The 132874-nt window shown below is 49.2% G+C and overlaps 3 protein-coding genes and 1 long non-coding RNA gene across 8 annotated transcripts; 3 read left to right on the top strand and 1 right to left on the bottom strand.

The window, feature by feature from the left end:
* Nucleotides 1–33445: 33445 nt before the first annotated feature.
* On the top strand, nucleotides 33446–59706 carry SLC26A9 (solute carrier family 26 member 9). 3 transcript variants are annotated; one of them, XM_032467037.1, is made up of 21 exons: nucleotides 33446–33521; nucleotides 40574–40716; nucleotides 43393–43532; nucleotides 43640–43750; nucleotides 44399–44574; nucleotides 46265–46429; nucleotides 46993–47145; nucleotides 47478–47560; nucleotides 48248–48395; nucleotides 48681–48794; nucleotides 48988–49065; nucleotides 49525–49701; nucleotides 51389–51495; nucleotides 52229–52298; nucleotides 52421–52513; nucleotides 52652–52765; nucleotides 53400–53681; nucleotides 54748–54803; nucleotides 56120–56265; nucleotides 57759–57830; nucleotides 59276–59706. In XM_032467037.1, the coding sequence occupies exons 2-19, from the start codon at nucleotides 40592–40594 to the stop codon at nucleotides 56133–56135; spliced, it is 2208 nt and encodes a 735-aa protein (XP_032322928.1). In that variant the 5' UTR covers nucleotides 33446–33521; nucleotides 40574–40591; the 3' UTR covers nucleotides 56136–56265; nucleotides 57759–57830; nucleotides 59276–59706. The 3 variants fall into 3 exon arrangements, with proteins under 3 accessions (XP_032322928.1, XP_032322929.1, XP_006182340.2); XM_032467038.1 differs by lacking the exon at nucleotides 33446–33521 and adding an exon at nucleotides 40160–40176; XM_006182278.3 differs by lacking the exon at nucleotides 33446–33521 and having other exon boundaries at nucleotides 40480–40716; nucleotides 49606–49701.
* An 8231-nt stretch (nucleotides 59707–67937) lies between these two features.
* On the top strand, nucleotides 67938–90149 carry PM20D1 (peptidase M20 domain containing 1). 2 transcript variants are annotated; one of them, XM_014557243.2, is made up of 14 exons: nucleotides 67938–68227; nucleotides 70102–70188; nucleotides 71792–72024; nucleotides 72474–72560; nucleotides 73589–73722; nucleotides 74015–74134; nucleotides 74943–75018; nucleotides 75398–75459; nucleotides 75702–75780; nucleotides 77737–77808; nucleotides 83639–83807; nucleotides 85872–85971; nucleotides 86315–86413; nucleotides 87185–87322. In XM_014557243.2, the coding sequence occupies exons 1-13, from the start codon at nucleotides 68065–68067 to the stop codon at nucleotides 86364–86366; spliced, it is 1434 nt and encodes a 477-aa protein (XP_014412729.1). In that variant the 5' UTR covers nucleotides 67938–68064; the 3' UTR covers nucleotides 86367–86413; nucleotides 87185–87322. The 2 variants fall into 2 exon arrangements, with proteins under 2 accessions (XP_014412729.1, XP_006182341.1); XM_006182279.3 differs by lacking the exon at nucleotides 86315–86413 and having other exon boundaries at nucleotides 87185–90149.
* On the bottom strand, nucleotides 77825–82568 carry LOC116659405. The gene is made up of 3 exons (XR_004314782.1): nucleotides 82514–82568; nucleotides 80907–81022; nucleotides 77825–77990 (listed from the first exon to the last, which is right to left on the bottom strand). It is a non-coding gene; the product is annotated as an uncharacterized LOC116659405 (long non-coding RNA).
* Nucleotides 90150–99473: 9324 nt separating the features above from the next.
* Nucleotides 99474–122865, top strand: SLC41A1 (solute carrier family 41 member 1). 2 transcript variants are annotated; one of them, XM_032467036.1, is made up of 11 exons: nucleotides 99474–99579; nucleotides 102169–103183; nucleotides 111454–111561; nucleotides 112682–112753; nucleotides 113366–113510; nucleotides 113645–113791; nucleotides 114409–114556; nucleotides 115419–115498; nucleotides 116407–116541; nucleotides 116827–116975; nucleotides 120280–122865. In XM_032467036.1, the coding sequence occupies exons 2-11, from the start codon at nucleotides 102809–102811 to the stop codon at nucleotides 120463–120465; spliced, it is 1545 nt and encodes a 514-aa protein (XP_032322927.1). In that variant the 5' UTR covers nucleotides 99474–99579; nucleotides 102169–102808; the 3' UTR covers nucleotides 120466–122865. The 2 variants fall into 2 exon arrangements, with proteins under 2 accessions (XP_032322927.1, XP_032322926.1); XM_032467035.1 differs by lacking the exon at nucleotides 99474–99579 and adding an exon at nucleotides 99775–100464.
* Nucleotides 122866–132874: the final 10009 nt, after the last annotated feature.

Here is a 132874-nt window from a genome sequence, read left to right as displayed (position 1 = left end):
CTTCTCCCCTCATCTTCTGCTCCAAAGGGTCCAGCCGATCACATGCCTTGCCTGGACCACATTGCCCTCCCTTCTTGTCCCTTTCCCTAGCTGTTCCAAATGGCAACCATCACAGTGACATCCACAGGGACAAGTTCTTCGTGTGATCTGCAAGGCCTTCCACCGCCAGCGACCGCCTGCTCGTCAGGGCTCAGCTCTGGCCACAACTTCTCTTGATGCTGCAAATAGAGGACCTGCTCTCAGTCCCCAGGGATGCCTCTCGCTTCCCTGCCCTGCCTGGCAGGCGGGCCTGTGTTGGAAACACTGGCCCCTCTCTGGTGCTTCACTGGGCTAACTCCTCCTCAGCTATTAGCGATCAGCTAAAGCATCATTTTCCTCCAGTGAGGCTTCCCTGATCCCAAGACCAGGGTAGGGGCCCCAGCATGTGCCCCACAGCCCCCACGATCACGGGGCCAGAACATCAGCTCCGCTGGGATGGGAGTGCCATGGGGCTGGGGTTTCCATCCGTGTTTTCATCCGTTTTTCACCATCACCTCCCTTGTGCCCAGAGCAATGCGTGACAAGTGGTTGAGACTCAAGAAATATTTTTGGAAGGAACAGCTTCTGCAATATTGTATCATAATTATTTGGTGTCAGCCCTTAAACTGTAGTCTTCCTGAAGGATGGGCCTGTTTTAACGCCAGCCCTCAGCATAGAGATCGGTGCTTGTAGATGATGAATAACTATTGTAGAATACAATAGAATAAAATTCTTAAAAATAAAATAAAATAATTTTTTTAAAAAAGAACAATGAAACGTCTTGTGTAATAACGCATTGCAATAACTATGTAATAATATATTGTTATGTGAAAAGCAATGGCAGAATCATGGGTATCCCATGCCCTCTTCTACAACAGGAGGCTTAACTAAGATTTTATATCATTTTCACTTGTATATAAAGAAAGCTCTAGAAGGATAGATAAGAAATGGATAAAAGTGGTTACCTTTCAGGGGGGACTGGGCAAGCAGGAGTCAGGAATGGGAGCAAGACTTTTCCTTGTATCATTTTACACCGCAAATTTTGAACTCTCGTAATACATTATGTAACCAATCATTTGCAAAAATGAAAACAAGTATTGGCGGAAGAAAGAACAAGCAGAGAGAGAAACAAAACTCCAACCAGGACTTGGCTGCCTCCAGTCAGTCACACCCTATGGCCTTGAATCCAAGGCTGACAAACTTGGATTCTGCCGCCAGAGAAGGGCACATGCCTAAGAAATCCCCCAAGCCTACGTGCTCTGGCCAAGACGCCAAGTCCCCTGGGGTGTGGTGAGATCACCTCAAGTTCTCTTGGTTCTCCTGTGTCCTATAGGAGGAAGCTGTCTCCTGGAGTGTTAGCTAATAATTGAGCGAATGTTTCCAACCTAAGAAGCTCAGCTCTGGAGATAAACTATCAAGTCTGTGCATGGCTCTGTGAATTACCATATAAATGACTATACCTAGGGGTAGGAATTTCCCAATGTTAAATCTCAGGGCTTACCAGCTTGTCGGCACCCAAGAGTCCCCTTCCCTAAGCCCACACTGACCCCTGAAAATATGCTGCTCTACCTTATGGACTCCACAGTAAACTGGAACAACTATTTTTTGGCTATACTGTGTAAAAGGCACTACATACAGGCCCTCCACCCCTGCAATTGCACCCCTGCATATACACAAACCTTGCCGGTGCACCAGAGGACATGATCAAGAATTTTCTCCCACAACCAACATAATACTAAAAGATGAAAAGCTGAAAGCCTTCCCACTAAATTCTGGAACAAGGCGAGGATGCCCATTCTCACCACTTCTATTCAACATAGTACCGGAAGTCCTAACCACAGCAATCAGACAAGAAAAAGAAATAAAGGACATCCTAACTAGAAGGGAAGAGGTAAAATTGTCATTATACGCAGATGCCATGATACTCTATGCAGAAAATCCTAAAGGCTCCACGTAAAAACTACTAGAACCGATGAATGGATTCAGCAAAGTAGCAGGATACACGATTAATATACAGAAATTGTCAGGGACAAGGCAGGCTGGTGTCACGGGTTGTAAAAGAATTTACCAGAGACAAAGAAAAGTGGAAGGAAAAGTTTGTTAGGGGAGTGCTGCCACAGACAGCAGTGGGCCACACAGACAAGGGGTGCCTGTGTGAGCCCCAAGGGCCGGTTGTTGGGGTGTTTTATAAGATAGGATCACAAGGTGCCTGATCGGCTTGTGCACAAGTCTCTGATTGGTTGTAGGTGAGGTAAGAAGTTGAGGGTCCGTGATGGGCTGTGGGGTTTATCACTCCGATAAAGTGGGCTGAAACAAGCCAGCCTGTGCCACTGTGAGATTAGGCATTACCTCGGGCCACTTGTTAGGGCAAACATGCCCAATGAAGAATGCACTTTATCTGCTGAGGAACTGCAGACAGACATCTGAAAGCCCAGGAATAGGGGTCATTGGACTTAGAAGGATGCCAGTTGGCCCCACATCCCCCCCCCCCCGACAGATTGGCAGTGACAAATCTTTGCAATAGGGGTGAAGGTCTCTTCTTCTGTATCTACCTCTTGCCGAATGAGGGTATCGCGCTGGCCCTGCCTATCACGCCAGTCTGTTCGGGGTTACGGGGTCCTGGCACCCCTGCAGCCTTAAAGGTGGGAGCGGAAGGAGACCCCAGGGACATCCAAGGGCTGCATCACCAGGATGTTGGCTTGGTTCATGGCAGCAATCTTGGTAGGAAGGGTGTGTTTTTTCCTAAATTCTTGGACCTCAAATAGAGATAACCGTTTTTGTAAGAGAGGAATACAAAACAGAACTAAGCATATACCAAGATAAATGGATAAACCCAGCAGATGTCTGAAAAGAAAGACCTTATCTCTTCAGGGATCCAGGAAAAGGCATGGAAGAACCGGTCTTTGCTTTGCTGTAAGCACTGACGTATCTGTATCTGACTCATCCGGGGTTCAGCACAGCACTCAGCACGTGTAACTGCCGGTGTGCCCCCTTGAGAGGCTGTAAGGATGTCAAGAGCCATGTGGTTTTGTAAGACAGCTCTCCTTAACGGCCAAAGCAGATGTCACCATGAATGGCTTTAGTGCCTTTTTCCTAGATATGAGGAGGTGCAAGACTTTGGGCTCATAAAATCTTCTCCAGAAAACATCTAACTACCTGAAGGCCTGTTTTGCCAGTTTTCCCAGAGCACAGAGTGTCTCATTCTTGATCTCCACCCTGAGCTCCTTTCAGGGTGTGCTGAAGGGCAGCGACTTCAGTGGCTGGTGATTTCATCCTCGCAGAGGCAGATGGAACGTGCCCCCGTGAGCATAAATTCGACCAAGGCTTGGGAGGCATTTCGTGGCTATTTTGTCCTATGGTGCTAGGAAAACACATTCCTAGGTCAGGCAAGGATTTCGCTGATAGGTCTCTCAATGTGCTCTTATGGGACGAGGCTTTATTAACAGTAGCAAAAAGCCTCTGGACCACCTGTCTTACTAGTCTGTTATGGCCCAGGAAGTTATTCCCGCTTGTTGCTTCTTCCCGTATCTAGAGTTACGCTATGATCATCACGAGTCTCCCACAAGCTCTACATCTGATTCACTGCTCCATTGCTGCTGGTTGCTGTGATTGAGCTTGAGTAACTTGAGAAGAAAATGTATTTTTACGGCCAGGATCAGAGCAGGAATCAACTGGCCAAGTGAGGGACTCTCACCTAGTAGTATCACTAGGGGCCTGAACAGAAATATAATTTCTTTTTCTTTTTTTTTGAAAAATAATTTTCCAATTAGACCTTTAGAGTAGAGAAATCCTCCAAGGTAACCCAGAAGTACTGGATATAGGTAGTTTTTCATAAACCTAGCAATTGGATTAATTTTAACTCTGCATAAGATTGTGAAAAACATTTAGATGAGTTTTAGAAATAAACCTGGAGCTTTTTTTTAAATAATGTAATTAAACTTTGGGACAAGACAGCTTTTTGCTGGCCGTGTCTTGCCCTCTTCCTTATAACCTAAGGGTAAAGAATGGTCTGGGAAGTGAATCTTAGTAAATACAGACCTCAATTAACAAAACTCGAATTTAATAGCCACTGAAGAATAATCTTTTTCTCTCTATAAGTATCTTTATTTTTATCAAATGTAGACAAATGAAGACTAATAGATCATACAGGCTCTTTTAAATTGGTTGTGTTGAACCTCCTTAGAAGGAGCCTTAGAAGGAATTCCTCAAAATACTCGAGGCCAGGAAAGCCACGCCAGGGAGCTGTCACCGCTCTTACCTTACAGACTGAGGTGAATTCCTCTCTTTTTGAGGTTCCTAAATACCTCAAGATTCCTGTACTTGTTAGAAGGTGATCTTTCTAATTTATCTGATAAAGTTGTTCGGAACTTAAGAGTTTCCAATCTCTGGAGGGATCGGATAGAGAAAAAAGGATAAATGATTTAATTCTGCTTACCAAGGTGTAGTTAGCTCGAGAAGGGTTTCTTTATATTTGGAAAACATGGATTAAAAGCCAGTAATAGTTTAGATAAAACCAAAAATTATAATTATATTTATCACTCAGCTCTCATGTAACTAATCCTTTTTGTTAACAGTCTTATGAAATCAGAGTTTCCATCCGACTTTTTAAATTTCTTACCCATTTCAGCAGTATGATTAAAGTTTTCAGACTCACAGCAAAAGAGAATATGACAATGAATGGACATATGTTCATGTATAACTGAAAAATTGTGTTCTACACTGGAATTTGACTCAACATTGTAAAATGACTATAACTCAATAAAAAAAAGTTTAAAAAAAGAAAGAAATATACCTAAAAAAATAAAATAAATAAATAAATAAATAAATAAATAAATAAATAAATAAATAAAAGTTTTCAGAAACCTGCATTTGTCAAAAAGCCCTTTCTATAAATCTTCCTAAAGAGAAAGCATTTTTCAAAGGCATTAGAGTAAAACCATACCTGTTTATGAATGACGAAAGACTTAAGAAGCATGTTTAAACACCTGGTTACACTGTAACTGATAAAGAAACCTGGTTACAATGACTAGAATTATGACTGGTAACATTTCAGACATACCAGATTTTTAGGAATTCCGTATAATTTTTAGAATATCTATATTAATAACATTTTCCCATACAGTATAACCTAAGAAGATTTATTGCTTATTTCACAATACTTCCCATGCAATTTAACATATCAGATGGACTTAATTAGCTTAATATCTCTCTTCAGCTGTTTCAGGGGCCCTCCGAAGCATCCCAAAGTTAGCTGGAAGTCAAAAGGATCTTAATTAAAATTTGATATTTGCAAAGCTTGTTAAAAAGTTTCAAAACACTTGATCAGATAAAATCATAGTTTAGCACAATTTTGAAATTTTGAGTAACCAAATATCTGAAGAGACTATTTTTGAGTATAGACATTCCTCAAACATAATTGTTTCTAAAGAGTTCATCCAAAAGCTCTTATCTCATTTGCATTTAATTTAATTTTAAGAGTTTCATCACAACAAATCTTTTTTTTTTTTTTTGCTAACGAATTTGCAACAGATATGACAAGATCTTATCTGACTTCTATTAAACCTAGGTACAACAGAAGTATTATGCTTAACATTGATGACTCTTAATTAATCAAATCTGCAAACTTTAATACCAGGTATTAATTTAATACTGAATACTTCCCAGTTCACATGAACTGAAAGTTATTCTGGCCAATTTCCTTTTATATTTCTGAGAATTTATATAAGCGCTTAATTTCCTTTAAGCCAATTAAATAGAGCTATTTTATGAATTTAATTCTGATAACATTTTTAGAGGTAGAAGACGTCTCGTGTGTGTAATGTGTACACAGACATACGTACGTCCAGATAAACACAGACAGAGATAGTTTTCCTACTTGAGTTTTAAACAGCCTTTTTCTACTTTTTCCTTTGGTTTGAAGTTCTACCAATTAACCCAAGGCTGAAGACTCAGGCACAGCAGTCTGCGTGTGTGATGACAATCATAAGTCACAACACAGGACATAGTGTACAAAACACACTTCTGCAATGCGGAGCCGGCTGGCGCTCTCTACAGCCACTCTGAAGTCCATAAAACGTTCACTCCTGGGCTCTCCGCGTGCCTGGAGCCAACTGGCACCCTTAACCCCCACTCCCCACCTGAGGACCTCTGCATAGCTACGTTTATGCAAGATGAAAACATCTTCCCTTGACGTGTGTTTACTCTAATAAAACTACTGCCCCCAGGAAATGGCTAATCTCACAGTATCCTGGGTGGACAGGCGTCACTGCAGAGCCCTAAATCCCATTAAGCAGAGGCGCCCCTGACAAGTCTTACCTCACTGACCACCAGTCAGGTGCCTGTGCACGAACGGATCATACAGCCCCCACCCCTTGTGCTCACAGCCCCTTCCTCCCAATAAAAGACCCTGCCCGTTCACCCTCGGTGCTCACACAAGCACCTCTTGTCTGTGTAGCTTGCTGTTACATTAAACTTTCCTTTGTTTCTGAATCATTCCTTTGTCTCTGAAACATTCCTTTGTCTCTGGTAAACTCTTTGACCACCCGTGCACAGGCCCGCCGTGGCACCCAACATACGACACGCATACAAACACACAAAACACAGAGACCTTACAGCTCCCATTTCAAAATTTTAGCTATGAATCAGGTACAATGATGTAAAACCCATCAGTTACAAAAGAGGTTGGATTCAAATTGAGTTTCTGACAGAAGGAACAAGTCAAAATCATCCAGATGGCTGAATCCTTTTTACTAATACTTATGGGAAAGAGGTAAGATGTCTATTTGTCCTTAACAGGTCAGGTGCCAAAATACTTACCCCCTTTCTCATAATTTGCATTTTTAAAAGCTGGCAAGCTAAAGGATCCTGGAGAAGACATGGGGAGAACACTTGCTTCTCAAAGGCATAGAAAAGCAGGCTCCTCCTGCAGTGACTTTGTTTCCTTAGGGTCAGAACTCTGAAAGGGTATCAAGCTAGTTTTTAGTTTTTCTAACTGTGTATGCGAAAAGAACCAGTTTGGGAATTTTCAAAGAGCTTCCCTGAAACAATTTTCTCTGAGTTTAAAGAATATTGTGGCTGCGCAGTGTTATAACAGCATCTTTTTCTTAGTCATAGGTTCATAACTAAAATCTTTCCAGCCAGACAGAATTTGCCCAACAGGGCTCCATGGTGGGCCAGAACCAGAAGTTTCCATTTCCCAAGACGGCATGACAATCACAGATCACAAGACGGAAGACAAAGTACAAAATACACACAGGCATGGCCATCACAGACTGACCCGCGGAAGCCCTCATCAGGCAGCCCCTTCTAAAACCAGATCAGAGTTTTGAGAGAGAGCCAGGAAGGCTTGGAATATGGGACCTTGGACCACTTGCCCAAGCTGTGACAAAAGAGATCAAGCGGGCAGACTGGTGTTACCATTTAGGGTTTCATTAAGGAGCCAATTGTCTTGATCCGGGAGTTGATATTGTGGCCAGCTGTCTCTTAAAAGTCTGGGGACTGAACTTATCCCAGTTCTTTTAAATGCAACCCAAAGGCGAGTCCTGGGGGGCAGAGGAAGTGTTTCCCACAGCAATTAAGAGAGGTGTCAAAGAGACAAGGAAACCAGCACAGACTCTGTTCTGGGCGGGGGTCCCCCAGAAAGAGAGAGGCTAAACTCCCAGCATCCTCCTACTGTGGGCGTCGCCCAAGAAAATGGAGCTGACAGGCGCAAGGGTTAAAAGCAGCACCAAGCCCACCAGGGCACAAGCCGAGGAAAAGGCCAGTGCAAGGGCTGAAAAGCCGGCACCAGGGGCCCAAAAGCGAGGGAAAAATTGTGGGGGGAGCTCACCCACCCGCGGCTTCTACCTGGCTTGGCCACCAAAGGCAGAAGGCTCGGTCAATCTGGAGGTGCGATCCCCAAAAAGCAGAGAGAAGGCACAGAGGTACACCAAGTGGTTGGGCCTGAGAACTAAGGAGTTTCCTGAGGGCCAGAGCCAGAGGAGGGGGAGGGGCAGAGAAGGGAGTGAAAAGCAGAGTGACAGGAAATGGGTTTCAGGTCGAGGTGTGCTGGTTCTGGGGAGGAATTTCCAGTGCTTTTACCCACTAGACAGGCCTCTCCCTATCATGTGTCCGGGCAGACAGGAGACAGGGTCCTGGGTGTCTCAAGGCACTGGGTGGCCTGTCCTTATGTGTGCCTTCCCCACCGAGACACAGAGCCCCCTCTGACCCAGGGATGGGGTGTGTAGCGGCAAGGAGAAAAGGGGTCAAGTATTTAGAGAAGGGAAGGCACTTCCCACGTGTGTTCACCCTAGAGGGCCTGGGGTGGGGGTCATTCCCATCTGTCAGACTGAGTTTCAGAGCCCGCTGAGAGTAGCCCAGCCAGGACTCCTCAGTCCTCGGCAAGACATAGGGGAAGTCCTGGACACCAGGGAGGGTAGAGACGGGAACAGAGGAGGCCTGCCTTGGCGATCTGGCCTCCTAAGCAGAGATTCCGATCAAGCTGGGGGAGACCCGAGTAGGAAAAGGAGAGAGGAGAGAGAAAGGGAGAAAGGGACATCTGCTCGTAGGGCTCCCCATAACTTGGTTCCCCATACTTTGGGATCCCCATAAGGACTCCCAAAATGTCAGGGGACAAGGCGGGCTGGTGTCTCAGGTGGTAAAAGAATTTACTAGAGACAAAGAAAAGTGGAAGGAAAAGCTTATTAGGGATGCACTGCCACACACAGCAGCAGGCCACATAGATGAGAGGCTCCTGGGTGAGCCCCAAGGGTCATTTGTTGGGGTCTTTATAAGGGAGGGTCACAAGGTGCCCGATCGGCTGGTGCACAGGTCTCTGGTTGGTTGTAAGTGAGGTAAGAAGTTTAGGATCTGTGAAGGGGCAGTGAGGTTTATCACTCCGATAAGGTGGGCTGAAATGAGCCAGCCTGAGCTACTGTGAGATTAGGTGTTACCTAGGGCTTATTAGTTTGTTAGCGCAGACACACTCAATAAAGAATGTACTTTATCTCTTGAGGGATCGCAGATAGACATCTGAGAGCCCAGGAATGGGGGTCTTTGGGGTTGAAGGACGCCAGCTGACCCCACAGAAATCTGTTGCATTTCTTCCCTCTAACGATGTATCAGAAACAGAATTTTTTTAATCCTGTTTAAAATTGTATCCAAAAAAAAATCTAGGAATAAACCTAACCAAGGAGGTAAACGACTTATGTGCTGAGACCATAAAACATTGATAAAGGAAATTGAAGGAAATTCAGGGAAATAGAAAGATAGCCCATGCTCTTGGATTGGAAGAATTAACATAGTTAAAATGGCCATACTACCCAAAGCAATCTACAGATTTAATGTGATCTCTACCAAATTGCCCAGGACATTTTTCCCAGACCTAGAACAAATAATCCTAAAATTTATATGGAACCACAAAAGACCCCAAATTGCCAAAGCAATCCTGAGAAAAAGAACAAAGCTAGAGCCATAACCCTTCCAGACTTCAGACAATACTACAAAGCTATAGTAATCAAGACAGTGTGATATTGGCACAACAAACAGACATATAGATCAATGGAACAGAATAGAGAGCCCAGAAATAAACCTACCCACATGCAGTCAACTAATCTTTGACAAAGGAGGCAAGAATATACAATGGAGAAATGACACTCTCTTTGGCAAGTGGTACTGGGAAAGCTGGACAACTGCATATAAATCAATGAAATTAGGACACACCCTCACACCATACACAAAAATAAACTCAAAATGGCTTAAAGACTTAAATATAAGACATGACATCATAAAACTTCTAGAACAGAACATGTCAGAGAATGTTATTCTGACATAAACCATAGCAGTATTTTCTTAGGTCAGTCTCTCAAGACAAAATAAATAAAGCACAAATAAACAAATGGGACCCAATCAAACTTAGAAGCTTTTGCGCAAAAAAGGAAACCATAAACAAAATGAAAAGACAAGCTACAGACTGGGAGAAAATATTTACAAATGATGCAACTAACAAGGGCTTAATTTCCAAAATATACAAACAGCTCATATAACTCAATATCAAAAAACAAACAATTCAATCAAAAAATGGGCAGAAGACCTAAACAAGCAATTCTCCAATGAAGACATACAAATAGGCAAATGAAAAGAAGCTCAACGCGGCTAATTACTAGAGAAATGCAAATTGAAACCACAATGAGGCATCACCTCACACTGGTCAGAGTGGCCATCACCAAAAAGTCCACAAATAATAAATGCTGGCGAAGATGTGAAGAAGAGGGAACCTTTGTGCATGGTGTCCTCCCTGCTTCATGCACCTGGCACAGTTCTAGGCCCATGAGGGCTACTTTTGGGGAGGAAAGGCCTTTGGTCAGCAGGGGGCTACCCAGATATCTACAGCCTTGGATCCATCATTATTGAATCTGTAGGAGTTTCCCTTGACTTTAAAGTCTCAGTAACATTTGTTTCATACACAATGACAGCTCATGATTGGAGAAAATTAAATGGATTTCCAAACCCTGAAAGTAGGAGAGACTGAGATTTTTAGGCCTTCTGAGAATCTCTGTTAGTCTCTGATTTGAATTTTTTTCCAAACGTTTCAGGCTAGATTTAGGGGAGGAAATGACCTGTGGAATCACAGTGTCATGGATTTGAAGTCAGGTAATTTTAACCACGCCTTTGTGTGATCTTGAGCCAGTACTGTTTCTAGCCTCAGCTTTCTCCCCTGTAAAATGGGAGCAATAATTATTCCTTGCTCACTTCACAAGGATGATAGAATGATAAAATAAAATCATGAATATGTTAGTTGCCTGGAAACTATACAGCTCTGCATAGCGGCATAGAGAAAGGACACTAGGCTTGGAGTCAAGATACTTTGGTGGGTTGGTTGGCTCTTTTTAAGTTACCAAATATGTATTGAGGATTATCATGTATCAGGCAATCTTCTGAGCACTTTGGACACTGGGGCACAGAATCAGTAAGTTAATAAATAAATAAATAAATAAATAAATAAATAAATAAATAAATAAATAAGGCACAGATGTGATATGCTGGGAGTCCATCCGGGTGCAGAGGCAAAGGAGGGCCTGTCTGAATTGAGCACTGTAGAGCAGAGCCCTGAACAGGAAAGAACCTGGCTTTTAGAAGACCTTGGAGGGAGAGCCAATGAAGCAAGGAAGATGAGGTGTCAGTGAGCTGGGAATGTGCTCCATTCAAGCTGTAGGGCAGTCAGTGGACTGACCTGAAGAGTCATGAGAAAGGGGACAGTGGTAAGAGGAGAGGTAAGAAAAGAAGGCTGGACCTGCCAGGCCTCATAGACTGCGGGAAGGAGCATGGGGACCACCCGAGGTTTCCAGGCAGAAGAGCGATGTGATCGAATTTATGCTTTAGAAGAAATATTATTAATAGTATTAATTGTTTAAATAGCATGGAGGTTGCCAATAATAATTATAACAATGCTCAGATGACAAGAGACAGTGAGAAGAAGAGGTCTGGGAAGGTGGATGTAGGCTGGGGGAAGGGACAGTGGTTCAGCAACTGACTTTTGCAGGTGTTTCCCTTCATCTGAGCTTCAGCAGAATTAAGCCTCATTTATCTTATATATGATAATAAAGGGCTGTAAATGGAAATAACTAAATAGATTTCTGGGGCTCTGCTGTGAGAGAGATCAGATTTTTTTCCCTTTTCTCTTTCCACCCTCAAGGAGAGAGGTGGCCCAGAACCCCAAGGGTGTGGGGACCCATCTGCTCTCTGGAGCAAGATATCCACTGAATAGTTTGGAGGATGATTTTTAAGACCAGCGCCTTCTCCCCAGGAGCAAGGCTCTTGATTTCTAGATGCAGTTCAGTCTTGGTCAGAATGCAGCCCGAGAGTCAGGTTTTCTGGGTTTTTATTGTGTAGCCTTGGCTGCCCTCTGGGAAACAGGCAGACAAACCCAGCCTCACTCCTGCTTCGCCACCATGAATTTGTGAGTGGAAACAAGATCCCACAGAATAGGGACAATGGAAAGGGGAGATGGCACTGCTGGGACCTGGTAGAGACCTTGGATGTCTGCACTGCCCCTCTTCTCCAATTCAGATGTCTACACTGCCTGCCTTCTCCTCCCCATCCCCCTCACCATGTTCCTACACAGTCCCCTTCTCCCTCCTGGAGAGGGAGCTGATCCACAATCTTAGGAAGCTGACAAGAAGCAAAGGAAAGGAAACTCCAAGAAAGAAAACTTTTAAGAAACAAAAAGATTGAATTTGAAAACTTCTGGACAACTGAGTTATTTCCCCCATGCAAAGAGATAGAATTATGCAGACTGGAAATCAGTACACAGTCCGATTTCTTCCTCTTTATTTCCAACCCCAGCTTTTTGTACCCTTGGAGGTGTCGGGGGTGAGAGGATCTTGCCAGAATTTCCTGTGCTGATGCAAAGCTTGCAGAGTTGAGTTTTCCAACCTCTCCCAACCCCGGGACTGCAGATTTCTTACTTTGGTTCTGTTTCCCTCCACTCGGGCCACAAGACATCCCTGGAAGGGACCTGGATTAGGGTAAAGGGAAATCCTTTACCAACCCTGATTCCCTCAAGCTAGTCCCTTGTCCCAGTGACTGTACAGGACTTTTATATACTGTATTCAGCGATGACAGGGCAAGTTTGAAGGAGGGAGGAGCTGAAAATAGACTCATGCAAATAGAATCTCTTTATGCTAATAATATGCAAATACAGCTGGTTTCCTTTTCTTGGCCCCCTGGAGCCAAGAAATGACTTGTCTATGTGCAGTGGACCAAAAAGAGGCCCAGAGAGAGAACTAGAGAGAAGGGAAGAAAGAGAGGCCTGAGAGCCCTGGTGACAGCCCCCCTTCCCAGACTCGTGACCCTGGGTGAAGGACAGCTGACAAGGTAGCCCAGGCTGCCTGGAGGAAGCACAGAAGTCAGATGGGTGGGGGTGGGGAGAGTATCACCTGTGTGCTGAGCTTCCAGGACAGGTGCTGTCCCCCTTCATCCCCCGTGGGGAGTGCCTCTCGCCACCTCCCTCCACCTGTGCTATTATCCCCTACAATTGCGCATGAATGACAACTCCCCCAGCGGCCTGCCCAGCACTTGAACTCCTTTTGGCCCAAGCGGCTCGCCTGAGGATTAGCTCCTTTTTGGAGAGTCCACAATAGCCCTCCACATCCTTTGTGACTGTATTTGCTGCAAATATTGAAGCTCTCTCCTGAAACCCATTACAGGCCTTCAGGACAAAGGCTTTCCACGGGGCTCCAGGACAGAGCCAGTGCCAGGATGTTCCTGGATACGGTACCTGCTGCCTCACCTGCCGCTTCTTCTCCAGTTACACCTGAAGGGAAATAATCCACATTCACACCATCATCCCTGCACCAGGGCGGTGGGCAGTGGTGCCCACGCCTGGGCTTGCCCATCACAGGAGAAGTGGGGAGCTGGGCACCCTGGGAGTGAACAGGGGTCACAGACAGTTGTGGGGGGTGGAAAGATCTGGGGCAAGGGAGCCCTGGGTGGAGCTGAGGACACAGCAGCAGATGTACCATGTGCTCCATCTGCCTGGAACATTCCTCCCTCACTCCCCAGCCTAATCTTCAGAGGCTAGTTTTATTCATCCTTCTGGTCTCACCCTAGACTTTGTCTCATCACCTCCTCCAGGAAGCCATCCTTGCCTCCCAATTTTAGGTGTCCTTCCTCAGCACTCACACCTGGTAATGTAACTGCCTGTTCACTGTCTGCTTCCCTTGTTCCACTGACACCCAGGCCTCTGAGGTTCCCAGGGCAGCTCATCACTGTGCCCTCATGCGGCACAGCTCTAAGGAGCATGGAAGATAAATGTGGCTGAACCAATGAATGACTGAATGAATGCAGCAAGTGTGGGCTATGCCTGGTCCTTGAACCCTCTGAATTCTAACTATAATGGTGTTTCAGCCCCACGAAGGGACCCAGGGAGGGACAGACCGAGAATCTCTCACTGCCGTCTATGGAGACTTCTCTGTTTAGCAAAAAGCAGTGGACTGAGTCCACCGACCAGGGGACTCCAGCCACCTGAGCCTTGGTCTGCTCATCTGGCAAAGGGGGAGAATAACATTGGGAAGATGGAGTGAGAGAAAGCTCTGAAAATCGCAAAGGCGTTGATATATGAGCTGTCACATGGGGGGACTTGAAGGACCCTGACTGGAGGCAAAGGGACCGACCCCCTCACAAGAGGAAGGAGTTCTCCAAGCAGGCCCCCTGCTGCTACCCAGGAACAGGTGCTGGGATGGAGACTCGGGGTCCCGCTTCCGGGTCTGAGGGTGCACCTCTGGGACCGGGTGGCTCATGCCGAAGCCTGAAGGCCAGCTCACCCTGCTTTTCCACCTGCCCTTTCACTCTCCCTGTGAAGTAACAAGGCTGGTCAGACAGGCCAGGGGCTGAATCCAACCACTCAGTGAGCAAGTTACTCATTTCTCTGTGCCTCGAGTTCCTCCTCTGTAAAACAGAAATAACAGTGTTGCTTCACAGGATTGCTAAGAAGCTTAAATGAGATAACTAGGTAAAGTGTTTAGCACTGTCTCCAGCCCCTAACAAGTGCCCGACCCACACAGCCCATTGCTCCTGTCCGTCCCTGCACTCACCCTCACCTTGTTTCAGGGAAACGCAGAGATCATCCTCCCGTTTTACAGAAGGAGAACCCAGAGAGGATCCGGAACTGACCAGAGGTGAGCGGTGACTCAGAGATGGGAGGTGGACACAGACCTAGGACGCCCCAGTTTCCACTCCCATTTCCTCGTGGTTTTGGGCTTGAATCATTCTCTCACTACTTCATGTGTGCAGGCCCAGGCTACCCAGTGAGGCAGCGACAGAAGTTTCTCTCGTGTCCCCCTTACTTGCTTGGCAGTGCTGGGCTATAAAAACCCTCAAAAAAGAAATAGTGGGATGGCTGATGTATTGAGAGACAGACAGCAGAGCTGCAGTCCCCTGATCCCTCCAGACTCCCCAGAGAAGCTGTACTAAGGAGCCCCGTGCTGACCAGGGGTGTCTGGGGGTCCAGAGGTCCCGCGGTGGGGAGCGGTGCCCAGGTGACTCTGGCAGCCTGGGGAGGGGCGCTCTGGGAGGGCACCTGACAGGCCTGGCAAGTCAGGCCAGGGGCACTGGTGCTGAGACGGGCTTTCCCCAAAAGGACAATCAGAGGCCGGGGCAGCCTGGGCTGCCCAGCCTGCCGACCCGCCTTATAGTCACATGGAAGGAGGCTTCCACGGAAAAGTGGTGACATGCTTGGGAGCTGGCAGCCAGTAAGCTCTCTGGATGTTTCCCTGTGAGGGCACAGAGGCAGTTGGCGGGAAGTGGGGCACCGCCATCCAGGTGTCTGCCCTGGACGAGGTTGCTCCACAAGGAGGAAGGCTTTCCAAATGGAAGGGACTCTCCACCCGAGCTGCTCGGGAGGGCAGGGCTCAGGCCCTTGTTTGTGGTTTTCCCCCTGTGCTGAACCAGTGTCTGGCACACAGCAGGCGCCTACAAACACCTGAGGAACAACGGGATGAACTGTCCTCAAAAACCACCGGGACAGGAGCTCCCACAGCCTCTTCCGCATCAGGACCTCACAGGCCCCTTCCTCTCACCTCCCCTCAGTCCTTTCAGCTGCCATTTAATCCCCAATTTTTGGGTCAAGAGCTAGTAAGTAGCCTCTCCAAGGTCTTGGATGGAGATAAGCTGCCCCCGTGGCCTTTTCTGGAATAAGTAATCCTAAAAATATCTTTCATCACTTCCTTGGCTCTCCTCTTGGCCCATCTCCAAGCCCTTCCTCCGATTTCCGCCTTGGACCCGACCCTGAGCATTCCTGGCCAGCTCTGCCAAGGAGAGAGCCCCTGTGTGAAGAAGCCTGAGGTGGGGGTGGGGGTGGGGACCCGGAGGTGAGAGCAATTTTCCACTTCAAGGGCCTCCAGCCAGGGCACTACCTCCCTGCCCGAGTTTCTGAAGCTCTGCTCATTCAAGCCGTCTTATGTTACCACCACCAGCCCAGACCCCTTCCTGGCATCCTGGGAGACGAGCCCCTCCCGGCAGGACACAGCGTGATGATCTCGTGCCCCGGCTCTCAGCGCTCCACTTTGACCATTCCTGAGCACTCCCTGGAGGAGCCTGTTAGAATGCAGATTCCCGAGCCCCATCCTCAAAAATTCTGATTCCAAGGATCTGGGTTGAGGCTTATTTTCAGCCAGCCCCCAAGATGCTGATGGTCCAGAAATACTCACGGACCATCTCCCCAGGAAACCAAAGGGAGGCAGGGACCTGGTCTTGCTGCCCATCCCAGGTAGAAGAGGCAGATGGAGCGGTGGGGGCAGGACAGTGGCAAGGACCTTGGATCTGGCCACCTCAAGAAAGTGAAATCCCCTCCCACCATCCTCCAACTCAGAGCCCAGAGCTGCAGGAAGCCAGTGGAGGGAGGAGCAGAAAGCACCCCCAGGAGAAGAAATGTCGGGCAGCTTCTGCAGTGACAGAGTTTTTACTCTGTCCCAGGGCACTGAACGGGCAGAGACTGGCCACCTGGTTGATGGGGAAGGACAGGGCAATGGTCCTCAACCCTAACCCTGGTGAGTGGTCCCTTGGTGATCTGTAAGGCTGTCCAGTTGTCCCTCCGGTCTCTGCCTCTCTGTCTCTTGGGAGTCATTTCGGCCCCTGAAACTGAGCCCAGCTCGAGGCTCCTGAGCTTCCTGACATCCCCAGATGCCCTGTCCACAGATGAGCAGCAAACACCCTCATCACCCCTTCACTCCATTGGTCTCAGGCCCCCACCGCAGTCCCGATGGACCCTTTGATTCTGTCAGGCTCTGTGCAAACCCACCCCATCCCCGGGGAGCTCCAGGTATTCCGGATTTATAGTCTGGAGGCCTGGCCCTCTAACTAGCAGTGTGAGCTAGGGTAGCCTCCCAGCATCTCTGAGCCCCAGTTACTTCATCTGTAAAGTGGGACTGATAATCCCCACCTCCCAGAGAACCCATGAGGATCAAATGAAATAAACCATGTGGAGGCACCTAGTTTGGTATGTTCTCTGTGTTCCTACCAGAGCCCCATCCAGGGAAACCATGAAGAGAGACGTCTATTCAGCTTATCTGATGCTCAAGGAGGTGACTTCCAAAAAAAGATGTCCTCACTGTTGTCCTTCTTCAGGGTGGTACCTGGTACTCTTGGAAAAGGAGTGCTTGATCAATCAAATGTACATTCTGTTGACTAGACATCACCTGCTCAGCCCCAGCTGGCCTGGCCTTGTCACCTGTCCTCAGACATCCTGCCCTCTGCACCACCCCCACTCCCTCCCTCACATACCTACATGCATCTCCCAAAGCCTGCAGACTCCAGCTGGCAAGGAATGCTTTCATTGCTCCCCAAATCAGGGTCACCTGCCAGTCTTTTCTCCCCACCTAGACCTCACATTCCCCAAGAGCAAACTCTAGGAATTGCCTATTTGATCCCAGCTTTAAATGATCCAGTTCCAAAAAAGTCAAATGTCATAGCACATCACACAAACCATTCCCAAATTTGTCCCTCTCTGGGGACTTGGAAGCTAGCAGAGGATTCTGTAGTATCAGGTGATGTCATGATGGCCCAGCACGGAAATTCAGGGTTGGGGATGTCCCAGCTGGTGGCCTGCCAGCCACGGTGTTCACCATTCCTTCTCAGAGGCTTTGGTGAGAGAGACCCTCCCTGGTCATGCTGGCCGCTGACGAAGACCTCTGTGCTCATAGCCAAATGGTATTAATGGTATTATGAGGACCTGGGGCGTTTTGCAATGTACTTTTCAGAGAACATAGAATATTAGAGCTGGAAGGGGTCTTAGGGAACATCTAGTCCCACATCCCTTCCCACCTCCACTTTACAGACAAGGAAACAGGAAGTGACTGGTCCAAGGTCACCTCGGGAGTGAGGGACAGAGCGCAAGTCCAGATTTCCTAGCACCCTGATCTTACTCAGAACCCCGCTGGGAGGGAGCCAGGATAAAGAGCCATGAAATGTACAAAGCCCTGGAACATTCACCTTTCATTTAGTCTTCTCCTCTAGCCTGTGAGGGAGGTATTATCCATAGCATTCTGATTTTACTGTAGTGGAAGAGGCTCAGAGGGGGTATGGTACCTGCCTAAGGTCACACAGCTAACACATCTGGAGCTCTGTTCTTCGGGAGCCAATCAAGACCAGCTCTGGTAGAGACCTGAGGTCTCTGTGTTTCATGGGCTTAAGGGAAAAGGGCCCTCTGCCTCCTAAGTGGGAGTGGGACGGTGGCCATGGGAGGAGGTGAGAGGAGACCTCACTCCGTAAATTCTTACCCTCACAACATCCTGACAGGATTGTCCCCAAAGTTTCACAATCACTGTAAGTTAGTGGTGGCTCTCAGAACTGGGCCAAGCGGAGGTCTTCTGTTGTTGGGCTGTTGCCTCTCCCTATAACCCTCCACCTGTACATAAAAGTCCCATGGTGGGGACAGCTACTGTGAGCCAGGACTTACTCACTCACTTGCTCATTCAGCAAACACCATGTGTCGGGCCATGTGTGAGGCACCAAGCCTGCTCAAGTGGCTAGGACAGTCAGCAGAGCCAGAGGGGATGGGGCTCCAAGGGGGGTTGGGGTCCTCCCTGGCTCTCACCTCTTAGCCACTTACCTGTGTTCTAACGGGGGAGACAGAGACATCAAGGAGGAATAGACCATTCACTGAGGCAGATGCTCTGATAAAGCTGTGCAGGGGCTCAAGGAGCCCAGGAAGGGGCACCTGGTCCAGGCTGGGGGACGGCAGATGGAGAAAGTGGGCTGAGTTCAGAATATGTATAGAGGTAAACCTGGCAAGATAGAGAAGAAAGGACATTCCAGGAAGCAGATGCAAAAAGCACAAGCAAAGGTATGGGGAAACAAAGAGCGTGACGTGCGTCAGCTGCTTGTGCATGCTTACAGAAAGATCTGGAAGGGTGTATCCTCCACTGCTGAGGCTGGTTATTTCAGGAAAATTAGGTTGTGCAGGCTTTGGCTTTCTTATTTGCACGTTTTAATTTTGTTTGAAATGTTTTACAATGAGCAGGAATGACGTCCGTAAGCAGAAAAAAAAAAAAAAAAAAACTAGTACACCAAAACACTAGAATGCTTTGTGGATGATAGAATTTGGAAAAGCATGGTGTTTGGGGAGTGTAAAATTGGAGGAGAAAATGCAGAGAGCGGTCAAAAGTCCCCAGGGCCTGGAGCAGCAGTGGGGTCTGACTCCAGCCCGCAGGCGATGGCTGCAGTGCTCATTAATTGGGCAAGTCCTTTCCAGGAAAGCCGCAGGGCAGCTGGAGCAGGATGTCTTCCAGCTATAGCTCCAGGGAACAAGCAGATCCTTGGGGCTCCGGGTCTCCCAGCTAAATCTCCTAATTTCCTCACGCTGAAGTGAGCTGGGGAGACGGGTCTGCTGGCAGCATCAGGGAATTCTAGGCGCCTCATACGGGTGTTTCTCTTGGCCCCTGTCTCTGTTCCACCACCTCACTCTCTAGCCTGGAACTGGACTAGACCAGTGAAGGACGAAATGCATGAAGCTCTTTAAACAAGGTCATTTACAAAAAGAAAAAATTTTTTTTGATCTTCAAAGGAGTTTTCTATAGACATCTTCAAAAAAAAAACAAAACACTCTCAGTATTAGTAGGATCTTTCTCTATTTGTCCTTTGGGACAAATCGGAAGGAGGGAGTAACTTGCAAGCTGGAACTCAGGTGTATCATTCAAACGCAAGGACACTGGCAGTTTCTTCATCCATTCTGCTGGGTCTGGAGGAAGTTGCTGCAATTTGAGGGGCACCAACAATGTCTCCAACCCAGAATAACCTCTCCTTCACTGGGGTTTGGAATTTTATTTTAGGGTTAGGCACTGCTCATCCTCTTCCTATAGCTCCTCCTTCCCCGCCCCCCGGCGCCCACTACAAATGCCCGGGAAGATCAGGATCTGATAGATCCCAACAACTTGACGCACGTTTGTTGGTGGTGCGTGTTTTCCTCGGCAGAGATCACAGACCAAATTGATATTATTGGTTCTACCGCTTAACGAGCTCAGAAAGGGGAGCGGTCCCTGGGGACAGATCAGGGGTCCTGGCTGGGGTGCCTTATTACCCACGCCCTCCCCACACTGGGGACTGTGGAGAGCCTCCCAAGAAAAGAATGAGAGAAGCCAGGTGTTCAGAGGAAGAGCCTCTGGGTTCGGGGCCAGTCTCCTGTCTGACCACTCCTCTTTTGGCTAGAATGAGGCGAAGCTGCTCTCTCTTCCTGGTGGGGAGGTCTGCCTTCTAGAGCCTCAGTGGATGAAGAGCAGCTCCAGAAGATAGGGACATGTCTCATTCAATGACACTGCTGATGACAGAGATGATGGATTTCAATATCAGGGTGGAAACAGCACAGGAGACTGAGGGACATTTCAGAGAATGATGATTTTTAAAGTGATGATGTGAAAAATCATCTATTACCAATCAAAATCCCATCATTTGTGCCCGGAGAACATATCTGGGAGGCTAGTGGAGGAAGCAGCAGGATTAGGGGTAAGGCAGGATTTCTCTCACCTAACTATGAATTTGAATCATTTACAGAATACTCATGCCCAGGTCCCCCGAGACATAGTAAACTTGAATATCTAAGGACAAGGTCTGAGAGGCTGTACATTTATTTTTTGAACCCTCCAGGTAGTTGTAAAGTACTGCCGAGTTGGGGAATCCTAACTGTGGTTAAGATGAGGATGGGGGTCTGGGGCGGAAGAACCACTGGGTTAGGGCGGGAGGGGGCAGGGAGCCTAGGTCTGAGAAAGGAAGGACAGTGGGGAGGAGGGAGCTCTGCGCCCATTCGTGGGGGCCTCCTGATTCTGGAAGAGCCGGTCAAGGAAGAAACTGGACTTGCTGTTTCAGAAAGAAATTTGCCACAGCGCAGTCCCCCGGGGAAGCAAAGGCTCTGGGGTGGGGGTGGGGTTTGCAGAGAGGCGACCAGACCACTGTGCACCCTCGCCCACAACTAACGTCCTGATAAGTGGGTCAACTTGGACTTCCCTTCAGGGCCAGTGGAGTGGACTTAGAGTGACTTTCTGAGTCCCTGGGATCCCACTTACTGGTTCCCATTTCTTACCAACGCCTGAAATGCCTTTGTGCAAATTTCAACCACAGGGCCTGCTGGGAGGTGGGGCGTGGGGGAGTCAGGGAGCCCAAGCCAAGGGGAGAACCTGGCACAGATCCTAGAGTCTCGAGGTTACGCAGAGATTCAGCAAGGTGTTTTTAGCGGGGGTGGTGTCATATTACCTGACCTTAGTGGTAGTGGGATGTCTCATTCACATGCACTTTTGAGGAAATACACAATTCTTCAATGACACTTCTGAAACCGTTCTGATCACCCTTCCTCCTTTTCACAATTATTGTTATTTTGAGTCGTCTGGCAGCTGCCTTTGGGTTTTTCAGTATGTTTAAATGTATTATGATTTTTTTCTACGTGTCAGTTCTAGACAGTGACATGGCCTCCCCTCAGGGGAAGGACACGGAACTGGAAACTGACATCTCTCCCATTCCACCTTCCGTGTTTCTCCCAGCACAGCCTTGCGTTTATATCGTCAAAGTTTTAAGGCGTCTGTGCTTTATCTATGGTTGATTCTAAGAATGACTGAAAATCTGTGACATCAGGCCCCTGCGGGGAGCAGTCAGGGCTCCCTGTCCTCTGGGGGAGTCAGAGAGGCATGGCGTGGAGAGCCTGTTGGGCCCCACTTGGAGATAAAAGCGGGAACAAGTCAATACCGGTAGAGGCAGCACCTCGGGGGAAGGCGGTCCAGTTACAGTGTAACTGGTCTATCAGTTATCTAGTGTAAATGACTGGTTATCAGATCCTCCTGGTGGGGGTTAGGGAGATGGGGGAGGGCGTGAAGGCAGAGCCCTACGTGCCCAGAGTGGGAAGAAGATATAAGGGGTGGGGGGTGCCTGAAAGAGCAGTTCAATTCGCAGCTGAAGGAGGAGAGAGTGTGCTGAGAAACCTTGCACCCCCCTCCTCCCCCCCCCGATGCCCACCCCCCCACAGATCTCCCTAGAGGCTGGAGCAGGGCAGGCCAGCCCTGTATACCTTTAGCTGGTCAAGGACAAACAGAATGGGTGCTGAAGTGTTGATCATGCTTTTGTAAATACAGTGTCCCTGCACTTAATGAAGGTTAGATTTGGGGACATGTTTTTTGGTGGTTAAAAAAAACAGTCTGACTTTATTATAAAGCAGACTCTTTCTCCAAAAAATGCAGGACTATTATGCTAAGGGAAAGAAGCCTTCCCAGGAGTACCTTCTGTATGATTTCATTTATGTGAATGAAGCCACAGAAAGGCCAAACTACGCGTGGTAGAAAGAAATCAGAAGAGTTGCTGGGCGGGGGTGGAGTGGGGATTTATTGGGATGGAGCAGGAGGGGCCATTCTGGAGTCATCGCCATACTCTGTAGCTTGACAGGGATTTGAGCTGCACAGGTGTATGCATTTGTCTGAACTCATCCTTGGCACACTTGAGATCTGTGCATTTCATCATATGTCAAACTTACCACCAAAAAACCCAAAGTAACTGCAACAAATGCTGAGCCCTTGTTCATGATATGATGCTGACAGCTTGGCCTAGATGGGTGCTCGATGTCTGCACCTAACTTTAAAATGCATCCAAAAATAAGAGGGATGATGGATGAATAGAGCTGGATAGACATGTGATAAAGAAGATACAGCAAAATGTTTTTCTTTTTTTAGCTCTTTATGTATTTTTGTCGGTGGGGAGGTAATTAGGTTTATTCGTTTATTCATTTGTTTTTACTGGAGGTGCTGGTGATCGAGCCCAGGACCTCACACCTGCTAGGCATGTACCCTGCCACTGAGCTACACCCTCCCCCCAAACGTTAATGGTAGTAGAATCTAGGTGGTGGGTATATGATGTTCTCTGGAGAAATCTTTCAACTTTTCTGTAAGTTTAAAATTTTTCATAAGAAAATGTGAAAATAAAAAGAATTAAAGCATCAGGGAGTCGTGCTGCCCCCTTGGGACCCTCTGAGCCCCTCTCACAGGTCTTGGTTCATTTGACTCTGGCTGAGCGAGCAGGGGTCCAGGACTCTTCTTTATCCCTCCTCACCCCACCTCCCTTTTGCTCTGTCCCCTGAGTTCTGGCTCAAGCCAACCTGATGACCACTCCAGATGTTACTGGCACGATGGACTCAGAGAAATGTCATCTCACAGACTCCTCACCATTTCCCTGTTTAAGGACCGAAGAGTCCTTCTTCCTTGGTAACTTTCTGACCAGCAGGCAAGTAGCGCCCTGGCTGCAGTATCCCAAGCCCAGAATTCCCTCTTTCTCTCCCATTCCCAGGCAAGGAAATAAGTAAGGGGTGTAGTTCCCACTCTCCCCTTACTTTGTTCTTTTATTGCTTCTCCATCTGCCTAGCTTGAAGGTGTTCATCAGTAGGGCCTACACACCTTATTCATCTGATTATCTCTGGGCAAGTCTAGTTTTTGTTTGTTTGTTTGCTTCTTTGTTTTTTTGGGTTTGTTTTACTGGAGGTACTGAGGATTGAGCTCAGGGCCTTGTGCATGTTATGAGTGGGCCCTACTGCTGCGCTGTTACCGCCCTCCCCCACCAGCAAGTCCAGCTTGAGTGTCTCCCTCACCCCCAGAAAACCAGAGGGATAAGCATTTCTTTCACATTTATAGAGACTATCAAACTTCCTTCAGAAGATTCCATGCTGTCTAGTCTCTGATCTAATACCCTCACCCCAGGAAGTTCTCCTTTGTGTCTAACTTAAATCCTGCATGCTGCTTTACTATAGAAGCCAATGAGGCCTGGGACCTGGAGTCTGTTCTGCTCTAGACATGTGAATGTGCTCGTGTCAGGTGCGCAGGGCTGTGTTTGTGTAATTGGTGGGGCAGCAAAGTCAGGAACACTGGGGTCAAACCAACCTTTCTTCCCCGCTGGCCTTTATCCTGCACTCCACCCAGGCACCTGGTGTGGCTGAGCCACTCGAGGTGAAAGAGCGAGTCTCCATCCGCCAGTCTTCCTGGGCTGAGGGCTTTCTCAGGTGACACCTCCTCAGTATGGTTCACCCCAGGCATGCCCATCTCAGGGCAGCAGCCCCAGGACACCTCTCCCCCCACCCCGACCCCAACCTCCCCAGATCACTTTAGGTCCACAGACCCATTTGCCTTGTGGTTTTGGAATAAGGGCAGGAACTGGATAGAGACAGGGTGTGTGGGAAAAGCAGCAAATCCTCCACATTGTCTGGGGATGGCGAGGATGTCTCCCCCCCTTTCAGAAGAAGAAACGGAGGGCTGGATTGGCTAAGCGGCTCACCCAAAGTCTCTACAATGCCCTCTTCGATCCTCAGTGTCCAACAGGTTCCAAGTATAAGTCAAAATACATCATATTTCAGCCTGGCAGGATATACAAATAAAAGCACTAGGCTAGAAAGTCAGGAACCCCGAGATCTGATGCAAGCTTGGGCATTTCCTAGGTGCGGGTAACTGGGAAAAACACATATGTAAAACAGGAATAAATAGTCCCTGTCCACGTCACAGGGCTGGGGCCAAAAATTAGATGAGATAGTGCATGAGAAAGCACTCTAGAAACTCTAAGTGTTCTGCAAATGTAGGAGTTCTTAAAGCACCATTTTTTCCCCCTTAACCTCAGTTAGTAGCAAAACTCCGTCTCTTACCTGCTTGTTATTCCCAGGGAGACTCTAAGAGTCTAGACGCTACCAACCCACAAGGCTCTTTTTCAACCCTGAAGACCCCCCGACCCTTCCCCTGTCTTTTCATTATAAGCAGGAGACAGAGGTGAGCCAGGCAGGAGGGCTGAGCCCTCGGCGGGGAGGCTCGCCTTACCTGGGGGCATCCATTACAAAGCACCGGGCTGGGAGTCCCACTGCCCAAACTGGGATCCAGAGACTGGGTGTGTCTGACGAACTGGTGAATCAGAGGCCCTCCAGACATTTATTTACTGGGGAGGAAGAGTTCCTGTGGTCAAGTAGCTGGGGCAGAGAAAAAGAATCCAGGAAATGGACTTCTATATCCTCTCTCCAGAGTCAAGCCCTGGGAATCAGTCCACCTTAGAGGGATGGGCTGCAGGCCTGCGAGCAGAAGTTGAAGGGGCTGTGTTCTCATCACACTCGGGGCCGCTGTGCTTCTTAAAGACTGAACTGCAGTGCAGTCGAAAGAACCTCAACACACTGGATTGCAGAATATAGGAATTTTTCTCTCCTACAGCTCCCAAGGTGGGCAGGCTACTGGAGCCTTTGGCTTCATGAGATCGTTCACAAGCTCAGATCCCTTTCATCTGTGGCTTTCCCTTTTGCCAGGCCATTGTCATCCTGCATGGTCGGTGCTGTGTCACCAGCGTGGCAGGAAGAGGCAAGAGCGTGGAGAAGGCACGCCCAGGCCCTTATGGCTATGACCTGGAAGTGGCTCGCCTTGTTCTGTGATGCTTCGATGAGGGTTCAGGCACATCATAAAGGAGCCTGGGACATGGAGTCCAGCTTGCCGCCATGTGCCCTCCATAACACAGTCTCTGGTAGACAGGGAGCAGTTGGCACCACGGCATCACTAGGGTTGAGCCAACACAATGTGACACAGACTGGCGACAAGCTGCCACCTGGAGTGGTTTCCGGTCACAGTGGGCAATGAAGCATTGGACCCTTAAGGGCTGTGTTTCCAGGAGGCAGCAGAGCAGAGCTCCCAGGAGGGGCCCTCTCTCCGTGGCAGGTGGGCAATGGACAGTGAGAATGATTTTGGAGCAGAAAGCCCTTCCCAGAGACCCTGGGAACCTCGCAAGCCTAACCATAGGGAACTGCGGCCGGGGAGGGGATTCAGGCCCTGAGTCAGAGGGAGGGAGCGCGACAGGCAAAATGTGGGTAAGTCACGATAATATGAGCTCACCAGCTGCTGGGGTGTGGCTGCAAATGAAGCACCTCTTTGGAACCCTTGGCCCTTCATGGAGCATGGCTAAAACCGCAATAAATGATGGCTCTTCTGTAATTGCCCGGGCGCAGGACCCAGGATGGGAATTCAGTCAATAGGTAGGTCAGTCAATAATAAGCACTCTTGTTCATATGCTTAGTACATTTGGTCTGTGAGGGACACAATAGAAGCGAAACACCCAAATCCGATGCTACTGGAAGGTAGCTTCTTGTAAACCATCAGAGCCACATCCCTAAAAGCTCGTGGTCATGTGTCCAGCTGCGGTTATCACCTGAGCAATCAGAGCAAACAGGGTGGACTTCATGGAGGAGGTGTGGGACTTGAGTTGAAGGACTTGGAGAACTGAAAGAGAGGGGAGAACATTTCAAGCTAGACGGGGACAGGGTATAAGAGAAAGGACAGGGCAGGTGAGGTGGGTGCTCTGGAAATTGCCAGACTCTGCACTAAATGCTTTTCATGCATCACCTTGTTTAATCTCCCCAATATCACTCTGAGATGGGTGCTGTCATTGCTCACATTTTGAAGATGAGGAAACTGAGAGCTCAGAGAGGTGCAGTAACTTGCCTATAATCACACAGCTTGTTCCTAGGGAGCCAGAGCCAATCCCAGGACACTCTGGTTGCAGAGTCTGCTGTCAGCCTCATCGCCAGGGCCAGCAGTGGCATCAGAATGTCCCAGATGAACTTGCTGCTACCCTTGGCAAACAGCCCCAACGGTCACCTCGAAGGCTGACGAGCCCCGACTGCTCCGAGCTCCCTGCTCAGTGGAGCAGTTCGGGTCCTGCCCGCAAGCCTGGCGCCCTGCCCGCCCCTGAAGATGCCTTCAGTGCTTCAGTGGGAATCACAGCCAACAAGCGTACCAGCAGGACGAGACAAGCTAAGTGCTCAGGAGGCTGCCAGGGAACAATGCGGCTCTGTAAGCGGCCCAGGCCGGAGCGCAGCTCTGGAGGGCTGACAGGAACTCGCCCCAGCCAACCGAGCTGTCCCCAGGACTCCTCAGAACCCGCTTCTGCTGCGGCCTGTTTCCTGCACTCAGAGGAGTTAGGACATGTGATTCTTAAGCCTCGGACCCCAGAGCCACTCAGCCAGGTTCTGGCATCTCCACTTCTGCCTACTTTGCTGGGAGACCCAGAGAAGTGGCCCCTGGTCCTCTACTGCACCCTCACACTGAACCCACATTCTCGGGGAATTCCATGCGTGTCTTCCATCTCCCTGACTCCCAGAGGGAGACTGGGCTTCAAGCTGCTCAGAACTGACTGGACAGAGGAACCCTGGGTGTGTCCCAGGCTGAAGCCCTGTCTTGGTCCCAGTCTCCTACCCAGAGTGGACAAGCCCCTTCTCTAGGGCTGAAAACCTACCCCTGACCACAGTCCCACCTCTGCCTTAGCCCTTTGTGAGCAGTTCTGGGAAAGAAGAGGTAGGAATCAAGGTGCTAGGTGCCCTGACTTTGGAAAGTTGAAAAAAAAGCCACAATAAATGAGGCTTTCTTTGGGGAGGTTCACTGATAACTTTCTGGACGTGTCCCCTAAACGCAGCCCCTGGGGAAAAACTCAGGGGAGTCACCTTCCCCTCCACCGTCCTTTCTCTCCAGTGTGAACTGATGGGGGTCCCAGCTGCAAGACTATTCTTGCAAGGGCTGCCCACATCTAGTGTGGGTCTGGCCCTAAAAAGTCTGGTTTATTCCTCAGGCAGGAGGCCTCCAGGACGCAGAGGATGAGGGGACACACCCCAACCCACCAGACGGTGAGGCAACAACCACAGACAGATGGTCATGAGGGAGCGTGTGGGGTGAGGAGGGAGCAAGAGGGAGGGTGTATACGTGCCCTGAGGCCCACTCCCTTTTAGAAAAGCATCTCTCCTCTCCCCCAGCACCCACAGCTCGGACACGCACACACACATGCACTCTCAGACTCACACCCTCCCCACGTGGCACCTCCCAGAGGCAGAAGGGGCAGGGGGGCGGGGGCTCCCAGGCCCAGGCAAAGGTAATGCCCAGATGGTTTTGCTCTGCTACAGGAGCTTGGGAGAAGAGCCTTCTTCAACCCATTCTGCCACTTGGCTGCATCCCTGGGAGGCCGTGAGAGAAAGCCCTGTGCGTGGGAGCTCAACATTCCGTGTTCCTGGAGCCAGGGTCATTTGTGGTGCAGCGGGAGAAAGGGTGTCCCTGGCTGGGGTGTGGCCAAGCGGCTGAAGGCAGCAGGTATCCAAGAGATGACAGAGATGGGCAAACAGCCGGCGGGGGCGCAGTCGTGCCCGAAGGAAAGGAGCCTGCCTTACAAAAGCACCTCTTGTTGCCGCATGTGCCCTTTTACAGATGTACAAACTTAGTCCCGGAGGCACGTAACCTGCAAACTCAGAGTTAGGATTTCAGCCTGAAGTCTGCTCTTCTCACGTTATCCTGATGCCTCTCAAGTACATGTGACGCCGTCACTGCCTTCAAAGAGCTGTTGGGGAGGCGACAGCTGGGAGACCTAGAACGCCTGCTCTTTGGCTGGTTGGGGTTTGGAGAGCACAGCTGTCAGCACTCAGAGAAGAGGGGCATGTGTGGTCGCGGGTGACGGGCAGAAAGCGTTGGGAGGACTGGGCTGGGTGGCTAGGGAGGGGTGCCTTCCAGTTTGACTCTTTCCTGGAGCATGCAGGATAGGAAAGGGGAAACGGAGAGGGATCATCTTCCAGTGACTCTCCAAGGTCAATGGAACAGCATCTTCTGGCTGAAACCTCTCGCTGCCCAAGCTGGACCCTGGGGTTGGGTGAGGCCCTGGAACCAAGAAGATCAGTTCCGCGTTTCTCCCGCTCTCTCAGTTCTCCCAGAAATGGGGTCTAGGTCCTCTATAGCCCACTCCTCATGGCAGCCCCTCCACCAGGTTAATATGTGCTTGGCTTAAGGCACCAAAGCCAGGATTGCAGTCCACATTAACAGCCCAGAACTCACCCTCTCCCCACCTCCAGCCTCATTCTCAGCACTCCCAGGTCAGCGTGAACTGCCCTGGACACCCTCAACCACTCCACCAGTTTCTGGTTCTGAGCAGAAGCATTTCTTCTCTCTGGGAGCTGCAAGACCAGCCCCCTGGGGGCCACATCCCCGGGATCCCAGGCCCTGGCACTGCAGACTTGTTTCCCCCAAACCTCTCCCTTAACAAAGGTGGCTGGTGCTAAGCGAGCAGGGCAGGCCCTCTGCAGCCAAAACGTGTTCACTGCATCTCTGGATAGTAACTGAGGGATACTGAGAAGGGGGAGAGGAAGGGGGTTGACAAGTAACCTCCCACCCGCTTTGTGGAGAGAGAGCTTGGTTTGTACTTGAGGACCAGACTGGAGGGGTAGGCTGGGGTCCTGAGCCGAGCTCGGGGCTCAGCTCTGACACTGCCTCTCTGGGTGACCTTGGGCAGTTACCTCCCATTACTGGGGCCACGGGTCTCTCATCTGTAAAATAAGGGAGGTGCCTCAGATCCCTAAGGCCCATTCCTCTTCTCCCCGTTCTCTGGTTCAGCTACACTCCCTCCCCTTCCTCTGGCCTCAGATGCTTGGGGGTCTTGGCTAACTCTGATCTGACTCCAGATGGGTCCTGTCCTTACCCACCACCCTTCCGCATCCACCCTTAGGTTCCTTCCAACATACTGCCCCCCAACCCTGTGACTGTGTGTATCTTGGGGAGCCTCCCTCTACTTTTCAGAGTCAAGGCCTCCCAGGGACTGGCTCTCATGGGTCTTGGGTCGCCAGCACCTAGCACAGAGCTGGACACACAGCAAGAGCTCAGGTTCCCTGAGTTGAAAGACCGAACACAGGTTGGCATCACTTCCGCTCACCCTGCCTCCCTTGTCTCCTGACCGGCCTAAGATGCTCACTGCTGGGGCACTGAGCCCCTGGCTTCCCTGGAGAGAGAAGTGAGAACTGGCTTCTCCTTGGGTATCTCTGCAGCCCAGCCAGTTCCCATGCACTCAGGGAACTGGCAGCCACTGGGCCAGGTCAGATCCTGCCACTGCAGGTCAAGGTACTGAAGACTCTCCTGTCTCCAGCCTTGAGCTGTTTGCTTAAGTCACTGGGCTGCTCTGCTCAAAACATGATACTGCCCACACCCTTGGCACAGGCCTCACGCGAGGCCCAGGTGCAAGGAGCCAGTAGGTGCAGATAAGGCCAGAAGCCCAGGGATGAACAGAGGTGGCAGAATTCATCACCTTGGGGAGGTCTAGCCTCAGTTTGCTCACATAAAAACTAGCTCTTCCTTAGCTGGACCATCTCAAAGGTGATGTGTGTCAGGAGGGTACTTTGTGAGTACTTTGACTTTATCTGCCTAACGTAGTAAATCCCTGAAACCTGTTTGGTTTGAGTGAGTGTGTGTGTATGAGCACGTGCTGGAAGATGTGTTGAAAAATAGGGTTGGGAGAGGATGACTGAACTCTGATCCGACAGGAACACAGGGATGGGCTTTAAAGAGAGAAACTGGGATGGAGTCAGGAGTCAGAGGGCTTGCGGACAAGCTGATAACCCCCTATAAAAGTAGCCCTTCCCGGGACAGCCCCATCCCGCTTCCTCCAGGGAGTGGCCACCTGGACTTCAGAATTCAGGTCTCCTGGCTCTGGCCAAGAAAGGTCCTCCGGGTCTCCTCCGGTTCCCCTACTGGTCTCCTCACCTCCCTGTCTTTCCTTGCAGGGGTTGGGCCTTATTTACATCAGTATCCCCAGGGCAGCATCCTGGCACTGGATAAGGGTTTTAAGTAAATAAATGAATGAATGAATATAGCTCTTAACCCTAGGAGTGGGGGTGGAATAAGTCGCTACCAAAAGAGAATCTGAAGGCTCCTGAAAGAGATTTGGGGTCGACGCTTACCTGCTTTCACTGTGAACAACAGACAATGATTTAACAAGAATCAAGACTCTGACCTGCTAGGATCTGATGCACTCTTTGCCCCTGGCTCTTTGTTTCTGAATCTGCCTCTTCTCTGTGTTTCCCTTCCTGCCATGTGTTACATACCTCTCCATGTCTTTGTTTTCCCTCCGCCAGCCCTAACTCTGTCCCACAATTTAATTCTACCCCAAATACCCCCAAGATGCCCTTTGGAGCCATCAGTCCTCTCTCCCTCCTGTCCTCTGCTTCTCCAGCTTCTGGTCTGACTTTCTCCTTCCTGGGTGTCCCTTCTGTGACCCGTCCCCAGATTCGGAGGTCCCCAGATTCGGAGGTCCCCAGATTCGGAGGTGCTTGGTGACTTCGGAGAACCTTCTGGGCTCATTTATGCTTTCTGTCTCTATTATACAAAATCTGCCGGCCCAGAGTTTTGCTGAGACAGGAGGAGAAGGGTCGGGGAGGAGTTCCCAGCCCTGGCACGTACTCTGGAGGCCTCAGCCGCCTTTACCCATGTTGCCCTGGGAGGTGCGCCCCATGGGGAGGCTGGAAGTGGGGGCTTCCATAAGGCGCCATCCTTGGCTTTGCAGGTTCAAAGACTAAAGTGGTAATAGATGAGGCATGGTATTTGAAGCCATAATAGCCAAACTAGGTTCCTGCCTCATCCATCCAGGTCTTTGAGACCTTAGGCAAGTTATTTCACTCCAGTCAACTTCTGTTTCCTCACTTGTAAAGTGAGAGCAACATGCCTACATCATGTGGTTGTTACGAGAATTAAACCAGATAACCCGTGTGAAAGCCCAGCATCACTACCCAAAGTCAGCTGGGCTCAGGGGAGACTGACTCACATTATCAGAACTCACACTAGACCAGTCAATAGCCCAGGATGTCCATGGGTCATTTAAAAGAGAGAAATGTAACCTGCAGGCAGCCCCAGATACTCCAGTCAATCGGGCAGTGCATTCTCTGCACTGAGGGAACCAAATTACAACCAAAATTTCCCTGGCTGACATGATAACCCAGCAAAGGTCTTAGTCATTTTGGCCACTGTCACCTGGCTATAGAGAGAGTCTGATAACTCATCTGCCCAAAGTTTAGAACAGGTCCGGCTACCCATGCACAGGACAGTGCTGGAGATGGATGGACAAATTCTGGCCCTCTGGCTCTACTTTGTTTGAAGAGTCCATCCCACGGTCATTATATTGACCCTCAGATCTATACTGAGCTTTCACTAAGTGCCAGGCACTGGGCGAGATGGTAGGGATACAGAAGCGAACAAAACAGGCACTGCCCTGCCCTCCCCATGGAGTTCACAGTCTTTGGAGAAAGACTGACAATTGAACGCATGGTTACCATCCATTGTGATCAGTGTATTGCTACCATGGTGAAGCAGAGGAAGCCATGGGGCATGGCAGCTAAGCCAGTGCAGGGGCCTGGGGGAGGGCTGCTGGAGGGATTGTCCACCCACGTCTCCTGCCTTCGACAGGTGACAGAGCACGCTTGGGTGGCTTGCCTTCCAGCTTTCTTCAGTCGTGTTCAGGCCCCTGGCTACACCCCAGCAACTCTGAGTGACCTCGGGTGTTTCCCTAGTCCCCACAAGCAATGCATCTATAAACTCTCCCTTGGGCTGGGCTTGCAAACAATTCATTCTTTCCTTCAAACAACAAATATTTATTGAGTCCCTATTATGTGCTGAAGCTAGATCATTTCACCTTCCCAGCAGGATTTTCTCCTTAACCTCCAGGGTGTCTTACTGAATCACTCCTGTCCCACCTCAGTGCCTCTGGAGTCTTCTGGAGAGATGGAAGGACAATCTAGGATCAAGGCAGTGCCGCCCCAGATGTCTTGAAGGAAGAGACCCCTGGCCCCAGCTGGGGACTCCCCCTCTCAGCCTGAGCTGAGCCACGACCCCGGTGGACGTTCATTCCTGGAAATGACAGAGGCTTACGAGTTAGAGGTTTGCTAGACTTCAGGTCACCTTACACATAAATTGTTGTAAGTCCAGTTTCTTGAGCTCCTTTACCATATTGCAAACCCCCATCTGGCCCCTGGCCCTGCCTGAGAAGTCAGGAGGGCGAGGAACACTTCCCCATTGCACAGATCAAGGCACAGAGCTTACAGATGACTCAAGTTCTCCGTTACAGCCCCAAACCTCCCAAGGGCCCTCAGGGCTTCCTAGACATGGCTTGCCCCCTTCCTCAGGGGTGTTCAGCGTCCTCCTGTCCCCCTCAACACCCTAGCTCTCCAACCTTCAAAGCAAGCAGCCCCAGGACCCCACCCCTCGGGGGGCCTCAATGGGTCCCATTGTCCAAGAGGCTGCTTGGCTTGACCCCAGCCCCAGAGCAGCAGGACAGCAGGCCTGGAGAGGGGTCTGCCTTGTCCCCTCCTCGCCTCAGCTGGCCGCCCTGAGGGAGCCTGTGGGGCCGGGGCCCCGCTGAATGTGACCTATTGTCTTCGGGGTGGATTTAGGAAGTGCCAGGCTCCCATCAAACAGCCCTGCTCCTCAGGTAAAACAAAAAAAGGGCTGTTCATTTGGGACCTTTCTTCCTTATCTCCTTTTCCTATCTCCTCGGGCTTAGCTATGGTGTAGTGTTCGAAACCACTTCCCCTCCGAGCCAATCGGAGGCCAGGGCTCACCCCGTGGCCCTGAGGTAAAGTTATTTATAAACGCCTCCCTGGATTATTTGAGCAGAGCCCTTTCGCACACCTCTGGAACACCTTTCGGCTGCCCGCTCCCCAGACACACCTGCAGCCCTGCCCAGCTGGCTCTGCTCACCCACCGGTAAGCCCCACCCAGCCCACCGCCACCCCCCACCCCGGGCTGGGGTCATCCCTGGAAGAGGGCAGGCACTGGGGCAGCGAGAGGTGGGATGACAGGAACCAGCCTATCAAGGGGATGGCTGTTTGCCACCCTGAGCACAAGTGGCAAGGAGGCTCTGGCCCCTGAGTCTGAGAACCGCCCCCAGCCCTTCACCTCTGAGAAGCCCATGGGGTCCTCACTTCCCTGTAAGGACCTCAGCCGCAGTGCAGGGGGCTGAATGTCTGCCAGACCCCGGGATGGGGTGAGGAGGAACAGCCAGCTCCCTTGCAATGGCTTCTTTCCCTTGCAGAGGAAAGAACAAAAAAATATTGGACCTTCCTTGAAGCGCCAGCCTTTGAAGCTGCTGGCTGCACCTCTCCCTTTCTTTTCAAGTCTTGGAAGCAAAAATCTCTTAATGCTTGGCTCACCCGTCTGTGTGGCTGTCTCCCCCCCTTCTGCCCTCCAGGTGTCCTCTCTCACTCATTCACTTCTCCACCAGCTGGGGGCACCTGTGTGGGCTGCAAGGGATCCCATGTGTCCCCATTAGTCCTGAGAGGGTGGAGGAGGTGGAAGGAGGGGAAAGTGAGCATTAGGAGAGGGCGAGCAAGAGACCAGGTCCAGCAGGCAGGCAGGAGCAGGACCCAGCGACCTGACTCCTAGTGGATGCTATAGCACAGGAGCGTCTGGGCCAGCTCCACTGGCTCCCGGCCTCCTACGCCCTCATCCTGCAGCTCTGAGGGGTCCCAAATCACCCTCAGGCAATGCCCACATTCCTCAAAATCAGCTCACAGGGTCTCCAGCCTAGGCCAAGCAAATCTTCTATCATTCTAGCATAAACTGCCCCACTCACACTTTGACTCCACTGGGTCTGAGCGCAGGTTGGAAGACCGGATTTAAGGCCATGTCCCTTGGAGGGGCACAGCATCCTAACTAAGCAGGGCAGACGAAGGGAGGGCTATCCTCCTGGATGGCTTCACTCACACAGACACCCCTCTCCCGGAGCCTCGTGGTCCTCCCCCATCCCTCCCTTGGCCCTGGCATTCAGAACCCGCAAGACCCTCCTTGGGCAGCACTGAGACCAGCCCACGGCTCCTCCCCCACCAGGCTCCTGGGGCACCCTCCAGAGCCTGGCCGATGTCCTGAATGTTCATTTGTATGAGGGCACAGGTGGACTGTTCTTTCTCTCTTGTTGTCCAGAGACTTCCCAGGAATTGGCACATAGCAGGTATTTAGTAAGTACTGTTGAACTGAATTAAACAACCCAAGTCTGGTCCCAGTGAGCTCCCTGAGGGAATGAAGGACAAGCTAGGCACTGAGCAAGCTCTGGATTCCTTGAACCAGAGCAGGGGGCCCTTCACGGGTCTCCTTGGACACCCAACTGCTTCCAAATGAGACTAACCCTAGTCTCCTTACAGACCTCTAGGAGTCTAACCTTTAGCGTCCGTTTCAGGGACCCATGACCTTGGTCAGGTCTCATTGCTAGAAAGGGCTTTTCAAAGTCTAGCCTCTTTTGATGGCGTTTTGCAGCCGTCCCCAGCAGGGAAAGCAAAGAGGACCGGGAAAGGCCGCCTAGAGATAAGGAGTGGGGATTTGAGGCTCTTCTCCAGGGGGATACCAGCCCCTAGAGCAGCCAGAGAGCAGGAAGGCAGCGAGGGTATCTCATGCTCCCCCTCCCATTACTAATGAGGAAATGAGGCTGGGGTGAAGAGAGGTGGGAAATTTTGCCCCAGAAACATGGGGACAGTCGAAATAAAAGGAGTATTGATAAAATGCCTTGGAAACTCACAAGCCTCTACAGCCTCACTTCTTCCTGCCTGGGACGTGGTCACCAGCTGGGACCCAATCTCTCCTACCCCATCCCCAGTTCCCACCCCACCCACTCTGTCACTCAGAGGAGGCCCTTTCCCTCCGGCTTCCACCCTGGATGAGGCAAGGAGGAACCAGCAGCTAGGGCAGAGGGGAAACCTCAAAGTGACCTTTCTTCTTCCCAGAACACAGCGATTTCCCAGGTAGGGACCAGTGATAAGAAAGCCAGGGTGGGTTGGCCAAGCTGGGGTTGCTCCTGTGCCTGGCACATGTGCACATCAAAGAAACCCCCCCACACATGCATTCACCTGGCAGGACTGAGGACCAAGTCAGCCTGGGCCACAATGACAGGGTCACCTCCAGACCTACCGAAGCCCCACAGACAGGCTCCTCGCCTCCCTGCTCCCCGGATGTCCTGCCCACTCCTCAAAAGATTTTCTGTGTTTCTCTCACCAGTTCTGGGAAATTTTGGAGGAACACGGGAGTGGGGAAGGGCGGGTGGGACACATGTAGGAGCAGATGGGAAAAGGAAGAGAGAGAAAGGCAGAGTGACCTTCCTGAGGTTGCAGAGAAGCGAGGAAGAGAGCCCTCCAGGGTAGAGTAATAAGAACCACACAGTCCGAATCTGTTGCACGTGTACGGTGGGCAGGCACCGTGCCAAACCTTCCTATGCATTAACCTGGGCACTATGCCTGAGCCCACCCCTCCCCACAGTATTCTCAAGGGTGATGGAGAGAGACCTAGCCAGAAATATGACTGGGAGGAGATTCCAGTGGGCTTTCTTTGTTGTGAGCTCACTTTGGAGGAAATTAAGATTCTGATGAGGGTCCTGAAGCCCAAGAGGCGGGTCTGCTCTGGCCTGTGCCCTCCCTGCAGAGTCCATTTCCCCTTCATCCCCATCCCCAGCTCATTTTCTCTGCAAGACCCCTATATCCCCTGGCCCCAGATGTGACCTGCCAAGCCGGGGGAGTTGTCCATACAACCACCTCTTCTGATCTCTGCTTTTCCTTCTTCACCCTTAAGCCCCACAGCCCCCATCTAGGTCTCTCCAGCAACTCAGGACCCTCCTCCTTTCCTCCACAGTGGGGGAGGGGGCAGGGGCACGCTTTTGTCCCTCAATATTGTCACATGGCACCAGTGGGGGATGGGAGGCGGTGGATGGGAGGCCTGGCTCGGTGATACACACTTAAGGCAATAGAGTGCTCGACTTTTTTCAGCGATGCTGACATCACTTGGCAGGGCTGTGTGTTTGTTTAACTAGGGATCAAGTCTTCACATTCCCTATACCTCTCTCCCTTTCTTGCTCCCTCTTTCACCTTCCCACCCCAACCTAGCATTGTAGGAGCCCTCTCTGGGGGTCCCAGGGAGCCCCTGAACTCTCTGAGAACCCTGGGAGCCATCTAGGAGAGGAGGTGCCTCCCACCAGGAGGCCAGCTCACCCTCTTCCGCCTCTCCCATCCCCCTATCCTCCTTGGCCTGAAGGACTGGCTGCGGGTGAAGTAAGCTCCCCTCCTAAGCCCCACCCGGCCTCAACTCCTATTCTTGGAATTAGGAAGTATGACCAGGGCACCTCCTCACCTGGAGCTGGGGCAGCTCGTGTGACTGCCAGTTCACCACTCTGTCCCAGTCCCGGGAAAGCCAAGCCAGGAGAGGCGTCAGGACCCACAGCAGAGCCCAGAAGTCCTGTATCACTGGCTGGGATGCAAGGTCACCAGGGTGGTCCGATGCAACTCAGGGGCAACCCCAGAGAGCAGGATCAGGGTCGTCTCTGGCAGGTCTGGGGCCTTTTCAACAGGAGCACTTGAGCGGGAGTTGAAGGCCTTGTTCGAATTCCCATCCCGCCTCTAAGAGTCAGTTTCCTCAACATGAGAGAGTTGGACCCGCCTTGTCCTCAGGTTCCCTTCTGAACAAATCTTTCTGCGTCTGCTGCTGGATTCCCGTTTTTATATGTCATGTACACTCAGGACTGGGAAAGCTCCCGAAGCCTTCTCCCTTTCAATATCCTATTTCTGGAATGAAGTGAGCTGAGGGCATGAAGAAAGGGACAGATTTTGCATTCCAGTAAAGCAAGGGCGCTTCCCTCCTCCGTCAGCCTGTGTAAGCAGGAGGTCCCCTAGCATCTAACCCTCACCTGTGTAAGGCCCGCCCCCAGAGGGAGAAACATTCCTGCAACATCCACCTGTGCCCTCAGAAGAATTTCTAGCACCATCACCCCCTTTCCTGCCTCCCTTCCCTGCAAGTGACAACCAGCAGCGGTCAAAGCCAACAGTGGAGTACAGGCTGGAGAGGGCCCAATAAAGGAGATCCAAGGAGGCCAGGGTGGTCTTGAAAGGTTTCACAGAAGAGGAAGAGGAGCGTGGGAAGAGGGAGGAGAGGGAGGAGGAGGAACCTAAACAGGTCTTAAGGATGGGCAGGGCTAGAAAGGCAGAATGAGTCAGGGCATCTCGGGGAAGGAGGAAAGTGTGGACATAACTCCAGAGGGAAAACTGAGGAAGCTTGCCTGAGGGTGCTGAGTAGACAGCCTGGATGGAGTGGGCAGATCCAGCCGATACATCTCCTGAGTCCAGCAAATCAGGGCCGGGTGGTAAAAGGACAAACATGCCGCAAAATAAGGAGTCTGGGTGGGCTTGATCCTCCTGGAAATGAGGAAGCTGAGGGTTTCTGAGCAGGGGGCATGGTCCAAGGCTAATGCAACAGTCCAGGTGTGCGATAAGACCTGGGAGGGTGGGGACAGGAGAGACACTGGAAGGAATTAGCAATGGGATTTGATGAACAACTGAATGTGGAGGCTGGCAGGAGGGGAAGGGCAGGAACAAGTGCTCGGGGTCGGGGGGAATGGGGCGGGGGAGTCGGGTTAGTGTCAGTAGGACCAGGTGTTAGCAACCCCCTCTCCACAAACTTACCACCACTAGCACCTTTGAAAGCAGCCTGGGAAGGGGCTTTGGGTACCACCATCTGCTGCTTGGCATGGAAACAAGATCTCCCATCAGCCCCCTTCCCTCTTCTGGTTTAGCCCCCTTGACATTTTTGGCTATTCCTTTACAAGCGGCCTGTTGGGTGGCTGGGCACTGACTCCCCAAACTACAGGTCTTCCTCTGAAGTGGGGCTGGAGCTCTGGATTCCTCTGGAAGGTCATGCCCTCAACTCATTGCTTCCCAAAGGGCCTGCCAGGCAAACCACTGGAAAACTGGACCTTTCCAGACCCTGGGGAGGGTGGAGAGGGGAAGGAGAGGCAAGGTCACCCTGCCTCACTGGAGGCAAAGGGCTGGAAGCCTCTGAATAATCTCTCCCAAGAGGAAAGAGGCACCCTCCCATCTTAATCATAGTAATCATCGCCGTTACCATTTACTGGGTGCCCTTGGAAAAGCAGCCACTGCACACATATGATCTCATTTCATCCTCACGGCAACCACCTGGGACTGTTATTATCCCCATTTACAGGTGAAGAAACTGAATCTTTGAACCCAGGTCCTTCTGGCTCCAAAACTTGTGCTGTTTTCCTCATGCGGCTCAATTTCTCACTTCTCCCACTGAAATATCTCAAATGCCACTGCTCTTACTCTTACTTACATTTCTGCCATGTCTTCTCCAAAGCAGCATCCGTTGATTCACTCAACAAGCATTTGTTGGATGCATACTGAGTGCCAGGCAAGGGGCTGGGCACAGGCGCTGTGGGCAGGCTCCTTCCCCCACTTCCCTGCCAGTTGGGTATCTGTGAGGGGGTGGGGGTTGCCAGGCACCCAGCCCACCCTTACAGGTCCTGGGGGACCCCAGGGTCCTGTGACCACATGAGTGGATTGCACCAGAACAACCTTCATCCACCTGGACACAGTCTTATTCACAATAACAACTCGCATTTGCATCACTGCTTACATGTTACATAACCCTTTCTTGTCCATTTACTCATTGGATCCTCAGAACAAGCCTGTGAGATGATATGTTACCTCAGTTTTGCTGACAAGGAATCTGAGGTTCAGCAAGGTTAATACTGCCCCTTCCACTTCATCAGTGAAGCCAGGACTAGACCCCAGGTTTCTGGGCCTTTACTGCTGTGTTCTCGTCCACAAAAGGTATCAGCCAGCCTGCTCCCCTCTGATAACCTCTCACTCACCCACATTCCCCGCTAGGAAGGCTGGGGGCATCCTGATCTCACTTTTTGGGGGGTGGGTAATTAGGTTTTTATCTATTTATTTATTTAGTGGAGGTACTGGGGATTGAACCCAGGACCTTGTGCCTGCTAAGCACATACTATACCACTGAGCTATATCCTTCCCATCTCAAGTCTTCTGCCAAACTGGCCACAGCCATCCCACACTCCCCACCTCCCGGATGTCAATCTCTCTCTAAGCCTGCCCCATCTCTTCCTCTCCCTCCGTCTTCCTCTGAGGTCCTCCAGGAGGGCTTCTGCCAGCTCTGGGGGGGCGGGAGACAGGAGAGGGACCAGCAGCGGGAGGAGGGAGGAGGGAAAGATCCCTGCAGGGAGCTCCTCTGGGCCTCAGGGGCCCTAGCCCTTAGCTCTGTCCTGCTCAGCTCCAGGAACGTCAGCAAGGTTGCGCAAAAAGCGAGGAGGAGAAAGATGCCAGTACACAAGGGTGGGGGAAAGGTTAGACACAGGAAGCCGTGGGAGAGCCAGCCTGATGTGGACCATCTTGATTTCCCCAGACAGACTATCGTCCCCCTGGGGAAACCTGTTGGTGAAGTTCTAAGCAGCTCCTTTAAGAAGGTCCTCCTGAGGTCACCTCAGCTAAGCCCCTACCAGGCAGGCTGTTTTCTCTATTTCTTCCAAGCTGACTGGTTGAACGGGATGAGCCTTTCTGCCAGGGAAACTGAGGTCTGGGGAGCCAGAGGGGACAGTGGGGGGCACCAGGGGCTGACGCTGGGGGTGGGGAAGGGGCTGACCCTGCTGAATCCCAGCTGTGACTCCCACCTCCTTTTTGCCTGGTGTTCAGCGGGGGTGACAGCGATGTCACGGGTGTGGAGTGCCAGCCACATGTTGGGTGCCAAGCAAAACAGCCAGGGCAAGTATATGCATCATCGGTGCCTGGGAAGGAAGGCCACCAGGAGAAGTGAGTCTGGCGGAAAGACTTGAAAGAAGGAAGGGAGGCACCTTGCTCGCTGGGGGCGGGGAAGACAGAATAAAACTCTGCTGAGCTAGGACTGGAGAGAAGGCCCAGGCCGGCGCTGGAAAGGGATGCCCCTCACTCTCCCCTGCTCTGCTTCTCCCAAAGCTTGTAAATGCCCCAGACATGAGCCAGCCCAGGCCCCGCTACGTGGTAGACAGAGCTGCATACTCCCTCACCCTCTTCGATGATGAGTTTGAGAAGAAGGACCGGACATACCCACTGGGAGAGAAACTTCGCAATGCCTTCAGGTAACGTGGCCCAGAGCCCAGACTCTTCTTTCCTCTCCTTCCCACTAAAATCCTCCTGCACCAGGGGCATGGCTCCTGCATCAGCGTCCCTAAGACAGGACTTGGGGAAGCCTTGGGGAAGTGAGGTTCTGAACCCTGCATTTGAGATCCTACATCTCATCTCTACTGAGACCCCCAAGGAGGACGGGGAGTGGGAGCAGGGACCATCCACAGCTCAGAAGGGTTGTAAGGCATCCCCACCCCCCCTTGGGTGAGGTCTTGCCATATTCTCAGACCAGTTGAGTCTCTCCTGGGTTCTTAAGGGAGCTGGAGAAGAGCTTGCTACCTCCCGCCTCTTCTTCTGTGTCCTGTCTCTTCCTTATCAAGAAAAATCTGAAGCCTCCACCACCTGTGCACTTTGTCCTCTTTCCCTCCTGGGTGCTCCTTCCCTTCCCCAGTCCAGACAACGCCCAGAGGCAGCCCCTGCATTCCTGGGCTCTCCTAAAGTGCCCCTACCAACAGGTGGTCTCACCGGCCCCCGGGCTCGTTCCGCTTTCAGATCCCTGGACCTGGGCTGGGGTGTTGTGAAACCATGCCTATAAAAAGGGGGCTCTGCCAGGTGACCTAAACCCACAGTCTGGCTGCCTGAGGTTATAAGCTTCACCTTCCCCCTTCCCAGACGTCTGGCTGACCTCCCTCAGGCCTCACTGTGGTCTGGCTTACCCATCCTCACTCCCCTGGGGAAAGAGCTGATTCAGTTACCTGGATTCAGGTCAATGGCAATAGCTGAGGTGGAGATGCAGGTGGAACTGGTTCAGGCTGGGGGAATCACCCACTTGAGTCTTCACTGAAAGCCCTGGTCCAACCCTCCCTCTCCTGGGAGGCTCCTTCTCTGCCCGGTTACAGTCAAGACCATGAGTGCCAGTGTCCAGGCACCATTTCTATAGCTGTGCCCCTCGGATGGGTGGGCTCTGCCGGCCTTTGTGTCTAGAGAGTTTAAGTTTGGGTTGTTTCTGTGCTGGAGGGATGAGGGTATCTGCTGTTGTCCTGAAAGGTGAGGATGATGAAAATCATAAAGGGAATTAAAAATTCCCACAAGGCTGGCAGGAGAGCCTTGAACGGTGCCTGACACACAGAAGGTGCTCTGATAGGTATTTGTTTAATGAATAAATGAATGTCTAGAAAGTGAATCCCTCTGTCCATTTCCCGCTTGGCTTCTGGAACCTCTGTCTAAGTGTTTGGCATCTGTTTCCAGCTCTTCTCTTAGGCTTCAGAATGTTTTGCACCAAATATGACAGGCTTGCAAGTAAGGCTGGGCATGTACAAGCCCTCCCGTGGGCTGTTTCTCTTCCCCAAGCCAGCTCTCCACTCACGAGTCCAGTTCCCTGACATGAACAAACCTGATAGTTTCTGAAGGGCAGGTTCTCTCTTAGGACGATGCTTTAAACTAGTCCAAGTCCAACTCCCCATCCACCATCCCAGGGTTGGGAGAGGCAGCTCCCCGCCCTCAAGGAGACCAAGGAATCAGACGTTGATGGTGATGCTGTTTCACAAAGTGTTGGTTGGGACAGAAAAATCTATGCAGACTTTACAGGGTAGGAAGCATTGACTGTGTCAATTTCAGCTTTGGGTGACATCCAGAGGACCCGGTGTCAGGGAAACTACGGTTGAGCAATAGCAGAGGGCAGCAATTGGTGCCGGGCAGGCAAGGAGGCCTAATCAGAGCAGGCCAGTGAGTCACCTGATGGGCCCTGAGTATTTGAGTTCCCTCATCTGGGAGAAGGAAAGCAAGCTCCTCCCACCCTCTTCCAGTCATCAATCCACCAGTTGTCACCCTTCAGACTGAAGGCCCTTGTTCCTACCGCTCCGGAGCTGCTATGAAAAGACCTCAAGGTGCTCAGCAAACAGCAGAGAAAGCAACTCTCCCCACCCTGTGTTGACCAACGAACAGCTCCCCATTCTTCCCTCTCCTGATGAATTAACGGGGGAAAGAACTCCAGCCTTGGAGTCATTGCACACGAAGGATGGTGCGTCAGCAGAGGCGCACCCTGCAGGGACAACGGAACCTTCCTTTGAGGGGAAGTTCCAAGAAACTGCCCCCACTCAAACTAGTTTTAATTCAGGCCCATTCTTTCTCTTATTCATTCATCCATATCAACAGATATCTACTAAGCACCCCAGTGTAATGCACGAGGTATACAAAGACGAACAGACTTCTCTCCATGGTGGGGTTTATTGCGTAGTGGGAGAGATAGATGGAAAGCAAGAAATTACAGCACAAGGTACACACAATGCTGCAGGAGCCCAGACGAGGCTGCCCGGTGCCTGTGTCCCATCCGGCCAGAGAAAGGCCATCTGAGATGGGGGCTGGACTTGACATCTCGGAAGGCTAGGCCACCCCATAATCCATACCTTTAGCCAAAACTTGTAGACTCCACAGGTGAGCAGCCAGCACTCAGAAGACCTCCAGCTGATGCCCAGGAAGTGGAGATGGCTCTCAAGAGAAAGTCCCTGCCTTTACTTCTCAGCATCCCTGCACACCCCACAGTGTGCCTGCTCACTGACTGTTGAAAGAGTTTGGAATGAATGAGGGAGGGGATGAATGGATGACCAGGAACAGGATGTTATAATCTCTTCCCGACTTGGAGTGTCCAGGCTGTGCAGTGCTGACTAGAAACCTGCCTTCATCCCTTCTAGGTGTTCCCCAGCCAAGATCAAAACCACGCTGTTTGGGCTGTTCCCCGTGCTCTCTTGGCTCCCCAAGTACAAGATCAAAGACTACCTCGTCCCGGACCTTCTTGGGGGCCTCAGCGGTGGATCCATCCAGGTCCCACAAGGTGAGGGGATCCCCTCAGCCCAGATTATTCCTCTCCCCGCCCCTACCCTCTGCGACCTCCATAACCTGACCATGCCCCTGGGCCTTCATCCTCTCTGTCCTGTTCAGGCATGGCATTTGCTCTGCTGGCCAACCTTCCTGCAGTCAACGGCCTCTACTCCTCCTTCTTCCCCCTCCTGACCTATTTCTTCCTGGGGGGCATACGCCAGATGGTGCCAGGTAAGTCCTCTCCCCTCTCAGCAGGCAGGGTGGCCTGGACCACAAGGATGGATGGGTGGGTGGCAAAGAGGATTTGGGTGATTTCCCATCTGCATTGTCCTCTAGTTGGTGCTGGGTGGTCCTGGAGGGACTGTCACTGTGAGTGTCAGTCCCAGGTCTTCTGTGACCTTGAAGAAGCCACTTAGCTTCTGTGAGCTCACTTAGCATTAGCTGTTCAGTCTCCCTCCCTGGAATTGTGGGGAAGACTGGGTGGAACAAGATACACCATATGCCATAAAGAGCTCAACAGAGATGAGAAATTACTGTCTAACTCCCAGAGGGGTCCCAGCAGGCCACTTCAGGGACATTTGGAGTCCTCCGGCACTAAGTGAGATGGAGAAAAAGGGCCTGGCCACAAGGTCTATTTTCTGGCTCAGGCTCTGCTTGTATTTCCCAATCCATATCCTCATGTGTCCAAGAAAATAATATTAAGTTGGGGTGAAAGCACCTTGAAGAGTGTAGATCCTGGTTAGATGTGAGCGGTTGTCGTGCAGGAGAGGAGCCTTGCAGGCATGGGACTCCACCCCCGCAGGGACTGGGAGCCCCTCTCTGGTCTCCATGGGTGTGGTCCAAGCCTCTGACTTTTGCTGGCTGGGTGGGGCACCACAGGTACCTTTGCCGTTATCAGCATGCTGGTGGGTAACATCTGTCTGCAGCTGGCCCCAGAGTCGAAATTCCGGGTCTTCAACTATACCACCAACGAGAGCTACGTGGACACGGCAGCCATGGAGGCGGAGAGGCTTCACGTGTCGGCGACACTAGCCTGCCTGACTGCCATCATCCAGGTGAGGGGCACGGCCTCCATCTGCCAGGGCCCCACCTCAGGGAGGCAGCAGCCCACCCTGGCCCTGCCACAGAGTCCCAGTTTTGACATTGAAGCTGCCATTTAGGGCTCTGCTTCCTTCCTCTTTCCCATTCTGAGGCCACAAAAGACCTTGAGAAGTCAGAGTATCTCCTCATCTGCCTCCAGCAGGTGCATAAGACCAGCATCTGCTCTAAGAAAACTGTCCTGAGCTAATGGCTGTCCAGAGGACTCAGGGCCCCTTTCCACTACCCTTTCCAGTGCCCGGCTCTCTGCCAGCACAGTCCTCCAGTTTCTCTAACATCCCTCACCCCGCTCCAGCCTCCTCCGCTCCAAGCCGCAGCATCACCTGCACGATGTAAATTGCCTTTCCACCACATGCAAAGGACTGCCAGGTTTTATGAAGGCACACACAGCTGGACAGAATATCAGAGCAGGAAGCAACCTCCGAGGGCACCTTTCGTTCATTGATTCATTTGATTAATGTTTTTTTGGTTGTTTCACTGTGCCAGGAACTAGGCTAGGCTCTGGGGATAAAAGATAAGAAAGAAAGAGACCCAGTTCTCAAGGAGCTCACAGCCCAGTGAAGGAAGTAGCCAAATCAACATAAATAAATGTGTCGGCAGTGAGATAAGTAACATAATGGAGCTATGTACCAACAGCAGTGGGAACACCAAAGGGAAAGTCAGGGAAGGCCTCTCCTCAAAGAGAGGAGGTGGCATACGACCTCAGCCTAAAAGGATGACTAGAGAGGGGAGGGTACAACTCAGTGGTACAGTGTGTGCTTAGCATGCACAAGGTCCTGGGTTCAATCCCCAGTACCTCCACTAAAATAAATAAATAAACCTAATTTCCACCCCCACCAAAAATTTAATAAGTTAAAAAATTTTTTTAATTAATTAAAGGATGACTAGAAGTTGACCAATAACCAAATGAACAGGGCACAGAAGGACAGTCCAGGCAGAGAGAACAGCACCCCAAAGCACTGAGGCCTGAGAGAGTGTGAACTGACCAGGGAATAGCAAGACAAGGAGTTTGGTGTGGCCAGAGGGCAGGGGGCCTTTGGGAAATGGGCCAGAGAAGAGGCCAGAAAGGTAGGGGCCAGACAATGAAGTCTGAGGTCCCTTAAGCAGTAGCTTTGGGTCCAGTTGGATCATTCAGACCATGGGGAAGATGATGGGTGGGAGGTGGGTTCGAATCAAAGCAGGGGACCTGTTGGGAGATGATGCGAGGTCCAGGCAAGAGTGATAAGGGCTGAGACCAGGGTGGTGGCCATGGAGATGCAGGGTGGACTTGAGGAACATTTTGCCAAGAGCCAGATGAACAGGGCTTGGTGATTGATCGGGCATGAGAGGTGAGGGAGGATGGCTCCCAAATTTTTAGTTGGCCCACTGGGTGGATGGGGGTGCCACCTACTGAGAGAGGAAACACTGGTGAGTACCAGGTTCATTTTACAGACGAGGAAACTGGAGCCAACGAGGGTGAAGTGCAAGAGGCCCGGGCCCTGAGGGACTAAAAGTCTGCTGGCAGTAAAAGACAAGGTCACCAAGGGCGCATTTCCCTGGAGATACTGCCATCCCAGGGCTGCACAGACCTCTGCCCTGGGTGTGGGTCAGGCAGGTGTGGGAACTGCCGACCTTTCTTGGTCTCCTCCCACCCTTCTCTCCTCTCAGATGGGCCTGGGCTTCGTGCAGTTTGGCTTTGTGGCCATCTACCTCTCCGAGTCCTTCATCCGGGGCTTCATGACGGCCGCCGGCCTGCAGATCCTGATCTCCGTGCTCAAGTACATCTTCGGACTGACCATCCCCCCCTACACGGGCCCAGGGGCCATCGTCCTTGTGAGTCTAGGAACACAGCCCTGAGAACAGAGAGGGGCTCGAGCAGGCACATAAGCGGAGCTGACTGTCTTAAGTTGTGAGCGCCTCTCTATGAGATGTTCTCAAGGGCAGGCCGGGTGACCAGCTGTTCAGAGAGGATTTCGAGGGGTTCCGACTTTGGGAGGGAGGGTCAAACACATCAAACACATGACCTTGAGGTTCTCTGTGATTAATCCCTGCAGAAAAGGAGAGGTACAGTCTCCATCAGTTCCCCGTTCCAGTGCCTCAAACCCTTCCTGCCTGGGAAGTCCTTCCTTATGTCTAATCTCCATCCCTCTCCTTTAGCTTGAACTCCTTCTAGAGAAAGAGGATGGGATCAGCAATGCCCTCCCAGTATGAGCTCCAGACGTGCCCTTTGGGAGACGGTGGTGGAAGGTGGGGCGGGGTGCATGAGCAGGGTCTGGATTTTGCTTTGGTGTGCCTCCCTGAGCGCTGACGACGTCCCTTCACTGAGCCAGAAGCTGGGTGAGGGGTGGTACAGGAGGAAGGGGTGGGAGCCCATGGGTGTGATGCTCTCTCCCCAGACCTTCATTGACATTTGCAAAAACCTCCCCCACACCAACGTCGCCTCGCTCATCTTCGCCCTCATCAGCGGTGTTTTCCTGGTGCTGGTGAAGGAGCTGAATGCCCGCTACAGGCACAAGATCCACTTCCCCATCCCTACAGAGCTGATTGTGGTAAGGACCCCACCTGGGACTGAGGTGTTGGGGCCCAGGCAGGAAAGGCTGTGAAAAAAGGGATCCAGCTCCAGCCAGAGCCCAGGGAGCCCCTCCACCCATCCCCACCCCCTGCTCACTGTCAGCCAGTGTGACAGGAAGTAGGGGTGAATCCACTCCACCCACCCCCCATACAGCCCTGGCTCCCACTCGTCCTGCTCCTCGGGTTGCTCCTCCTTAAGAAGGCAGGGCCATGGGAATAGAGGTCCTCAGAGGAAAAGGAGGCTTTAGAGAGATCCCTGCCCTGGCCCCAACTTAGAGCCAATCCCCATTCTCCACTTTGGGGTTTGCAGGTGGTGGTGGCAACAGCTATTTCCGGAGGCTGCAAGATGCCCAGCAAGTACCAGATGCAGATTGTGGGAGAGATCCAACAGGGGTGAGTCAGGGAAGCCTGGGCCCACCCACATCACACTCCCCACCTAGGCTCAGGGGCTGAGATGAGATGAACTCTATGAAGCCAGCTAATGCTGGCTGTTTCAAGAGCAGGAAGTCTTAACTGCCACACAGACCTCCCAAGTCTCATTCAATGGATGCTGTTAAAGCAAACCCTCTCTGATCAGTCCTTCTCTGGTTCTTCGCCTTGCTCTAATGCATTGGCTTTTTTACCATGTGGAAGGGAAGCTATTAGGATCAACATAATTCATTAAGCATCTGCTCTGTGCCAGGTACCACGCTGGGCCCTGGGTGGGGACGGGCAGTGGTGATGCTGCAGAGTTGGACAGGGTGATGGAGAAAAGGCTTCACAGCACTGGGGGCTGTGGATCTGGGGACGGGTGAGCCTAAAGAGTCCGGACTCTGGATGTGAACAGACGAGGCCCTAACACTTCCTAGCTCTGTGACCTCGGCCAAGTTGTGTTCTCTAAGCCTCTGGTTTTTGCTTTGTCAATGGGAGCGATGGAGCTGCCCTGCAGCATGGTCCTGGGGATTCAGACTGGAAAGGGTCATTCCTGTAAAGGCCATGGCACAGAGTGGGGCCCGGCTGTCCCTGTGGGTTGATGAAGGACTCGGAGCCCTCCCTCTCCTCACACCCTTGGGCCCTGCCTCCTTTCTGGCTCCTTGGCAGGTTCCCCACTCCCGTGTCACCTGCGGTTTCACAGTGGAAGGACATGATTGGCACAGCCTTCTCCGTGGCCATCGTGGGCTATGTCATCAACCTGGCTGTGGGCCGGACCCTGGCCAGCAGGCACGGCTATGACGTGGATTCTAACCAGGTAGGTCCGGCCACCCCCGGCAGGGCTGAGCAGGATGGCCCAGAACCAACGGAGTCCTGGCAAGAGACAGCTTGGGGCTCTGGGTTGAGGTGAGGAAGGCTGCCTGCCCGTGGGGAGGGAAGACTCTAATGCCAAGAGGCTGACTTCTACTTGATTGGGAGTACATGGCTTTATAGCAGTAGGGGCGCTCTTGAGTTCAAGATCAAGCTTGTGTTTGTTTTGGCCTGTACCCTGCATCCCATCCCCCATCCACCCTAGCTTCCAATCCCGCCCCTGTGCCCACAGGAGATGATCGCCCTGGGCTGCAGCAACTTCTTCGGCTCCTTCTTTAAAATCCATGTCATTTGCTGTGCCCTCTCCGTCACTCTGGCTGTGGATGGCGCTGGAGGGAAGTCTCAGGTGAGCGCTGGACCAGTGGAGTAGGGGAGGAGTGGGAGGTGACCAGAGCAATTGCCCCAGAGAGAAGGCCAGCTGCATCTCCGACCTTCCTCTCCCCTCCTTAGTCTCCACCCCACCAAAGGCATCTACTGGAAATAAATCAAGAGGGAGAATTTCACACCTATGCCCTACTCCCAACCCTTTCTCTGAATAGATCTCAAGCCTGTGCGTGTCCCTGGTGGTGATGATCACCATGCTGGTCCTGGGGACCTATCTGTACCCTCTCCCCAAGGTAAGAGCACAGCCCGAGAGCAGAGGCCAGCGAGAGGCTCCAGTAAGACCAAAATCCCTAAGAGCTGTGTGGCACCTTACAGATTACAATGTGTCACACTTTGTCCTAATCACAACCTGTGAAGTAGTCAATTCTCCCCATTTTACAGGTGAGGGAAACTGAGGCTGAGAGAGTCTAGGTGACCTGCCCATGGTGATACAGCTCACAAGTGCCGGGCTGGTCTCAAACTGCAGCCTTCAGACCTCAGAGTCCATGCCCCAGTCAGTGCTGACAAGTGCCTGTGGGTGCCTGGCCAGGAGGGCTCTCGGCATGGGGCCGCTTGGGGATGAGGGAGGAGGGGAAGGGCAAAGATGGGCCCTGTGTCTGTAGCATCTGCACTCCCCAGCCCTAAGATCCGCTGCAAAGATCTGGGGGGTCTGCCAGCGGAGGCGTTCTAGAACTGCAGCTCTGTCCTGCCAGGCTGCAGGGTCAGGCATTTGCAGGATGGGCCGGAGGAAGGGGACACCCCGGGGAACAAGGAGCAATGTTCTGCTTCCCCAGTCTGTGCTAGGAGCCCTGATAGCTGTCAACCTCAAGAACTCCCTCAAGCAACTCGCCGACCCCTACTACCTGTGGAGGAAGAGCAAGCTCGACTGTGTAGGTATTGGGCGACCTCTGGGTACCCATCGTGCCGCTGCCACCTTCTCCAAACCCACAGCCCTGTCAGCTCTTCTATCAATGGTCCCTCCAGTTGGCTGCCCCCTAATTAGCATCGCCGGGTGTTAAGAGCTCAAGTTGCAGAGTGAGACATCTGATTTTCCAATCCTAACTCAACCGTGGCCAATTAGCAAGTCCCTTAACCTCTGAATCTCGACTTCCTCATCTGCGAAATGGGTATTTTATACTCTTCACCCACCAGGGATGCTTATGATATAAGATAAGATAAGGAAAGAACATACCATCTGAACTGTAACTCGGGTTCAATAAAACTTAGCTATGACTATTTTTATGATTTACAGTTCCAAAGAAAGCAAAATGAAATCACTTTAAAATAACAAAAAAGCCTAGAACCTAAAGCCAGCGGACCAGGATCTTGAGCAGGTTAAGTTACCAGACTTCTCTGGAGTTCTGTCTCCTCCTCTGTAGTGGCAGTGATAGCCGCGGCTGCATCACACGCTGGCTCTGAGGATTAAACGAGATCATAGTGGGAAACCGTGTGACCATAAAACACTCAGCAGACATGACTTACTGTTTTGATTACTCACATTCCCAGCACATCTTCCACTATGACAGTAGAAATGAGGCTACCTTGTATTGACGCCACTGCATTATCCCCACTTATGCCCCGCCACAAGCTGTGGAAGGGGATTTACTAACCTCCTTTCAAGATGATGAAACCAAGGCTCAGAGAGGTTAAGTAACTCATCAAAGGCCACAGAAGTCGTAAGTGGTAGAGTCAGGACTGGAACCCCAAGTCTTAGACGGCAAACCTCTGGGCTGTACTGTCTCCTAGGGAAGGAGGCTCGCCTGCATGGTAAGGGAAGGACATTCTTAAATCCAGAGCAGTGACTGGTCCATCTGGGGTCCTCCAGTGAATGAGGAATAGGGGGGAAAATGATGTCCCCGTTCCCAGCCCCTAAATCTGCTTTTACCACATCCCAACGACCCCGCACTACAACAATAATCCCTGACATTTACATAGCGCTTTGGGGTCCCCTCTGAGCTTCACAATTCTCTGCAGCAGAGAGGGCAGATTTGTTTCCTTTAGAGGAACCTGGGGGACACTGATGTACCATAGGAGAGAACAGTCAAAACTGCAGCCAGTCCTGCCCCTCCCCACCCTTAGCCAGGCCCCAGGCCACCAGGCCAGGAAGCACAGCTGAGCACGTGTCAGGCACACAGCTGGGTGAAGGGAACTCACATGTGTTGATCGCTCACTGGGTCCCCATCACTAGGCTAAGAGCTTGCCTTCCTTGACTCCTTAATCCTTTCGTGAAGCTGGTATTATTACTCCCCCTTTGTGGATTTGGCAACTAAGGCTCACATAGCCAGTAAGCAGGAGAAGGAAACTTGGAACCCAGACGTATCTGACCCAAGACGCATACTCTCGTCACCACACCGTGCTGCCTCCCTGTGTGTCCTGGGGTTGCTATTACACTCAGTCTAAGGGAACTGGGCAAGTGTAACCAAAGCGCAAATACATAAAACAGTGCAAAAATGCCATGAAAAGGGAAGGGAGGGCCTGAGGTTGTGCGGGCAGAGAATGGCCTTGGCTGATGCAGGAAGACTTCCCCAAAGGGGCAGTTTTCTCCCCGGGCCTGCTCTGACATCTCTTTCCCCGCAGTGCATCTGGGTGGTGAGCTTCCTCTCTGCCTTCTTCCTGAGCCTGCCGTACGGTGTAGCGGTGGGCGTCGCCTTCTCCGTCCTGGTTGTGGTCTTCCAGACCCAGTTGTAAGTAACAGCCCCTCCCACCAAGGCCCAGCAGTGGGGCCCCTGGGCTCCCGTGCTGAGGCCAGGCCCAGCCCTCTGCGTCCTGCCGCCTTCTGGGCCTGGCACTGGAAGGAGAGCCGAGTCCAGCCAGGACTCTCACAGGCTGGGCTGTGTGACTCCCTGTATCCTGAAAACTCAGAAGAAGCCATCATGGTTTCAGAGGGCTGGGGGCCCAGAGAAAGTAGGGGACGACCTGGGTGAGCCTCAGTGTCCTTCCAAGGGCACTGCCAGCTCCCAGACTAAATGGGACCCCACCCCAAGGGAATACCAGGCCAGAGGACAGCTGTGCCCTTCTTATAAAAACATTAAGTAGAACAGACAAGGGGGTCCAGGCCAGGGCAGGAAGGATGCTGAATGTTAGGGAAACCCTGTCTTCTCTTCTTGAGAACTCAGAACCAGGATGTGATGACTTCAAGGCCACTTAAGCTTGTCACCTTGTGTAACCCACCCCTTCTCCCCCGCAAGCCCCAGTCTGGGAGCTATGTCAAGGAGTTGTCTGTCATCCCTCTAATAATAGCCCAGCCACAGGCCACCAGTCACGTGTCTCCAGTGCAGAAAGACAAACACCAGTTCAGAGTGAGGAAGGGACCCTCTGCCCTGCCTCTGACCAGCCCCCAAGCCCCTGCCCCAGCATCACTCCCGGCCCATCCACTAATAGCCTTCTCTTGTATTTTTCTTTTCCTTCTTCATCTAGTCGAAATGGCTATGCTTTGGCCCAAATCACGGACACTGACATTTATGTGAACCCCAAGACCTATATTAAGGTGCGTAATCCAAGCTTATGACCCTTCTCTTTTGCCCTACCCACCCCCCCAATAAACGAGGGCTTTTAAAGAAAGCCAATAAAGACATTGCTGCTCCCTGAGCTGAGTGTCCCTGTTAACAGGCCCAGGAAGTCCAGGGGGTTAAGATCGTCACTTACTGCTCCCCACTCTATTTTGCCAACTCGGAAATCTTCAGGCAGAAGGTCATTGCCAAGGTAAGGCTCAGTCCTCTGGTGAACAGAGGGGCTGGACAGATTGTGCCCAGAAGATGCAAGAAAGGAAGCTGGGAGCCAAGAGCAGGCCACCTCCAAAGAGCGTGGAGGTCAAGGCTGCTCTGGGCTCTCTCCCTACAGACGGGTGTGGATCCCCAGAAGGTACTGCTGGCCAAGCAAAAATACCTCAGGAAGCAGGAGAAGGGGAAAATCATGCCCAAACAACAGAGGAAGTCTCTGTTTATGAAAACCAAGGTGAGCTGAGGCTAGGAAGAGCCCATGCCCTCTGCCCGGCCCTCTCTGGTCTTGTCACCTGGTGTCCCACCTCCCAGCATGCTTCAAGGCAAAGACATCAGGTCTCTGTGGCCGTTGCCTGGTGGGTATCCCCTCCTTGGGGGAGAGGTTGCCAGCCCCTGGGGTAACTGCTGGACTCCCATGGCCCCTCATTTTCTGGCTAAGATAGGATATGCCCATGGACTTATGAACAGCTTCAGATGGGGAGCAGCAGTGATTTTCTGGGGTACCCAACTAGCCAACCTGGAGCTAGCAAAGCAGATGTTGGTGTGGGAGTTCTGGAGAGAAGGCGGCAGATACGGATAAATGCAGAAAGGAGCTCAGTCATTCCCAAGGGGCCTCCTCTCAGAGCAGACTGGGCTGAGGCTTCAGTGCCTCTCCTGGAAGAGTCTTCCAACTTTACCTGGGTGTGAGAAACCAAATGTGCAGGGGCTTTGGGAGACGCTGGTCCTACGGGGTTTTCGGGGCTTGTGTTCACCACCACCAAGTTCAGTGACACACCTCCACTTTTACGCTCTTTGCCTCGGCCTCAGCTACAGCCAAGTCTGGTTGATTCTGATGATCCCTGACTCTGCCCCCTACTCCCACCCTTCAGACTGTCTCCCTGCAGGAGCTTCAGCAGGACTTTGAGAACCCCTCCCCCACGGACCCCAACAACAACCAGACGCCTGCTAATGGTGCCAGCGTGTCCTACATCACCTTCAGCCCTGACAGCGCCACAGCTGCCAGCTGTGAGCCACCAGCCCCTGCTGAGACCCCCACTGAGCCCAGTGACATGCTGGCCAGCGTCCCACCCTTTGTCACCTTCCACACCCTCATCCTCGACATGAGTGGGGTCAGCTTTGTGGACTTGATGGGCATCAAAGCCCTGGCCAAGGTGAGGCCCTCGGGCAGAGGGAGCGCCAGCCCACCCGCACCTGGGCACCTGCACCCCTCCTGTCCCACACCCCCTTTCTTGGGAGGCCTCATTTCAACCAGCTGAGCAAGAAAGCTCGCCAAGGAGGCTAACAGCTCCTAAGATCCCTTTCCTCAAGAGGCCACCAGGACAGGATGCTCTTGGCAGAGCCACCCCTGCAGCCCATGACAGTGAGGGCCTGGGAGAGGTACCAGAGCTCCAGCCCTGCTGGGCCACCCTGTCCTAGCATCTTTCCAGCAGAGGCCATTGCAAGTTCCCTCTCAGGCCACCCCAGGGTCCTCTGAGTAGAGTTCAGCTTGGCCCTGGTTCATAGTCTGCTGCTCCTTCACACACTCACCCAGACACTCTAGCATCAGCTGGTACCGGCCAACCAAGGAAAGAACAAGAAATATTATCAGGGCCCTGCATCCTTAGGCCAAACAGGCAGCCTATGGGACACCTTAAATAAATGAACACATCTGATAACTTCTCAGCAGCCACCTCCAATGGCAAGGAATCAGCAAACCTCAGAGATGGCCCAGAGAGAGGCAATCAGGGGAACCGAGGGGTACAGAGAGCACACAGGCTGATGTCACCATCAGCCAGGTGCACAGAAGGCTCCAAGCCAGCCATGGGCTCAGTCTGCTTCGCTGGCCTGGACCTGGCGTCCAGGCAGGCGAAGCACTAGCCTCTCTGGGCCTCGGTCCTTCCCTGAAGCTTCTGCCTAAAGCCACGAAGTCTGGAAAGAGGTAGAGTCTGGGATTCTAAGCCACTAAAAGAAAAGGCCTGGCCCCATAAGAAGGGGCCATGGGGACTTTAAGTGGCCGTCCCGTTGGCAAAGGGCCACGTCCGCCCCGCTGTGCAAAGCAGCGGGCCGGCACTCCAGGGACAAGTGGTGCGCTCTGTGGCTATTTTTATCCAGGGCTCTCGGGGCTGCTTGTTTGTTTGCTTCCCCTCGGAAGTGCATTTTGTGAATCACTTTTGAGACCCACTCAGAACATTCCTTTCCTTTTGTCTCCTACCCCAACACCCTCCCCGACTCCCCTAGCTGAGCAGCCACCTTCGGGAAGATCGGTGTGAAGGTCTTCTTGGTGAACGTTCATGGTAAGAGGACAAGCTGAGGGGACTGGAGGGCTGGGGAGGTGATGGGGTGAGCACAGGTTGGTGGGACGCTGGATAGTGAGGGGGCTGGAAATAAGAGCATCCAAGTGCTCCCCCAAACTACTGCCTGCTCATGAAAGCTTCAGACACAAGTCAGGAGAGACTGCGGCCAGGTTACACAGACATCCTAGGGGTCTCAACAACAGCGTTGGAGATCGTGGAGTTAAGAATGGACAACTAGGGTGTGTGTGTCTGTGTGTGTGTGTGTGTGTGTCTGTGTGGCGGGGGAGAGGAAATTAAGCTTATTTATTTATTTTTAATGGAGGTGCTGGGGGATTGAACCCAGGACCTCATCCATGCTAAGCATGTGCTCTACCACTGAGCTATACCCTGGTCCCACAATTAGGATTTTCACTTGCTCCATCACTAATTTGCCATGTATCCTTGGTCAAGTCACTTTATCTGTCCAGGGATCAATTGCCACCTATGTAAAATGAGGTTGAATTTGGGAATCTTCGAATCCAAAAGTCCATGAATAAGCATAAAGCACACACATACTATAACTATTGCAGGAAGAGGCAGATAGACATTTTTATATGCACACCATCTCCAAGAGGCACCCATACACAGCCCCAAGGAGGTGTCCGCGTCGCAGCGGACTGTCACCTCGTTAGCGTGCGTGTGGAGTGCAGGGACGTGGACACACAAACACACAAGGGAGTGGGAAGGCGCACACACACACACACCCGGCTGCCCGCAGAGGGCCAGCCCCTTCCTGCAGGCCCAGCTACCCAGCTTCAGCACTGACTGAGCACGGCCCGGGCTCCGTGCAGGCTGCCCTCAGGGAGTCTGTGCTGACGGTGACCTGTTCTGCATGTGCTCCAGAGTTAGAGTCAGAAGATGCTGCCCACCCTCACTGAACCCTCCTCAGGAAATCATCTCCAGGATTTGGTGGGAGTAAAGGCTCTGTGCCACACATTGGACATTGTGGGACAGTTCTAGGTAAACAAGAGGAAAGACAGCCTCTCAAGGGGCAGAACTGGCGGTCGTTTTAGCCTTTCCCTCTGCAATCACCACAAAGTACGGAATCCCTGAATCAAACTGCTTCCTTCTTGCCCTGGGTTGAAGGTTCAGCATCCTCGAGCTCACATTGCCCTCTGCTGTCCAGAACTGATACTGCAAGGCCAATGGCAAGGCCGTAGGACATAGCAAGAGCACAACCGTCAGGGATCTTATCTCCTTCCCTCTCACCATCTCCCCCACCCCCAACTCCAGTCCACCGTGGTGTGACCTTTGAAGGTGATATTTCCTCCTTCCAGCCCAGGTGTACAATGACATTAGCCACGGAGGTGTCTTTGAAGATGGGTGTCTAGAGCGCAACCACGTCTTTCCCAGCATACACGATGCGGTCCTCTTTGCCCAGGCAAAGACCAGCAACGTGGCCCCAGGACATGACTTCCAAGGGGTAAGATGCCTGAACCTGGGGAGCCCTCAGCCCCAGGGCACTGAAATAGCAGGACAGGGTGTAGGGGGAACAATCAGAAAGAACATAGGAAACAGTTTGGGTTCCAAAACCAATTCTGTCATTTAACTTTCCTGAATCTAATTTTTTTTATCTGTGGAATGGGTACCCTAAAGTAACACAGCTACCGCACTGAAGTGTTCTTTTGTTTTTGTTTTAGGATTAACTGATAATTATATCTTTTATGTCACTTGAAAGAGCTTTGTCTATTGTAAAATCCCTGATTATGGAATCTATTGTAAAATCCTTTATTATGAGATAATTTCCAGATCACACAAATACCCAGAGCATAGTAGGTTATGCCTGGTGTCCTGGCATTTCTCCCCCTCCTGCTCCTTCACCCTTTCTCGAAGGGGTTTTGGGGAAGGGAGGGGAGTAAGCCTGCCCATTTTAATTTAGCAGAGCTTGGAGATTTCAGGCTAGTGATGGATGAAGAGTATGGATCAGAGTTTTGTGTCAGATTCTTGACATTTAATTTACTATCTCAGTAAGTGGTATGCAAATGAGCTACAAATCACATTGTCTACAAATAACACTCCAGAAGGTGGGGAGGCAGAGAAAGCCCATCCCACTGGGGTCCCTGCCCAGGGCTCCCCAGCCAATCCCACCACCCAGGCTCCCCTCCCAGCTCATGCTGCCCTTCGCCTCCCAAGACTCTGTGCCGCAGCTCATGATAAAAGCCTCTCCTGCCCTCTGTGGGTCGTAAGAAAGGCTTTTCTGGCCCTAGAGCAACCATTTGCTCTTTGCTTTAAAAGACCGAGCAAGGTGAAGCCATCTGTTCTAAGCACTGAATGCCTGCCCAGGGAGACACGGGGCCTGGCGCCCGCCCACAGCCCACAGAGGGAAACTGGGGGAGCCACCGCCTTTCTGGCCTCATGCACCCTGTCACCAGAGCAAAGGGAGTATCTGGAAGAATCTTCATCATCTGGCATTGCATAAATAATGTCCAGTTAATACTGTCTATATATTCTTTAAACTGTATATTGTATGTATTATATATTTACATATTACAGACTATTTTCACATATATATATGAATTATATACACACAGTTTTCAACAGCATGATGAGGTAGAAAGCCAGCAAAGTGAGTTTGATGGTCCTACTTTTACAGATGAGGAAAGAACTTCCCAGAGAAGGGAAATGGAGCCCCCAGGTCAGGCAGCTAGCCAATCACCCTTGTAAGCTCAGTAAACCTTCCCTGCCTCTGAAATGCCCACGGAGGAAGCAGACCCTGATGCACCCCTGTCTGGTGTGAGGACGAAAACCACAGCTGTGCTGAATTTTGTGAGGCAAATGAGGGAGGAGAGGGAAGGGGCAGGAGGGCGAGTTATGAGTCAGAACACACAGTGCCCCCTCCCAGCCCCCAGCCTGCCCTTGATGCCAATCTGTCATTCCGTTACTGGAGCTCATTCTGCACTGGTTTCCCCCTTCCAGCCTCCAGTGGACCCTGAGCTGTCATTGTATGATTCAAAGGATGACGTCCCCAGCTACTGGGACTTAGAGCAGGTAAGCTAGTGGGGTGGGGGGTCAGGATGGGAAGGAAGGAGACCCTCTCAAACCCGAAGTGTTGGCTGGGCTCTCTCACCTCCAAGCCAGAGCGGTCACCTTGAAGGCAACAACGTTTCTTTCTCATCGTTCTTTTAATAGCAGATCCTAATTCTTCTCACTCCCTGCAAGGCATCGTGGGGGAAGGGAGAGTCACTGGACCAAGTCCTAGAGAGCTAATATCTATTCTTAACTTTCCAACACAGCAGCCACGTGACCTTGAGCAAGTCACGTAACATCACAGCCCAGTTTTTATCTTTGTCAAATAAGGGAAATATGCGTAATACCTGTCCTGTCTACCTAACAAGATTAGTGGGGGATTCTTTTGTTCTTTCGTTAATTCAACTGGTATTTACAGAGTGCCCACTACTTGCCTGACACTCCTCCAGGGTGGGCACACAGCAGTAAACAAAACAAAGATCCCTGCCCTTAGCAAACTTAAATTCGGGTAGGGTCAGATGAATTCTAGGGGTGCAAATTCAAGGGATACAAATATTACTGCAAGTGGACAGGCCTTAAAAACTAAGAATGGAGCCATGGAGGGTATAGCTCAGAGGTAGAGCGCGTGATAAGCATGCACGATGTCCTGGGTTCAATCCCCAGTCCCTCCATTAAGAAAACATAAACCTAATTACCTCTCCCCACCAAAAAGAAATAACCAAAAAAAAAAAAAGAAAAGAAAAGAAAAGAAAGAAAAGATATAGCTTTAAAATAAAAAGAACTGATAGCTATGCAGATGTGAAGTGTTAACTTCACATAGAATCCTGTGATCTTGACATGAAAAGTAGCCTCACTCGATGCCCTGAATTCAGAGAAATCGGATGACCAGGTTTAGAGAAAGCTGGCTTTGAGTCTCTTAGAAATAACACCCCACTTTGTGCCTCTTGCCATTCTTTTTGAGCATGAATTCCAGGGTCCTCTGAACATATCTCTGCAAGTATGGGTGGCATGCGAGAGGCATTAGAAAGTAGAGCCAGGGCCACAAACACTCAGCACTGATTTCTGTCCCCCCGTGGAATCTCCAGCACCTTCCAAAAAACCTGGATAGGACCAAAATAGCTTATCAGAGCAAGAGAGGACTTCAGAGCTTGTCTGAGCTCAACCCTCATTTTACCTAATGAAGTGAAGCTTAAAAGGAGGGAGCGACCTGTGCAGGTCACACAGCACTCCTAGGGTGATTCAGAATTAGATCTGAAGCATCTTCTCTTGTTCCTTCTGTACCAGCTCATCTCTTAGGCTGACCTTGCCTCTCCGCGGTTCGCATACACACGCACACACACTCATACACGTTCCCCCATGGTGCCTCTTTCTGGCCCGGGGCTCAGCCACCTGGTGATCGCAACCACTCTGAACACACTGGATCTAATGCTCTCTCCCCCTCCCCTTTCCTCCCTGTGGCCCTGCAGGAGATGTTCGGGAGCATGTTTCACGCAGAGACTCTGACCGCCCTGTGAGGGCACAGCCGGTTCCGTGCTGCCTCCAGAGCGCCTGGCACCTGGGGCCCCCATGAAGGATGAGCCTGGGATCACAGGGAGTGGCGGGTAGAGGAAAACGCCTCCACCAGGACTCCAGTACCTCTCCATCCTCCTCCTCATCCTCTCCCATCCCCCCACCTCCCTCCTGACATCTGCAGCAGGGAGAGCCACCTCTTCACCCTTCTGCTGATCCTCAGGGCCCCAGCCAGCAACGAGCAAGCCTCCTGCTCACTCCCCCACACCCACCCGCACCCTGTCCGTGGCAGCTGATGGGACTCCCGACTGTCGGCCTTTGAGAGTGAGCCAAGAACAGAGGGGAAACCATGTGCGGACACAGGGTGCAAGCTTCAAAATTATCCTGGGGCCAGCGTGACTTGGTGTCAGATGATGTCAAGCTGTCACAGGACACAGGGATGAACTAGCTTAGGACTCTGTGACTTGCCCCCGCCAGCTGCCTCAAGTCTGTCCTTGGTGGCTCTGCACCCCTAGGACCATGTTCTCCCACAAGGCAGGGATCTCTGTCTTGGTGACTATGTCCCCTTCCTCTTCATCTCAAGGCTGTAAGAACCTCCACTGCTATTTAGCACATCAGACTCTGGCCTGGGGAGTGGCCACCAGAGCTACCTCCCCAGGGGCAGCCCACCAAGTAGCTGCCCCAGCCTCCTGAAGTGTGACCATGCCCCCTGCTCTCAGGGGCTGTTCCCTTCCACTTGAGACTGGGTGGGAACCCAAAAGGGACAGCGGGGTAGCTGGCAGAATCCTCTGGCAACCTAGCAACAGATACCAGTTCTTCGGCACAAAAGCTTTCGGGAATCCCTCTTTGTACCGGAGACACGAGAGGGAAGGGGTGCTAGTGTCAACCCAGGGCAGACTGGTGGGACCTGGGCCCTGACAGTCCCCCTCACCTCAGACATGCCTCCCCGACTTGGGAAATCTGCCTTGTTCTCTTCGTTTGGCAAAGAGCCAATGATTTTAACTCTCCCTTATCAGCTTGGGGCCTGAATCGTTCACCCAGGTGAGGGAGGCTGCCCCTCCCCACCCCAAGGTCACACCCCAGCAGAGAACAGGACGAGGAGTAGGGCTGGTTCAGACTAAGTCTTCCTCCACAGGCATTCCTTCACAAACTTGAGAACTGAGGCCATCTTCTCCTAGGGAAGATGAGAAGAGGGATTAAGTTCTCCATATATATAAGAAGGTAGAGGCACCCCACTGTTGACTTGAAAATAAACAGGCCCCACGTGCGAGTGTTTGGGAAATTCTCCATGGACATGCACAGAAAACTTTTTGGCCTCTCCCCACCGCTTCTCCCAAGCTCTTTCAGTGTAATGACCCCTGCCTCACAGGTCGGGCTGGCCCAGCCTGGAAAAACGTCCGAATTCCCAACTTCAGCCTGACCTGCATTGTGTGGTCTGCGTATGTTGAGTGAAGCGCTCAGCAAGCAAGTCTTCTTAGAGTTAAAGGAGGGGGTGCTGTCGAAAAGCCAACAGATTCTTGGCTTAAAAGCATTGCTTCTCTGAGAATTCATTATGCCATCTGGCTGCCAATTGAACTCAAAACTTGGAAGGCCGAAGACAATGTTATCTGGGGTTCACCGTGCCCAGCACCCGAAGTGCCAAATTTCAAGAGGACAAGAACCTTAGCCAATGAAAACTCACCGTCCCCTACTCCACCTCCTGCAAAGTCCAGCTCAGGCCCAAGAGATGGGGGAAGGTCACAGAGCCTCAGGACATCCCAAGTCAGAGGTGCCCTTTGAACCAAATGTCCAGAACCCCTGAGGACTTGGGGAAGTGACCGTTAACACCCAGGCCAGCTCCAGACCTAAAAGGGATTTCTGACTCCCGGTGGCCTGGAAATGGGGCTCAAGGAGAGATCCTGCAGTAAGTGCAAGGGTGTAAGTATTCACAGAGCCCACGGTGGAGGTAAGCTTGGAAACACTGGGGTGGACGAAGACCGTGAAGAAACGTCACTGTTGGAATACTTTGGAAAGAACACAGATTCACACAGACCACTCACTGGACCTGACCTAGGCAGGAAAGGAAGGCAAGGCAGTGAAACAATCCAGAATTTCAATACTTTTAAATGTTCTTAGTGATACTGACCTGTGATGATGTGGTTCCGGGGGAGACCGGGACTCTTGAGATGTTTGTGTAATTTATTTAATTTAAACGTCATTCTCCTTTTGTTCATTTTGCTAATAAAGTGGTTTTGAAATGTGAACAAATGCATGTGTTTGGGTGGTTTTATAGAGAGGCAAATCCAGTCACGTCCGGGAAAACATGGCCTTGCTTTGCCCTGTGCAGGGGGCAGGCAACTTCTCCATGAGTCTCCCAGCTCCTCTCCAGCTTCTGGTTTTCCACTCCTGGGAATGAATAACCCTTCACGATCCAGCCGAAGAGCAGAGATTGGATCCAGAAGACTGAACTAAAGCATCCTTATACTCAGGACCAATTCCCAGAGCCAGCTCTGTGATGTCTGTGGCCATCAGGGAAGTTGAATTTCCACCATCTCTTCTGTATACATTTCGCATGCTAATCCTTCAACGTTCATGGGATGTTTGTCAAGGGCTATTCCCACCCATACTCAGCAAAGCTTTCAGCACCCTTGGTTTGGGGGAGCACACGATCTAATCCCCCATTTCCCTCCTCTGTTTATGAGACCATGCAAGGAGCGTAAAGCCAAAGGACTCAGGTGTCCGACGAGCTAGGTAGATTCTCAATTTTGTTTGCTGACTGTATGAAACGGGAGGAAATAAGAGGAATCACAGAAAAAGAACAAAGGCATGAAGGAGACAAATATGATGAAGTGGAAAGAGATGGAGGACTAGAAATAAGACAAAGCAGAGGCGGAAGGAAGATCAGAGGGATAGATGCGTGGAGACAAAGAGGTCAGGAAAGCTAGGAAAGACAGAAACAGGTGGAGGAGGAGGAGGATACACTGCAGAGAACTGAGAAAAGTCAGTTCCAAAATGATATCTATGAAAATAAACTAATCTTGCTTTAGCCTGCTCTTTGACTATCCTGTAAGATCTGACTAAATTAGCAATTATCATCCCTCCGTTTTGAATTTTATATATGTGTGTATATATATGTGTGTGTGTATATATATATGTGTGTGTATATATACATACATATATAAAAATTGATGCTATCTTAGCTTGAACCCCTTCTCCCCAGGAAACAGAACATGAGACATGAGCTTGCCTATGGGTATTTGGGAGGTGACCCCAGGGAGCAGGAGTGAAAGGCAGAAAGAATGAAACAGGCAGGGAGGGAAAACCAACCAAAAAATGAGTTACTGAGGTTGCCACTGCGGAGGGCAGCTGGGGCTCCACCCTCCTGGGACCTCCCAGGAGCCCGGTGAAGTGTATCTCCAAACTGTCCTAGAGAAATAATTACCCATCATTTCCATCTTCTATTGGTCAAGGGTGATCCCTTGGGTATTAACGCTCCAACAATTATAGTTTGCACCGATGTGAGCACAGAGCAGTCCCCAAAGGGCATCAAGGAAGTCTCCTGGGGCAGGAAGGAAGAGGTATGCTTGTCTCCAGGGAGGGGCCAGCTGGTAAGACTGCCCGAACTGTCACCCCAAAAGAGGCTTCACAGGAGAGTTTGGCGTGGCACATGGCGGCATCTAAATCAGATGCATTTCCTTAACTTCTCATCTTTAAATCCCATTTTTACCTTTAATTGTAAGACTACAAGATGGCTGTGGCTGTTTTAAGTCTTTAGGGGAGTAATGTCAAAACAGCTATAAAATGTTAACTGCATGTATTGTGGTGATCATTTTTACAATATATACAAATATCAAACCATTGTGTTGTACACTGCAAACTAACATAATGTTGTATGTCAATTATTTCTCAATTTTTTTAATTCTATAAGATGATTGATCATCCCCCATTCTACAGTGGAATGGGGTAATTTAAGACTGTGTATTCCTAAACATGGTGTCTAATGCAATTCCTTACTAAGCGGAACCAAGGCCCCTCTGAGAAAGGGCTGGTTCCAGGGCCAGGGTAGGACAGGCACAAAATGAGTCAGAAACAACTTTTTATGCCAGAAAACAAGGAATCTTTTTTTTAATTATGGAGGCATATCACAAGGACACAGGAATCAGATTCAAGCAACTTCTACTAGCCAAATATAGGATAATTTGGGCACCAAAATAAATACAATGATGCATTTTAAACCACTGAAGATAAGAACTGAGTCTATACCATATACCAGTGATGTAGCCATAGATAGACAGGTAGATAGATAGATAGATAGATAGATAGATAGATAGATAGATAGATAGATAGATTATAGATAATTATGGAGGATTTGTAGAATTTTTAAATATCTGATAGGGTTAGTCCCCACCTATAACATTTTTATGATACAGTTTTCTTATTCAAAGATACAGTATCCCTTTCCATTTAAATCTCCTTTTAATAATCTAAAAAGTATTTTCTCAGATAGATCTTACACATTTCTCATGTCTATTCCTAGTTATATTTTTCTTCTTTATCATCTTTCCCGTTACAAATGGAATTTTTTCCTGTATCTTCTAACTGGTTGTTGTTTGCATAGATCAAAGTTATTGCTTTCTGTATATTAATTTTATACCAAGATTACCTGCTGAATTCTTTTACAACACTAATAGTTTTGTAGTAGTTTGGCAGTTTATTATTTCAAGTTTGCCGGATACACATCCTATGTCTGCACATAAATATAATTGTACTTCCTTTCCAATTTTGTATACCTTAATCTCATTCTCTTGTTTACTTGTCTTGACAAATACCTGCAAAATAATATTAAACAATAGTGATAGTAGGCATTCTTTTCTTGTCCCTGATTTTAACGCTAATATTTCTACTTTTTTCTCATTAAACATGATTCTGGAGGGGAAGATATAGCTCAGTGGTAGAGTCTGTGCTTAGCATTCACAGTGTCCTGGGTTCAATCCCCAGTTCCTCCATCATAAATAAACAAACAAACAAACAAACCTAATTACCTCCTTCCTCAAAAAAGTAGGGAAAAAATCATAATTCTTGCTTTAGCATTGGAATGTATATTTTATCATTTCAAGACTTTTATCACATATTGATTTAGGGCATTCAATGTCTGGTATGACATTATGAGGCGTTACACTGGCCAGCTCTCCAGTGAAACTGTTGACTATTTTCTTAAAAATGTAAGCCTCTAGAAATGATCCTAAGGGCAAACAGCAAATGAAGAAATATTTGTTCAAGAAATAGCTATTTGAAGAATATAGATAAAAGATATTAGAAGAAAACATAGAATAAATTTTCATGACCTTGGATTTGGCAAAACATTCTTAGATATGACACCAATGCCTGAGCAAGAGAAGAAAAAATAGGTAAATTGAACTCATCACAGTTAAAAACTTTTGTGCTTCAAAGAGGGACCATAAGAAAGTAAAAAGACAACCTACAGAATGGGATAAAATATTTGTAAATCATACATCTGGTAATAGGAACTTGTACCTAGACTATATAAAGAACACTTATAACTCAATAATAAAAAGACAAATAATCCAATTTAAAAATGGACAAAACATCCAACTAGACAAGAAAGGTACACAAATGGCCAAGAAGCACGTGTAAAGATCCTCAGCATCTTTTGTCACATGGGAAATGCAAATCAAAACCACAATGAGATACCATTTCACACCTGCCAGAATTGTTAGAATCAAAGTCAGATAAGTATTGACAAGGATGTGGCAAATTCAGAATCCTCAGACATTGCTGCTGGGAATGCAAAATGGTGCAGACACTTTGGAAAACAGTACAGAATTATATCAAATGATTGAACATAGAGTTACCATATGACCCAGCAATTCCATTCCTAGGTACATACCTCAGAGAAATTAAAATATAGGTCCACACAAAATCTTGCACATGATGGTTTATATCAGCATTATTCATAAAAGCCAAAAGATGAAAATCCAAATGTCCACAAATGTATGAAAGGATGAACAAATGAAATGCAGTATATCCATACAATGGAATATTATTCAGGCATAAAAAGTAATGAAGTACTGATACATACTATAATGTAGATGAAACTTGAAAATTATAAGTGAAAGAAGCCAGTCACAAAAGACCAGAAATTATATGGTTTTACTTATATAAAATGTCCAGAATTGGCAAATATATAGAGACAGAAAGTAGATTAGTGGTTGCTTAGGTCTAAGTGGAGGAAGATGGGAAGAATTAGGGGATAATGGCTAAAGGGTATAGGATTTCCTTTTGATGAAAATGTTCTAAAATTGACTGTGGCAATGGTTACACAGCTCTGTGAACATTCTAAAAGCACTGAAATGTAAACTTAAAAAAAAAAAGAAATTTGGCTCCATTGTGCAATGGATAGCGCATTGGACTTCTTAAAAAAAAAAAATTTGACATCTAGACACCTTGTAGTGAAACTGAAGAATACTAAAAACAAAGAGAAGTCCTTAAAAAGAGCCAGAAGGAAGACAGTTCACTACATTCAATAAAGTAGCTTCAAAAAGATGAACACTGGGAAAAAGAAAAATTATTCCAGAAGAAAGGCCTGAGATTCAAGAAGAAAGATGTATATATAACCAGAGAATCTCTTCCATGGGTGGCCCAGGAGACATGTGCAATAAATGCTTATATATGATACCAGAATGCAATATCAATCACAGTGAATGTGACTAGACTACAGTTAGATATAACAGGATGAACAAATCCCACAGACACAATGTGGAGTGAAAACCACAAATTGCACAAGACTATGTACAGCATGCTGCCATTTTGATAAAAGCAAGCGAAACCAAACTCTCAGCTCTCATATATATACACATTTGGCATCATATATATGTGGTAGAACTATTTAAAGCACACACATAGACTCACATAGCTTCAGATAGTAGTTACTTGGGCAAGGAACCGAGGCACAGGGGCACTAGGACACATACCACTTCAATGTTATTGATCATTTGTTGGGGGTGGGGAGGGGGTGGTCACAGTTGTTCACGTTATTATTTTTTTCACATACTCATAGCATATGTATTCACTAAGTATCAAGTATTACACAATAAGAGAATTTAAAGAATATTTAAGAACAGAGAAATATGATAATGCTCAAAGAAAGAAACAGAATATGGGACTTTGCATATAGTACGCATCTGTTTCATTTTAAAACTGATACTTCATATGTGAGTATTTGTATGTGCAGAAAAAAGATTATCATCAAAATATTATGAGTGAATATCTCTGGATATTGGGATGGCACATGATTTTTTTCTTTATACTTTCCTGTGTTTTCCAAATAATTCACATGGGCATAAATAGTCTATTAATTTTACAATTTAAAAAATTTGTTTAAGTTTGGTAGGAATTAAACTACTTTGTATTAAAAATCTTATCCGTGTCCACTTTTAAAAATCATTTCAACTATTTTTAATGTTCTAGGTGTTAAACTGGGTAGTGAATACAGAAATGTTTATTATATTATTCTTTATATCTTTCTAAATGTGTGAAGTGTTTTGTAATATTATTTTTAACTGCTATTGAAAAATAACTACATGATTGTAGGGGAGGGGCTTGCTTATTTATTTTTTTAAGTAGGAGAAATGAAAAAGTCGGAGCAAACCACTCCTTCTCTGAGCTTTGGCAAACACCAGAAGTGTGAATTTGCAGCTTTGGTCATGACTAGTACACGGCCCTACTGGCTGTATAGCAATTATGAATTTCTCTAGAGAATTCTAAAATGTTAATGTGGTACCATATTAAATTGCATCAAGGGATCTGGAAGGAAAGGTTTCTTCTGGCTCCAAGAAATCCAATTTTAAATCTCTGTATCCTTAGAGACTTTTTTTAAGTGATCCTCTACTCTGAATAGTTGTCAAATTTCCGTTTGTTGGATAGACTGAAATTACAAATACATAATCTTTCTAAAAAATTTTTCAGTCTTAATTTATTTGCCTAGAGCTGCAAAAATGTAGTGTTAACACTGATATAAAAAACACTGTCAGGTGTGAGGGTACAGCTCAGGGGTAGAGTGCTTATCCAGCACGTAAAAGGTTGGGTTCACTCTCCAATACCTCCATTAAAACAAATAAATAAAATCTATTTATGCCCCCAAAATAAAATTTTGAAAAGAGGAAAAAAAAAAAAAACACTTTCAGCGAATTCCTAAACAGAGGCAAACCCTCTGATCTAATTCTTCAAAACAATGTCTATAGATTGAGCAGTACTGTTCCAATTTCAAATGAAATCAAGCCAGGGGCCGGGAGAGCTTCCCCAGTGGAATCTGGGGAAATGGTAGGCAAGCCCTAAGCTTCAGAAGTGAGACGTAGATGAAGGTCTGATAAACTCTGTTCATTTATTTTGCCTTTCCCTCCCCGCCCCTAATTTGATCTGCTGACATACAGAAAGAGATTTATGGGTATCTCAAAGCAAAACACAAGTGCAGGCAAAACCTGCGAACTGCCCGGAGCCCAACTTCACCTCTGCTCGGTAGCGGCAGGAAACCACGACCCCCAAAAGGCCTTGCGGGCCTGGGGCGGGGCCTTCCCGTGGATTGGTTGCTCCGCATCCCCAGGCAGGCAATGATTGGCCATCTCTGGGGGTGGGGTGGGGCTAAGGAAGTTGAAAGAATTCTATCTGTGACAGGGAGAGGAATGCGGGATGGGTGGGCGTTTAGGTCCAAACTCCAGCCGCCGACTGGCAGCGTGGACTTGAGAGGAGCATGCCTCGGCCGTACATTTGCCTGCTAGCGGCTGTGCTGCTGCTAGGTATTGCCGCCGTCTCCAGGTCGAAGGGCCTGCTGGGCAAGGAGCATGAGAGGACGCCGCGAATCACTTCTCATTTCAGCCAAAAGGAGCGCGTCACGATGAAGGAGGCGCTGAAAGGTGAACCTGGGTTCCCTTCGCCCACTTATTCTCAGATGCAGTTCCCTGTCTCCTCGAGCTAACCCGTGACTCCCGTCTCCAGCCTCAGAGGTCCACTGTTCGACTTCCGTAACCCCCTAGAGGAGCCCTAGCCCCATTCCTGGCACTTCCTGCCTGCCTTGGGGACCTCACTCTTCTAGACCTGGCTTCCTACGACTCCGGTGTTCCCTGCCTAGCCTGGAAGCTTCAACTTCGCCCGTGTTGGTGTGACTATCACCCATCCTACCCCACCCCTACTTGCCTGGAGCATTACAACAGCTATTTAACCTTCGATAGTTTGCAGTTGTTAAATCTCTTAAGCCAATACTGAATAATCTTAATCTTTTCTACAGATGACGGAAATGGAAGTTTAGGTCAGTTAAATGATCTTCCCCGTCAAGGGGTGTCCACAGGGATGGGAATATCTAGTGCCTGTAGGATCCTCTGGGTTCTAGATGGCTCTGAAAAGAGGTGTGGGGTGTTACAGGTGTGTGGGATGTCCCTAATTCCCTCTCCTAATTGAAGGACATCTCCTCCCCAGACCTAAAACCAAGGTTAAAAACTTATTTACCCTGTCAATCTGCATTTTCCAAGAGAAAAGGGAAAAGTTTTTGTAGAGTTCTAGATCCAGTAGTATAATGAGATCCTTATTCACCTTTGGTCTTAGCGCCAGTCTTTTCCCTTCCATTAAGTAATGGATAAAAAGAAACTGCCTATAGAATAATGTTCAGGCAGATAGATTCAGGGACCAAAAGCTAACCCTTGTTGTTAAATATAAACTGGGCTTGTGCTGGAGTGATCAGCCTGGGAAGCAGAGCAGGGCTTTCCCAAAGCATCATAGTATAAATTGTTCTCTGAAAGGCATTGGGTAGCCACTCACCAGAGTCTCTTTGCAGGAGAGAAAGCAAAAGCTAGGTAAGAACTTAACATAGGGGCCTTATAGCAACATGGCTTAGAGGGGGCAAAACACCTGAGTTTAGATCTTGAGTCTGAACTCAGTCTCATATAGACAGCTGATTTTGTCTTTCTGAACCTCGGCTTCCCCCATCTGTGTGGTGAGCTATGATGTTGATCCTTAGCAAAACTGAGTACAGAAGTCAGAGGCCCTCACCTGACGTCAAGCTCCCCCAGGAGCATTTGTTCCCACTGTTTTTGGACAGCCATCTACTCAAATAATCAAGCCTTCACCAAGGGATGATCTTAGTGGCAATCCAGGAACCAAGACATCTGTGTAGAGTGGATGAAATTATTTATGGCTGAGGAGCTTGTTTGGGAACTTTTAAATTCACACCTTCTCAGGCATCATGTGACCCCAAAGCTGGACTTGGCTGAGAGATCAGTGAGACACTGGATGAGCCAGGCCACAGGGAATAAGGCTGCTCTCTGTACAGAAAAGCACATGAAGCATCATTGGTGTAGGGACCAAGAACAGTGGGCTGCTTGGGTTCATCAAAGGAATGGTGGCTTCAGAGCAGAGGGAGGCCTTAGAAGTAATTTACAGAAGCTTCGAACTTTGGGTCAGGGTGCAAAATCTACTCCGGTCCAATGTCCCCTCCTCCACCCCATCTTGGGGTTTACTTTCCTTTAAGAACCATATTAGCCTAAATGAATGCAAAGGTCATGGGTTTAAACCCTAGTTCTACTGCTTGTTTCTGGACAACCTTGAGCAGCTCACCTAACCTGTCTAAGCTTGTTTCCTCACCTCTGAATTAGGGAAAACGGCAGTGCCTACCTCAAAGAATTGTTTTTCCTTCTGCAATAAAATAATACATGCAACAGAGCTTTTCATGTACAAAGGGCTGTGGAAAAATCAATGGTTGTTATCATCTGTAATCTTCCGTCTCTGACTCTGACAGGTGCCATCCAGATTCCAACAGTGTCCTTCAGCTCCAAGGAGCTCAACACGACAGCCCTGACTGAATTTGGAAGATACATTCGTAAAGGTCAGCCACAGACTGGGGAAAGGGGGTAGGAAAGGTAGCGTTGAAGACAGTTCTTTTACAAGATGATAAAAGGGCAACCTAATTTCCATGAGCCTCTCTTGACAAAAGTTTGTACATAGTGGGGAGGGATAAAGGGAAAGTCCATGAGTGGGAGTAGACACAGAGTGGGGACTATAGATTTGCCCTTTGAAGAACACAGCTGCTGGGTTGTAGTTTGAACTCCCCCAATCTTTGCCCTCAATACGTGTCAGTGAGTAAATATGATATAATCAAAAGATTCAGACTAGGAATTCCTTCTTCCTGTGCGAGTTTCCAGAACTATGCCTCATGCTCCTCCCACTCCTACCTCCATGCACACCTACAACATATACACACACACTTACCCACCCAGACCCCACTCCAGATTCATTACTAGCACATTTCTGAGCTTCTAGGCATCAACAACTCTGAACTGTCACATCAGTCCTCTCCCAGCACCCTACCGTCCATGAGCTAAAGAAGGATGGGTTAGGGTAAAAAGGAGACTTGGAGCTCCCCTTCCCCATATAAAAAGATCTTGGAGAATAGTAAAGCCACCTTCCTAAATCAAATGAAAAATAGCCCCTCTAAAGTCGGCAGGGGTGAGAGGCTGGCGTAGACACAGCAAGTAGCCCCCTCGCTAACATTCTGGAGCAGGTGAGCCCAGGATCAATCCCCAGCAGCCAGGCTGGAAGTCTTCACTAAAAAGGAGATAAAAATCAGGAAAGAAATGTACAGTAACGGTAAACTAGATAATCTGGCTGACAAGATAAAAGCATATTCTTCTTCCTTTTTTTTATTTGTTTGTTTTCAGGTATGCACAGAGGGAGGTCAAAGTTCTTTCTCCCATGTATTGAAGGCCTCCTGTGCTAAGATCTGTCTGTAACCTGAACAGTTGACCCTGGAAACACCCACACCTGCAAACAAAAGTGTGGCCATGTGCTAGACAGAACAATCTTTTACCTACACAGAATGCAAACAGTAGGAGAATTGTTTTGTAAAAGAGAAAAAAATCCCTGATTTTTATATATATATATGATATCTCTGAGATATGTATGTGTCATGTTTGGTTCCAAGTGATTTGGATACTGTGGCTACTATATTTAAAACTTAACAAAAAAACCAAAAACTCAAGGGGGCGGGTATAGCTCAAGTGGTAGAGTGTATGCTTAGCATGCACAAGGTCCTGGGTTCAAGTCCCAGTACCTCCATTAAAAAACTAATGAAATAAATAAACTTAATTACCTCCCCAACCAAAAAACCTAACATAGTCCTAGTCTGCATAGCCTATTCTGTTACAGACATGTATTTGTGACAACATTATAGGCCAGACCGAGCCAGATCTTGAGGTTTTAACTGTCATAATGGAGCGTCTTGACGGGCATAGTAATAGCACATCAAACTATGGGGAGGAGGTATTTTAGGGATGGTCTGGGCAAATCAGAAATCAGACTGGCTTTGTCCCAGAAGGCTTCCTAAAGGAGGCTGCATGTTTTAAAGAAAAAAAAAATAAGGAGAGGGAGCACCAGATGGTAGGAAAACCAAAGGCAACTGTTGAATCTGGCTTTCTCTCATTTGCTTCTAGTCTTTCCTACTGTGTTCCAGACCAGCTTTATCCAGCACGAAGTTGTGGGAGAGTACAGCCACCTGTTCATGGTCCGAGGCTCAGACCCTAGTTTGCAGCCCTACATGCTCCTCGCTCACATAGACGTGGTACCTGCCCCTGACGAAGGCTGGGACGTGCCCCCATTCTCCGGGTTGGAGCGTGATGGCTTCATCTATGGTCGAGGCACACTGGACAACAAAAACTCTCTTATGGTCTGAAATGTTATGTTCCCTCTGCCGTGGGGCCCTGAAGATCAACCCAGGATGGGGGAGCTTGGCTGACCCCTGAGAGGCAGGAGGTTATGGGAGAAAGAGCCTTGGCTCTGGGAGACCTGGGTTCCAGCCATCAGTTTGTCACTTCCCTTTTCTGGGCCCTGAGTTCTCAGCTGTGAAATAGGGATTAGAAGAGATAACCCCCAGGCACCCTTTCTGCTCTGATGCTGATAAGTTTATGCTTTTCTCCAGGTGGGAAAGGTTTTATGTGGAGCTCTACTTCCCTACATCCCATTCCCGGGGACCATTTGAATTTGTTCTCTCTAAAGAGAGTCTATTACATCCTGATCCCATCAGCCCTGTTACAGGCAGCTGAATGTCTCTGATGCCTTGGTGCTCCCACTTAGATAAAAAAAGCCTTTCTCCTCTTCTGTTGTCCTGTCCGCCAGGCAATCATGCAGGCGTTGGAGCTTCTGCTGATCAGAAACTACATACCCCGAAGACCTTTCTTCATTGCTCTGGGCCATGATGAAGAGGTAGAGCCCCCTCACCCTGTACCTACCTCTGGGTCCCCTACTGAGGGAGGGAGCACACTTCATCCTAGCCTGGTTAGTAGCTCCCCAGCGGCACAGTCTCCAGGATACGGCGTGGTAGTTTGCCAACTTCTCTGTTTATCTGTTGCCAGAAATATCTAAGGACTTTGACCAAAATGCAGATCCCTGGGCCCTGGGCCATAGATCTGAACTTGGTTTTTTTTTTAAGACTATTCTTTTTAAGAGCAGTTTTAGGTTCATAGCAAAAATGAGACGGCACAGAGATTTCCCTTATTCCTCCAACCCACACACATACATAGTCTCCCCTAATATCAACATCCCCCATCAGAGTGTACATTTGTTACAACAAATGAATCTACATTGCCACATCATAATCACCCAGAGCTATTGTACACATTAGGGTACACTCTTGGTGTTGTACGTTCTTTGGGTTTGGACAGATGTCTAATGACGTATATGGTAGCATTATGGTATCAGAGTATTTTCACTGCCCTAAAAAGCCTCTATGTTCTGCCTATTCATCCCTCTCTTTCCCCCAGACCCTGGCAACCTCTGATCTTTTTAATGACCCCATAGTTTTGTCTTTTTTTAAATGCTATATAGTTGGAATCATATAGTATGTAGTCTTTTCAGACTGGCTTCTTTCACTTAGTGATAGTCACAGATCTGAATTTTTAACAAAGTCCAACTACACCTTGAGAAACATTGGTGAGATGGGAAGAGACCCAAAGAGAGATCAATGAATGTGTTTTCTTTCCAGCGATGCCACTTACTTTGACCCTGGGCCAATCACTTCACACTCAGGATCGCAGTTTCTTCATTTGTGAAGTGAGGGCGGTTGGGCCCTTCTGAACCTGACATTGCAGGATTGTGTGAGGCAGGATTATTGAGGGCCCTGCTCCCCAGGAAGGAGTCTGGGCGGGAGGTTCTGGAGCCCCTAGCTAAGCTGAATGAGTCATCTCTGGAGGGCTGGCTGAGAAGGACAGTGGCTCTGGGTTCAATGCCTGCAGGTGTCAGGGGTAAACGGGGCTCAGAAGATCTCAGCCCTGCTGCAGGCAAGGGGCATCCAGCTGGCCTTCATCGTGGATGAGGGGAGCTTCATCTTGGACGGTTTCATTCCCAATCTCAAGAAGCCCTTTGCCATGTGAGTACAGTATCCCATCCCCAACCTTGGAAGGTGTTCTCACCCCACGGGAGGTGACCTCAGCCTGGTATCTGTAAGTCACGCTGAGACAGCTCTTTATTTTACTCCTCTTGGCTTTAGTCGCCCTGGGGCAGGTCTGGGGTCCCCTTTCCCTTCCTCCTCTAGTGTAAGTTTTTTAAGCAGCGTGAAGCTGAGATTCTGGCCCACCAGACCACTGCACAGATGGGCCTGTGGGCCGACGGGCTGGTTCAGGGTGGAGGTCAGGGGGGCCCTTTCTGGTCCTGTCCTACAGGATTTCCGTCTCTGAGAAGGGTGCGATGAACCTCATGCTGCAAGTGAACATGACTCCAGGCCACTCTTCAGCTCCTCCCAAGGAGACAAGCATTGGCATCCTCTCCGCCGCTGTCAGCCGGTAGGCGACTCCGGGCCCTGCTCGCCTGCCAGACTCAGGCTGGAAGACCTGGCACTTGCCTACTTTGAGTTTGAGGAGGCTAAGCTTCCTGTCCTGAGGCTGAGAAGCCGCCTTGGGGGCTGCCGGGAGGGCAGAGCTACCAGTATCCAGGCAAGGGCCAAAGGTCTCAAGAAGATCAATGCATGTGACAAGCAAAGGCCAGCAGACGAAAGCTCGGTTAGATAGAAGCTGGAACAGGTCAAAGTCCAGGCCTGAAGTTAGAGCTCACAAGCTGGAAAAGGACCATCTAAATTCTCCCCTTGCCCTGGGAAGAGGACAAAGACAAATAAAGGCTGCTGGCTGTGGGCGAGGACAGCAGGGTCTGTGACAACAGACCTCACCTCTGGCCAGTTTTCTTGCAGAGCGGGAGGAATCCTATTCATTCAGTTAAATATTTAACAGTCTACCATGTTCAAGACTTTGTGCCCAGTGATGGGCATACAGTGGTGGAAAAACCAGACAGTCCCTTTCCTCCAGGAACTCAACAGTTAGCAAAAGAGATTGACAATTTTGCTACCGTGTGGTAGGTACTCTGAGAGTGGGTGATGCCCTGTGGACTCGGTAGACAGGAACAGCCCCTGCTGGTGGGGTAGAGGTGGTCCTACTTATGCTTTGAGATCTTGGAATGGTTGGACTGGTGGAGGTGATGGGGCGGTGAATGGGAGACCTCCTGGCCAGGCCTGTTGAAATGTCCTGTCTCCCTCCTCCTCTTCAGGCCGATGGTCTCAACTGAGTTCGGTAAGTCTTGAAAACTGCATTTCTCTTCCAGACTGGAGCAGACACCGATGCCCAACATGTTTGGAGACGGGCCGATGAAGATGGCTTTGCAGAAACTGGCAAATGAGGTGTGAGAAGGGGTCTCACACGTTCCTGCTTGGCTGTGGAAGAGGAAGGAAGGGTGGCAGAGAAGTTGCCTTTAGAGTAATGAAATGTCCCAACTGCTGACCAGTGCTCTGCCCTTTCTCATCTGTTCCCAGCCAGTGGCTGAGCCAAGATGCAAGGACCTGGCTTGTTCCTTGGGGCTGTTGGTGCTCAGGCCAAGAACTTGAAACCTAATACACTGGGAGCCCTGGGGAGAGCTGGTTTTCCCAATCATCCTTGAGGCCACTGCCAAGGGCCCTTAAGGCAGATCTAAAGTCAGGAGAGACCCGGGCCCAGGAAGAGTGACCCTGCTTTGCTGACCCCTCTGAAATCCTGCTGAAAACCTGCTTCTTTCCCTTTCAGTTTCCCTTCCCCGCCAATATAATTTTGAGCAACCTGTGGCTATTTCGGCCCCTTGTAAGCAGGTAAAGTTCTATTGTCCCGTCCTTCACATCTCCCCCGCCAAATCTACCCACTTCCCAGTTCCCTCCCCTTGGCTTAGCTCCGCCTGACCAACCATCTCCTCAGCCACCAGACACTACATCTAATTTGTATAGAGGTCATGCCTCCTAGTCTTAAAGGTCTCTGAGGTTCGGGAAAGTGGGTAGACCTATAGTCCATTCTTTCTTTCCATTGGACAATGCCTGACTTAGTCCTTTTGCTTTAGGTGGATGGAGAGAAATGACATAACCAATGCACTGGTTAGGACCACCACGGCACTCACCATGTTCAACGCGGGGGTCAAGGTAACACCACCTGGCTCCTCTTACACACCTTCCTCCCCACCCCCTACCGCCCACACACCCCTCCTTCCCTTTATTTCCTGGCTCCTCCTTCCTCCTCTGGTTACAATTTGAATAATAATCGGAAGGCCCAGTGCTGAACTGTCCTGTGTCATCAGATGGATAAGTCTCCAGAGAAGGGGTTCTAGCTAATGTCTACAAACTCTCTGAAATCCCTGACCCAGTTCCATATGTTTCAGGGGCCCCCCTCAGGCTCTTTGTGCCTGCCCCCTTCAAAGACACAAACATCACACGGATGTGAAGAGGCGTTATTTGAGAGTTAACTCTGGTGACCAGTACTCATTCAACAGTAACATACCTACCTAGCATTTCGGTCATGTAAGCTAAAGATTCCCAGCCTCTCCACTGCCTTTTTATTATTCTTCCTTGTATTTTGAAAGATTTATTCACCTAACAAATTTAAGGAATGGTTAATCTATTTTCCCCTAATGTTACCTTAAGTTGAATGAGAGAAACTCACCTGCCATTTTAAAAATCTATAACATTTGTGATACATACAACACTTAAAATATATACATTGTCCAAAAACAAAATGCTGAAAGGAAAAAAATTTATGTATATATACACACACACACATATGTATGTACACATTGTCTTTCCCCAAAGTACACTAAATATTGTGGGGCCTTAGCAAACATAAATTCTATATGACGTTTACTTTTATAAAAAGAAGTTCCAGGTGAACCAATACTTCGATACATTTTTTTCCTAAGAATTACTTTTCAGCAGACTGGTGTACTTCGAGCTGGACTGGCCACTAAGGGGCTTCTCTCTTTAAAGGAACGTGCACAGCCACACTAGTTTGCCTGCACTGAGGCCCTTCAAAATCTTGAAAGGAGGTAGATCATTCCAAGCTCTTCCAGTACCACCAGCACGGCTTCAGGGAGCACCACTCACCTAGAATACAATGTGGCCTTGTGGCGCTCTGCTCATCTGGAGCCCAGGTTGAGTAGAAGTGAGTGGTGCCTCAGAATTAATTGCTGGCATAACTGACTGGAGTGTCCAGTGTGTGACGGCAGACCCGAGCCGTCTTCACCAGCTGCCTTGAGTGTTCACCAAAACAGTAGTACTGTGTCCTTGCATTTGAATGGTGTTTCTATCTGTCCAGACTCCTTTTCACATTTGTGGCTCCATTTGATCCTCCTAACAGCTCTTAGAGGATTATTGCTCCAATTGCCAGTTGAGAGACAGAGGCACAAAGAGGTCATAATTCTTTAAAATCACATGGCTAAATTTGTAACAGCCCAGTTCTCCCATCCCTAGCCAGGCACTTTTTTGCATCATGCCAGTTAAAAGAAAGACACGCAGTTGGGGAATCCGGTCTCTGAGGGAAAAATCCCTCTGTAGCTTAACTCTCTTCTCCAGCTAGTCCCAGGGTCTTCCTAGCCAGATGGAGAACACAGTCAAATTTTGCAGTTGGATGTGCGAAAACACAACCACCATCCTCGTGATCACCCCCGTCGGGGATCCCACATGCCATGGCGAGGCCTGGGGAGGCTCTGGGTGCGCTGTCCTGAGTGAGCACTAATGTGGACCGCTGCAGAAAGGTCCCGGGCACCCCCAGAAAGAGCATGCACGGGAGACTGCCAGTGGCCAAAACAGAGATGTCTGGGCAGTCACAGAGGAAGCAGCCTTGCTCTGAGCAGCTCTCTGTGACCACTTCCAGGGCCAAGAAGGATGAAGCTCTGGCCTGACACGGAGACATACCTCTAGCTTCGGACATAACCACATGTCAAGGGTGCAGAGAAGACAGGGGCTGACTGAGAAAATGAGGTCCTGGATTTTTAAGTCAAATCAGCTTCCTCTCCCCCCTGCTGGTGGTAGTTGGCATTTCCTGGGCAGGGATCAGGTGTGGGGTTCTTGAGGTCGCCTCAGGTCAGTTTGTGGTTCTCTCTCTAGGTGAATGTCATCCCCCCGGTGGCCCAGGCCATAGTCAACTTACGAATCGACCCCGCACAGACAGTCCAGGAGGTAAGTACCCCCTGTTCCCAACAACTGGGTCGGCATCAGTGAGGCGTGGCTCTCAGGACTGGGGTTTGGCTGCAGTCCCAGGGCTGGCCCATTCTCTGATTTGTTCAGCCTTTTTCGAAGGCTTCCTATGCGCCAGGTGCTTGGCTAGGATGGACAGTCTGTGGCTTGGGGGAACTTGGAGTCTGGGGGTGGGAGACGAAGGATAACAACAGTAAATGACAAACAGCAAAGGAAAGAAATCGTAGCAAACACATAGTGGGCTTGCTACGTGTCTGGCCCTGTTCTAACATGTTCACGCACTCATTTCATCCCCACCCACACTATGAGGTAGGAAATGTATTCTCCTCATTTAACAGGGAAAACGGAGGCACCGATCCATAGAGCAGGGGAGTAACATGCCCAGGATTACACACCTAGCGCTGGTTCCAGAGTCTGTCTCTTAGCCCCCAAACTATACTGCACTTGTAACAATTAAGGACAAACAAATTCCCACAGGGCCAGTGCAGAGAAGGGGACGGATGCTGCCTCTGAGGATCTAGAGAGTCTTTTCTGATCACTAGAAATTTGAACTGGGACTTAAAGGACAAGCAGGTCTGTGCTAGAAGTAAGACATTCAGAGAAAGGCTAAAATAAAGTCTAAAGAGTAAGTTAACTTGGGGAGAAGTGATGGGAGATGAAGACGGAACTGTAGTTTGGGGATCCAGGCTTTGTGCACCACGCCGTGGAGTTTGGGCTCTTGTCTGTGGACAAAAGAGAACCATCAGGGGTCTTGTATATCACAGGACTGTGATGTACTCAGATTCTCTTTTAGGGAGACAGTGCTAGTGGCAATGCTGAGGAAGCCCTGGAGTGAGAAGAGACAGCTAAGAAGCTGTTGCAAAGTCATGGGGTGAAGAGGACATGGGCCACGGGTGTGAGAGATGGGTTCAGTAGGATGCGGCGTGTAATGGATGTGGGGGAGTGAAAGGCAGGGCAGCTCCAAGATTTTAAACCTGGGTAGTTGGCCAAGTGCTGCTGCCTTTAACCAAGATTAGGAATTCGGGAAGAAGAGCAAGTTCACCGAGAAATATCATGGTTTAGAAATTTGAGAAGCTGATAATACATTAATAAGCAATTATAAACACCTCATGTGTAGGGAGAGAATGAACTAGAGAGAGAGGCTGGAGTATTATTAATTGAATCCTCTAGAGCCAATAAAATCCTATGGGAAGGATGTGTACATTTTGGAGAGAAAAGGGTTGCAGACAGAGCCTTGCGTTGGTCTGCTATAAACATCAATCTAAAAATTATAAAAATGAATGTATAATTGCAAACCATGATGAGTGCTGTGATGAAGAGGAATGGGGGCTATAAACCGAACATAACAAGGAAACAGACTTTGTCTGGAGGTCAGGCAAGGCTTCCCTAAGGTTGTGACATTTGAGCTGAAAGATAAGGAATGACAGGAAATACACAGAATATATGACACCGGTAAGAAAGGCCAGGTCACTGAAACACCAGGTTGAGCTAAAAAGAATTCAAAAGGTAAACCTAGGGGGGTAGGGTATAGCCCGAGTGGTAGAGGGCATGCTCAGCATACATAAGGCATGCTCTAAAAATAAGTAAGCCAACCTAAGTACCTACACCCCCCAAAAAATTTTTTTTAAAAAAGGTAAATCTGATCCTTCCAAAAATGATCCAAAAAAAAGGGAGGGTACAGCTCAGTAGTGGAGTGCATGCTTAGCACACACGGGGTCCTAGGTTCAATCCTGAGTACCTCCATTAAAAAAAAAAAAGTGATCAAAAGAAGCAACATAACAACTGTCAGATGAATATTATGTTCCAGAGTTAAGCAGGGTGAGGGGCAGGTGGTGTTTCCGGAGTCCCTGGCACAAATCATCCAGGGTCCACCACGCTTAGACTTCTGTTGTCCTTTCTCCATAGAGCCTTCCCAGTGGAGGATTTTGTGCATCCTCACAGAGGGTGGGAGGCACACCCCTGGCCGCAGGAATTAGGGGGACAGGTTGACAGCCTGCCCAGCATCACCCAGCATTGAGGGGGAGCTGGGACAGTGTGAGACCTGGGCTCTGCTGCTTTTCATCCAGTGCCAACCTTTGTCCTCTCCCCAGGGGCTCATGGGGCCAGGAAATCACCGAATTCCCCTCACTGAGTTTCTTTCCACCAGTTTTTTTCCAGCCTCATTCCAACTCCATGCCCTTTCCAAGGGCCGTTTGCCCCCAGCTGGGGCTTTCATCTCCCCGGCTTCTGGCACTCTTCCCTCCCCTCCAGTCCCCTGCCACCATGGCCTTCCTTCCCCACCTATCTGATGAATTCCCTGGAATCCCCAGGCCCATCCTGCTCACCTGCCCCAGTGAGGAACGAAAGACCCCATCGTCCCAAAAGCACACAGCTTTGTCCTGGTCACTCCACTCCTCGTGCTCCGATTCCATGCGTCAGGGACACTCCCTGCTGGTCTGAGGGCCGAGGGTGCAGAGCCTTGGGCTGGGTCAAGTGGGAACTTAAATGGCTCTGAGAACCCTCTCCCTCCATCTTTAAGTGGTCTGTCCCAAAGACAGATGCCAGATAGGTCTCTGGCATCCATCTTTGAGGAACAAGAGCCTTCAGACATGTGACAGACCACTGAGTAGAAAGGAAAGCTTATTCTCAGTGGGCCTCGGGGAGTAGAAATAAGGCCACTGGAAGATGCTTCAAGGAGCACCCACTTAAATATGTTCGAGTATGGCACCTTGGATGGTAATGAGCTTCTCAGAGGATGGATGTCCACCTGTTTGGAGTGTTTTACAGAAAATTCCTTTCTTCCTCCATTTATTCATTCGCCAAGGGTTTACTGAGTGGCTACTATGGGCTAGCCATCCTTCCAAGCACTTGGGAAAATGATGAACAAGACAGCCAAGATCCCCATCCTACTGGGGCTTACATGCTAATGGGGAAGAGGCAGCAGTAAGCAAGTAATCAAATGAATGAACCAGGTGGTTTTTTAAGAAGCGGGGACCACAAAGACGATTGTAGGATGAAGTGTCACAAAGTGGTTGTGGAGGAGGGAGTAGGGGGTGAGCAGCTTTAAATACAGTAGTCAGCCGTCTCTGAGGGCTACTTACCTTGAGACCCAAGAAGGAGCAACAACCTGGGAACAGCATCCAGGCAGCAAGAGCTCAGGCCTCTCATCTCAACAGAGGTGAAATGCGGCTTATGTGTCCAGTACCTGTATTGTGGTCTACATAGAATATCAAAAAAGAAAAGAGAGAGAGAGATGGAGGGAAGTTAGATGCTACAGGAAGCTTTATCTCAGTTCATTATTAGGAAGAAGTTCATAACAGAGTTGTTCAAATGTGGAATAGATTAAAAACACATGATGGTGACCTTTCTGCCACTGGAATTATTCAAGCACAAGCTAATGACAACCTGTCATGGATGCTCTAATGAGCAGCCTTACAGCAGGACGAAGCTGCTCTTGCTAACTAAACACCTTACCAATTTTTAAGCATTCATTGTCCTTTCCTTAGACGAATCTATCATTCACTTGAGAGGGATTCAGGAAAAAAGAGTTTGCTTAAAACAGAAGTCAGCACAGTGTGGGACTAGGCTGTCAGGACTAGGAGCTCAAAGAAATGATGGGTCAGTCTGCTCTAAAGTAACCTTTGAGGTCCTCTTACCACTGATGAGTCCCTCCCCTTGGTCCTATCCTTCTGTCTCTGATTATCACCCAGGGTGGTCCCTCTATTCTAAAAAGGCAAATAACAGCTAAAATATATTGGAGTGTGTGTGTACTGTGTGCCAGGAACCAGCTAAGCACATGGCATATATCCCGGTAAGGGTAACAACCGCCTTACCAGGCAGGTGCTACTAGTATCCTGTGCTAACAGATGAGCAAGCCAAGACATAGAGCTTACGGAGCTTGCCCGAAGTCACACAACTGCAAGTGGCCACCTGAGCGACAAAGTTCGGTGCTTCTGCTCAATTTCTGTGCGTGCTTCTCTCCGTGCTCAGGCTACCCCTTGTCTCTTCTCCGTCAGTCTCATATCCTTCAAATTCTGGCTCAAAATTCATACCACTAAGGAGTTTGTTTTAAATGAAAACCACCGTCTTTCTGTCTCTTCTCCACTCCACCCCAGCCTGTCTGTACTGTGGAAGCAGTAAAGCATCGTCCTTGTGAAGTCAGACAGACCAGGCTAGGGCACACAGCCCATGACACTGACTGTTATAAACCTCGGGCAAGTTACTTAATGAGACAATCCCCACTGTTATTTTTATTGGTTCACATCTTTCAATTTTGTATACCCAACGTTCACTGCATGCCGTTTATGTTCTTGGCCCTGGAAATAGAGGAATGAGGTGGGAAACCTAGACTCTTATGATTCTCACTGAAGGAGGTCCAGTCAGTGTGCCGTCTCGGCGGGGGGCAGCGGGCACAGTCCCAACCCACCTTATAGGGGATGACTTTGGGAACCTCCCGGTGGGTCAAGAATATATCAAGACTTTATATTCTTGTATTAGAGTGTTTTGGACATACGGGCTAGAGTGAAAATAAGCACTGGTGAGTGAGTTGACCTCTCCCCCAGTCCAATGGCAGAAAAAATGGTGATTTCTAAGCCAGAAGTAGGAACCTTCGTTTCCTTTCCAGACTCGGCTCGTAGCATGCTGCTAGGGGACACCGACCCAAAAGGGGTGCTCATGAGACAACGCCCTCCAGCCATGAGACACTCACCCTTGTACAGCAGAGACAGCTTTTTCTTTTCTTTTCGTTTCGTTTCTTTTCTTTTCTTTTCTTTTCTTTTCGTTCGTTTCTTTTCTTTTCTTTTCTTTTCTTTTCGTTTCTTTCTTTCTTTCCTTTTCTTCTTCTCTTCTCTTCTCTTCTCTTCTTTCTCTCTTTCTTTCTTTCTTTCTTCCTTTCTTACTTGCTTTTGGGGGAGTGATTAGGTTTATTTATTTATTTAATTTTTTTTAATGGAGGTACTGGGGGTTGAACTCAACCAACACACCCCACCTACCACTGAGCTATACTCTCTCCTTTTCCCAGAGACAATTCTAAAGCAACTGCCAATCAGATGGGTTGAGACCAGTGCTGGGGCTATCTCTGGGTAGCTGGGTGGGTTTGGGTGGGCCACCCTAAACCAGCCCCCTGGTCCATTCCCACATGGCTCTGTGTGTTCTGATCCTCAGGGTCTGGTCTACATCCTGCCTAGGACCAGGACTTTTGCTGAGTCCTGCCCTAGTCATTTCAGACCAAATTTTCTAGAAGCTTCCTCAGGTTCCTTCCTGAGGAAAGGAGGCAAAGAGAGAGAACTTGAATACCAGTCCCCCAACTCCTGACTTTTTGTCTGTTGAGCTCATCTTCCTGGCTCCGGTGCAGTTGGTTGCAAACAGGAAGCAGGGATGCCCAGAGAGGGGAAAGAAAGAAAAGTGTGTGACCCTTTCACCACCTGTCTGAGGCTCTCCCAGGTTGAAGTGAGGTCATCACATCTCTTCCTCCTGCCTCGAGATGGTTTCCACTGTGCTGTCTCTTCTCTAGTTTCATCCGGCCCATAGCTCACAACCCAAGGGGAAGGACACAGTTTCCTGATTGTCCAATCCCCCGCCTGCTTCGTGGCTGTAAGGCAAGCCTCGCAAACACTTAACCTAAATCTCCCCTGCTGGAGATTTCCAGAAAGACCCAGCTCTTCTATCTCTTACCACCAGTCAGCTGAAATTGAGGTCCCAGTGCTAAAATGAGTCCCCTCTGTAAACCGCAGGGCTCTGCCTTGCTGGAGAGAAAGCAGGACTGTGTCAGTTCACCTGGTACTTGGATGGCAGATCGATAAGAAATTGAACTCTCTTTGTTTCCTCCCTCCAGGTCCTAAAACTAGCCAAGGACATTGTGGCTGATGACCGGGTCCAGTTCCAGGTGTTGGATGCCTTTGACCCCCTGCCGGTCAGCCCCTCTGACTATCAGGCCTTGGGCTACCAGCTGCTCCGCCAGACCATACACTCTGTCTTCCCGGAAATCAACATTGTTGTCCCAGGTAATGACTTCATCAGGGGTGGCTGGGGGAGCGGTGAGGGCTGGGACTGTTTCCTATCCAGTGTTCACTGCCCCACTCCCACCCCAGCTGTTCAGCCTGGAAACAGCTGGCTGCTTCCTCTCATGATGGGACTGGAACTGTATTTTCCCCTCCAAGTGGAAGTGAGAAAGCAAACAGGAAAGGAGCAGAAACAAACAATTAGGTCAACCAAGCCTGGGTCCTTGTTTAACCTAGGCCAGTCACTCTCAGAGGATTCAGCCCAGCCTCCCCCTCCTTCAGAGGAGACGCAGAGGGGCCCAGGTTCCCCCCAAGGTAGGGTTCTGATCCATTCTAGAATAACAGCTCAGCAACAGAGCTCGGAATCTGCAGCCCAGAAAGTCCTCCTGACTGTATCATTTGCATGAACCCCCTGACCTCTCCCGGCAGCAGTGCCTCTCGGCCCCTTCCCCAGTCTTGCAGCGTACCTTCCAGATCTACAGACTGCATAGACAGAGGTTCTCAATTTCCAGAGTAGAAGAGGATCGCCTAGGGAACTTATTAAAATGCAGATTACCTGGACCCACTCCTAAAGATTGGGGTTAGCCAGCTCTGCAGAGGACCCTGGAATCTGCCGTTTTAACAAATGCCCCAGGGGATTCTGACACCAGATGATGGCTGACCACAGTTTGAGAATCTCTGGTCTGTGATGTGAGGAAGAGATGCTCTAATGTGAGGCCCTGTGTCCACTTGCCTTTTTTCTGGGTTTAGTCATGGATTCCCTCATTTTCCAAGCTAATTCTTAGGACCTGCCCCCATGCTAGGTATGGGCTTTTAAGGAGAGTACAGTGAAATTCTGCATCCATAAACTCTTCAGGTGTGAAAAAAGCAGACTTTTTAAAAGTCAACTTAAATCTGACTCACTCCTCAGAAATTCAACCTCAGACATTACTCCAAGCACCCCCACCCCCACCCCCACATTGAATCAGGCCCCAGGGTCTTATGTGGCAACATGGCATCAGGGTCCCTTAGCCTGAGGTCATGGGTCCTCATGGTTACCTCGGAGACATCCGTTGTTTCAGCCACAGGGTCACTGCAGGTTGCAGATTTCCTTTGATTTCCTGGCCCGTCTGGGGAGTGGGATCTTTGACTTTAGACCCAACATCCTTCCTGAACATACCCTCTGAGGTTTGCCACCTCCTTGGACTCCTGCCACAGAACAGGAACTGGGTCCCCACCATCTAGGAACCCCGGCTTTCACACTCCCTGATTCTCCTTTCTAGGCCCTCAAAGGCTCCCTCCCCTCCCCTCTGCCTTCTGGGGCACCTGCCATAATCCCATCAACAGAGTTTGATTTTTCACGGAACAAAGATAGGCAGGCATCAACTGGCAGAAATCCCCAAAGCAAGGAATTGTGAAGGGGCTGATTACCCATTTGAAATCAGGAGTGGAAAATAGAACAAAACACATATCATCCTTAACTCATGCTCCAGGGCGCCTTTTTTCAAAGTCCCCTCCTATAGTAGGGACAAGTCCCAGCCCCAGCTGGGGAGTGCCATGACACTAAGAGCGCAGGACACCAGGAGTGTCCTGGGGCTTTCCAGACCTGAAGTCTGACTCTCAGAAAACAGAGTCCTCCTTCAGAGGACAAGAATACCAGGAAATTTACCCCCGAGAGTGTTTATTTCTGGCCTGGGTGATATACAAGAAAGCTCAGGCAATAAAGAAGTGATACTTAGATTTCTGGATGTCTAGATTTCTAGGATAACCTGGCAATGGGTATGAAATGAACCTATTGGCCTCCCTGGTCATCATGGAGAAGGGTACTTAGCTTTGGACCATTCAAGAGGTGTCTCACTAATGCCCTTGAGAGGAGATCCCATGGTCCTGGCTAAAATGGTTTCTCAGAAAGGTTTTGAGAATTAGTAGCCTGAGGATAAAAATTCATAGCTGCAGGCTCCCAAAGAGGGGCCAGATATTTTTTGGGGTGACTCAGGGGTCCTGATTTTCCAGATAGCCCACCTGCCACCACTGTCTTGGCTTGGCTGCTCTCATAAAGCCCCATTCCTCTTGATTCTCCCTTTCTAGGTATTTGCATCGGCAACACAGACAGCAGACACTATACGAACCTCACCACTGGCATCTACCGGTTCAACCCCATCTACCTGCAGCCTCAGGGCTTCCGCAGGTGTGTGAGTGCAACAGGTTTGGACAGCTTGGTGGGGAGAGGGGAGATACACTGACCTATCTGTTTCCCACCCCATTCTCCTGACAGTCCACAGAATGGGGGAAACCTGGGGTTGCACAAACTAAAATTAAGACATTGTAGAACCCAACTGGCCAACTTCCCTCAGCACCAGAGTCTTGTCACTCCCCAGAGTTTGTGGGAATTGGTGACTATTTTTCAGGGATGGGGATAATCAGATGATTGGAGAGAGCCTGTAAGAATTGGGACCCTTGGGTGCTAATCCCAGCTCTGCCTCCCTTTGAGAGAGTGCTTCCCCTCTGGACCTCATTTTCTCCCCCAAAAGGAGAGACTCCAGAGTTCTCAGTTACCACTCAGTGAAATGCAAACACGGATGAGGTCAAAGGTGGGCTCGTGCTTTGAATCCTCAAAAGAAACACCCACGGTAGGAACCGAAGACATGTTCACCAATTTCAACTACTGCGTGTGAATTACTGCTTTGTGGGTTCTTCAGCGACTTGTTAGTCCCGGGGTGTGTGTGGGGTGGGGGGGTTCCATTTAGCCCTCTGCTCCTTAGCATATCCAGCCCTGATTTCCTCATCGTAAGTCAGTTGCCAACAGAACAAAAATATTTGAATATGAGCTAAAGTATAGATTTCATGGGGGGATGTTCTTTGGTTCATTTTTTCACAGAGGTGGGAGTAGCGAGGGGGTAGCTTTTCTTTATATTCTTTCATCTTTGAGGTTACAGGTGTGGTTTGGTCAGGTGTTGAACTGTGTTATGTTGGGGAGGCAGGTTGTGGGCATCAGGTCTGGTGGTGAAGTTCCCAGTGAAGTAGGGAACCCCGTGGGTACCCTGGGGAGCTGCCCTCCCTTTCCATTTGTGTCCCTAGTAATGTGAGGGTGGGGGTGCTGGCTTAGAGATAAGTCTAGCTGGGACTCTGGCCTAAAAGAGAGAATTACAGAGATCATTTCCTCTCAAAGGAGAAATTATCGAATGGATTCCAGAGCAGGAGAGAATTCTGAACTCCCCAGTTTACTATCTCCCCGCACTGTTCTTTGCCATGGTCAGGGATCCTGGAGTGATGACCAACATGTCATATGAGCCCTCACTTCTTACAAATGGCTGCCTCCGGGGATGTAGGGTGAGGGGGTGCTCTGTAATAACACTTGTACTACAGCAGTGGACTCTGCCCCCCATATCTCTTTCCCTCAGCATCCATGGAATCAACGAAAAGATCTCAGTCCAAGCCTATGAGACGCAGGTGAAATTCATCTTTGAGCTGATCCAGAATGCTGACGCAGACCGGATGCCAGCTCCTCACCTGCACGAACTATGAGGTCAGGGAGCCGGCTGGGTCAGGGATGCCTGAGGCTGGGGCCAGGACTAACCCAAGGCGGAAAGCCAGTGTTGATGAAACCTTGGGTCATTATAATAACCTCGCCCACCTGCCTTGCTCACTCCTCAGACTCACCCAAGAGCAAGGCCAGGGGGAAGGGAGGGCCAGCAGGAATCTGGTTTCTCCTTTCCACCCGAGGACTACAGCCATCCACTGACTGGCATTTACTGCCCTCTTGGCCCGATCTTAGAAGGTACCTGGCTTGTCTGTCTTATACTGGTGATTTAACTGCCCCTTGTTAAGGCCTGACTTAAATGCAGATTTTTAAAATATCAACCAGGTTTTACCTTTTACAAGTGTTTAATTTAGGACATACTTGTTAGGCTGTCTTCATCAATTATATATTTCTTCTTACTGTAACTTCCTTTCCCTTTTTTGCCCCCACTCTCCTTGGGTTATTTAGCTGACTTTTCATCTCTCCTCTCCTGCCCCTACATCCTTCCCCCTACCCTCTAATTTGTTCTACCCCTGGAGCAGGACTTAGTCAAACTCTGCTACCATAATTACCCAAACAGTTGGTCAAATAAAATGATCTATGCAACATCAACTGGTCACTGAGGGGTGAAACAGAGGCACAGGGCTTTGGAGGAACCCCAGACCTCCTGGTTCTGGAGGCTGGAGCCTGGAGAAGGAAGCCTCTGTCCTTGGGCTCCTCCCAAGCGTTCCTGGGGCTTTGCTCCCTCCCCTGTCCTACTCCTGCCACCTGCTGCTGCTGTCCCACCCCAGGAGGCACTAATCTGTGGAAACATTTCCCTGGCACATCCTGCGGGCCGGGCTCCCAAGAGAAGGGCACTCATGACCCAGCCTCTCGTTGGAGCGCAGGACCAGCAGGGCTCTGGCCCTGGCATCATGTCCAGGGAATTGGAGGGCATGGGGTGGGGGACTGGCTTGAGGGGCTCTGCCCTGGCTGATCAGGCAGGAGAGGAGGTCGAACTGCCCTCCCTTTGGGGGCTACGGAACTCCTGCCTTTTTTCTCTGGAATCCAAGCCTGAGCATATTTGAATCTGCTCAGTAGCTGTCAGGTGGGGGGCATTGAAAGGCAGCATTTCTTGGCTCAAGGCTGGGAGCTGTGCTTTGTGGATCACAAGGGAGATGAGGTCATGGAGGGAGACACAGAGGGAGCTGGGACTTGAAAAACTCCCTTTTTTTCTTCTCCAGGCAAGGACCTTCCATGCCTTCCTGGGGTTTGACAGCAGTGGGCTCCTTTTCCCTCTTCACAGCCCCCTGCCCCGTCCCATCTGCCTGCCTGGGGATGTGAGCTGTTTTTTAGGAGCTTGGGCCTAATGGGAAGTTAGAAACACAGTGCAGGGATTATTTGAGGGTTTTTTGCTACTCCCCCTAAGATTTCACATTCCTTCCCTCACCCTCCCTTTTTGGCCAATTCAGTACTTATACAGCCTTTGTTAGAGGGTGAGGGAAGAACCAAAAGGATTCTTCTCATTCGTACAGAGCTGTGCAAAGTGCCTTCATACACCTTATCTCATCGGAGCCCCGTGAAGAAGGTGCCCTTCTTCTTACCAAGGAGGAGTTGGTTCTCAGAGAGGTTATACATCTAACAGGGGGCAGATTCAAACCCATGTCACCTGACCCCAAGCTCATTGTTCTTCCATGATCCTACGTTACTGAGGAAATCTCCTTCCCGTCGATTGATTATCTTATTTAGTGCTGACAACTCCAAAAGTGTCACTCCCCCGGTTTTTACCGTTGAGACAGCTGAGGCTCAGAGTTTAAGCAATTTGCCCAAGGTCGTGCAGGTATCGGGGCAGAAGCCAAAGCCCGTGCTAATAGTCCTAAAGAAGATACTGAGGCTCAGAGAAGCCTTTTGCCCAAGATCACACCATTCTTAAGGGGCAGCCTTAGAAGTCAAACGCAGCTCAAACATTCCCAAGTCCTGTGCTTTGTCAGTTACAGCACACTGCCTGCCCCAGGAGGCCGTGGTGTGTGGCTCGTTCACTCTGATCCAGGGAGACCTCAAGGACAAAGGCTGTTTTGCTGTTGGGTTTGGTCTTAGCTCAAGCTCTCTGGGTTCCCCTGGCTGACCTCTCCCTATTCACACCCCTCCCTCTATGTGCCAACATTCCTTACCACCCCCACCCCAGCTTCTGGGTTCAGCTCTTTTCCCTTCTTGACTCTGGGGACAGCCAGGTCTCTAAAGATCTGTGGGATGACTGGGAGAAGAATGAGCAGGGGACCCTCTCTCCCTCTGGTCTCACCACTCTCTTCTAGCATCAGAAAGGATAGTCTTCTGAGGGGGAAGGAAGGCCTTGAGAGGGAACTGGTCCAAATCCTGGCTCTAAGAACACAGACATACCAGCCTATGGCCCCTGAAGGCTTCTGGAAAGAGCAGCTGAAAGCACTGGTCAGGCCAGAACAACATGAGCCCTAAGATTCTGGGCAGGATGGGACAATGAATCTGTGACTTTCCTCCACCCTTACCTACATCCATCATACCACTCCTCAAATCCACCTTGAAGGAGCTCCAGCAGGGAATCACAAGGACACCGCACACCCCCATCAAGGACTTAGCTCAAGCTTTTAACTCAGACCTCACTCCCTAAGATTGGAAGGAAGACAATTTATTCATAAGCAAGGAGAGTGGGAAGGGAAAGTAGTAAATTTGGGCTGAAGTCCCTTGATTTTGAACCTGGGTTTCTGAAAACTTCAAGATCCAATATTCTTTTCTTCCAGTGGAAATAATAGAAAGAGACAAAAAGTTCCCATTGAAGAGCTGGACACTTCATTCATTTTTTTTGAAAATGTAAACCTAATTAAATATATTGATAAAAATGAAACTATTTGCAATGTTTGTGTTCAGTGTCCATGTGGCTATCAATAAAACGGGTAGGTATCGTGTTTCATGTATGTTACATCCAGAGCTACAAAGGTAAGAATGTTATGACTTATTTAATACTACAAAGTGTTCCTCAGCCACCATGTGCAGTGTAGCACATCCTATACATTCACGAGTGCCTCCAGAACCAGAAATTGGAACTCAAAGAGGAGCAAGAAAATGGTTGCCCAGCACTGCTGGGAAATGACGTGTCCTGCAGGAATCCACTGCAGTCATACTATCTGAGAGGAAGGATCTGACACGTCAATTTTCTTTTCGCTTAGCTAAGCACTTTGACAGCTCAGTTCCACCCTTCACTCCAAAGTTATGTCTGTCTCCCGAGTTCACAGTGACACACCCCACAAACCTTCAGGGCATTTCAGATGCAATTTTTTTTTCTTTTCTGAAGACATAGGGCAATTTATATTGAGAAGTGTTTCTCCGGAGCCTGAGTCTCAGAAACAAGTGTTAATCTGACCAGGTATGCGTGCCAGCACCGAATGCTGAACCCCACGTGACAGAAACACCCCTATGTTTTTAATAGATTTAGGTCTTTTTGTGCTTTTCATCTATGGTACCTTCTAAAACATGAAGCCCAGGGCAAGGCATTCTCTTGCCCATGTCTAACAGATAATGTCTTATTTGAAACACTCCATGGTGCCTGGTCGGGGGAAATCAGGAAGGCTTCTGTGGTGAAGAGGTTATGAGTAAGCTGAGAATAAGAGTTAACAAAAAAAGTTGGGGCGGGGCCGGGAGGATGGGTGGGGATGTTGCACCAGACAAAATCAAGTGTGAAAATGAGAGCACGATGTCTTCAGGAAACTAAAAGGAGGCCTGTTTGGGCCGTGTAAGTCAAGGGAGGAATTCTGGAACTTGACTTAAGGACAATGGGAAAGGGAAGAACAGTTAAGAGGTTATTTTTTCCTTCCTTCCATCCTCTCATCCTCTTCTCCATTTTATTCCTTCTTTCTAACACTTATTCAGTGATTACTATATGCTAGGCACTGTTCTAAATAATTATATCTGTCTATATATATTTGTGTGAATGGATAATCATTTAATCCTAATTACCCTATGAAGTAGTCTATTGCAATGTGACAGTTGAAAAATCGAGTCAGTGGATTGGAGAAAAGTAGGCGTATTAAAAAGTTATTTAGGTTAGTCATTAGGGAAATGCAAATCAAAACCACAATGGGACACCACTTCATATCCACTAGGTTAGCCATAATCAAAAAAAAAAAAAAAAAAAAGGAAAAAAACAAGTGTTAGTGAGGCAGTTGTGGGGCAATTAGAAGCTTTGTACATTTGTTGGTGGGAGTGTTAAATGGTGCAGCTGCTCTGGAAAACAGTTGGTTGTTTCCTCAAAAAGTTAAACATAGAATAACCATTATTCCCCAGCAATTCCACTCCTAAGTATATACTCAAATTGAAAACAGGTATTCAAACAAATATACAAAAGCTCAGAGCAGCACTAGTCACAATAGCCAAAACATGGAAACAACCCAAAGGTCCATCAATAGATGGATAGATAAACAAAATAAATACATTGTATCCATTTTATAGACTGTTAGCCATAAAAAGAAATGACACATCCTGCAACTTGGATGAACCTTGAAATCATTATGCTGAGTGAAAGAAGCCAGACACAAAAATTCACATATTGCATGGTTCCATTTTTATGAAATGTCCAGAATAGGGAAATCCATACAGACAGAAGCTGACTAATGGTTGCCAGGAGCTGGGGCTGGGGTGGGGGGCGTATGGGGAATGGGGAGTGACTGCTTAATGGTTAAGAGATTTCCTCTAGGGGTGATGAAATGTTTCATAACTAAGAAGTAATAGTTGCACAACATTGTAAATACACTAAATGTTAATGGATTGCATGCTTTAAAATGGCTAATTTTATGTTATGTGAATTCTACCTCAAAAAATATAATCCAAAAAAAAAAAAGTCTTTAGGAAGGGGAGTCAATGGATGGCACATGGTGACTGATGGATGGTAGCGAGATGGAAAAGTAGAGGAAGGAGACAAGATGGACTTCCAGCTAGCTGATCTGAGCCAATGGGAGAGTGACTACATTCACTGACATGGGAATTTGGAGGAGGAGGAGATATCCAGGAGATGATGAGCTCCAGGATGTGACAAGTGGGAAGTGCTGATCCATCCAAGTCTGGAGCTCAGAAGAAAAGTCATATTCAGGAGTCACCAACAGAGCACCATAAATGATACTCAATATCTAAGGGTCCAATCGAGGAAGAAGAACCAAGTTTGTAAGTTTAAATTAGGTTGTTAAAGACATGTCTGATAAGAGATTGTCATCCAAAACATACAAAGAACTCTTAAAACTGAACAATACAAGTCTAAACAATCCAATTTAAAAATGGACCAAAGACCTTTGGTCATCAAAAATATATAGATGGCAAATAAGCATACGAAAAGATGTTCCACATCATATGTTTTCAGGGAAATGCAAACTAAAGCAATGAGATGCCACTACACACCCATTACAGTTGTAGGTCAAAAGCCAGAACACTGATAACATCAAATGGTGGTGGGGATGCGAAGCAACAGGAACTGTCTTTCAATGCTGATGGAAATACAAAGTGGTACAATCACTTTGGAAGACAGTTTGGTGGTTTCACACAAAACTAAACATACTCATCATATGATCCAACCATCCTGTCCCTTAGTATTTACCCAAGGGAGCTGGAAATTACTTCTACACAAAAAGCTGCACATGTTCATTTATAACAGCTTTATTCATAATTGTCAAAGCTTGGAAGCAAGCAAGATATCTTTCAGTAGGTGAATGGATAAATAACTGTGGTAAATCCAGACAATGGAATACTATTTAGCACTGAAAAGAAACTATGAATAAAATTTAAGTAAATAAAAATAATAAAATGGCTATCAAGACATGAAAAAGACACGGAGGAATTTTAAATGCATATTACTAAGTGAAAGAAGCCAATCTGAGAAAGCTATGTAGTGTATGATTCTAACTCTATGACATTATGGAAAAGGCAAAACTCCGGAGACAATAAAAAGATCAGTAGGTGGGGAGGAAGAAAGTTATGAACACAGACAGCACAGAGGATTCTTAGGGCAGTGAAAATACTCCGTATGGTATTATAATAGTAGAGCGATATCATTATACATTTGTCCAAACCCATAGGATATACAACACTAAGAGTGAACCCTAAGATGAACTATGCACTTGGGTTATTATGATGTGTCAAATTGGTTTATCCTTGGTGAAAAATGTACCACTCTGGTGAGCAATGTTGATAATGGGGGAAGCTATGCATGGGCAGGGGATATATGGGAAATCTCTGTACCTTTCTCTCAATTTTATTATAAACCTAAAACTGCTCTTGTAAAAAATAGTCTTTTTAAAAAGTAGCATGCATTACCAAACACCACAGAAATTTTAAAACGTAAGGCATTAAAAATTAATATAAATGTAAAAATATAACGTCTCCATCTTCAAGGACTTTGTAGTCTGGGTGGGAAAACAAAACCAACACATAAAACAATAGGTGCATGTGAAATGAGTCTTAAGTTGTATAACTTATATCATCAAAGCTCCCCTTTCATCTTTCACCCTCCATTCCTCTACATGCATGAGGCCACTTGTTGAACAACACCCTGCTGTTCCCTGAAAACGCCACATTCTCCCTTGCCTGCCTGCCGTTTCACTGTTTTCTCTAACTAGAATGCTTTTCTCCTTTGTTTTCAATGCTTTCGGGCCTATAATTCGGAGTGGAATTGCTGGGTGATATGCTAATTCTACGTTAAACTTTTTAAGGAAACACTGAAGTATTTCCACAGTAGCTACATCATTTTACATTCCCACCAGCAAATGCACAAGGGTTCCAATTTTTCCACACCCTCACCAACACTTGTTAGGTTTTCTGTTTTTTGCTCTTTATTTTTTATGGCCAACCTAGTTTGTGTGAAGTGGTATGCCATTGTGGCTTTGCATTTCCCTAATGACAAACCTCAATAACTTTTAAACATACCTACTTTCCTCCCATCCACTGACTTGATTTTGACCTAGTATACTGCAACAACCTACTTCACAGAGTAACTATTCGGATTAACTGAGTTAATGTATAAATCCACACAGGAAGACTCAGTTGAAGCATCTCCATGTCTTTGAAGACTTCCAGAGCCTTCCTAGCATTCAGTGTTTCCTCCTATGACAAAGGCATATTGTTATTAAAGCCCTCCAGAAAGTTTCTAATATGCAGCCATGATTGAGAACCATCAGACTGGGGCAATGTTCCCCAAACAGGTCATATCATAGGAGTCATCTGGGGCACTAATTAAAAGGGTGATTTCCTGGCCTTACACCAGATCTCTGGAAACAGAATTTCCAGGAGAGAGGCCTGGAAATCTATATTTTAAAAGAAGTGCCCACAGGTGATTCCTATGACGAGGCCTATTTAGGAAACCCTGGGCTAGTGGATAATCAAAGGGCAATAAACACTGAGGGCAATTTGAAACCAGATAATCTGGTTTGCAAAATGCGATCTTCTTGCATCCTGTCCCTGGAAAGGTAAAGTTTACTCATCTTTGGCTGATGACTTACTTACTGCAGGAGTGATACCTCCCTGGACTATCGCCCCACCCACATCCGTGTGACAGAGACTGGCCATCTTTAACCCTTTAACTCTGTGAAGTCTAGACTTCAGTGTGATTCCCAGAAAGAGCCTGAGCTTCCCCTTCCAGATGCCTAATTATTATTTGTGGCTCTTCCTTCCTCTTTGGTGAGATCATACTGTTCCTACTATGTGCGGGAAATGTTCCAAATGCCATGATGTCACTAATTCTCACAGCATCTCTATGAAAGAATAGTGTCTCCATTTTTTAGATATGGCCCAGAGACATAAAGGAGTTTGCTCAAGGTCACATACCTAATATGTGACTGAGCATGGATTCAAACCCATGTGATTACAAAGCTGTGGCACATTCCACTCTGCAGCCCTGCCTCTCAAAGATTACTTCATCTCCCCAGTTATAGCTCACCGGACTATTTTGCTTGCTGCTATGTCTTTCCAGTTATACCCAGTGATTTCAGAACTGCAGTTCCAAAATACCTGGAACCATTCAGGCTAGAGGAATCGAGGGAGAGTTCTCCAGGGGGCTTTGGGAAAAGGGAGCTCAATTAGAGAGAAGCAAAGGGCATGGTGAAAGCAACTAGCTGTGAGCACAGATGGCCATACTTCCCCATCCCACCCCCATCACTACATCCTCCTAGAACTGAATGAAGCCGGAAGGGGATATCACCTTAGCTCTGGGCAGCAGGAAAGAAGTTGACCTCTGCGAGGGAGACAGCAAGGGAGGGGTTATAGCAAGGGGAAAAATGGGAGGAGGCACCCCTTCCCTGGCAGAAACAAAAGACAGAAAAGTTTCCAGCCGTGTTAGGCTAGTCTTGTGACTATGCCATGCTCGTTGGGGGATCCAGGATTTACAGGGTTCTGGAATTTTATGATGTTGCAAGATAAGTATCCAGGTCATCCATGGAGAAGCCTTTGGTAGACAGCAACTATCCATGAAGGAAAGTCATGGGACCCGGAGGACCCCAGGATAATGGCTAAATGAACCACATGGTAGGAAAAGCACCAAGCAAGACTGAAGAAGGCTGCTCACAGAGGTCCTTCTCTCATAGGCTCCTCCACTGGCCCCTGGCAGTGATCAACACCTCCTCCTTCTCCAGAATTCTCCACCCCCACCAAAAATCTCATATGCTAAGTGAAACACTGTGCTTGCTATACAAATGCCATTTCATGACACATCATCGCCCTCTCCAACTAGACTGCTACCCCAAGCTTATCCTATATAGAAAATCCTGGAGCTGCTGCTAGCCTCACTGTCTTCTGGAGGACCTTGGATGGGGATGCAGTGAGTTTGTGACCATGTTGCAAGGGGGAAATCTCTCTCCTATAGTAATGGGCGTGGGTCAGAGACGTCTGACCTGAACTGGTATCAGTTATAGCTGAGAGAGGAGAAGGAGAGGATGCTGGAGAGAAAGACAGTGACAGAAGACAGAAGGGAACTCAGCAGGCCTGAGGAAAGGCTTCCTGGAGATGAAGAGACTGGCAGTGGTCTTCCATCTTCTTGATGGACATTACAGGCCATGAGGAAGTTAAAGCCATATCTGAAAAAAAGAGATTTTTTTAATGGGGAAGTAGGGGTGAGACTCTGCAACCAAAGTCTCAGGGCATATCCTTCAGAGAGGCAAAGAGTAGAAGAACTTTCTGGGCTGACAAGCTTTAAGAGTAAGCATATCTTGAAGCCAGAGGAGCTCCTACATGACCTACATAAAGGTCTGCTGTCATGCCAGAGACCCTCACTGTCTCCTTGACACACCACCCCCCCCCCCAACTGAGTCTCTCCTTCTGAAGCATCTGGCTGGCTTGCTACCTGCTGCTAGTTCCTGTCTTTTCATCTGTGACCTCTGCTTCCTACATCCGTGCTTCTCTCTTCACAGACTGTAGCTATTTCTGCTTTTTCAGTAGGGGAGGGCTGGGTGTCTTCCCCTCGCCAGGGTCACAGCGGGCAGGGCTAGAAGGAAATCGGCTCCCCGCAGCCCCTCTCAGTGTTTGGCCCTAGGGATCAGCACAATACAGGGCAAACTACCTGGATGGGTCTCATCCATCTAATCCATCATCCAATCAACATACTTATTTAGTACCTACTAAGTGCTAGGAGCTGGGAACACACAAAATAGACATAGAGCTTATAGTCTTCTCAACATAGTGGCCTTGAGGCTTCAGAAGCTCCCAATACTGACGTCTTCTGTGCTTATATACTCACAGAAATATTTTCAGTACCTATAGCTAGTGAAGAACTCATATCTGAAATGTATGAAGAACTCCTATAAAGCAATAAGACAGAAAGCCTAGTAGAAAATGGACAAAAGAAATGGACAAAGTACTTGAACAGATATCCAAATAGCAAATAAATGTATGAAAAGGTGCTTAACCTCATTGGTTATCAGGGAAACGCAAGTTTAAACCACAATGAGATACCATTACACACCCATCAGAATGGCTAAAATTTTTAAATCTTTTTAGATTGACACTGTAAAGTGCTGATGAGGATGTGGAGTAACTGGAATGCGAAGACATTCCCAGAAGGAGTGTAAACTAACAGGAGAACTTTGGAAATCATTTAGTAGCATTTACTGACACTAAACATAGGTCTGTTCTATGACCTAGTAAGTCTGTTCCTAGGTATATATCCAACAGAAATATAAACTTCAGTGTACCAAAGGACACAAACCAAACTGTTATAGAAGCATTATTCAGAATAACTTCAAACTGGGAACAAGCCAAACGTCCATCAACAGAATAATTGAAAAATAGATTGTGGTATATGCATTTAATGGTGATGAAATATAATTCATATTTCATGGCAAGAAAAGAAAAATTTAAACATACAATTCTTCTCTGCCCTTTGGGCCTCCTTCTTTCCCTTTGGTGTGTATGGTGCATCTGCCTTAACCAGACCTCCTTAGGAGGTAACAGTCCTTCTTGATCTTGTAAGGGGTTACAAGGACCCACTACTTGCTTTGTACTGCAGCTCTGGATTGTACAAACTGTCAATACATCATTTGATGTATAACCCTTTGTCTCAAAAACGTATATAACTGTGCTTTGACCTGCAACAGGTGGAACAGGCCACAGAGCTTTCTGAAAGACTGACCCGCAGGTTATAATCCTCAGGATGGCGTGAATAAAACTGTCTGTTTCTTTCTTATATCGACTATTGATTAACTTTTCATCAATATTTGCAATGACATACCATGCAGCAATGAAAATGAATGAGCTACTGCCACCACATCGTTATGCATCAATTTCACAAACATAATAGTGAGTGAGAGAAGCCAGGCACAAAATAAGACCTACTGAGTGGTTTCATTTATATAAAGTTCAAAAGCAGGTAAAACTAACATATTGGATTATACAGAGGTTAATTTGGGAAGGTGTGTGGGGTAGTGACTGGGAAGAGACATGAGGAGGGCTTCTGGGGTGCTGGTAATGATCTGATTCTTGATCTGGATAGCGGTTATACAGGTATATTTACTGTGTCATAATTTGTTGACCTGCACTCTTAGGATTTGTGCACTTTCCCATAGATCTCATATGCTTCAATTTTTTAAAAAAAGAAACTCACAGGAGAGGGGAAATGCTTTCAGAGAGTTTAAAAAAAGGAGAAGGTGGGAAGAGAATAGAAGGCAGATTAAGATTTTACATACAGGTGGCTGAGTTGTGGCAAGATGAAAAGGAAGCACGGAGGACTGTTGAATGAAGCAGGGCAGGAACTGTTTCCAGCCCCTAACCGAAGTCTCCAGATACATCAGTCTTAATTTCCCACCCGACCCTACATCACCCGTTAAAAAATGGATCTTTTTGGACGAAGCCCAAGATTTCCTAGTTTAGCAGTTACTTCTGTCTCCAGGCAGAGACACTCAGTGTTGGTAGCCAAAATTAGAACCCCAATTTTGACACTAACATTTCCTCTAGTGGGTGCTGTAAGACTGCAGGCAAATGTCCCAGCAGCCAAACTGGAATAATTCTGATTACTAGAGTGGGAGGTGGGAGGCTAGATTGTATGTTTGTCATCCTTGTTCAAGGGAATTACCTGCTCCTGTGGTTGTGTATGCTGGTGTGTGTGTGTGTGTGTGTGTGTGTGTGTGTGTGTGTGTGTGTGTGTGTGTGTCTGTGTGTGTGTAAGAGGCAGGGACAGCCAAAAGCTTCATACCAGTACTGTGTTCTCTTCCGAGGCACACCTCTACTCCAAACCCCATCCAGGGGTCTGGAGTCATGCTCGAATGCCCCCTGAGCCACTTTCGGGAGGAAAATGACAGGAAGGAACCTCTGGTCACAGGTTCCACTGACAAGAGGGGAAAACCTAGGGGTGGCGGTTCCTTTATGGAGGTCACACCCCCTGCACAAAAACATCCCCCAAAAGAACTGGTACCGAGTTTGCATTGGAGAGGTGGAGATACCCCAGGGAGGAAGTGGCAAAGGCGAAATGGGAACACCCCTCTTTGATCCCCTAAGGTGCGTCAGGGAAAGTTGGACTTCGTTTAGCCTGGGATGGAGACAGCTCTTCCCATGCTGCCACCAGGATCGGTGGGTCAGAGGAAGCCAGGCTCCCCTCCGCCCCGGCCTCAGGTGGTGCGCGTGGAACCCCAGCGGTGAGTCTGACCTCTTTTCCCGCCCGCCCGCCCATCCCCACCCCTTTCTAGGCCGGGACTTTATTAAGGCCAGTTCTATCAGGCTGAGCCATGCGCTTGGAGGAACGCGGAATCCGGCGGAAGCGCGAGGTGACAAGCCAGCAGGACAGGAGCTGTATCCAGGAACAAGGTAAGGACGGTTCTCTCCGGGTACCGAGCGCGGGGAAAGAGCGCGGAGGTGGCTGCTTGAGCCCCGGGGGGTGGTCAGAGCTGGCTGGCTCCACAGAGAGGCTGCCCGGGCTTGCTGACGGCCAGAGGCTCAAGGAAACATTCAAGACGCAGGAGTGGACGCGCACAGGCGCACACGCCTCCGAAGGACGAGGGAATGGGCCCGACGCGGCAGAGACGACCTGAGGGAGATGGCACAGCGCCTGGAGGGCAGGGAAGCGGGAACCTCCGGCCGCCAGCGGATGGGCGCTGGGACCCGCGAGCTCGCGGCACCGACAGTCAGCTCCGCGTTCCCGTCACTCCTCGCACTGCGTTTCCCCGGCGCCCCGCCTCCGGGGCACGAAGCGAAGGAAAGGGGCCGGGCCGAGGCTGAGCCCGCCCCCGCCTCGTCCCCGATTGGCTACTGCTGTTGTCCATCTAGAATCTATTTTTGATGGAGTGGGGGTGCCACCCAGTCTGCCCCAGATCACGTTTGCCACTAGCAGCCAACCAGTCGGGCCCAAGTCCGCGGGCAAGAAGCGATTGGGGCGAGTGAGCTCGGCCCCGCGGTCCCCCGTCTGGGTGCCCCCCGCCCGAGCCCGGGGCGGTATATTCTGCCCTCCCCGGCCACCTCCCCCTCGTGGAAGCGGTGCGGCGGCCTCGCAGTAACGCAGAAGCGAAATGTAGCCAGCTGGGTGTCGCGGCTGGACGCTCGCCTTGCCTGGGGGTGTGGGGGTGCACGCCGGGGGCCGAGGAGGACTGCCGAGGAGGAGAAGTGATGAGAAGAGGGGGAACCTTGCACCCCCCGAGACCACGGGTCCTTGCTGCCACTCGCCAGGCGCCCCCCTTCCTCCCAAGCGAGGGGCAGGTCAGTCCTGTTGAGGGGGTGGGTGGCGGAGGGCGGGAGACCTGGCGCGCAGCGCATTTGCTGAATCTGATCGGGGAGAGGCGGGAGGACACCCAGTTACTACCCCCTTCCACCCGCCCCGGGTTTGGGGATACTAAAACGGTCTTTTTTTCGTCCACTCCTCAGGGCATCCTGGGTCACTCTCGCTTCTTTCATCCCAGGGCCTTAGGCCCTTCTGAAGTCTCTTTACAGGAAGGAGTTGGGTGAGGGACTGGCTTCTCTCCCTTCGAGCCCCCTTCCAGGTTAGGTGACCTGCCAGGAAGACGGGAGAAGGAGGGAGGGTCAAGTTTTAGCGGACTCAGAAACTTTTCTGGCACAAGGGCAGTGAACTCTCTCCTGCTCAGAGGTTTGCTTCTGGATCTCTAGTGAGGGTTTTTGAAAGAACCACAGGACAGTGTTTAAGGAGACTGGAAAGGATAGTCCTGGTGACGTGAGTGGATAGAAAGAGAAAACAATTTCCGTGGGCCAGTTACTGGAGTTTGAGCCACCCTTTCCCAAACTGTAGTTGACTAATTGCGTGTGTTTGGAATACTTGAGGACATATTCATCCCTTCCTAGGGAAATTCTCTTTAAGTATATTTTTTACTTGTGAGAGCTATTCTGACGAAATGGAATAGGGTGGGATCAAGGCCTGGGGATTCCTTTAGGCAAGGAAAGTGGGGCCATTCAAGCTAAAGAGACTGTGCATTTGGGGATAAGTGCATTTTCGCTTATGCTGCTTTGGTTTTTGTTTTGCTTTTTTTTTTTTTTCCTCGGTTGGTGCTTTTGTTTTTTGTTTTTGTTTTTGTTTTTTAAGAATTCCATTATATCCAACTCTCAGTAACCCCGGGGAACAGGGCGAACTTAGAGAACCTAAATGTGGGCATAATAACCAATCATTTTACCCTCTTTCCCTTCAAACTGAGATAACACCCTGTCCTATCTGACAAGCTCACAAGGCCAAGAGCAGGGGGAGAGAAGTAGGGACAGAGGCCTGGATCCAAGTCAGTGTCTGAGCTTTTTGTAACACTGTTGACTCTCAAGGGCAGGAGTGGGTAGGCCTCTGGCTCTTGGCCTTGGTCTGGCAGCCTTGCCCCATTGCCCAGGGAGTCCTCCTGGTATTTTTTTTCCTCCGAGACTAGGGCTTTTAGGGGGTCTGGGGACCTTCACTCAGTGGTCAAATTCTCCCTGCTTATCTGCCCTGTGTGGCTGTCTTGTGACTGTAAACAATCACATTCTACAGCGGGGTGGCTGTGTGGCAGGGAGTTGGTGACTGAATTTGTAACTGACCCCACTGGGAGACCACACCTAAATAATCTTGGGTTCTTACTGGGCATTCAAGAAGGGATTCCCTGCCAGGGCATCCCTGCCCACCCCGGGTTGCTGAGAAGGCAATGCCAAGGCCTCCTGCCCAGCATCTTCCCAGTCCCAGGCGGGCCCCATCTCATTGCCGTTGACCATGGTGGTGATCCCTGTGGGGCGGGGGGTGGCCTGTTGGGAGGATGGCGGGAATGGTGCCTGTTGGACATCCAAATGTCTCAGGGCAGGAATGGGTGACTTTAGTGAAAAACGGAAGGCAAATGGCAAACTCTTTATGCCTGCCTCGTGGGAGAATTCTGCCAGGAGGACCTGCCCTTTCTGTATCGTAACATTCTCCTTTTCTTGTCTTCTTTCTTCCCACGTAAGGTGTTCCATACAGATTCTTGTGACTTTAAGGACCAGGGATTTGGGAAGCTACGAGGTCTTCCCAGGAAGGAAGGAAATCTCTGGAAGAAGGGAGAGAGACGGCAGACACTGCCCTGGGACCAGCAGAGCCCGAGGAGCTGTGGAAAAGAGCCCAGCCAGAGGCCGGGGAAGGAGCTGCAGCCCCAGCCCAAGGCTGCCTTCTGAAAGATCTGAACTCAAGCTACTTTTCATGAAAGAAGGCCACCTCAGAGGGCACCCCAGACTTGACTGGGCTCTTCTACTCCTCTGGATGCCCCCTGCTCAGAGGAGCCTGCGCTGAGAACCAAAGAAGAGGCCAGAGAAGTCTCCCCCAAGCCCGGCGCTGGCCGGCTGGGTCAGGCATCTGCACCCCTAGCGGCCAGCTGCAGAGTCTGGTTAAGACTTTCTTGCTTCCTTCCAGCTCGTGGCTTCAGTGCTTGATGGGGCTGCCTGTTGGTGGATCAGTTTTTGCAGCGCCTGGTAGGAGCGGAGAGCCGTGGGAAGAGGTCCCGCGGCAATCAAGCCTGGGTTCACCCCAAGACTAAGTTTTTTCCCAAGTTAGAAAGGGAGAGAAAGCCAAAAAAGAGAGGAAAGCTCCCCTTTCTCCTCCTCCCTTCCCGTCATGTCCTCTAAGCCGGAGCCAAAGGACACCCACCAGCTGAACGGGACTGGCCCTCCTGTTTCACCCTGCTCTTCTGATGGCCCTGGGCGAGAGCCGTTGGCCGGGACCTCAGAGTTCCTGGGGCCCGATGAGGCTGGGGTAGAGGTGGTGGTGATCGAGTCTCGGGCCAACGCCAAGGGGGTTCGGGAGGAGGACGCCCTGCTGGAGAACGGGAGCCAGAGCAATGAAAGTGACGACGTCAGCACGGACCGTGGCCCCGCACCACCCTCCCCGCTCAAGGAGACCTCCTTCTCCATCGGGCTGCAAGTGCTGTTCCCCTTCCTCCTGGCAGGCTTTGGGACTGTGGCTGCTGGCATGGTGCTGGACATCGTGCAGGTAGGACCTGGGTAGGGCAGCTCTTGACCCTGAGCCCAGAGCCACCTTTTCCTCCTGGGAATTTGTCTCTTGGAGCCTTTCCTCCATCCTCCCTGTCAGAAGCAGCTGCTGCTTCCTAGAATACTGTTTCCCTTTGGATCATGTCCTTGGTTTCTTCTTGGTCTAGTTACTTTCTACAGCAGCCCTAGGAAGCCCGGTAGCCCCAGGGAGGTGGTCAGGCCAGTATTGCTTACCAGAAGCAGAATTGGTTCCAGAGCTCGGGCTTGGAAGAGGAGAAATGGAACAGGGTTGTTGCCTGCCATCCCTCCTGGGCATCCTTGCTGAGCCCAGCTCAGTGGGAGACATTTAGATGGGTCTCCTCTTTATGCTTTCTTTTTATGCCTCTACTTTGGGGTTTCAAGGACACCCGTAGTAGAAAGCTCAGTTTCAAGTCTCCCTTCCATCCCCCTGCTGGGCAGGAATTTGTCCAGCTGCCAAGAGGGTCTCAGATTAAGTGGGAATGTTCTTAACGGCATTTCGTGATGCTTGTCTGCCTGTAACCTTGGCAGGATCCCCTTGGGGAATGGGGGTGGAGGTTGGGCACATGCTGTCTGATAACCTGATTTGGGTGGGGGGTGGGGGCGGTGACATGATCAAAGTGCTAATTACGTGACATATATGGAGACAAAATATAACCAAGCCTGGGCAGACCTGTCTCTCCTCCTTACTCCTCACCTGTCTTTCATGAATCTGCTATGGGCAAAGAGAGTTCTTTGTGAGGCTCCTGGGTAGAATTAAGGAGAGGAATTGGTGGGACCCGGAAGCTAAGAGCCAGGGATATGTTGCGTTAGTATATTGTGAGCAAGGACTTTCCCAGAACCTCCAGGTCCCAGAGATAGTTAAAAGTCTTATTTTTAGCTAGAGTCTTTGAAGCTCAGTAGAGCACTCAGAGCTTTCTGAAGGTGCTGGGTTTATCTAAGTTAATCATTAGCATTCATCAAATTCCTACATAGTGCTGGGCTCTGTCCTAGGTACTCAGAGAAATACAAAAGCTGGAGGAGATCTGGCCTTTGCTCTTTGGGATCATCCCCTGTCCTTCCCCACCGCCACCACCCCCCAGCCCAGTGTGTCCCTGACCATGGAATCTCTCAAGAGGACGTGGAGTTCAGCATCCCCTCCTCTTTGCCAAGTCAACCCGACAAACGATGCATGTGGTAATACAGAGTCCTGCTGGCATGTGTCCATGTCTGTGTCCCAGGAACTGAGGGTGGGTGGCTCTGGGTGGTTGCTTCGGTAGTGTCCACCTGGACCACTTTGACTGGGGTCTTTAGGAGAAGCCTGTACCTTTGGATACTGATGAGGATGGTGTTTATGTCACGCCAAAATGCCTTGTGCTGCCTCCTCTCCCCTCAGCCTGTTGTCTGGGGACTCGCTTCTCCTGGAGATGAGGGAGCCGGCCCGGGTCTGGGAAGGTGGGCTTTGGATTCCTCCCCCTGGCGGCTGCTCCTCCTCCCGGGGCAGTTAGTGGGGGTCATGGGAGGAGGAGAAATGAGGCCAGAGTGGCCGTTCCTCCACGTCTTCCTTCCCTTTCCTGTGGCCTTGGTTCTCATTCGCAGAGTTTCCCAGGTCTGGTTTGGTGCGTCCAGTGGGGTGTAGAACCAGGGTCTGGCGGTGAACTTATTTTCTGGATAATAAGAATGTCAGCAGGGAGCATTTGGTGGGTCCCTTCTGTAGGCCTGTAGGTAGAATATAATTTGTTGATAGGTAGCCTGTGGCTCAGAGTCAACAAGTCAACCTGGTCATCTGACTCAGAACCTGCGCCATTAATCTCTGTGGCCTTCACTGCGGCCATGGTTTGCCAATTGGTTAAAGACTTTGGGAGGAGTCTGCTCGCTTCGTCTTTCCCTGAAGAACAGGAGTGGACTGGAATCTGGAACAATTGGAGTTGTATTCTCAAGTGAGCAGGAACAGAAGTTCTTAGAGAGCCCCTCCCCCCAACCCACACACAGAGAGTTCTAGAGCTAGAAAAGGCTTCTGACCTCTTGCCCCACCCCCACCCCTCAGCCATGAGCCTGAGAGACCTAGGTAGGAAATTTGAAGCCAGCCCAGTGTGCCCACAGATGGCCAGCATTTGCCCTTGGTGTGCCACCTCGGCTCACCCCAGAGCTAGGGTCCGGTCGGTATGGATGACAATGACTGGTTTGTCTTTGTCCCCCTCCCCAGCCTCCCTGCTGCAGCTGGCCCGGAGCAGGCCCTGCAGATAGCTGCAGTGATGTCATGGCAGGGGTGGGAGCAAAAAGCCCAGGGCGTGAGACCACAGGGAGACTCTTATTCCACATCCAGAGGGGTGAGAGGGGTGACTGACAGCCTCAGATTCAGGAAGACCAGGACGGTTTCTAAGGGCTCACACCTGCATCCCCCCTTCACAAGCTCAGATGGCCTTCGGTGGGACAGGATCTGGGAGTGCCTAAGAGGCTGGGGCCACCTGCGGGAGCTGGCTATAGAGTGTTCCCAGTGCCTCCAAACAACTGAGCAGAAGGCCCAGTGTTGCTGCAAGATGTCTCCTTGATCTAGGGCCCCCTGTTTCCCTCCGCGGCTGCAGAAGCCCCAGTCTCTCCCCAGAAGGCCCATTTCTGTCTCCTCTTATCTGCCCTCCTCTCCACTCAGCACGTACAGCCAGCCTCTGCAGTGAGATAAGGGGCTGGCGTACCGGCCAAAAGTGGGGAAGGGATAAAGTGGGCTGCGATCTGCTGCATGCTCCCTACTGAGGCTGAAAGTTCCTATAGCATTTGGGAAAGAATGCTGGAGATGCTGTGCCCCGCCTCCTGGTCTGGTCTCAGGCTGCTGCAGAGCATCTCACTCCCCTCTTCAGTTAATATTTTGAGGGATGGAAGTGGCAGGAGGTGGCGTGCCAACCTTCACTGGAGCGTCCATCTGTGTTAAGACAGGTGGGACTCCTAGGTCCTTATCTTAACTCACTACTCACTTGCTGAGGATCCCAAGGAAAGGAGACACCCCTCCTTCCCCCAGATAACCCCTTTTCTGCCCTGCTGTGTATACAGAGGAATCCACCGAGATGAAAGCGGATGGCAAGCTTGGGGAAGTGGAACGGGAAAGAGCATTCCTCTCGTGGCTGGCCTGCCCCCGCGGCTGCTGGCATTCCTGGGCAGGACACGCGGGCTCCACATGACCACCCCTTTTATCACACTTTGTACAGCCTTCTGTACCCAGGCGTTGCCTGGGGGCCCTTCTCCTGTGACACCTCGAGTATGTCTGCGGGTTAAGGGGAAAGCCTCAGGTGAAGGCTGGGTTTACTCTGATCTATTTTGACCCAGCCCTCACCCTGAAAGGTCAACTCCAGCCCAACGTCCCAGGTCCTCCCGCAGCCTGGTTCTTACAGCTTCTAGGGATTTCAGTTTTCTTCACGTCTTTGACGACAGCTCTTCTGGGCTGTGACTTTCTTCCCAGCTGCTCTCCACCTGGAGGGGAAGAAGGCTCAGAGCAGAATGATCAAAGGCAGGGGAGGGTCTGCCCTTGAGGCTGGAGGAAGTGAGGGATAGACGAGCAAGCTGGCAGGACGGGGAAGCAGTAGCGGCAGGGCCACTGAGGTGCGAGACTTAGGCTGATTGCTCAGAATCAGAATTATTTCTAAGTGTCGGGGGCTGCAGTCTTACCCTCACCCTTAAAATATCAGGAGCCAGTGAGCCCCCACTCCCCGCCAAGGACAGAGAAAGAGAAGAGGAGCAGCATTTCTGAGAAGCAGTGAAATCTGGTGTCCCGTCCTGTCCCCACTTCCCACCCAGTGCTTCCTGGAACATGTGCCCTTTTCCATCCCCAGCAGAGCAGGAAGGCGTGGGTGAGCGCTTGGCTGACCAGTTTGACTTCAGGGGCAGGAGCTTCCAGCCAGGATGAACAGGATGGGCCTGAATTAGGCCTAAGGAGGAAGGAGAGACACTGTCTGCACACATTCTACCCACTCCTCACCTCACTAGCCTAACCCTGCTTCCCGGGCTCTTCCCAGAGCTGTGTGTCTGTGTGTCTGTGTGTGTGTCTGTGTGCGTCTGTGTGTATGTGTCGGGGTGTGTGTGTGTCTATGTCTGCGTATGTGTCTGAGTGTGTGTGTGTGTGTCTGTGTGTGCGTGTCTGTGTGTCGGTGTGTATGTCGGTGTGTGTCTGTGTGTGCGTGTCTGTGTGTCTGTGTGTGTGTCGGTGTGTGTCTGTGTCTGTGTGTGTGTGTGTGTGTGTGTGCACGCACCCGAAGGCACGTCAGAGACTCCCACGCCCGAGCATCATCTTTGCGAGGGTTTTGTGGGTGAAGAAAGTATGTGTGTGGGAATTGGCTACTCTGACCCAAGTGCCAGCTCAGAGCTTTGCTGGGCTGGGGGCCCGGGGACGGGAGGTTTCAGGCTGTTCCTGGACAGGCTGGGGAGACTTTTGCATAGGGGCTATTATTGCAGCTGCTGGTTCTCCTCGCCCGTCTATCCCGCATCTCATCACCACTAAAACCCCATCCCTTCCAGGTCCTCGTGTAGTTAAAGGAGAGGGTGCGTGTGTGCTGGGAGGTGGAAGGACCTGGGAGTGCTTACAGTGGCAGCCTGGGGTCGGGGGGAGCACTTAGCTGAGCTTCATACATTTTTTCTCATTCATAAAGACAAACAATATTCCTTACAAACAATTTAGAAAATATTGCTGGCATACACGTGGAGTATTTCCTTCCGGGCTTCTTCACTCTGCCAGTACGTGTACGTATATTACATACGCCTACCTGGAGACCTCAGCTCTTCACAGAGCTGACAGCTTAGAAGCCGGGAGGGGCAGGTGTTTTGCAGTGAGGAGGAGATGTGAGGCTGTGCTCTGAGAGGAGCTTTGAAAACCCACAATCGGCTGCCCTGATGAGGGGAGGGGAGGGAATTCTTCCTCTCTGGAGCTGCGTGTCCAGTTGAGGCGAGGGAGGAGGAGGTGCAAGGCCTTGCCTGCTGGGAGCTGGAACCCCGGTGGTATGCACAGCCGTGTCCAAGAGTAACAGTGCCCGAGTTCCTCCAGGGCGGATGGGGCTCACTGGGGCTGGCTGCCTTCGCTCTGGGGGCCTCAGGGGTGAGAAGGGATTTGCATCCCTCCTGACTCTTTCTGTGGGTGCCTGAAAGTTCAGCAGCAGTTGCCGGGGGAGAGGGGATTTCTTTCCCATCCTTAGTCTTCAGAAAGGGGCTTCTCTAAAGAGTCCTGGGCCTTCCACCCGTGAGGGGCCAGGCCAGGAGCTCAGGGAAGGGTAGGATCTAGGCTTAATGAGATGAGCCCTTCCCAGGGTCCTGGTAGGGACTCACCCTGCTGCCATCACCGTTAACACACCCATACCCAAAAAAACTCAAACAGGGAAAGAGGAGTCCTTGCCTCCATAAGACACCCCAGGGCCCAGCCTCTCCTGGTCTCTAATCCTGGCCTCAGCCCTTTCTGATATCCCTGCTCACCCTTTTTTTTTTATTGTGATTTAAAAAAGAAAACATAAAATTTATCATTGTAACCATTTTTAATGTATAATTCAGTAGTGTTAAATATATTCACATTGTTGTAAAACAGATCTCCAGAACTTTTTCATCCTGCAAAACTGAACCACTGTATCCACTGAACACTAACTTCCCTTTTCCGCCTCCTCCCAGCCCCTGGTAACCACCATTCTACTTCCTGTTTCTAGGAATTTGACTCCTTTAGATACCTCATGTAAGTGGAATCACGTAGTATTTGTCTTTTTTGTGACTGGCTTATTTCACTTAATATTATGTCCTTAAGATCCATCTGTGTTGGGGGGAGGGTGTAGTTCAAATAGTAGAGCGCATGCTTAGCATGCATGAGGTCCTGGGTTCAATCCCCAGTCCCTCCTCTATAAATAAACAAACAAACAAACAGAACTAATTACCTTCCCCTGCCAAAAATAAAATAAAGTAAAACTAAGTTATTAAAAAAATAAATAAATAAAATAAAGGTCCATCCATGTTGTTGCGTGTAACAGTATTTCCTTCCTTTCAGGGCTGCGTAGCTTTTCCCTTGTGTGTATAGACCACGTTTTGTTTATTCATTCTTCCATCAGGGGACACTTGGATTGCTTCTGCCTCTTGGCTATTGTGAATAATGCTGCTGTGAATATGGATGTGCAAATATCTCTTCCAGACCCTGCTCTCAGTTCTTTTAGCACATGGGAGATTGCTAAATCATAAAGTAGTTCTCTTAATTCTTTAAGGAGAGATCATACTGCTTTCCATAGTGGTTGCATCATTTTACTTTACATTCCCATCCACAGTGCACAACAGTTCCAATGTTTCCTCAACCTCACCAACACTTGTTATTTTCTGGGTTTTTTTAATAGTTTCTATCTTCATGGGTGTAGGTGATACCTCATTGTGGGTTTAATTTACAGCCTCGCTCATCTTTAACTATAGCATGTCGGTGGTGGCATTGCCTTTGGGACCATCTGATCTGCCCCCTGAAGTGTACGGTTTATAGTCAGGCGCTCAAGGCCCTTGTAACTTGTCTAAGGTGCCTCCACTGCTCTTTGTGTGAGGATGTTGGGGAGCGAGCACGAGGCCCAGCCTTGCAGTCTCTTGTGGGGGACCCAAGGCTCTCAGTCCAGTTCCCTTGCACATCAGAGCACTTTCCCTCCTGACCAGGATGCTCGGATTTGCCTGCATACCTCTGCCTGGCCGCCTGACCCCTCCCCTCTCCAAACCTGAATGTTTCCCACTCTTAAAACAAACAAAGGAGCACCGAACAGAACCCACATTGCCCTCGGGGCCAGGGAGGAAGCGCAGTCCCAGACTTTTTGCCCATCTTCAGTTTCAGTTGCAACTAAAGTAGCTTTTAAATAGCCCATCCTGGCTCCTGCAGGTTTTCTTCCTGGCGTTACGGAGCGCAGTGCTCTCTGCACCTCAGTTTTCTCGTTTACAGAATGGGGATTGAAATAGCTCCTCCCTCACTGGGAGGTTGGTAGGATGAAATGAGAAAACGCGCATAGAGCACTTAGCCTAGCACCAAGTGCGGACTTAAAAGATGTAGCTGAAGAAAAGGGTGGGCGGAGAGCCAGGGCTGGGGGTGTCTCAGGGAGAGAATTCACATCTCCTTACTCCCAGATCAGTGCTCTTCCTGCAGGGGGACACGCCCCTCTCCTAGCTGAGAGATTTGGGAAGGTCTGTGGGATGAGGGAGTTCAGAGGGGGAATAAAAAGCTTCTTGCAGACCAGCACTCTGAGGTTTGGGGGCCAGGGTCTGACTTCAGAGCCCTTTCTGAAGGAGGGTTGCTGTGGCTGAGGCCCAGAACCCTTGAAGATAGAAACCAAACAAATTCTAATCTCCTCAACCCCAGCCCCGTGGAGCCCAGCGCTCAACAGCTGAGACAACACCACCCAAGGCTGAGGCCACAGAGAAACTAGACTGAAGGTGATTTGAAGGGAGGTTCGCAAAGGGGTGTAAGCCAGCCCAGGGTGACTCAGCTCTGTGGGTCCCCAATGTCTTTTCCCCTGGCCCCACAAAGCATGCAGAGGAAGCAGAGCCAGGCTAGGGTCTCCTGACCGGAAGGGACCCTCTACGCCCCCCCCTTTTCTGGGTGGCAGGAAGGGGGGCTGTGTTGTTCGGAGCACCATGGGCTTGGTTTGCTTCCAGGGTTCCTGGAGAAAAGGCGGCTGATGTGCTCACTCCCTGCTGATTCCATTTCCTCCTCAAGCCCCTGCCCCCAGACTGTCCAGTTGTAACCAAGCAAGGGTGCATGTGCCCACAGCCAGAAAGCCAAACTCTGACAGCGGCGTGTGCAGCCAAGGAAGGGCTTCGTGCGGGGCGCCAAGCAAGGGAGTGGAAGATAGGCCTCCGGTCCACTCCCACTCGGTCTTTGAATTGAGAGTTTTTCAAGGGGAAGAGCAAAGAAGCTGGGGGTTAATCATCATCTTGTGACACTTCTTAATTGTAGTTTCGGAGTCTGGATGCCTACTGTTTTTTTAAGAGACTCTGATCCGATGGTCCATGACCCAAGGATCTGATAGCTCATCTTGCCCTGGAGGAACAACCTGAGTCTGTACTTCAACAGTGTTATCACTGACCTCAGCAGTCCTAGCCACCTGACTCCAGTGGCTTGTGTTCAGTTAGCACAGGACTGAGGAAGAGGGGACAAGAAAGGGAATAAAGTTTTGGATAGAGTGATTAACCATAAACTCAAGAAGGGTACTCGCTTTTAGGTGAACTTAGTTTCACGTTCAACCTCGGTGCCAGCCCTTTGGGGCCCTGAAATTCCTGGGTTCTGTTTTCACCTTGTAGCACTGGGAAGTCTTCCAGAAGGTGACGGAGGTCTTCATCCTGGTGCCTGCGCTGCTGGGGCTTAAGGGGAACCTGGAAATGACCCTGGCATCGAGGCTTTCCACCGCAGTGAGTGTCCTGGCGGGAAGGAGTGGGGCACACAGAGGACTCCGGGCAGCACAGACCCCGACTAGGAGACCGCTGCAGCCCTCTCTCAGCCGCCCGGGGCTGCGGTGTGGGGCTGGGGTAAAAAGGTGTAGGGAGATCCCGGGCTGGTTGTCCAGCTCCTGGGCACGGGCTCCCTGCCCAGAGTGGTTCCCAGGCTCGGTTTCTGGATGTCCCAGCCATCCCTGGACTCTTGCCCCACCCCCTGCTTCGCAACCCACCTCGTGACTGTTTGTGCAGCTTTGACAGGCAAGGCTCATGCTGCTCCCTCCACCTGCACAGATGGGGGCCTCCTCTGATCTCCAGCCCTACTCTGCAGCTGGGCAGGAGCAGAGCCAGGCCTTCCCAGCACCCGCCTCCCATCCCGTTCCCTTTCCCCCATGGCCGCTTGCTTCTCTGTGAAGGAAGAGGTGAAGAGGGGCTGCTCATCCCTCCCCCCACCCGCAGTCGCTTAGATCAGCCATGATGGTTCAGAGACTGAACCAGATACAGGGCCCTGGGCTGGAAGCCATAAAACTCAGGACGCCAGGGGAGCCAGGTGGCAGGGATGTCCCTGCATAACCATGAGCCTGGAGAAGGCAGCAGAGAGAAGTGGCAGCCAGCCTAGCCCTCCCCAGCCGGCCCTACTCCCGGCCGACCCGTGCCACCTCGCTCCCTCCCAAACACTCTTGCAACCTCTGTCCTGCACCCGCAGCTGATTTCCTTCCCTAATAGAGCAGGCTGGCTTCAGAGCCAGGGATCCATCATGTCATTCTAACCCAGGTGGGAATAAGCCACCCGAATGAGAAGGGCAGAGGATGAACTCTGCCTCCGCTCAGTGACTGCCCTGAGAGGAAGAGGGTGGGGAGCCCTGCTGTGGGAGCCCCCTTCTCACCCCCAGCCCGTTGCAGGACCTCAAGTCTCTTCAGCTCCTTCCCTCTCATCCCAGCCCCCTGCCCCTGCTTCACTCTCCCTGCGGGTCGTACCCTGGTCCCAGAGTCTCAGGTCACATGCACTGCCTACTGATCCAGGCAGGGTCCTAACGGACGGAGCTACAGGCCTTTTCCAGCCTGGAGCTCCAGAATCCTTGTCCCCCCTCTCCCAGGCCAACATTGGGCACATGGACACACCCAAGGAGCTCTGGCGGATGATCACTGGGAACATGGCCCTCATCCAGGTAAGACAGCAGGTACCAGAGAAGGTGGGCTAAGCTTCCTCCTTGGTCAGGAATCTGGAAGGCTCAGGTCAGCCCCCCACTGGCTCCTGAGTAAAGCTCCCGCGTCCTGCTGAGCTGGCTTCTCCCAGAGCAACTCTAGGAGGTAACCAGGTTTCCTAGGAGAACAGCAAAGATGGGGGGACCCTAGTATCTCCAGTGTCAGTTCTTGACTTCCAGTGGTCCAGAGAGCTGGTGTCCCCACAGATCAGACTCGGGAGGAGATTCAGGGGTGCTGAAATGCCCTGGACCACTGTTGTCCCATCTCCCCATGAGGCCACACAATTTCCAGACTGGTCTCAGGCCTTGTGTCTGGACTGAAGTCTCACCCCTATCCCCAGAGGAATATTCACTCAGCTAGTAACATGTCCTGGGCTCCTGCAGAGTGCACTCCCCAGTACTGGTGTCTGGTGTGAAACTAAATAAATAAAGGGATTATTCCAGCCTGGGAGGGTTGGACAGTCCGGCCCAGCCTGCCTCCTGGGGCTGCTGAGGGCCAGGAAGAGGTCTGGCTAAGTGCTCAGTGACCTCAGCTAAGAAGCTCTCTGCTCTCCGAGTTACCACTCCCCTCCACAGGTGCAGGCCACGGTGGTGGGCTTCCTGGCTTCCATCGCGGCCGTCGTCTTTGGCTGGATCCCTGACGGCCACTTCAGTATCCCGCATGCCTTCCTGCTCTGTGCCAGCAGCGTGGCCACAGCCTTCATTGCCTCCCTGGTCCTGGGTAAGGAAGGGAAGGGAGGGGCAGGGAGTAGCCCAGAGGTGTCAACTAAGCTTGGCACCTCCAGTCTCTCTTTTTGTTGCTTGATGCCTACTTACCTCTTCTTACTTTGCCTGGCCCATCTCCTTCCTCCCCAGGCATGATCATGATTGGAGTCATTATTGGCTCTCGCAAGATAGGAATCAACCCAGACAATGTGGCCACGCCCATTGCTGCCAGCCTGGGCGACCTCATCACCTTGGCACTGCTCTCAGGCATCAGCTGGGGACTCTACCTGGAGCAGGGTGAGGCTGAGGCCACCGAGTGCGTGACTAGGGTGGACTCCTGTGTGGGGCTGGGAGAGATGGTAGTGGGTTTACGAATGTGTAAAGATTTCTATGTTCTTAACGATTTGGTTGGAACACAGTTTGTAGTAACTCCCTCCCTTCAAGAGATGAGGCTAAGTATTTATCTCAAATTCATGCAGGCAGTAGGAGCAGGGGTGAAAATATCTGAGAAATATGCTTGGTCCTGTGGATTCTTACCTCCCTTGGAGGGGTAAGGTGGGAAAGGCAAAGGAAAGGAACTAAAAGCTGGAAGCTGCTTGCAAAATGAAGAAGAGGAGGGGAGACAGGGATTTCTGAGGATCAAAGCAAGAAACCTGGCATCTGGTCCCTACCCCTAATATGTCCAATGTCTGGGGAGGAGCTTTCAGCCTTGGTTTCCTCATCTGCAAAATGGAAAAGGCTGGCCCTGCCTACCTCCTGGGCTTACAGTGAGCATCAAATGAGGCAGTATATGTACTGGCACTTACCATGGTATTACTGTTGATCTGTTGGGACATTTGCAGGCTGAGCCAAGGGGAGGCTGCGAGCCGGGAGGCACAGTGCTCACCTCCCTCTCTGATCTCTGCCTCTCTCAGGTGTCTGGCAATACATCTACCCCCTGGTGTGTGCCTTCTTCGTGGCCCTGCTGCCTGTCTGGGTGGTGCTGGCCCGACGGAGCCCAGCCACAAGGGAGGTGTTGTACTCGGGCTGGGAACCTGTCATCATTGCCATGGCCATCAGCAGGTAGGCTCGGGCTCTTAATACCCACCCCCATCCTCCCCCGTCCCTGCCATAGACTCTCTTTTAAGCCGTGGAAAAAGGGAGTGTGGCATGGACTCTAGAAATGCCTTCACCGGTGGATCAGTCACATGTCTTTCTATTGCAAGCAACAGAAGCCACCTGAAATGGGTTTCATTAGAAAGCAGAACATGTTGGCTAGGGAACTAAAAAGGCACACCTGCATTCAGGGACATAAATGACATCATTAGGGCCCTGCAGTCTCCATTTGTCGGTTCTGCTTTCCTCCGTGCTGGCCTACAGTTCCAGGTCTGCACTTTTCTTTTCTTATGCTTACTAATTCCAGGATGGGGAGAGAGTTTCTTTCTCTCAACAATTCCACAGACTCCCACTATAGAATTTCATTGGCTCTCACTCAGTCACCTGGTTATCCCCGAGCCAATCACTGTGGCCTTGGGGATGTGCTGCTCTGATTGGATGGGCCTGGGGCCTTGCTATCATTGGAGCACTGTCACTCGAACCACAGTGACTGAGTTCGAGAGAGGTGGTTCCCTGAGGAAAAGCCCAGCACTGTTCCCAGGAGGGGAAATAAATACTGAGCAGGCAGAACAGCAGGCAGCTCCTCGGCCAGCGTTGGGGGTGGGTACCGGAGGCGGCTGCCTGACCCAGCACCACCAGCTTGCTCGGGGCACTGTGCCAATGTCAATGTTAGAACATCAGCTGCTTCTGGCAAAGGAAGCGAGGACTGGAAGACCAGGGACTCCTGGGAGCCACCTTGCTGCCCACAGCCAGATGGGCCTGGTCCTCTCCTCCCAGGGACCGAAATCTTCAGTGATCTTTGTGTCATCTTGTCTTTGTGTCTGTGTAGTGTGGGAGGCCTCATCTTGGACAAGACTGTCTCAGACCCCAACTTTGCAGGGATGGCTGTCTTCACACCTGTGATTAATGGTGAGGTCTCGACGTCAGCTGCCGGTGGGGAGGAGAGGACAGGGTCAGAGGACTCGGGGGCTGTATATCAGTCAGAGTTCTAGCAGGCAAGAGAATCCAACTCAGTTCAAGACTTTAATGACGGGGCTGCTCACAGAGGTGGAAGCAGGGTAGAGGGACCCAGAGGGGAGCAACAACAGGAAGCCCTGGTCCTCAAGGGTCAAGGGGGAGGAAATGGTGTTGCAGGAGCCCAGAGAGAGCCCTTCTCTGCCCCTCGCAGGGGTTAGCCACTGCCAAAAAGCAGGAGGGATCAGGAAAGAAATACCCAACCTCTCTCTCCTCCCACCCTTTCTGTGTACTTGGTGCCTTCTGATGAACAGACCCAGTTAGAAGCAGCCAGCAAGGGAGGCTGGGCGATGCAAGTCTGTGGAAGTCAGCTTCCCAGGGCTCAAAGCAAGGCTGAGGGAATAGGTTGGGGTGGAAAGGCAGAGTAATTAGTACAGTTCCTGGGAGAGGTACCAGAGTTCAGAGCTCAAACCTAATGCTTGAAACTGGTTACTGGAACCAGTGCATTAGCGTTGGGTGGCTGGGTCCGTGCAGAGCTTCCGAGAGGGGCTAAGGCAAGGCAGGGCCCCTGTCCCCTTGGCTGTGTGGGACAGCAGGTGTGCCAGCTGCTCTGGTGGAGAAGGCAGGCTCCCTGAGTCTGCAGATCTGCCCATGTCCCTCCTTGCGCTCTCAGCCACGCCAGGGGTGCATGGGAATGCCACATTTCCATAGTAAGGAGGATGCGAGGAGCCTGGAAGACTCTCTGGAGAAGGGGTACCCTTGTCTTCCTTCTTAGTGTCTCATTCTTCTCCTAGGGACTGGTGCAGGGGCCATGCACTACCTCCCTGGCCCCACCACGTCTCAGGTCTTGTGTGTCTCTGCAGGTGTTGGGGGCAATCTGGTGGCCGTGCAGGCCAGCCGCATCTCCACCTTCCTCCACATGAACGGGATGCCAGGGGAGAACTCTGAGCAAGCCCCTCGCCGCTGCCCCAGCCCTTGTACCACCTTCTTCAGTCCCGGTAACGTAATGCCAGAGTCCCCACCTCCTAGGTTCACGCCATCACTTAAGAAACAGCTATGGCCCAGATACATGGGTTCTCTTTTTCTGTTGGTTCTGGAGGGCAGAGCCCAGGCAGGAAGGCTGTCCTTGCCTGGGACACCCTGGGGGCTGGGAACCACAGGATGGAGACGTAGGGACAGTCAGTTTCCTGCTGGCCCAGAGTATAGCGTAGGGCCTCCTGACTTTGAAAGGCCTCCTGGAGCCAGGTCTCCTCCTTCTCACACCCTCTCTCCCCCGGTCCCAGATGTGAATTCTCGCTCGGCCCGGGTCCTCTTTCTCCTCGTGGTTCCAGGACACCTGGTGTTCCTCTACACCATCAGCTGTATGCAGGGCGGGCACACCACTCTCACACTCATCTTCATCATCTTCTACATGACAGCTGCACTGCTCCAGGTATGGACTGGCAGGGGCACGGGCTGGGGCCAGGGCTGCCCTGCAGACATGGGAGGGGGAGGTCCAGGCTTGGCCCATCAGACACTTGGCCACCTCTTTCTCTGTGATTGGGTGGCCGATAAACACCGGACAGGGGCTCAGGAGAACAGGCGAAGTCACTAACATGCTGTGTGACTTTGGCCCAGTTGCTTTACCTCTCTGGGCCTCAATAATACATTTGTAAATTGAGAGGAATGGACCAGAGAGGGTGGCCTACCCCCACTGGCCAGGCCACGCAGCTCTGCAGGTTCTGTTTACGTGCTGGGCTTCCTTGGGAGATTTCATTTGAAGAAAGGGTTTCACAGCTTGAAAAAGTGTCAAAACTGCTGCACTAGATAATCTGTGTCTCACATCCAGCCTTGCCACTCTGTGATACGATGGTGCTTTCTCCCTGGTTTTTTTTTTTTATTACATTTTTGCAACTTTTATTTTGAAATAATTATATATTCACAAGAAGTTGCCCCCCCCCCAAAAAAAGAATGTAGAGAGACCCCATGGACTCTTCACCCAGTTCTCCTCAGTGGTAACATCTTACATAATTACAGCACAGCATCGAAACCAGGAAATCAGCATTGGTACAGTCCACAGAGCTACTCAGGCGCACTCGTTTTACTTGCACACGTGTGTGTGTGTGTGTGTGTGTGTGTGTGCGTGCAGGGTTATGCAGCTCTATCTATGTGCATTCCTATAACCACCACCACCGTCAAGATACAGAAGTCCATCACCACAAGGCTCCTTCATGCAACCCCTTCATAGCCAAACTCACCCGTATTATTATATTTTAAATTCCTGCAGATTTGTTTTGTGAATAGATGGTAAGAGTCACATGGTTCAAAATTTTTTAAAGGTTCATAGTGAAACCTCAGTGAAAAAGTCTTCTTTTCTCCCCTTTTCCCATCCATCTGGTTCTTTTCCTCACAGGCCACTGGTGTGATCTGTTTATTTTTTTAATTTTTTTAATTGAAGTGTAGTTGATTTACAATGTTTCAGATGTACAGCGAAGTGATTCAGTTGTAATATGTACCTGTATTCTTTTTCAGATTCTTTTCCATTATAGGTTATTACAAGACATTGAATATAGTTCCCTGTGCCATACAGTAGGTCCTTGTTTATCTATTTTATATACAGTAGTGTGTATCTGTAAATCCCAAATTCCAAATTAATCCCCCCCCAGGTGTTTCCTGTTTCTTGTATATCTTTCAAGCTTTATTCTGTACCTATACAAACAAACAGACATGTTTTTCTTGTTTTCCTCCTTTTTAACACACATGTAGCGCACTGTACGTGCTGCCCACGCCCTGCTGTTCTCACTTAACAATCTGTCTTAGAGATCATTCCACATCGATGTGTAAAGAGAAGAGCACACTGATTTTTATGGCTGCATTCTCTTGTGTTGTATAGATGCACCATAATTTCATTTAACCAGTCCCCTGCTGGTTAACCTTTATCCCTCCAACCCCTCATCCCCAACTTATGTGTTAGGACATCTTGGCAAGGGACTGGCCTAGGAATCCACCACATGCAGTTTCTCGCAGCAATTACCCCAAGTTGTCACATTCCTCTGTGCTGGGGTTCAGTGCACTCGGTGGGAAAGGGGAGGGTTGTGTGTGCTGAGGGTCTGTGGCTGGGGGGTAGCCCTCAGCCTACATTGGGAAGGATGTGCCTTGGCTCCATTCCCCAGTAGGAACACGCTGGAGGCTGCTGTCACCTCTGCTGTCTTCTCCAGGCTGCGGCAGGCTGGGGTGTAGCACTTGATCTAAAGGTTCTTCCTGATTCCTTTGCCACCACCTCCCAGCCACGTGTGCCTGGGCCTGCTCGGGAGGCTGGAATGTGGGGACAGCTGCTGCCATTCCCTTCCTGGGGCACATCCCAAAGTCCTCCTGGCCACACGCTCTTTATTTGGGACTTTTTCTGCAGCTGCTGGAAAGGGTGTGAAGTTAAGGGGCGGGGGCAGGGGGAGGAACTGGCCCTCACCCAGGCCGGGGCCAGGGACACAGGAGTCCAGGGCAGCCGTGTGCAGGGCCACGGGGAATGTGATGGGGGTTGGAATTGTAACCCCTGGCTTCCTCAGAGAGAAGACAAGAGAGCAACCAAGTTTGCCTAAAAATAGGTGTCACTTCTGGCTTCCGGATCCCCCAGTGAGCCCTGGTTCCTGTATCTCAGCCCCTTTGGGCAGAATTTGCATAGCACAGTATTTACAAATTACTGTAAAGCCTCCCAGATGACTGTGTTGGAGCTTTACCGTTAGAAACCACCTCATTCTCACACAGGATGAAGTCATTTAGAAAGCCCGAACATCAGGGATCATGCAGGGTATATAGAAGACGCAGGCCCGCCCACTGCCCCGTGGTATTCTAGATCAAATACATCACCAACTTAACAGTGCGTGTGACTCTTGTTAAAATGCAGGTTCCGATTTAGGAGATCCAGAGTGAGGCCTGAGAGTCTGCATTTTTAACAAGCTCCTAGTTATTGTCGGTGCTGCTGGTCCTGGGCCCACTAGCAAGATTTCTAATCTAGATCCTTCTTTATTTTCTATAGTAATGGAAGAAAAGCAAGGGCCCAGATAAACCAAAGCAGCAGATAATCCAAAATGTCTTTTGAATTGCTATGCACTGTCTGCTTTATATTTAGCTGACTTATTCTGAATTCTATTTCGCTAGGACTAATGTTAACATACACTTGCATTCTTTGCGCCCACAAAAGCAGAATGGAAGGGGTCAGGAGGAAGCCAGCTTGGGATAATCAACTGTTACTCAGACAACTGTGCCGGCAGCAGCCTCAAACACTGTCCTTGTCCCACTTGGCTCTGAGGAGAAATCCCTGTATGAAAGGCGAACCCTACCCCCCAGCCCCCTGCCGGGCTCCCAGAGAGGCCAACAGGACGGGAATTGGAGTGACCTGAGAATCGGATGACCCGGTGTTAGAGGCCAAAGGGATGGATTCCTGCAACCAGTCGGGTGTAGGTTAGGAAGCCCCCTGTTTGGTAGGTTTGAAGGCAGAAAGTAATGCGGATATGGGAGACCTCAGGGAGTAGCGACATCTTCCTTCCCAAAGAGTCCAAAATACGCCTGTCTTCTGTTCAAGGTGGTAACTGTGGGGTGGAGGAACATAGAGGGGTTACCGGGTGGAAAGATGAGCTGTCCCAGCTTAAGGGTTGTGGACGGCCAAGCCTTGTGATGCAAAGAATGGGTCCAATCGTGTGGCCTCTGGCTCCCCCTGGAGAGAGGGGATGGCTACAGGCTGGGCCCTTCTGTTTCTCCAGGTGCTGATTCTCCTGTACATCGCAGACTGGATGGTGCACTGGATGTGGGGCCGGGGCCTGGACCCGGACAACTTCTCCATCCCATACTTGACGGCTCTGGGGGACCTGCTTGGCACTGGGCTCCTAGCACTCAGCTTCCACGTTCTCTGGCTCATTGGGGACCGAGACACGGATGTGGGGGACTAGCCTGGCCACTCAAGCTCCTCTCCACCCCTCTGCACTTTCTTTCGAAAATTGGGTTTTGTTCTCCTTCCCCCCCCCTCCACTCCACACTCCCACCTCTTTCTAGGACTTCACTTTGATACTGAATTCTCATTATTTTCAATGGGAATTTTTATACATTGAGCCAAGTTTGTATAGCAAGAATTCAGGCAGGACAGATGGACTGCGATGCACAGTACAAGTTGATTTTTGAGACAATCACCAAGTGCAATTTCATGGTGGGTGCCTCCAGGTGAGGGGCTCGGGGCAGGGGTTTCTGTCTGGAATCTGGGGCTATTTGGTGTAGCTTTAGCAAACTCAGTCTTGCACCTAATGAGGAAACCCTTTGTGAGTGGGCTCTGGTTTTTTCGGTTTTGTTTTTGTTTTCTTTTTTTCTTTTTGGTTGAACAGATGGAGAAATAGCACTCTCCTCTTCCCTCCCCCACATGCATACTTCTTCTAGAAATGGACCAACTTCAGAGCGCTAGGCAGGAGACAGCTTGCTCCTTGCCCGAAATAATCCTAGCCCTATTCTCTGCCCTTCTGCTTTCAAAAAGAGTGGGGTGGACTATTTAATTGTGTACCTGGTTCCCACCCAGTTGCCTGATAAATACCACCAACCCCTCCCTTTGATCTTTTTCCAGCAGATTGTCTCATCCAGGAAGAAATGAGTGGTGGTCTGGTCTCCTTGTTGACCCATGTCCACCTATAGGTTTGCCAAGATCTACATCTTTCCTCCCTGGGCCCAGAGGACTGATTCTTTATCTCTGTTCAACCTGCATCTCTAATTGTCTCTAAGCACTACCTTCCCCAGAGCTTGCTAGGTGGGGTTCCGAGATTAGGGATGGAGAATGGGCATGTGGAGAATGGTTGGGAGGGTGAGGGCAACCAGGGGTGTTTCACTGCTGCTGTTTCTCCTGAGGACATAATCACGTGGTCATCTTCGACTCTGGCACTTCCGAAAATCACTCATTCTTCCATGCCAGGGAGGGCAGTTCTCCTCTCTCTTGACTTCTGCCCATGTTCATCATTCATTCATTCACTCATTCAACAAACACAGCCTCCCCAGTAGGAGTTCTCCTGCAGGCATGGTCTGAAGCTTATTGAGCACTGTTTATTGAGTGCCTACTATGTGTTAGTTACTGTGCCAGGCACTGACTAGCCAGGGGTAAGGGAAACACAGTTCTAACCTGGCCTCAGTCCCCAGATACGAAGGCCGTGTGCCCTTTTCAATCTGGCGGAGAAAGTTTCCTCCCTGTAAGTATTTCTATCTTTATCATCAAACCAGATTCTGCCCTTAGATTTCCCTCCCAGATCCCACCTCCATACAACACTGACCACAGCTAGAGCCCCAGCCCCATTGCTCAGCTATGGTTGATTTCCCTAAACGACCCTTCCTCACCTTCCCTTCCCTCCAACTCTCCTCACCAGCCACCCAAAAGAGGATTCAGAACTAGGAGGCTGGCACCAACCAGCTACTTTTACCTTTCTCTGCCCAGCACCAGAGTGGAAGAACACTGGAACCTCTGCACCTTCCCTGTGACCCTTACTGTGAACAGATCCACATTCACGTGTGTACACATCTGGGCATGAGGATGCAGGTCTTTTCTAGCCTCTCTATCCACAGCCTCCCTATCAATCTTCCCCTCTGTAGCATCCCCAGGGGAAGACTAGACAGTGACCCTGTCTCTTACCAACACCATGCTTCATCCCAGGAACTTGCCCTGAACCTCCAGACACACTTTCCTCTCCCTCCGTTTCTACCCAGGCCACCTCCGGCATCTAGAACCTTAGAATCGGAACCATAGAGGTTACCTCGTGGGGGTTGTGTCCAGCAGAGCTAATTAACACCAGCCTGGGCTTGCTTCTGCTCTTCCTCGGGCCTTTTTTCATCTTCTCCTCCACCTCCAAACACATTTGCACACAGACGCTTTCTTGTACAGACACCCGAACCAACTCCTCTGCCTCCAAGGCTGTGCACCTGTGATCAGCAGTCACTCCTGCCCCAGTCACTCACCCCTCCCTCATCCCTGGAGTTGGGCCAGGCTGCCCTGGAGGTGTCCTCCTTTATGGAAAATGCAGGCAGGTAGGCGTGCCCCATGCCCTGAGTCTGCGTGCGTGCCGAGGGAGGACTGCGGGGTGAGAGGGAAAGAAAAGGAACCTCACGACTTCATGACACTCACAGAAGATGGGTTTCTCTTCCCCTGATTGCACGAACTGCATGTACTTATGGCCGGGCTGCAAGGAGCGACATTGGTTTATATCCTTTACAAAGTTACAGAACTGTGTCTTAAGAGAATTATTTATAGTGACTATAACTGAATTGACAAATGTCAACGTAACTGATAAATTATATTTGGTAAAATAAAGAGGACGTTTATTTAGGTGGTTGGTGGTTCCTATGTGTCTCATCCAAAAGCAACTTCCACTGTTGTTTCGGGGCCCCTCTGTAGTCCGGTTCTCTCCTCACACGGAAGTGGAAAGGGGCCAGAGTGTGGCCAGAAATGAAATATCTCTTAACTACAGAGATACGTGATAGAAAACCAACGTCAGTCATTTATTGAGAACCCGTTTCTCAGTGGTGCTCTGGGACGTATTCCAGAAGCCTTGCTCTGCCCTTGCTATCCACACACCTCTCTTGGGCTGAAGTGCAGGGGGTACAAGCATTTATGGATTAAGATTCCTTCCCTCCAGAGGTTTACAATCTGCTTGGGTCAAAATAACAATAGCTATTATGTGTTGAGTCCTTATCACGTGCCTTCACTGTGCTCAACCCTGTAAGTGCTTAGAAATTTACAATTGACAGCAAAGGATTTAGAGTCAGACAGGCCTGGGTTCAAATCCCAGCTCCTCTGCTTGGACTTGTGTGACCTTGGGCAAATCATTTACCCTCTCTGAGCTTCAGTGTCCTCATCTGTACTGAGACCTATTTCCTCGGGTTGTTAGGAGACTTCAGTGAAAGAATTGACATAAAGCACTAAGCACTGTGCCTGGCACATATTAAACCCTAAAATCCTAGGCGATGTCAATACACTGGCCACAGGGATAAATGGAGGGTGGTTGGGGAGCAGGCAGATGGAAAGGACACCTGAGTCTTGAGGGTCAGGGAAGTCTTGGAGGAAGGCGAGAAGAACAGGAGTTAGGAGAAGAAAGAGCCATCCTGGAAAGGGAACAGTAAGCTAAGCAGGGAAGTGAGCCCATTGCTTTTTGGGAACCACAAATAGTTCATATGACTTGAGTTTGGAGGGCAGGGTGACAGCACAACCTTATGAGACACACAAACGTGTTTTGACAGCAGTTTTTCTAAGACGGCAGATAGGGAAGGGCAGAGCCACAGTGCAGCCCCACCCAGGTCTTTCTGACTCAGAAGCCTCTGCTGGGAACCACTGCCCACCCAGGACATGTTCCCCAAGGATGTACGACAATGTTATACAGCACACGGTGCTGAGCATTACCCATCTCGGTGATCAGCCCTTTTTTTTTTTTTCAGCTTTATTGAGGTATAATCGACAAAGTTGTAAGATATGTAAAGTATATAATGTGATGATTTGATGTATGTATACATTGTGAAAGAATTCCCCATCATGGAGTTAATTAACAGCCAACACTTTGCATTATTACCTTTCCCCCCTCCCCATGAAAACATTTAAGAAATCAGCCTTCTTTTTTTTAAATTGAAGATCAGTCCATTACAATGTGTTAAATTTTTTTTTGCGGGTGGATGTTATTAGGTTTATTTGCAGGTGGATGTTAATAGGTTTAGTTTTTCGATGGAGTTACTAGGGATTGAACCCAGGACCCTCATGCATGCTAAGCATGCACTGTACCACTTGAGCTATACCCTCTCCTGCCCCAGAAATCAGCCTTCTGATACTAACTACTATATATAAAATAGATAAACAACAGGGTCCTACTGTATATAGCACAGGGAACAATATTCAGTATCATGTAATAGCCTGTAATGAAAAAGATTATGAAAATAACTGAATCACTATGCTATACACAAGAAATTAACACAACATTGTAAGCTGACTATATTTTAATAATTAAAAAATAAAAATAAATTTAAATTTTTTTAAAGAAATCAGTCTTTTATAACAGGCCTGGGCTTTAGGACTAACTCTTCAAAGCAGCAATATGTTAGTAAGGCCATTAAGGATTAATGCAAAGGATAATTGCTTATTAATTATTATTTGTATAGTATTTTCACATACAGTATACTATACAATATGATATACTTTTAAATAATAGCCTTATTTACAACTTCAAAAGTATCTCTAATAACACTGCAAAATGGATATTATAAACATTTTGCAAAGGAGAAACTGAGGCTCAGAAGGGTTTAAGTGTCTTGCCCGTGTTCATAGATTCACACCCAGGTTTCTCTCAGCCCAGTGCCTTCCCAGTCACCATGCCTGGAGCCAGATGAAACAGCTAGCCAAGGTGTCCCTGTAGAGGACACAAAAACGTTACTGAAATGATCAAAAATATGCTGCCTGTTTTCTCACTTTTGCCCTCAAGACACCTTATATTGCTGCACAATGTTAACCGTCTACTGAAACAGACAATATCTTCCAGTGGACATTTAAAAGCATGCCTGCCAGGCGCCAGCCTAGCCCTGATGACATTTTTGCAACATAATTACAGGCAACACGACCAACCCTGAGATCAGCTTGCTGACAGTCTCCTGAAATCCCTGTGTCCTTCAGCTAAACAATCCACAGTATAGTGCTGTTTACTGCACTAGAGTGTATTTTATTACATTATCTAGCTAGAAAATATTTTAATATGGCACCCAAGAAAACATATGACTTGGAGAAAAAATTTTTTAAGCTGGTAAGAAAACAAACTGCAGAAAAGTGAGGACCAGTTGGCCAGCCAGAGAAAAAAAATTTAACATAATTTGAAAGACTTCATGGCTATATTCATGTTTAGTTAAGTGTGGTTGACTAATACTGTCTAGCTGTTGGTGATTTTTTTAAAAAGTTAAATGAAAATCATTCCAAACAAGTAAATATTATGTCATACTCAGTGCATAGTATAAATTCCTTATTTTGAACACATTAGGACAAATTTCTCATTTTGAACATTATAGAAATTATTGTGGGGGGACAGGTAGAAATTATAGGTTAGTGGTAGAGTGTGTGATTACATGCATGAGGTCCTGGGTTCAATCCCCAGTACCTCCATTAAAAAATAATAATAATAAAATAAAATAAAAATAAATAAAAGTCTTTCTAAAAATTATTTTCTCTTCACTCTTATCAAAGAAATGTTGAACAAGTAAATAGAGAACATTGCTTTAAGGGAGCTCCAAACTGTGGCCTGGCTGGGACACCCACATGTCTATCTGTCCTTGACTTTGCACAGACTGTCACATGTGTGACTTTCAAGTACATTATCTATGTTGTTGACTACCTCACACGTTACTCAGAAATTATGTATTTGCTTTTTAGGAGTAAGAAATCTGTGGGAAAAGAAACTAAGAGTGTCAAATATAGGATAGTAACGAAGATTGCCAAGCCAAAATTCAAACTAGCCTTCGATACAGATTGGGAAGGAGTAGGAGAGAGATGTCACCATTGCCTGAGAAGTTCTCAGGGGACCCACTCCCAGGTGCAGAACACAGCCACTGATCTTCTGCCTTGGACCTCCCAGGCTACAGAGGACAGAACAGCATGCCATGTGCCCACGCAGTCTGCTACGTTCTCTACCTCTTGGTTTGCTTACCATCTAGGTTATCTTTCCCCTGTGTCAGGGTCAAAGCTGGCAGCCACAGTCCTCTGGGATGCCCAGGGCATCACTTGAATTCTCCTACTCCTCCAACCAGGCACTGCTGCCAGGCTGCCTTCTCCCATCAAGGCAGATTCTTCTTCTTTAAGCTTAGTAAGTGAGAGTCCTAATGTCTGCTTTTGGAATGAGGCAATTCTTGGAAAGCACACTGAAGACGCTCTACTCTTCTTCCAAGAAGTTGCCCTCATGTCCTCACGCAGCTTAATTTTAAATGTAATAACAATTAAGCACAAACTTAAGAGGGAGACATGGATTTGAATCCAGCTCTCTTGGCTGGTGGCCATAATTAGCTTCTTTTGGTCCCGTTGTCCCATTCTATTGTCCCTTGATGGGACAATAATGCCTTCTCTGGGGGGCTGTTGGGCACACAGCAGATTCAATAAACATCAGCTTTTATTATTATTATACAATGTTGATTGAAATAAGAAGAGGAATACTCCAAATATAGATTTGGGGATGACATGAAGGAACTAGTGAGCTGAGAAGTTAATAGGCCTGGATCCACCCTGGGTTTTGTTCATCGGTGGCCTGGGTACAGTTGAGGCTGCACAGCTGTGCAGTGAGGAGGACCAGCCAGCTTCATAGGTTTCCACTGGGTGAATGCACCATGACCTTGAGCCCAGCTTCATCCTCAGAGGCCCAGAAACTCAATCCCATCCAGAAATCATCTCAGGGAGGCCAACTTAGGGCCACAAATTCACAAAGGCCTGTGCATAAGACCAGATGGTCAGTGGGCCAGACAGACATGTCAGCCTGACATTTACTCCCTAGAAGGAAGCACCCCAGGAAGGCGGGGAGCAGAAGGTATCTGGAGACTCTGGAATCCTAACAGACAAGCCTGCCTTGTAACTTGAAAATAAAGTGGCGTCAGGCCTTGTTGGTCAGCTGCGTGAGTTTCCACAATACAGACACCTGACAGCCGGCCAGAAGGTCTCTTAAGACCCTGGTGTCCGTCACATAGAAGTCAGAGCAGTGTGGCCACGATTCCCCTCTTGGTGTCTCCTTTCCTTGCCTCTAAGACTGACCAGCTTCCCTTCAGATCAACACACCTCTTCTTTAGACTTGTTCATACCCTCAGTCCAGTCTCATTCCTGGGAGCCTCTTACTACATGTTGGTTTCAGTGTTTACCTCTGGGAGGCCCAGGAAGGCCACGGTGTTTCCAAATTCTTGGTGGGTAACTAAGGATGGCTTATGGGTACAGTAATCTCTGCCTTGCTCTCCTCTAACAGAGTTGAAAGGACATAGAAAATTAGAATCATCTGTGTTGGAAGGAAACGCCTTCATTTTATAGATGTGACTTTCTCAGTGACACGTTGACATTGGGACCACACACTCAGTTCTTTAAACCCCAAATTCCCCTCTACCCCTTCTCCTATCTTCTTTCCCTGATCCTTATTTGGGGTGGATGGGATGGAATCCATGGAAGGAGGCAAATGTGGTAACAAAAGCAGTAAAATCTAAGGTTAGATGCTTTCCCCAGCTACTCCCAGGCTCAAAGCCAGCCACAGACTCTTGGCACAAGCCTGCCGAGGAGTGAGCCACAAGTTGCCCTTTGAGGATGCCAGCCTCTCTCTAGAGGGTTTCCCAGAGCATCTTGCTGTGGAAGCTTCCAGCTGAATGCTTACCTGAGCCCCAGGCACCTCACCAAGCTGCTTCCTGTGCCTGAAGCAATCACCAAAAAGTTATGATCACTTAAATGAATCTGGAGCCAGGGGCTGAGGGACAGCTATAGCCCAGTGGCCTTACCCTTCTCTCGGTCCCTCCCTCTCCTCCGTGCTCCTGGGCCACTTGCTGTGTCACTTCAGTCTCCATTTCAGGTCACGAAATATCTTCCTGCTCTGTTTCTAGCTCAGTGCTGGAGGCTGTGGCAATTATATAAACTCCTCAGTTTGAAGTCAAGCTCCCAAGCCCTTAGGAGACTTCCTGGTGCTGTGCCACTTCTCTAACAAGTATTTATTGAATTCATACTGCAGGCATCACCAACCTGAAATTAGCAATGCAATAAGCGGTACACCACATCCTTTATGTATGGCTCCTACCAACCACATTTTTCCAGAATCTAACCTTGAGAAAAAGATCAGACAACCCAGAATGTGGGTTGACAACCCAGACTCTCGACGATACAACTGGCCTGGACTCTTTAGAAAGAAAATCAGTGTCGTGAAAAGCTTAAAAAAAAAAAAAAAAAGGCAGAGGATTGTTGTAAACTGATGCTGTCCAATAGAACTGTCTGTGATAATGGAAATAGCCCATGTCTGTGCTGTCCAATATGGTAGCCATTACCACATATGGCAGTTGAGCACTTGAAATGTTGCCAGTGCAACTGATGAGCTGACTCTTAAATGTATTTAATTTTAATTAATTTAAATATAGAACCACATATGTCTACTGGCTACTGTGTTGGATACAGCATAGTCCTCCATTTAAAAAAACTAATGGGGAGAAGTGGATGGTGGTATACCTCAGTAGTAGAGCACATGCTCAGCATGCACAACGTCCTAGGTTCAATCTCTAGTACCTCCATTTTTTAAAAAATTGAAAAAACAAAACAACCAAAGGCAATGCACCAACTTTTATTGTAGTCTGGACTGGGGGGTGGGGAGAATGAGGAAAATATTTCAAGGGATGTAGGTAAATTTAAACTGTAAACTGTTTATGACATTAGAGAGCTATGGTTAATTTTCTTAGGTGTGATAATGGTATTTTGGTTTCATAGGAGAATTTAATTATTAGGGCCTGTGCGCTTAAGTGTTAGGGATGAAGTGTGTGCTACTTACTTTTAAATGTTCAGTACACATACACAAAGAGACAAAGCAGAAGGGGCAAAATCTCAGTAACTGAAAATCCAGAAAACTACCTAAATGTCCACCAACAGATGACTAGATTGTGGTATATTTATACAATGGAATACTACTCAGCCATAAAAAAGAATAAAGTAATGCCATTTGCAGCAACATGGATGGACCTGGAGATCATCATTCTAAGTGAAGTAAGCCAGAAAGAGAAAGAAAAATAGCATGTGATATCACTCATATGTGGAAGATATATTTTTTAAGACACAAATGAACTTATTTACAAAACAGAAACAGACTCACAGACATAGAAAACAAACTTGTAGTTACGGGGGGGGAGGGTGGGAAGAGATAAATTGGGAGTTCAAGAATTGCAGATACTAACTAATATACATAAAATTGATAAACAACAAGTTTCTACTGTACAGCACAGGGAACTACCTTCAATATCTTACAGTAATGAATAATGAAAAGGAATATATGTGTGAATATGTATGACTGAAATATTATGCTGTACACCAGAAACGGACACATTATAAACTGACTATACTTCAATAAAAAAATTTAAGAAAAAGAAAAAAGAAAATCCAGCTGAAGGACATACTGATATGCTTTGTACCCTTCTTTTAACTTTTCTATGGGTTTGAAACATTTTTAAAGAAAAAGTGGGAAGTAAAAAGCAGAGAGGCAGGGACCTGTAGGAAGTGTGATAGAAACAGAGCAAGGCTGACCGCTTTCCCCAGCTGCCAAAAACCTGTGTTCCAAACATGTCCGTGCAGATCCATTGTGTGGCACTCCGTGCTTTCCTTCTGTCTAATTTATAACTGTCTTTCTGGGAAACTGCAACTTACTATGGAAGAAATGTAATACTCCCACCCCCGCCAAAGGAATTGTCACTCTTTTGATAGAAACTCTGTGACCTGAGAGGGGTTGGGTGGGTAGCACTAGGAACTTGCTAATCCTCCATCTTAAGTCCTCAATCCTCACATTTCTGATTTGGAAAACTTAAAGTAGTTCCTCTTACAGACAACCAGGGCCAAAGCGAAAATTCTGTATTAGAAATCCTTGTTTACTTTGCAACGTATTGTCTGCATATAAATTAAACAATTATAAACTGGTCACATAGTTAAAAGACCACAAGTCAAACCGATTGTGAAGGCTCCAGGCGATGAATAAGTTCGGTGATAATAAGGGAAATATTCCTAAATGGGTTAATACTGAAGTCAGGCCTTAAAGCAGCATTTCTCAAAACGGAATCTGGTCTCGGAATCACCTTCATACTTGACAAAACGACAGATTCCCCTGGGTCCTACCCCAGCCTGGCAGATTCAGAATGTCCATATTTAACAAGCGCCCCTGAGTGATTTTCGTGCTCACTGAAGTTCAAGAATCTAAAGGGCGGTCAGACTTAGGTGTGTGAAAAGAAGCCTGACAGGTGTTCTGATGGGTGAAGCACCCAAAGGAAACATACAAAGTCAAAAGGGAAACTGAGATTTACAGAGTATAAGGAGCGTCCCCTTCTGGAGGTGGGAGATTCCCACTGGAGGATCAGGTGAGAGAGGGTTGTTAGGTAGGGAAGGGCCAGTGTATAGAATGCTTTGGCCACCAGTTCAGGGAGGTTGGCCAGTTTTGGGGTAGTTGGTAGACAATGAAGGAACAATGATGTTTCAGGACAATTATCCTGGCTGGTTGTATAAGATGCACTGAAGATAAAAGAAAATCAAGGAGACCAATAAACAGGTTTTTGAAGAGGATCCAGGTATGAGTAATGAAAGCCTGAACTAGAAAAGTGGCACTGGATACAAAGTATAAAGGATGAGTGGGAGAGATGTCATTGGAAGGAAGAATCAGTAGGATGTGGTGACTGACTTTTTATTTTTTTTTCTTTTTTTTTCTGGAGGGTGGGGGCAGGGGGGCTGCCCTCAGGGCCTCTCCTGAACACCCTCCCAGGAACTCCAGTGTCTAGGGCTCATATTTGTGGGAGAGAACGGGGCCCTGGAGGGCTGGTGACTGACTTTTTAAAAGGGAGGGGCTGTAGAGGGATGTGTGTAAAAGGAAATATTAATAATGCTCAAGGTCTGCAAACAAAAAACTAATAACATGATTTAAAAATTGGCTAAGGAGTTGAATAGATCTTTCTCCCAAGAAGATAGACAAATGGCCAAGAGATATGTGAAAAAAAAAGTTCAATGTCACTGATCATCAGTGAAACATAAATCAAAACCACAATGAGATATCACTTCACACCTCTGAGTATGGCTATTAACAACAACAATAACAACAAAAAAGGTGTTGGCGATGATGTGGAGAAACTGGAACCCCTGTACACTGTTGGTGGGAATGCAAAATGGTGCAGCCACTATGGAAAACAGAATGGAGTTTCTTCAAAAAATTAAAAATAGAATTATTATATAATTCAACAACCCCACTTCTGGGAATTTATCCAAAAGACTTGAAATCAGAATCTCAAAGGGATATTAGCACTGTCATGTTCATTGCAGCACTATTTACAGTAGCTAAGATAAGGAAGCAACTTACATGTCCTTTAAAAGACAAATAAAGAAAAGTGGTATATATACATACAATGGAATATTATACAGCCATTAAGAGGAGGGAAATTCTGCAATAAGCAGCACCATGGATGAACTTTAAGGACATTATGCTAAGTGAAATACCCAAGTCACAAAAAGACAAGTACTGTATAATTCCACTTACATAAGGTATCTAAAATAGACTAATTTATAGAATCAAATAGTTAAATGAATAATGATTGCTAAGAGCTGAAGGGAGGGGGAAATGTAGAATTACTAATCAACAGACATAATGTTCAGTTAAGCAAGATAAATATATTCTAGAGCTATACTGATGTAACAGTGTACACTTAAAATGTTGTATTTTTTGTATTGGATTGAATATTTTAAAACTTTAGAGGCAGATCTCATGTTAAGTGTTCTAACCGCAATACAATAAAAATGTTCAGGTCTGAAGCCTGAGTAAAGGGAAAAATGATTAAGCTAGGGACAGAAATATGTTTTTGTGGTGATGCAGTGAGGGACGCTCTCGCAGGACAGCCAATTGAAGGTACCTTTATGGCAGTTAAACAGAACTGATTGGAGATAAAGATATAAATAAAGTTTAGACAAAAAGAAATGTGAAGCCAAGAGCAATTCATTAAAGTAAACAGTTTAAAGAACAATCAGTTCAGAGACCAAGAATCAAGCCTTAGGAAATATTTACTTAGGGGGTGATGGGATGGAAGGAAACCATGAAAGAAAAAGGTGATCATCAGAAAGGTAGAGGGATGAACAAGAAAGAACAGTGTCACGGAAGCCATGTAAGAAACAAATTTCAAGGTAGTGCTCAACTATGTCAAAGCCAATGGAGATTGAGAAAGGGCCACTGAAAAGGGGCCTGAGACAGCCGGAAAGATGAGTAGCCTAGCCTGACCCCCTGTACCTGAGTAACCAACATTTTGGGCTAAATACATTGTGAACCATGCTGAGGTTCTTTCCTCACAGAATGTAAGTAGTAAGCTGTCAAAAGATCCGAGCAGGGCTGTTTTCCCATCATGCTGTTTTTTTCTCTTCTACTCTTGGGAAAAAGCATAGAAAATGGAGGTTATTTTCTGTGCTGTGAAGCTCATGTCCCCTTAATTCCTACCTAAAGGGCAGGCAGGTCAGAAAAGTTACAGGCTAAAAAATTAAAAATATTTGCAAAACTGTAGTTCAATCATAATTCATGAGCAAAAGTAGCAACAAATGGAAGATGCTCAAAGCACTCCAATTCGCTTCCAGCTCAAATGATGTGA

The sequence above is a fragment of the Camelus ferus genome, chromosome 23 (assembly GCF_009834535.1).
Source record: "Camelus ferus isolate YT-003-E chromosome 23, BCGSAC_Cfer_1.0, whole genome shotgun sequence".
NCBI classification, from domain to species: domain Eukaryota; kingdom Metazoa; phylum Chordata; class Mammalia; order Artiodactyla; family Camelidae; genus Camelus; species Camelus ferus.
The sequence above is the reverse complement of the archived record's forward strand: the minus strand, read 5'-3'. Positions and strand labels throughout refer to the sequence as shown.

Coding starts and splice junctions, on each gene's coding strand:
- SLC26A9 (XM_032467037.1), top strand. CDS start 40,592: ATGAGCCAGCCCAGGCCCCGCTACGTGGTAGACAGAGCTGCATACTCC. Junction 46,430..46,992: donor GCCCAGGGGCCATCGTCCTT/GTGAGTCTAGGA, acceptor CTCTCTCCCCAG/ACCTTCATTGACATTTGCAA. Junction 52,299..52,420: donor ACCCCAAGACCTATATTAAG/GTGCGTAATCCA, acceptor CCCTGTTAACAG/GCCCAGGAAGTCCAGGGGGT.
- PM20D1 (XM_006182279.3), top strand. CDS start 68,065: ATGCCTCGGCCGTACATTTGCCTGCTAGCGGCTGTGCTGCTGCTAGGT. Junction 72,025..72,473: donor ACAACAAAAACTCTCTTATG/GTCTGAAATGTT, acceptor CCTGTCCGCCAG/GCAATCATGCAGGCGTTGGA. Junction 85,972..87,184: donor CAGCCTCAGGGCTTCCGCAG/GTGTGTGAGTGC, acceptor TCTTTCCCTCAG/CATCCATGGAATCAACGAAA.
- SLC41A1 (XM_032467036.1), top strand. CDS start 102,809: ATGTCCTCTAAGCCGGAGCCAAAGGACACCCACCAGCTGAACGGGACT. Junction 103,184..111,453: donor TGGTGCTGGACATCGTGCAG/GTAGGACCTGGG, acceptor TTCACCTTGTAG/CACTGGGAAGTCTTCCAGAA. Junction 113,511..113,644: donor CATTGCCTCCCTGGTCCTGG/GTAAGGAAGGGA, acceptor CTTCCTCCCCAG/GCATGATCATGATTGGAGTC.